This window comes from Hemicordylus capensis, chromosome 2, assembly GCF_027244095.1.
Source record: "Hemicordylus capensis ecotype Gifberg chromosome 2, rHemCap1.1.pri, whole genome shotgun sequence".
NCBI classification, from domain to species: Eukaryota; Metazoa; Chordata; class Lepidosauria; order Squamata; family Cordylidae; genus Hemicordylus; species Hemicordylus capensis.
The window spans coordinates 72,892,382-73,036,560 of NC_069658.1; the positions used below are offsets into that span (position 1 = coordinate 72,892,382).

The 144,179-nt window shown below is 42.8% G+C and overlaps 2 protein-coding genes across 11 annotated transcripts; both read right to left on the reverse strand.

The window, feature by feature from the left end:
• Positions 1-7,539: 7,539 nt before the first annotated feature.
• PJA2 (praja ring finger ubiquitin ligase 2) lies at positions 7,540-90,524 on the reverse strand. Of its 10 annotated transcripts, none has more exons than XM_053292911.1 (12): positions 90,336-90,469; positions 84,531-84,650; positions 74,674-74,790; positions 59,541-59,741; positions 56,411-57,467; positions 44,718-44,903; positions 33,751-33,936; positions 32,770-32,881; positions 24,325-24,366; positions 14,980-15,094; positions 14,618-14,739; positions 7,540-8,193 (listed from the first exon to the last, which is right to left on the reverse strand). In XM_053292911.1, exons 3-12 carry the CDS (start codon positions 74,717-74,719, stop codon positions 8,065-8,067), a joined length of 2,196 nt encoding a protein of 731 aa, XP_053148886.1. In that variant the 5' UTR covers positions 74,720-74,790; positions 84,531-84,650; positions 90,336-90,469; the 3' UTR covers positions 7,540-8,064. The 10 variants fall into 10 exon arrangements, with proteins under 10 accessions (XP_053148886.1, XP_053148885.1, XP_053148887.1 ...); XM_053292910.1 differs by lacking the exon at positions 90,336-90,469 and adding an exon at positions 86,872-86,987; XM_053292912.1 differs by lacking the exon at positions 84,531-84,650 and having other exon boundaries at positions 90,336-90,473.
• Positions 47,198-57,390, reverse strand: LOC128343593 (uncharacterized). The gene is made up of 2 exons (XM_053292921.1): positions 57,307-57,390; positions 47,198-52,456 (listed from the first exon to the last, which is right to left on the reverse strand). The coding sequence occupies exon 2, from the start codon at positions 50,777-50,779 to the stop codon at positions 50,030-50,032; it is 750 nt and encodes a 249-aa protein (XP_053148896.1). The 5' UTR covers positions 50,780-52,456; positions 57,307-57,390; the 3' UTR covers positions 47,198-50,029.
• Positions 90,525-144,179: the final 53,655 nt, after the last annotated feature.

Below are 144,179 nucleotides of genomic sequence, written 5' to 3' on the forward strand. Positions count from 1 at the left end.
GCAACCACAGGTTATCCGCCTCGAAGACTGAAATCACCAGAAAAGGCCTTTTATCTTCTTCAGCAGGGAATGTTTGAAATATAAACATGGGAAGAGGATTACTAATAGTAGGAATAGGCTGGTAGAATGGAAGAGAATCTAGGTGCTGGGACTTGTTCTCAAACACGCATTCACCACACCCTTAATAATTGCTGGAACATCTGTTGCAGCTGCTATCCATTGTTCCTCACTATCTCCATCTCTCCACATGCAACCAGGGAGGCCTCCAATAGGAGCAAGGGCCAGGATGTTTCATAGCCCCAGTGCCATGCAGATGGAAAGCAAAGCTTCCAAACAAAGCAATGACAGGTAGCCAGCTGCACAGTGGCCGTGTGTATGCCACACCGGCACCACATGAGTGGTGCGGGGGGGGGCATGTGCTGCCACAGCAGGAAGCTGCGTTGAGTGGTGGAGAAGCAGGTATGGACCTGCTCTCCTCACTTTTAAAGGTGCTTGAGCCAAGTTTCGAATCAGTGCACGAATCTCAATTCATGTACATCCCTGTTCTGCATAGGTACGACCTTTCTCCCTACAGCGGTCTCCCATAATTCCATGGTGCATTACATACAACATTGCATAGATGCAGAAGTGCCAAGCACCTGTTCCTCCTCTGCTTGTTATGTCAGCTTTAACAGATATAGACCTTGTTCGATAAGAGCCGGGACTGTTTCAGCTGTGTCTCTATTGTTAGAATGGTCAGGGAACTCCCTTCCCATATCACTCACCTCTTGATGCCTTTTACAATGGATACTTGCAGAATGAGGAGAGCAGTGGATTCACCATCATCACAGCAGGACTCAAAGTTGGCATCTTGCCTGCTTAGCCAATAGTGCTGGGAGAGATCATCAGGAGATTTGGTGCAGGGTGTTACCAGTATGCTGATGACACCCAAATCTATTTCTCTATGTCAGCATCATCCGGAGAGGGCATAACCTCCCTAAATGCCTGCCTGGAATCAGTAATGGGCTGGATGAGGGATAACAAACTGAGACTGAATCCAGATAAGATGGAGGTACTCATTGTGCGGGGTCGAGACTCTGGAGATGATTTTGATCTGCCTGTTCTGGATGGGGTCACACTTCCCCAGAAGGAACAGGTATTCAGTCTGGGAGTACTTCTGGATCCAAGTCTCTCCCTGGTGTCCCAGGTTGAGGCAGTGGCCAGAGGTGCCTTCTGTCAGCTCCGGCTGGTATGCGAGCTGCGTCTGTTTCTTGAGATAGATGACCTCAAAACAGTGGTACCTTTGCTGGTAACCTCCAGACTGAATTACTGTAATGAGCTCTATGTGGGGCTGCCCTTGTACGTAGTCCGGAAACTACAGTTGGTTCAGAATGCGGCAGCCAGGCTGGTCTCTGGGTCATCTTGGAGAGACCATATTACTCCTGTATTGAAAGAGCTACACTGGCTGCCGATGTGTTTCCGGGCAAAATACAAGGTATTAGTCATAACCTATAAAGCCCTAAACAGCTTGGGCCCTGGGTATTTAAAAGAACGTTGTCTTCGTTATGAACCCCACCGCCCATTGAGATCATTGGGAGAGGTCTGTCTGCATTTGCCACTGGCTCGTCTGGTGGCCACTCAGGGACTGGCCTTCTCCGTTGCTGCCCCGAGGCTTTGGAATGCACTCTCTAGTGAAATAAGAGCCTCCCCATCTCTGACAGCTTTTAAAAGGTCCTTAAAAACACATCTGTTCACCCAGGCTTTTAACTGATACTGTTTTGATTGTTTTTAATGTTGTTTTAGAGCATTGTTTTTTAAAAAAATTAAATTGTTGTGTTTTAAATTTCTTGTTTTTGTTTTTAACTAATGTTTTAATGCTGGTTTTATCTGTTGTGAACCACCCAGAGACATAAGTTTTGGGCGGTATAGAAATATGTAAAGTAAAATAAAATAGTGCATTACCAAGGGTGAGGTTCCCACAGCTCACTGCCCATCTGGTCTGGTCTGCCACACCCTCATTATTCATTGAGATGAGGCGAGGAGTCTGGCTGCATCACATTGGGTGGAGAGACATGACTGATTCCAAGATCCACAGAAATTCATCAGCAGACATTGCCCGTCACCCAAATGAAAGCTATCCTGGGGAAGGTTAAATCAGACAAAGACCAGAATGGGCCTATTAGTCCATGAAACTATCACTCTTGTTATACCATTCACAGTGCTGTCTCAGCTGTGCATGTGTTTCTCTTACTAGCTCTATTGTGGGAATCCACAGGCAGGGTTCAACCCTAGGACCTCTTGTATACACAGCTTGTACTTTTGCTCAAAATTACAACTCCACATTCAATACTGAGTGCTGCAGGTCTGGGATAGTCCCAAACTGGGGTGGAGGAAATGGGATCACAAAGGCCTCACTATGAGCCTCTTTTGGTACTCTGTGGTTCAGCTCTGGTTCCAAGAGTAGCATTGCCAGCAGCACAAATAAAAAAGGAGAAAGTGGATCATGGAGACATTCACATCTCCCATAGACATGGCTACATAATCCTTGCTACTGTAGCACAGCTTGAAGAGTTCTCTTGGTGGCTTTGTTGTCCATGTATCTTGTATGCAGGCCTCCTGTCAACCACTGTGCAATGGAGTTGGTGGATTGTTGTGACTGGAATGACAGTCATTTCTTCTGTGGCTGGCTGGTCTGACAGTAGATTTAAACTCCCATGAGCTTGTTACTTTAGGCAGCAGTTGCTGACTTGAGAGATGTGCTATAGTAGGGGTTTCCACCTGTGGTCCTCCAGATGTTGCTGAACTACAACTCTCATAATAAATTGTAACTGGGGATCATGAGATCTATAGTTCAGCAACATCTGGTGTTATGGGGTTTTACCTGTCGGCCTACTTGTGCACAATATACGTGATGTGGACAGGTTAGCAACATATCATTGTGCTGGTGCTATGTATTGCCTTGGTGCCTTACCTGCACGGTTGATATTGGTTGCCAGTTTTACTTAGTTCTTGATTATTATTGTACTCTTTTATTTTGTGATCTTATTTTATTGTATTTTAATACATTAACATTGTTAGCCATCTTTTAAAGGCTTAATTTTAATAAATTAATGTTGTTAGCCACCTTTTAAAGGCTGAATAAAAATGTGAGGGAATCATAAGCAGACGATAATGTTATTAGTTGAGTTTCCAGGGATGCTGTAGGAGTGGTGGCTGTGGCTCTCATTTTCATATTTACAGCTATTGCTGTAGTGTCGACTTCTGAGATGGTGAGATCATAACTGTGCAATGCCAATGTTAGCCATGGCACAAAGGCTACCTGAACAGTCTAAGTATGATGCTATTCTGAACATAACTGAAGCCCTATTCAGCCATTATGTTCTATATTCATGTTATCTGCACACATGGACATGGATTTGTATGAATGATTGTACATGTGCATTTTAAACATGAATCTAGGTACAGGCTCCTCAGATGCAGAGTACAGATAGGACATGCACTGCTGTATACAGAGATGCACGTAGGTTATTTTGGAGCCTGGACCTAGAGGCCTGTAGAGGGTGCTCCCCGCTCCTGCAAGTTAAGCATCACCCCCCAACACACACACAGTGACACATGAAATACTTTTAACACGTGAGTTCTTGAGGGTACAAGCAGCAACTGAACTCACAAGAATGTAAGAATATAAAATGGGTTGATTTATGCAAATATTCATTAGCAGAAACATTTCCCTGCCAGCAGTACAGCATGACCACATCACACAGGACAGACTAAAGAGGATTTGGAGGTCACCAGTGGGTGTGGAGGATTTTGGCCCACAGGTCCAGGGGTAAGAGCTCCTCCGGCTGTATGTGTGTTGACTTAACATGTGAGTTGGCTATCTGAAGATGCTTGATATACTTCCATAGCTGAAGGTAAATAGGTTTGGTCCAGCCAGCACATGGATACCCTTATATGCTGCTTGAGTTCCTTGGAGAAATAGAGAAGGGTAAAAAGTAGGCATTGATACTGCTTTTCTTTCCTTGTAATATACAAAAATTAAAGGCCCTATAGGGCCAAATGCAGGGTAAATAAATTGATCCCCCCTCCCCAAGTAATTCGAATTTCATTTAGCCACAGTTATACCATGTGTCTTTATAAAGTAACCTTCTTAAAATGAAATCTAAGTATAAGCATCTTCACTTATCTTTGAAAAGTGATAATCACCAAACACAGAGTTAAAGCTGCTCTTTTAAAATAGAAGAGTACCATGTTAGGCATTATAAATGACAATAAGGCTACAAACCTATGCACTTATTCAAGAGCAAAGTACCACTGAACTCAGTGGGATTTCTTTGTAAATACATATAAGATCAGACTGTGTCATGCATTTTAAAAAAATTGAGGGTTTCTTGCTCAATTTAGTGAGTAGCAATTCATCACAGCTATCTGTATATTACTATGTATTTAATATAGTTCCCGAGTTACAGTTATGATGATGTCAAGCAGCATGGACATTTGCTTTCCATTGAATTGAGAAATTGTTCCAACAACTACTAGACTTTGTTTCTGGAAATTCTGGGCAGTTACAGCCCTATTCTTTTCATACTTACATACATAGGTCCCATTTTATTCAATGGTATTTGTTTCCAGATGTGTACATAGGGTTAGAACCTTGGCCTTCAAGCAAGTGAACTTGTAGGCAGCTCTAGATACCAATCTGGCTGCCACATTCTGCATCATCTATAGTTTCTGAATATTTTTCAATATTTCAGTCATGCTTTTTGCATTGCAGAATTATATCGTTTACAGACAGAAATAATATTTTGTTTCTAAGCAGATATAATTCTGCAATTCAAAAATGTATGGCCACAGTACTCAGAAATTACAAATGGTGCAGAATGCAGCAGCCAGACCGATATCTGGAGCTGCCCACAGTGCACATCATCACACCAATTTTGAAAACACTGCAATGGCTGCTGATCTGTTTCGGGTTACAATTCAAGGGGCTAGTTATTTATCTATATATACTTATCTAAGGCATACCCGTGACTAATCCCATGCAGATTTCGTGAGCAGAAGCACTGTGGTGATTTGGCAGTGGAGATTCTATATGCAGATAGGGAAGAGGAGCCTGAGAGAGCAGAAGCACCATGGTGATTGGGCAGTGGAAATTCCATATGCAGATAGGGAGAGGCCTGTAGCACCATGGTGATTGGGCAGTGGGGATTCTATATGCAAATAGGTTAAGTGTTGGTTAAGGTCAGTTGGAATGCAACTGTTACTGGTTGGAAGATGCTTTTGATTGTAGAGGAGAGGAATCTCTCTCTATATAAAAGGATAGTGGACAGGGGTCTGCGAAGAGAGGGGTTGTGAGGGAGCAAGGAGACTCTTCAGGAGAAGGAAGCTGCCACTGTGCAAATTAGATGAGGAAACAAGATGAACGATAACTGTTAACTCAGGAAGGGAGAGAAAAAGAAAAAAGAAGAGATGGGAAGACAGAGGGGAAGAACGAGTGGAGAAGAAAGACAGAAAAAGAACAGAGGAGAAGAGAGAAAGAAGGAAGAGTGAGGGATGGGCCCAAGCCTGTCAGTGGCCTGAGGGGAATGAGCAGCCTATTGACAGCAAGAAAAGGCCCAGTAGACCACTGCTGCTGTTTGGGGCTACCGAGGCCGTTGATGGAGGAAGGGAGGCAGGCAAGGGACGTGCCTGGGCCTGTCAGCGGCCTGAGGGGAACGAGAGGCCATAGTGGTGGTAGCGAGGAAGGGCTTGGTCAGCCGCTGCTGCTCCTGTGGGGAAGAGCAGGAGCGGGGCTTGGGTGAGGGGATCTCTGGGGATAGGAGGCTGCAGTTTGGCCAATAGGCACCAGCAATGCTGCAACCGCAAGCAAGAGGGGTGAGGGGGATGGAGTAAAGGAATGGAGCAGTGACCAAGAGGGGTGAGGGGATTGAATCAATGGGATGGAGGAGGAGCTGCAGTGCGGCTCAGGTGATAGGCACTGTGGCAGGGGGTGAGGGGAGTAATCAATACTAGTGTGTAGATGCTCTGTGTGTGCTAAGCTAGTTAACTTTAAAGTCCTAAATGACTTAGGCTCCAGGTTCTTGCTCCCAGTTGAATCTACCTACTGATGAGATTGGCCAGGAGGGCTCTACTCCAAGTGCTAAAGCTCGCTTTTTGAGCACATGGGACAGGTTCTCAGTTATTCCCCAGACTGTGGAACTCAATCTCAGGCGAGATTCACATGGTTCCCTCAATCCCAGTCTTCCAGAGTTGATTCAAAACGGCCCTTTTCACAGACAGGCATTTGGCCAGTGAGTGGTTGTCCTCTGACTTCCTTTTAGTTTGTAGCTGTGTTTTTTGATATTTAGGCAGAGTTTTTTTTAATTAGTTTTATTGATTTGCTGTTCATCACCCTAGAGTACCAGGATGAAGGGCAGTATACAAACAAATAAATTTTTAAATTAAGCTCTCAGGTAGTACAAGGGCTCTATTTTACTGCATATCAGTATTTTGTTACAGTAACTGAATTAGTTCACATGCTTGTTCAGGAATGCCATGAATTTGAAGAAAAACACTTTACTTAAATTCCATGAATTAACTGGTCTTTTGGGGGGAGGGGGTATGATTCAAGTCTCAATTTAAATAAATCCACCATAACAAAATGGGACATTTATCTCAGTTGCCAGATTATAAAGGATTTTTATCTCCCCTGCCAAAGTTTCAACCCAGATGTTCTGCCTTTTCTTATAGAGAGGAATGAAAGCCCCCTTTTGGTTGCTAGGCAACTAGGGGACACAATCCACATTTTTCTTTAGGCTGTGGCTTCAGGAGTGTAGAGAATGTAGAGTAGGAGGGAAAGGGTAGTAGTGCAAGAATACTATAGGAGTTTAATTATTAGTCCTATGCCACTTTCATACAGACTCCAGCTGTTCTTTTCCTTCTGTTCTGGAAATTATGAGTTGATGGCCTTGTGGGTAAAGCACTGAATTAGTTTCTCTCGCCCACACTACTGTTACTATACAGTTTTGCTTTAGCCTTGCTGCAAAATTTGTTGAGCTCAGGAGCACTGAAAAACATTTTTAAAACAAAGAATTCATTAATAGATTCTTCTGTATGGCTCAGTCCATCTTACATTGTAAACTGAATGAGAGCTGGTTAGGACTTCAAAAATGTTTATTTTTTTCATCAGGACATAAGAAATAATGCAGGGGTGGGGGGAAGAATCTATACTGGTAGATCTGACTGATTTGCAGTAGAAGGGCAATGATATCAGACTCCCAATAGTTTAATAAGCAGAAAGTAAAGGAGATTTAAAAATGCTCTGCCTTGGTTGGTCTTGTGCTAATTGCTATTTCTTAGCCTCAGTATTCCTCACCTGTAAGACATGAGTACTAATCAGCTCCTTTAGGCTTTCCACAGTTAGGCTTCTGATATCTTAGTTCTTACAATAGGCCAAGTCAGACTGTACAGGTTTGTGAGCTACAGAAAGCAGTGTCAGCAATACATCAGTGTGAATGTTATACCAAGTGATATATTCTTGGTTACAAATATATTTGTGCACACAGATTATATCACAGGGAGTTTGATTATGCTGTTTATTTCCAGTGAAACCAAAGTATATATTACTGCTGTGGATCACAGAACGTCTTCACATTTGATGCAAATATGAAAGAGCTATGTACAAAGTAATTAAGTGGCACTATTTTTAAACAAAGAAACAACCCAAGCCCCAATTATATAATGTAAAACAGGCTATATGCATAACTTTTGTCAGCTCCAACTGCACTGCAGTTGCATTAACTTGAACAAGAGTGCCACGTTAATAATTTCATCAGACAAATTTAATACAAGCATTATAGTTAACAGCAACATGTTTTACTGCAGAAAACTAGTGCAATCTTTCCCACCTTTCAGTCTGTTAGAAGAACTACTCTTCACTGTAAACCTAAACCATGTAGAAAGCTCATACATCCTCTTTCTAAACTAATATTTTGAAGTGTGTTTATTATTATATACTTACATACAAAGCAATTTCACATTGTAATTAAACAGGATAAATTTACAGTAAAGTCTGATGGGTCAAACTCTCTTTTCAGGTGTTCATTTTTATTGTGTTTCTGAAGGGCTGTGGACCGAAGGAGCAGAGTCATGATCAGGCAGGAAGGTGACTGTGGGAGTGGCTGCTTCTGGAAGAACAGGTGCAAGCACATGACGGCATACGGGACACGTTCCAGACTGACAAGAGAAGATATCATTGGTTAATTACAATGCAGGTGCTTAATTGTAGGATGAGAAAACGTAAAAGCTTCCCACAAATTTTCATAGGAGAACCATTTGCAAGGATAATAATGAATGAACCAACCAACCACATTAACAGAGACTACCATCCTCATACTGCTTGCCAACATTAACTTTAATCATTAAGGATGTGCATGAAGCGTTCTGGGCACATGGGGTGGAGGCAGACAGCAGTAGCTTTAAGGAGCAGGTACGCAGGTCCTTACTTGCTCCTCTGCTGCCCCATCGCTATTTGAGTTGTGGTGCTGTGCTGCTCAAAAGGCAGCATATGGCTTTTGCCCTGTTTCCAGCAGCCTGCGAATGCTGTCAGCACACTCATGGTGCCTGTGCATGTGTGGACACCATGTGAGTGACAACACTGCACACAGGCTGCTGGGAATGGGGAAGCGGCCGCACACGGTCTCTTGAGCAGCACAGCGCTGCAACCAGAATGGCAGTGGGCAGCTACCACTCACCCCCACTGAAACATTTAGGCTGCGGCAACCTGAATAGTTTCAGTGCCTCTCTAATGAGGTGCCAAAACATTTCTATTCCTATTAATCATGTATAATGGCAAAAAATGTGATTAAAAATGAACAGCTTTATTAAAAATTAACCGTATATAGAACTGTGGTATAAACAGATTTTATAAAGAAGGTTCTTAAGATCCATGTCACGTCCAATCATATCTTTTAGTGAACTACAAACATATTCTTCCATGCGCAGCAGCCCACATTTTGGAAAGCTAAGCTCAAGTAGTCCTTCTGTAGTGCCTTGTTTACACACAAGCCTATACTTAATCCCCAAGGGAAGCTCCTTCAGGTAAGAGCTCTATACATGCATTGGAGAACACATGATGTGCTGGACCAGAGCTTATTTCTTAAACTGAGTTAGAGGCACAGGGAACCTTGCTTCCTTCTGTTCTTTGCTTATGGCACCCTAATCAGGTTGTTGTTGTTAATAATAATAGCAGAGCAGCAGCAGCAATAATAATAATAATACTAGCAGAAGCAGCATTTGGCATGCAATTACTACAGGGGCGTAGCAAGGTTGGAGTGGGCCCAGAGACAAGATTTTAAAATGCCCCCCCACTCCACTGATGCTCTGCTCATGAAGTAAAGAAATCTTAAATGAGGCTGAATAGTGGTAACAAAAAGCATAGTAAAATTTTATTCTCTCTCTCTCTCTGTGCTACAATAGAACATCATCCTAAATTATTTTTTAAAAGGTTTTGTAAATTGTGGACGATGCAAGTCATTTAATGGTACTAGAGTAAGACATGCTGTCTGGTAGCTCCAGGTCTTAACATTCACATCAATTTCGGAGGATGAATACAACTGAAGGAAGCCCGGGTGGGTGCACGGCTGGGGGAGTCAGTCATGTCTCCCCTTGCTCTATTATAGTTATGCCCCTGAATTACTAGTGAACTGTGATTAAGATATTGTATTTCATGACTTTGATATTATCTCCCAGTTCTATTATGACTTTTCAAGTATTTGTTTTAAACTTTACCAAAGGTATAATGTTTATTCCCAATATAAATTTGACCAGCATTAATGGACAAGTAATGGTTAATATATTAAAGGCCTGTAACACATCATTTATCTTTGTAAAAGTGGTACTTCTTAGCCTCTATGGTTTTATATTAAAACTAAGTATGGACTAAGTGTCCTGTGAAATCAAAACATGGTAGAATGGATATTTACTGAGATTTAACCGGTTTTGATGGTTTAAAAGAAGTTTTAAACAGACTGCCTTCTTCATAGCATGGTTTCATTGCTGCCAGGATCTCTCCAAGTTTATTTTGTAATATTCTGCCATAGCTGTGACACCACAGCAACTCAGATGCAGATGCTCAGGTCACACTAATTGCTCGTTGGCCATTTGCCAACCCAGTTAAGCAACTGATCTTAAACAGCATACCAATGTAGTGTGGAAGTCCTGACTAAATGTCCTCAAAGTGACCAGTGCAATAGATTGCTGCTCTGGTCAGCATGACTTGTGTTACTCTGTTGCTATGTGAAAGTATCTTTGTCATTGCTGGAGTCATTGGTTCAGATCTTTATTGATTGATTAAGTGCTGTCAGGTCAGTGTCGACTCCTAGCAACCACATAGATAGATTCTCTCCAGGATGATCTGTCTTTAACTTGGCCTTTAAAGTCTCTCAGTGGTGCATTCATTGCTGTCTTGAGTCCATCCACCTTGCTGCTGGTTGTCTTCTTCTCTTTCCTTCAACTTTCCCCAGCATTATAGACTTCACAAGGGAGTTGGGTCTTCGCATAATGTGCCCGAAGTATGATAGTTTGAACCTTTGATCTTTATAGCTATCCTCTATTAGCTTGATAAAATATGGCCATACAGATTGCAGATTTTGAGCTAGCATCATAGACTCCAAAGTATCACACAGAAATGTGTAATACACATCTCTGACCTTATTCCCTAAAGATTTGCTAGATCTCTTGCAGGATATAGTGCACAATTATAAGAATCATTTGATAAGATACTACGAAGTTAAGTTCAAATGTGGGGCCAAATAAATGATGTGGAATCACCAGATATTGTCACTCTTCTCAAGCCAGTGTGGTTCTGATTAGAAATTTGGATAAGAGACTACTGAGAGTCATATGCAGAAGTAGGATATCAAATTCAAATGTATTTGAATTCATGAGGGATGAAGTATCTGTAAAGGATGCCAATATTCGCTAAATAAAGATGTGATATGTGTTTGATTACAGAAGAAGATGCAAAACTAAAAGGCAATCAAATGTCATAGCTTACCTCAAGTAACTGTATTTTGTGAAAATGCTAGGAATTTGTTACATGGGACTTTTTGTCCTACATGTAATCCTGAGAGTCCCTTCATTGGGACCTAATACTAAACTGTTTTTTAATGTAATGCAGACACACACTTATTTGTAACTAGAAAAGCATGTCACTTTATATCAGTTTTGAAATAAATTTAGTTTTTAATATATGGATATGGTAAATTTTCAGGTGTTCACAGAAAGGATGGCTCAAATCAGGCAGTCCTCTTGTGATGTGGATAATCAGAAACAAGCCAAAGGCCTGGACATCACTCCTCCTCCCTGACTGAGTGTAGCTTCTGTTTCCTGTTTAGTGCTAAGCACAATTCAGACGTGTCACCTTAAGTGGCGCAGTTGGGAAATGCTTGACTGACAAGCAGAAGGCTGCTGGTTTGAATCCCCGCTGGTACTATATTGGGCAGCAGCGACATAGGAAGATGCTGAAAGACACCATCATAAGGCGCAGGAGGAAGCAATGGTAAACCCCTCCTGTATTGTACCAAAGAAAACCTCAGGGCACCAGGAGTCGAAATTGACTTGATAGTGCAGCAGAAATTTGGGCAACTAAGCCTCAAATCCCTGATGAAAAAGTGAACCAAAGTTACTGTTTAGGTTGAACTGATGATTTTTGGAATGTGTGATAAGGTGGGGCTTTTGGGGGGAGAAATAATGGGATTACTGTACTCTGAAGAGCCTACATACATAGTTGGGACCATAATGTATCTTGTCTAGAAGAACCATGATTGGTCCTTTTGGGAGGAGGATGTTCAGTTTACAAGAGCCTATGTATAACTAGATATTAACAGAAAGATAAGAATGAATATATAGTATATCACCACCATTTTGTGGGGTGCTTCACCCATCACCTGCATGTGTTAGGTGAACACCCGGTCGTGATTCTCATTAAGTAATAAAGTGCTTTGAATCTGATGGAAAGGGTGTTGGCCTCTACCTAGAAAGAACCTAGAGTGTAGTATTTCCGCTACAATGGCACACTTTACTTACTTTACAATTCAGACATCATTTTGTGGTGATGTCTGAAATGACAAACTATAGTTAACTCTTGTTATTCAAAACATTGTTTCTTATTCCAGTTTAGGAACACAGGAAGCTGCCATTTACCGAGTCAGACCACTGGTCCATATACACATGTGGACAAATGTGTTGGTACCCCTCCATGAACAGAAGAACCCACAATTGAAACTGACAAAAGTAATTGGCACCCATCATTGTTTATTTCACATTTAACAAAAATCAGACTTTGCTTTAGAGTTTTGATACAACAGAATATTTCAAATAATAACACAAATGAAAATGGCATGGACAAAAATGATGGGACCCTTAACCTAATATTGTGTTTTGCACAACCTTTAGAGGCAATCACTGCAAACAAGTGATTCCTGTAGCTCTCAATGAGACTTCTGCACCTGTCAACAAGTAGTTTGGCCCATTCTTCCTAAGCAAACTGCTTCAGCTGTGTCAGGTTTGAAGGGGGCCTGCTCCAGACTGCATGTTTCAGTTCTTTCCATAGATGTTTGATAGGATTCAAATCAGGGCTCATAGACGGCCACTTCAGAATAGTCAAATGTTTTGTTCTTAGCCATTCTTGGGTGCTTTTAGCTGTCTGTTTTGGGTCATCCTGTTGGAGGATCCATGACCTGTGACTGAGGCCGAACTTTCTGACACTGGGCAGTACGTTTCGCTCCAGAATGTCTTAATAGTTTTGAAATTTCATTATTCCCTGCACAGACTCAAGGCACCCCATGCCAGACGTAGCAAAGCAGACCCAAAACATAACCAAGCCTCCTCCATCTTTCACAGTAGGTATGGTGTTCTTTTCTTTGAAAGTTTCATTTTTTCGTCTGTGGACATAGAGCTGATGTGACTTGCCCAAAAGTTCCAGTTTTGTCTCATCTGTCCAAAGGACATTCTCCCAGAAGCATTGTGGCTTATCAATATGTATTTGAGCAAATTCCAGTCTGGCTTTTTTATGTTTTTCTTTCAACAGTGGCATCCTCCTGGGTCTTCTTCCATTGACCCCACTGTCACTCAAAAAGCGACAGATGGTGTGATCAGACACTGATGGACCTTGACTTTGGAGTTCAGCTTGTATCTCTAGAGACGTTGTCCTTGGCTTTTTGTCTACCATTCCCACTATCCTTCTGCCCATTCTGGGGTCAATTTTCCTCTTGCAGCCGCATCCAGGGAGGCTGGCTACAGTCCCATGGACCTTGAATTTCTTAATAATATTTCCAACTGTTGTCACAGGAACATCAAATTGTTTGGAGATGGTCTTATAGCCTTTGCCTTTAACATGCTTGTCTATCATTTTCTTTCTGATCTCCTCAGACAACTCTCTCCTTTGCTTTCTCTGGTCCATGTTCATTGTGGAATACACGATGATATCAAACAGCAGAGTGACTACTTTTCTACATTTATGTAAATAGGGTAAATGTGATTGCATGATTGGAGACATGTGTGATACTAATTAAAGAAAACAGCTAATTTGAAAAATCACTCTAATCCAATTATTTATGATCTTTTATAGGGGTACCAACAAATGTGTCCAGGCCATTTTAGAATATCTTTGTAGAATAAGCAATACTTTCTCTTTTCACACTTGCTTTGCTTTACTCGATGACATATCAAAGGCATGCAGGTATACATGGGACAATTGCTTTTCATTTAATCGCTTTTCAGGAGGAATAAAATGCTTTTTCAATGAGCTGTAAGGGTACCAACAAATTTGTCCACGTGTGTAGTTCAGTACTGTCTACACAGACTGGCAGCAGCTTCTCTAAGGTTACAGGCAGGAGTCTCCCTCATCCCTATATTGGAGATGCGAGGGAGGGAACTTGGAACCTTCAACATGCAAACATGCATGTGCTCTTCCCAGAGCAGCCCCATCCCCTAAGGGGAGTATCTTGCAGTGTTTGCCTGTCTTCCATCCAAACTGAGGCAGACCCTGCTTACCGAAGGGAACAATTCATGCTTGCTACCACAAGACCAGTTCTCCTCCTTGAAACACAAATGCTAACCATAGTTTGTCAATGTAATCCTGTGAATATGTAATCTCGTTCATGATTCTCCAAACCAATAATGTGATAATTCAGATAACACTACCAGCTATCTGAAATGAGCCACACTATAATGCAATTCAAGTTAAAAAGTTTAACAACAAAGCTCTGTTGGAGGTAATTATAAACATGGGAGCAATTATACCTCTAGCCGATGAAGTACATAATTCTTTTTCAAGTATAAGTAAAGCCATTGGCACCAAACATATTTAGGTAAACACAGAATTGAGAAGACCAAGCATTGTGGGTGAACATGTACATTGGTCTAAATAGAGGCCAAATGAAAAGGAAAGGAAAGGAAAGCTCTTCATTAAAATAATGTAGGTTTGTCATCTTCACAAACAACTGAAAGTAAGTGGCAAGATATCTCGCTGTATCATCAATGTGTTATAGAAATCTTGAGTTTTCAAGCAACTCATTAAATTATAATGGCCGCCCTGAGCCATTTTTGGAGGGGCAGATATAAACCAAATAAATCAAATAAAAATCAAATTATATACCTTTTGTAGCCAAAGTGTTATGCAAGGCTTATGAAAGAAGTGGTGACATGGAAGCTCCATTACAATTTCTTCTTTGATGTACTCACTGCAGCAGATTGCACAACACTGCTCCTGACCTACAGCTTAGGAAAACAAAGTATATAGTGTATCACCATTCAATTTTTAAACTCGGGAGATCGTAATAATTACAGTGTTGCAATTAGTAATATAAGCCATCCAAAAATATAGCTGTTGAAATGGGTGTCTAGTTCTAATTTCATTTCAGATTAGGTTCACATTAAAGGTTGCAAAGCAAAGGACATAATCATACCATCACATTATTTTAATACATTTGTTCAGAACAGTAAGTTACTCATCCTTACCATTGTGATCTTCTGTTATGATGATTTGTGGCAGACAGTCTATGCTCTCTTTACTAGCTGGCGGATGAGCCTGCTCAACATCAATTGCAAGAGACTCCAGATGGGCCAGAGCAGTCTAAAAAGACGTATAGAGTCTATTTATTTATTCATGATTTTTTAAAAAGCTCATATAAAATGTGTGAATGAAGTCCAACTGTAGAAAGAGATGGCTACAAATTGATTCCTTCTAAGTTTTTGCAGAAACAAAAGATGACATTTATGGAGACTTTATGGTAACTATTAATTAGGTTCTGAAATTAATATAAAGCTTACTCAGTTACTAAAGTTCTGAACCATCCTGCTACGTTTTCTACAAAGACAATAGTCCAAGATAGGTTGCTCTAGTGACATTATGGTATTGTAATGTGTTATAGTTTTTCCAGCTACACATAGTTGTAACTGAAAAGTGATCAAGAAGGATAATGGTTCTTTACGCTTTATGGGCCAGTCCATAAAGCGTGTCACACTTTTAAATGTCTTTTTATACACACACCCTCTCATTACTCCTCCCCATTTTATCCCATAGCTAACCCCTTCTTTGTTTCAACTTTACTCCGCCTATCTGATGTGCAACCATCCTTGCTGCCCAGGAAGAAAATAGAGTCCAGCATGGATGGCTATGTAGAGAATCCTAGGAAAATGTAAACTGGACGATGGGTTCAGTAGGCCAGTCCTCACTTGTTGCCAATCCACATGTAAAAAGCCTGGAGTACATAGAGCTGATGGCCAGAACAAACTAATATGGGGGTACCATTTGTGAGAACCAGCAGTTCTAATGGTGGATTCATCTGTGGCTACCATGATTTTAGTGGATCAAAAAAGTGCTACACTAACATGTAGCCAATGCAACCAAATCCCTTTCCATAAGCATATGAAGACAGTAAACTGTGCCCTAATTTCAAATGCTTAGGCAATTGCAGATGTATATTTCTAGTTGACATTTTCTTTATCGGATCTAACTTTGTACAGCGTGTGTACTAGTGAACAGGTGCCTTATTTCACCTTCAATAGTGAATTAAAGGGCTTGATGATTCTTGCTTCCCACAGAAGCAGAAGTAAACCATACATTTACTTTGCTTCGGTTGGAAGACGTGGGATGATATTTATACACCATCCATCAGTAACAGATTACTTTGCAGTTCTCCAAATAATACACGATAGGACTGTCTAATAGCAGTTCAACTAGTTTATTTTACTTTCTATCTCAGTAAAAAGAAAAATGTTTAAAAGGTCAGATACAAAATGTCTACATCCAAGTAGGGGGGAAATATACAGTGAGATAATACCACTTAGCATTCATAAAGCACATTTGAAGTGTTCAAAATACTTCACATGTACTCTCTGTGATCTTTGAAAGAATGATGCAAAATGAACCAGTAACTCCAAATGCAGATGGGAGGCTGCATCTGAAAGAACAGCATGTTAGTTACCTAAGGCCCCCTATTGAGTTGTGGGCCAAGGTGAGACTATCAGTAAATTTCCCAGCTCACACTCTTAGCCACTAACTACATCTGAGCTAAACAAGCCTTTTGAGAGCCCAATAGTGTAAGATTATATTCATAAAAAACAAATATCCAAATATAATCAATAATATTATATTCATAGAAATAAAATATTAAGATCTGTGTAAAGCAGAGTTCATATTATCTATTCCTATGAGAATTAAAATCAACTCTGACAACATAGCTACTTTTGTGCTTCCTCAAACCCAAAGCTGGGTAACTAGTGAACTATCAGGATGGATGGATGAATAAATAAGAAAATAAAACCTTTTTTCTATTTTAAAAATGTAAATAAAGTAAATATTTCTGATTTAAAAAATCATGGTTAAAATTCAATCTTATTACAAACATGCCACACCTACACTTACAGTCTTAAAAACTAATTTTTATGTCTCTCACATAAATTGAGTTACCTATCAGAGATGGCAATTCATTTTAGTTTCATCTCATGAAAATAGCTCTAATCTCCCAACACTTGCCCAGTAACTACCAGTTCTTGTTTCTCGAAATTTCTGGGCCTTCAAGTATTCCTAAGCAAACTTAAGTCACATGTGCCAAGACAGGCTGGATAGTAGGACTGTCTTTTGTCATGGGCTGGACCAAGACAGAGGATTTAGTTAAGACAGAGACAATACAGGAAAGGAGGCAGAGGAGAAAGAAACAGAACAAATTAAGTGTTTTATGGACAGCCTTAGCAACTTAGACTGCTGCAACCACAAATGTGAAACATTCATGTAACATTTAAGATTATTTAGTTTATTACAACTAAAGTAGCAAAGTGCTACTTTGTGTCATTTACATCTTACCATTCCTAACATATTATCATCACATCTGCAGCTTGATACAGGTAATGAGTAAAAATATCTATTACATAAAAGCCCAGGTATTCTGCACTATTTCTTAAAATAGTAAAAATCAAATTATCTACAAGTTATGTAAAATATACCCTCCTAGATGTTGCAGATGCTCTATTAGCCTGAAATTAGTATGTTTTAGTGATCAGATTTGCACCACAGTTTAATAAATATGTGAAGTATCATCAAATGGGAAACTTGATTTAAATCAATGATTTAAATTAGGTTCTCTCTTGGTGACTTAAATAATGAAATTACTACCCAAAAGCATCTGCTTTTGAAGCCTGGGGGGTGATAACGGTTTAAGAAGATAATTTAGTACACACGTACGTTGAATCAGGACAACTTCTTTTATATCTGGGCTCCTTGGAGGAAGAGCGAGATATAAATGTATAAATAAGTAAGTAAATAAATATCCTTGTGGCCTAGAGGTAGCAAAGTAGTGAAATAAAGATAAATACATTTTATTGCTACACCAAAAACTCACTGGACATTGTAAAATGTTGTTAGAAATGTATATTCCAATCACAAAACAGATCAAACACTTTGAACCACCAAGCAATAACATGTTTATCCATAACATGATTCCCTAAATCATTTTATTTATACGCCTTCCAAACTATCCATTATGGACAGTATTTTCTGCCTAGCAACAGGGAGTGCAGGGAGGCCTTGTTCCCTGCTGTTTCAACAACTGCGGTTTCACAGATCCAAAGATGGGTCTTAGAGACCTAGTTTCTTTATCTGCAGTATAAAAACAGGCTAAAATTAGCCTATTCATAGTTCTGAGTGGCTGGAAATGAACTCCAATGTCATCTCTAGCTGCCATTTTACAGTGCAGAGCCATTTTGTGGCTCTTTTCACACAAAAATCCATGATTTTTTGTGAAGGGAGGGCGGAATTCCTGGAGAGATGGAGAACAAGGTACAGTACTTTATATCTCATTTCTGCCTCCTCCCCACCTTTTTAGCTATTTTGAGTGTGTGTAGGAACCTAACACCTGGATTCCCATTGGGGTAAGGTTTCGTTATTCGCGTTTTCCGTATTTGTGACTATAGGTGAGAATGGAACCCCCATGAATAACAAGGGCCACCTGTATAAGAATGACTCCAAGAAATATTCTAGCAATCCTTTCAAAGTTCCAAATTTTGAAAGTTCAGATGATTACCAAGACAATGAGAACATTGCTCAATATGCTAGGCTACCCTTCAGAGAAGAGCAGGGTAAAAGAACTATTTTTTTCAACCCCATGTTTAGCACAGAAATTCCTGGTTGATCACTTCCACTAATAAGAATGGAGGCTCATGAAATATAGTGAGACAATTTGATACAACCACACAACCTTCTACTCTGAATTTCAGGATATATTTCCCCCAGTTTTTCCACCAGCAAGTCAACAAAGACTACACACATCTAGCTGCTTGCAATGAAAATAAATTGCAAGCAGAGACATGCAGCCACACTTTTAACAAACCTAGACTCATCGGAAACATAAAACACAAACAAACAAACTGAACAGAGTACACTTGACAATTTCAGCATGGTGAGAAAGTAACTTATAAAATGGCTTAGATTAATCTTCTGAGAAAAAAAGATATATAAACTTCAAAGATGCATTATTTCCACCTTGGACTGAAAGCAGGAATGCTAAAAGCCAGACCAAAAACTTACTTCACTCTATACTACAAAATTCATCATCTTCCCCCCGCTCACAGTTGCACTGTGAAGTCCTTTCAGCATCTGGTGGAGGGCATACTGTGTGTACACACACAGTACATAAATATATTCTCTCCCACACATCTCTGGATTGCATCTTTATTTCTCAATTAGGAGAACACTTTGTTGCTTTTAAAAATAGAATATTGGCCGACATCTGACTAATGAAGTACTGGCACTTTGCACATTCCAGACTAAGGTACATTCACACAGGGTGATTTACGTCATTCCCTCCTGCCTTTGGAAGCACACCCTGGAACCTGAAAGGTATCCCTGATGGTCATGCAGCTCTCAGGGGCTCACTTCTGTGTCACTGGGAGTGCTTCCAGAGGTGGGGAGATGAGTAAAAATAGCTCTCCCAACACAATCAGGAGTGCTGTTTGTTTGCCGTAGAAGCACCAGTGGTGTTCATGATGTTGGCCGCTGTGTTTCTTTGTACTAACCAAGTTAGGCACAGGTGGCACTCATAACCCACAACAGTTTCAGCTGATTTTAGCAGTCAAATTAGTCCTTAAAAGGAATGGGTCATGGCTGCATGTCCTATATCCAAGTCATTATTTACTCGGATATAAATCAAATATGGGCTTACCACAGCTAGTACTGCTTATTGTTACTTAGTATAACACTAATTGACATAAGAACATAGCAACGTAAGAAAAGGCCTGCTGGATCAGGCCCAAGGCCCATCTAGTCCAGCATCCTGTTTCACACAGCGGCACACCAGATGCCTCTGGGAAGTGAACAGGCAAGAAATGAGGGCATGTCCTCTCTCCTACTGCTACTCCCCTGCAACTGGTATTTAGAGGCATCTTGCCTCTGAGGCTGGAGGTGGCCTATAGACCTCAGACTAGTAGCCACTAATAGACCTGTCCTCCATGAATTTATCTAAACCCCTCTTAAAGCCATCCAGGCTGTTGGCTGTCACTACATCTCGTGGCAGAGAACTCCATACACTGATTATACGTTGTGTGAAAAAGTATTTCCTTTTGTCGGCCCTAAACGTCTTGGCAATCAGTTGGCAATCAACCAGGATGACCCCTGGTTCTAGTGTTATGCAAGAGGGAGAAAATTTTCCCTCTATCAACTTTCTCCACACCCTACATGATTTTATAGACCTCTATCTTGTCTCCCCGCAGTTGTCTTTTTTCTAAACTAAAAAGCCCCAGGTGTTGTAGCCTTGCTTCATAAGGAAGGTGCTCTAGAGCCCTGATCATTTTGGTTGCCCTCTTCTGCACCTTTTCCAGTTATACGATGTCCTTTTTCAGATATGATGACCAGAACTACATGCAGTACTCCAAATGTGGCTGCACTATAATTTTGTACAGGGGCATTATAATATTAGTTTTATTTTCAATCCCCTTCCTAATGATTCCAAGTATAGAACCGGCCATTTCCCCACAGCTGCCGCACATTGAGTTGACACTTTCAACAAACTGTCCACCATGACCCCAAGATTCCTCTCCTGATCAGTCATTGACAGCTGAGACCCCATTAGCGTTCTTTCTGATGATTCTAAAAAGAATGTTTAATATAAAATATATCTGAAATCTATTATTGGTGACTACCTGGCCCCACTTTCTTCCAAAATGATAATCTAACTACTTATTCAAATATAGGGTCCTACATTTTGCCCACTGATGCAAAGGTTCATGCTACTGAAAAGTTCATTATTTTAAAGTTTAACAGAATATCCAAATTTATTTTTTACTCAATCACATAAGGATGTTTTATAGGACTATATTATAAGGATGCTCTTCTGAGTTCTTTAAGAATAAGAATTCCTTCTACTTTTGTAAGAAAATGATGAGGTATTTGTTCTGCTTTTATGCGCTGAAAATAAAACCTTTTTGTTTAGTACAACATTGGTGGTTTCTATTTCCAAGGGTTCAGGAGCTTTATAGGGTACAGCAGCTTGTAGCTCCCAACCCTCCCTAATTTATTTTTTTATATACCGCCCTTCTTAAGGTGGCTCAGTACAGTTTACATTAAAAGCAAACACATACAATAAAACAATTTTAAAAACCCTATTAAATCAAATTAAAACTTATTAAAATTAAAACAAGACAAGATAACATTAAAAGTCAGCTAAGAATGTGTCTTTAAGGCTATTCTGAAGACCAAGGAAGATAATCCTCTTATACCCCATGAGTAGCATGTTCCACAATCTAGGGGTGACAGCTGAGAAGGCCCGATCCCAAGTTGCGAACAGATGAACTGGTGGCACCCAAAGAGGACCCCTCTTGATGATCTTAATGAGCGATGGGGATCGTGTAGAGAAAGGCACTCTTCTCAGGTAACCTGTACCTTAGCCATTCAAGACTTTAAAGTAATAATCAGCACTTTCTACTTTGCCCACAAACGTATCGGCAGCCAGCGTAACTGTTTAAGAACAGGCATAATGTGGTCTCTCCAGATTACCCCAGAGACCCATCTTGCTGTCGCATTTTGGACTAACTGAAGTTTTCAAGCTATGCACAAAGGCAGCCCAACATACAGGATATTGCAGTAGTCTAACCTGGAGGTTACCAGCTGGTGTACCATGGTTTTCAGGCCATTCTCCTCAAGGGACCAATGGGCTTGTCAAATCAATCTCAGCTGGTAAAAAGCGCTCCTGGCCACAGCCTCAAACTGAGACACCAGAGTGAGACCCAGGTCCAAGAGCACACCCAAACTATGAACCTGTTCTTTCTGGGGGAATGTAATGTCATCCAGAACAGGAAGTTCTATCCCATTTTGCAAATTATGACCCCCAACAATGAGCACCTCCATCTTGCTTGGATTCAGCTTCAGTTTATTATCCCTTATCCAGCCCATTACTGCCTGTAGGCAGGCATTTAAGGGGCTAATGCCATTTGATGACAAGGAGAAATAGATTTGGGTGTCATTAGCATATTGATAACACCCAGCAGTTTAAAGGAATATATTTATCAACAGGGGATCCAGAGTGGGCTTCTTAAGAAGAGGTCTATGCATTGCCTTCTTCAAACAAGGTGGCATCCTGCCCTTTCTCAGAGAAGTATTAATAATATCAACTAGGCTAGCTCCAACAACCTCCCTGCCAGATGAAGCTCAGCCATGTTGGGCAAAGATCCCAAGAACAGGTGGTAGGCCATACTACTCTAAGCAGCTTGTCCACATCCTGAGGAATCACAAACTGAATACTGATCCAATCTAATCTTGCAAGAGGTATTACCAGACACCTTCCTAACTGGTCCTGCAAAAATACTGGAGTCCAGGTCAGCCTGAATGCAAGATATTGTATTTGCAAATAACTCAATTGAATGCGTCACAGTGAGACAGTGTTTCTGGAAAAAGATTTGGTGTAAGACTTGGTTTATTTCTAATTATAGTTTGAGTAAAACAGAATAATTTATAGTTAAGTATCTCAAACATACCAAACAGCACAATTGTATGTTAAGTAACACCCCAAAATAATAAAGTAGGGTTACATTTGGAAAGCTATTGAATACATTTCACTTGCCTCATAAATTTTTGCTTTAAAAAATCTGGACCACACCCTCTTTCTATGACTTCAACATTTCACGAATATGTACATTTTTATCTGAAACTGAAGTTTAAAAGATAGTGTGAAAAATAATTGTGGGTGACAGTTATTAGGAGTGCTTGGCAAACTAACAGAACCTTCCCTAAGAGACAGTGATAAGCAGATGGCTATTACTAAGGAAAAGAAAAGGGGAGTGTCATAGCTTACCTTACTAGTCAAACATAAACCAAACAGATTCCCACTATATTATACAAAGGCCATTTAATAAAGAATATAGGACACACTAATAATATGAGAAAATAGTAAGAAATACCCTTTGTATGAACATGCAAAATTGTACAAAACTAGAATCACGTTCAACTTAAGATGGTACAAAGTGTCAATTCATTTGTTGGAAATCACATTTATAGAACTAAATGCATTCTGATACAAGTCAACTTCATACAAGTCCATTATGGTGACTTCCATTTTGATCTTGATCTCTATCAACTGGAAAACTAGCTTAGAAAGTCCCATATGCTTAACAGAACTAGTAGTATCAGTCCAAATGCTTACCAGTTTACTGTAACAGGTAGCTCTCTACCTTACTAGATTGTTACAGTAAGCTGCTAAGCATTTGGACCAATACTACTAGTGCTGTTACGCATATGGGACTTTCTGAGATAGTTTTCCATTTGATCAAAATGCAGGTCACCATGTCACTGTAGTGGATTTGTATGAAACAGATCAGAGGGATTTCTACATAATGGATTGAACTAATCTTTCATCAAAATACATTTAAGTGTGATTTCCAAAAAGTGAATTGACACTTTGTACCATCTTAGGTTGAATGTGTTTCTAGTTCTGTTCAATTTTGCAAATTCATTCAAGGGATATTTGTTATTATTTTTTCACATTATTAGTGTATTCTCACATTATTAGTGTAATAAGTAACATATATTATTTATTAAATGACCTTTGTATAATATAGTGGGGGTCTGTTTGGTTTATGTTTATCTGATATAGAGATCCCAATACACACAGTTTATCTTTGGTTTACCTTACTAATCTCCATTTTGCCACAAAAAGGATGGGAATAATTAGGGAACAGCCCTATGTTGAGCTTCCCACTCTCTCTCTGCAAAATCTTGTTCAGTTTATCCTGTATCCCGACACATTATGAGGCATTTTCCACCCCAGACCTTGCCAGATGAGTTGGCACTGTGGGGGCAAAAAAGGGTGGGATGAACTAGGTATGGAGTGGGGCCGATTCAACATGTAGCTGCCATTTTCAGTAGCAGCGCTGTTACTACACATTCTTTTTAATATGTAGCGGTTACATCTGAAAACCACTCCTGAATAACATTCAGAGCTACACCTGATTTGGAGAAAAATTATGTTGCCAAGGATGAACATATCTAATTATATGTTCTTATGTTAATTAACAAAGTGTTTAAAAGGACTAAGATGGAGAGCTTGAATAACTTGCATGCACTGCAAGAATTAATCACACCAGTGACGATTATCAATTATGTTAAGGCATCAACACTCTGCTATTTTTAGAAAGTATTTTAACACCTGAGACTCAATCTCATGCATAAAGCTTTCCTACACTGTTCTTTGAAGGGTCACCAACTCTTTAATGAAGGTCATGACTCACTCAACCACCCATAAATACATACTGGCACCCTCCCATATTTAGCACATTATCTATGTAAAGGGAATGTAGGCAATCAGAAATTGCAGGTACCTGTAGACGCTGATAAGTCATTTCCATGAACATGCTTGTTACCTGAATTTGAAAAGATTCAGGTTAGTGAAGAGGAGGAGTACAGCTCTCTTTTAAAAACTGTACCCCATACTAATGTAGCTAAAGATTCTAATATGTGAAAATGTAATACAGTTTTAGAATTACTGTGACTGAACAAGTTTGAGGCAATGGTTTCATGTTTAATTCTTACAATTAAACCAAAAATTTCAGTTAGATGAAAAGATATGTTCTGTTTGCTTATATAAGCTGTATTTATTTATCAATCAAATTTTATACCACTCCAAACTTCCATTGCTGGGCGGCTCACAACAAGATCAAGTTAAAACATTAGACATGTTTACTAATATACTATTTTGTAAGCTTCACTTATTTGGCTTAATAGTATACTAAAATGCTTGTATCTAGAAATGTTTGGTTTAAAAGCAAGAGGTCAGACCGAAAGTTTGTTTGTTTAATGGTCTGTGTCAAAAGTTCAGACACCTAAACTAACACAATTTTATCTTTCACTAGGAAGGAGATTTAATGTTACGAGACAGATAGACACAGACTGTGTAGGGGTTTTCTTAATTGCATTCTGATCAGCATAGTCCATTAGGCATCTTCAAGGAGGCTCCATTCTGACATAATACAATGCTATGGTTGGCAACTACAAACATCCTGCAGGCTTATATACACCCTTCTTCCTCTCTCTCTCTTGCATGTAATACCTTCTTGCGTTTCCTGGCTTTTGCTAATCATAGCTTGCTGTTAGGAATGTGCATGGGATGACTTTTGTATTCTGTTCTGAGCTCAGAACAGAGCCCAAATGCCCTGGATCATTCCGTCAGAACAATGGGTCAAGCCAGTTGTTCCGAAAGAATGACCCCATTCCAACTTGAAACGTTCTGAGCAGCAGCCATTTGCACGGTGGTGCGTTTCCTGGCTTTTGCTAATCATAGCTTGCTGTTAGGAATGTGCATGGGATGACTTTTGTATTCTGTTCTGAGCTCAGAACAGAGCCCAAATGCCCTGGATCATTCTGTCAGAACAATGGGTCAAGCCAGTTGTTCCGAAAGAATGACCCCATTCCAACTTGAAACGTTCTGAGCAGCAGCCATTTGCACGGTGGTGCTGACTATACAAATGGCTGCTGTGTGCACAGAGGCCAGTAGAGCACCATTTGGGAGTCCAAAATGGCACAGCTGGAACATTCCAACCGCAAACTGTTCTACACATCCCTACTTGCTGTGATGTCCAAAGTGGTATATGGATACCAACCTGTCTCCATGTAACAATCTGAAAACATGGTTTTAACATCACTTTGCAAACCATCAATTAGAAGCATGGCATAAGCTTTAACAGATAATTCAGGTATCATGGCAAACTTTAGTTAATGAAAAACATAGGCCTGTGGTAGCAGTCCCTTCCACCAAACCATAGCTTTGTTTCTGAACTGAGCATATCAGATTTTTTCTTTTCAAAACTGATATTCAAGCATCTCCAGATCCCCCCCCCCCAAGGTACACTGCCTATATGACATCTCAATAAGAGTCTGTTTGATATTTTGCTATACTCTGGACCAATAGGTTTCTTTCTTTTTAAAAAGTTAACTTTAGATTAGCTTGCATTATCCATTAATAATTGTATAGGTGTGTAGCAGATTATAGGCTTTTTCTCAGAGCAAGCTCACATGATGAATCATCCCTGCTGAGCTGCTTGGCTAGGCTTCTCTTAAAACTATTCTGTATTATTGGTAGGTTCAAAATGCTGCACCACCACCACTTTAGTCTACAGAAACACTCTGGGCTTAGGGTGTGATAATGCCAGAGAAAACTCTTAATTTTGCTCTTGGACAAGTACAAAACCTTCAATGTGCAAGGACTATATGTGGTGAGAAAACTGATAGCATCTGACCATTTGAGGATGCGTTTGCACCAGAGAAATCCCCCTTTGCCCCCTCCCCACATGTCCCCACTTGTCCTAAAACCCTTGCAAAAAGCATTTAAAACAACAAAAAACCATTTTATTCAATTACTACAGACTGCTTCCGTCTGAGGCTTCCTCAGCTTTAAATACAGTTAAGAATACTTGGTAGGATTACAAAAATAGGTTGTTTTAATTCACGCTTCAATGTTTATAGAGTCGTTTGCAACATTCTAGGTACGGTGAGCATAGGCTAGTGTTTCTTATTTTAATTACGTTACATGTAAACAATAATAGAACAGTATCAGGAATATGCAAAAGCATATACCCCATAGAAATATAACATCCCTAATGCAAAATCTGACTAAACAAACTTTTCCCTAGACTAAATTTCCCTTTTCCTTGAACTCACCAAACTCCTGATGAGAATTCAAGCTTCCTGCCCTCCTGTCTTTCAAGAATCTGCAGAGTTATTCTCCTTCAGCCAACCTCCATGGCCACATGTCCTCCTGTGCTTCTAACAATGTCCACATGTCCTCCTTGTTTCTTCTAACAAATAACTCCCTTATTCCTGGCAAGAGCTCTCTAAGTCCCATCTACTTGGTATGCTGATTGGCTGAGCCCTGGAGTTCACCAGCCTGTCAGTCAATCAGGGTTCACTTCCGGCTAACTCTTTAGAGGGAGGGGAGGCTGGTCATTACAAGGTGCAATTATCATAATTTTTCTGTTGTATATGAGTTGTTTCTGACTTGGTTTTTTTTTTTTTTTTAAACTACATTAGCATGACCCCCTCTCATTTTGAAAGAGAATACTAAGAGTATGTGTATAACTTGAGAAACAACTTCTGTTCAGGGGACTGCAATCAATATGTTGACAAAGGAGAAGACATTCAGCTGAGGCACTGGACTACTGACTAGTATTCCCCCCCCCCCCCGTGAGAACAAGCTAGCTGCATAATTGAAGCATACACAATATTTTCAAATAACTCTGTCAGGAGTGCAGTAATGGACCTCTGAACACAGCCCACGCCCCTAAGGGAGCATGAAACCTGGACCTGCCTGCCCATAAGAGGGTCGAGGAATAAGACTGTTTTATCACTGCAGTTAGGAGCCTCATAGGGAGACCAGCAAAGGAGGGACTTGACAGAAGCTCCATGCCTTATAAGAGCCTGAAACAAACACTCTAACATCCCCCCAAAAGCTCCCCACTAAGGAGACTCTAGTGCTCCTGAGACCTAGGACAAGGCAGTCATGGTTCCCCCTCCATTTTCTCATCACTGCACTCCTGATCTCCACACAATTCAGTATGTCTTTCAGATAATCCTAAATCTCCAGAGTCAAAATCCTACATCCTTCTCAGGAAGCCCAGATCCTCAGGTAATGGCTAACTACCCCAATACCCATTGTTTTCTGCCAGACACTACCCCAATTAACCATTAACCCAGAGAAGCTCCCTTTCAGCATGTAGCCCTCACTACACAAACCATCTTCCACCCTATAAAATAGCTGGCAAAACTCCCTCCAACTTGCACTGCCTCTGAGATCCATCTCTAAGGCTGTGATCTTCTGCTTCCCACCATCTCTCTCCACCCATGTCACTGAGGATCTGGGCTCCCTGCTTCCTTCACATTGAGACAAGAAGTATAGGGGGCTTCCCCACTTCCTCCGTCCCTGGGATCACTCCCTTCTCTCCTGGATTCCCTCTTTCTGGAGTGTATGTTGAGAATGCTTGTGTTACTGACAGGCAAGTTTAGGAGGTAGCCCTTATGGGGGCCTGCTCAAATACTCTTTGCCCTTATGGTAGTCCTTATGGGGGAGTACTCAAATACTCCCTTTTCCTTTGTAGGATTCCTGCAACTTCAAACCATTTCATTCTCCTCTTTCCAACCTTCCCTGGCAACACAGGAAATAATTTCTCTTCTCAGATCTAAATTCCTAATCCATAGCAGCTTCCCACAATTGGCAAAGGCCAACCCCGCTGACCTCCTGCTCCCCAGGAGACCAGGTCGCAAAGGCAGGTTCCATCTTGTGCATTTGCATACCACCAGTGAAATGGCTGCCATCTCCCCAATTCAGTAGGACAGCCATTTCCTTCATAAAAAGCAGACCAGACCGAATAGCTCATTTTAAAACTACTCAGACACAGAGAACTAGTTTAGGGTAACTAAGCTTTTAAAAAAAAAAACACCCTCTCAGACTTACAAGTTTACTTACAAAGTGATTTGGAAGGTTACTGCTATGTTAATAGACTCTAGGGCTTTGATCCAAAGAGACCCTTCTGCTACTGGAAAGCCTGTGTTGTGTGTCAAGTGTGATCTCAAATCCTCCTCCATTTATTTATTTAAAATATTTATACCCCTCCACTCCAGTGCATTACTGCTCAGGGAGGCTCACAACAATAAGACAGACACAAGATACAATAAAAGTAATAAAGTTAACTAAATTAAACAAAAAAAGTTGTCAGATTAAAAACCACAATTGTTATTAGGTTCAAATTAAAACTGAAAATTATAAAAAGCTAAAGAACCTACCAGATATAACAAAACAATAAAGGAAGGGGCGACCATTTGCACTAGGAATGAGCAGAACATTTTGAGCTTGACACATTCTGACCCAAAACAGACCATTTCGAGTGTTTCAAACTTCAAACAGAACACCCTTCAAATGAAGGCCCCATTCTGAGTTGGAATGGGAAGGGCCAGTTTTGACTCGGAACGATTTTGAGTGTTCTGAGCGCCATTTTGGCGGGCTATTTTCCCCTTGTGGACTGGTTTTGGCACTGACTGCCAATTGGCTTGTGATCTCCTTGCTTTTTGGTTGGCTTGTTATCATACAACATGATTTGTATGATAACAAGCCAAGCAAGTAGTAGTGCAACGGTAGTGCAACCCTAATATACGGTGGCTCTGCACCATAAGTAATCTTTCACTAGTGCTTTTGCAAGAATTTACAGAATGGCATTAAGTTTTTTTCTTCAAGTCACTGTTCTTTGGATCTAGACTAGAAATGAAAACAATGTGTGTTTCAGAAAGACGAAGAATAGTAATAGCTCTAGCATTCGCACAGAGATATTTACTTCTCCTGCTCATTTCTTAAGAGGAGCCAAAAATTCTTACACTATTATCCACTGTCAGTCTGGTACAAAGCATCAGTTGAGCTATTTAGTTTCTCTACAGAAAAAGGCATTTTACCTCAATTAGCAGACCTGAAAACTCATACGGGAGATGACTAGAAAAACAGTTTATTCTGATTCATGCATTTTGAACAACAGGGATTCTACAATTAATGTTCAGCTTATGGATGATGTGCTAACAAGACTCACAAAGCTTAATTTTTTGTCCTGATTTTTCAACATGGCATTAACTAAGCAAAACAGACATGCCAAAACAATGAATGCAGAGGACACAGCTGATAGTGTACACTCTTTCCTATTTTAATATACACTATTATACATATTTCAGTATGTAGCACACCTTATCACAAAAGTTGTTAGGAGGGCAACATAGTTTATAGTGCAAGCTGGAGGTACACATCCAGTAGGGAAAAATATGCCTGCATAGACACAGATTTGAGTTTGAGAAGAGTGAATACCAGTATAAAATGGAAAACTGGGTGGGCTGGATTGAAGTCATCCAGTCATCTTGCGCACATGCACATGCCCATCCCACCAGCCAGGGAGAACAAAAAGAGCCAAAAACAAAATCACTAAGATTATATGAATAATATTTGTCTTAGAACATTAGATACCCACCAAATATCTCAGCTGCTGCTGCTAGGTCAAAGTGACCCCCACAAAAAAGAAAAGGAGAAAGGTCATCAGGAAAAGGAAGACCATGTCTCAAAGTAGGACACCGAATATTCTTCATTCGTCACCTTAAGCACCCCAAGGTGGTCAAGAGCACTCTTCCCGCAATATGTAGAAACTGAACCAGCTAAACAATTCTCCCTTACTCAACAAGTCAGAACTATGCACCCCCATCACCCTGAGGACACAGGCTAAAGCATGCACTGTAATGAAGAGGGCTGCCACCAGCCATAAGTCCAAATGCAGGCAAGCCTCCTTTATTGACACACACCAAACACTCAATTCCAGCTACTGCCACTACTTGCTGAACACTCACCCCACACTATTCCTTACAGGATCAAGGGCAGGACAAATACAGCAGCACAAACAGTGGCAGACATCCTAAGGCAGCAGCAGTGTGCTAAGAAGACATGTCCACACTGTGGAAGGCCTCCAGAGTTCCACAGCACAGAGCACATAGACTGGGGAGAGATTTTCACCAATTTCTGCTTCCCCTGGAGGTGCCATACACCCTGGAATGCTGTCTGTAAGTAATGGCATGAGACCAGCAGGGATATATTTTTGGATGACACAGAGCATTTCCAAGGGAAAACAGAGATCAGCAAAAATTGCCTCCTCACCTGCGTGCTCCATGCTGTGCATCTAAGAAAGCTCTCCGCAGTGAAAACACCTTCACAGTATGCTGCTACTGCTGTAGTCAAGATATAAGCCATTGCTTACAGACAGCATTCCAGTGAAAGGGTGAGTAGCAATAGCAATAGCACTTACATTTATATACCGCTCTATAGCCGGAGCTCTCTAAGCGGTTTACAATGATTTAGCATATTGCCCCCAACATTCTGGGTACTCATTTTACTGACCTCGGAAGGATGGAAGGCTGAGTCAACCTTGAGCCCCTGGTCAGGATCGAACTTGTAACCTTCTGGTTACAGGGCGGCAGTTTTACCACTGCACCACCAGGGGCTCTACATGGTTTCCCAACAGGTGAATCTCTAAATTTTGATGTGAGGGGAACTACCACCAAAAGAGTAGGGAATGGAGCTCTCAGACACATGAGCCCCATAAGATCAAAAAGGATGACAATTTCATTCCTCTGTTGTACTGTCAGAACTCGTACCACTACTGATATTGTTCAATAAAAGCTGCTATTTTTTCTTAGAACAGCTAGAGCACTTCTTTGAGACTTACCACAGTTCTTAGAGTGGTGAGAACCTCCTCCCCTCCTAATTTCACCTCAGATACTTTCACAATAATGACCCTCTGGGCAAGAGATGGTCAGTGGGGGGTTTCCACCACCCAGGTTCAGAGTCTGCATCTTGACCAGAGCATTGCCAGCAAAGCACTACTGGTGGTAAGGGAGGAGCTCCCAGGAGTTCAATGACCTCTTGCCACGCTCAACCCCATGGTTAACCTTGTTCAGGTAAGCCAAGCAGTGTGGTTGCATAAAACAGAGAAGGAAGGGACATAACCCTGGGAAATTCATTAGCAAGCATTGGCAATCAACCAAATGAGCATGAGGGAATCATGGCTGATGGAACAAAGAGGGCCAGGTAAAACGAAAGATATCCTGAGGCACTCATCTTCCTAACCCTATCACCTAGAAGCTCATCATCTGGGATTGAACCTGGGGCCTTTTGTATGCTAAATGTGCTCTCTCTCTCCTTTTCCCTCCCCCGACTCTCTCTCACACACATACACACACCCCTACAGCTCCACATAGATTGGACCATGTGTTATGTGTGTGTATCACAGGTATGTTCTTGGAAACCACAAGGGCCTCATGATAATTTCCCCTTATCTCTGACTCTGTGGACTTGCAGCTAAGAGTGCTGCTCTGTGAACAGGAGACCAGTATTTTAGCCCCATTGTGAGCTTTCATTGCTCTTTCCCCTAAGTTACCAGCCAGATCATTTGCAGCCTGCTATGAGCTTGCTGATGTAATGTACATTCTGCCTTGTCCACATACCCCTCCCAACCACTTCCCTCTCTTCTGAAAAACATTTGTTCCCCCTCACATAGACATGTTGCATACAACGTTCCCAACACCACAGGCTGGGATCCCCACGACTACAGCAGAATCCAAGCCCTTTTCCTGGTGAGTGCAAGCCTCTTCCTAACTACTGAACTATAGAATTGGTCGATATTGTGACTTCCTGTTGGATATGACTGGCAAAGGGGTGGCTGATTGTAGCGGGTGATGGCTGTGTTTGGGCTGCCAGAAGATCTAAATCCTTGTTTGAGGAGAGTCCTGGGTCTGTAACAGGGTGGCAGCTGCAGATGCTACTAGGCAGCCTGCTTGTATTTGTAGGTAGAGTGGAGAGATGTCATTGTGGTGTTGCCTGACCATTTCACGTATAGCTAAAATGGGGGGTGTCTGTGAGCCATGTCATGGCTGGTGGGTGGTAGCCAAATTTCCATGGAAGTGGTGGCAGTAGCTGTTAGTGGTGCTAAATTAGCTTTTGTTTCTACAACTACTGTTGTGCAGTTGACTTAGTTACTAGATTTATAATTCAGCAAATACATAATGTTGGCATTGGTATAGCAGCCACCCAGCATAGCAGGTGACAGGATCAGCCTGTCCATTACACATACCTATGCATATTTTCTAGATTTCTAAAGCACCTAGACATTAAATGACCACCTGACATGTATGGTTTGAACCATTTTCCTCTCAACTTATCTAATTCTAAAACAAACATAGCAGAAGTACTACATTACCTCCATGGCTTGTGCCAACCGTTCTTCCAGGGCCATATAGGTAAGGAACTGAGGATCCACATAAGAAATGGCTTGCGCAACACCTAGGCCATCACCAAATTCATCAAGTAGCCTGGAAAAAGAAGATCACATTATTTTGTCATCACCAATTGGAGTCCACCTTATTCTTCTAAAATTAGGTTGTTACAAGGTATTGCATACATTTGCTAACCTCTCTGCTTTCAAACCTTCAAAAAGTTCTTGTTCTTAAGGGAGACATACAAAGAAATGTACTGCTAAAAGGAAATACAAATACTAAATCAAGGTTTGCCTGTACATACTGGAAGACGAATATTGCAATTTCAGTCAGAATAGTTGTATTTTCAATGTGTTATCCTTCAGCTAAATTTCCTCAAGTCAACAAATGTTGGCTTTTGCTGAGGCAACTGTATTAGTATCATCTTTGCAATGCATGGGTGAAAGTTTGATTTTTGAGAGAAGAAATTTATTTTGAAATATTTCAGAACAGATTTGCTTTTGCACATCCAGATATCTGGGAGCATGCAACAATGCAGAAAAGTAGGAACAGAAAAAAACATGAACTGGATAAGGGACTCTCTGTGTCCAAAAGCAACAGTCAGAAATGATGAAAAGGACTGCACCTCCTTTTCTCTTCCTTCATTTGTGCACACAATCCTCCTAGCTCTCTGCCTCAACCCCAGATCCATTTTAAGGAGTCTGGAGGGAGGGAGGGGAGGGGAGATAAAAGCAGCTCTTCTGGCTTATGGGAGCAGATAGCACCCATTCAGTGAGCCCAATTGGACTCAGAGGCTCACCAGATTTCCCTACATAGCTGTTTTGAAATTAAAGAGGAGCCATTACAATCTTCGGGCACATGCTATTTCTCAGACATTTTAGCGCAAGATGTAAATTACATGTGTCTCAAAGCAGTACCAGCATGCACTAAGAAAACTGTATTAAGACCAGAGAGAAACTATATACCTCCATTCCACATCTAGATCTTCACTCATACTGGAATCATCTTCTAGATTGTTGTTTCCATCCAACATGAAAAAGCCAGGATGTACAAAATGGCTAACTTGGTCATTTTCCTCATCACTGCTGCTTTCAATTTCTTCATGATACTGTAGCCAAGGAATCTCACCATCCTCCAGAGAGGTCTGTTCCCTTTATACAAAAATTAGAAAAGCTATACAAAATGAAAGTAAAACTACATGTAAGCAATTGTATAGAGTGATAATTTATGCCAAGAGCCCAAATTACATACAAGTGCTAACCATAGACAAGAGCTGGCAGTCATTTTTCACAAAGATCAGCCCATCTAGTTAAGACAGCAATGACTGAACAGCTGAAATACGTCTGTTCGTGTAAACCAAAAACAAGAAGCTTGCAAATCAAGTATGTACACAATTGAAATGTTAAGATCTAACAGCACAAATCACTGCCGTGTTCTGAACCAAAACCCTAATAACTGTGCAAGGTATCACCCTAGTCTATTCATCCGTTAAGCTCATCCATGAATCTATGGCTGGGGAAATTTGCTCTCATGTTCCTCAATTGCTATATGATCGCAAACCAGTGTTATATTCTCTATTCATCCTTACGTATTGAATAATATTGTTCCCCTTGCATATCGAATACTATAATTTTAAACAGAATACAGAGGTTTTTTTCTAATAGGGAGTATGTTATCTTGTTCTAAATGTGCATATTTGCTATCTAGTCAGCCTCACAAAAGGCAGCCAAATCATGAACACAAGTAGTAAGATAATCAGCTGGAATGCATTTAGTTAGAGAAGGTAACAGTAGAGTTTGTCAGCTGGCTCAGCCCATGAATTAAATTTAATAAATCCACATATAAAGGCCACAAAAGCCCTTTATGACTATCCATTCTTATCCTCATTTAAGATGGGCCTGGAATTCCTTTATTAAAACTGTAACTTCTGGTCATACTACAGTTTTGTTACTTGACTCTTTACAGCTGCCAGGGATCATTCTTTGGACCAATGAGAAATGTATAGGCCCATATTTCCACTAACATCCTTTCCATAGTAAAAAGCACCTTATATTTGCAAAAGGTGCACCATATGTGACTGCTATCTAAACAAAACTCTAGATAGTGGCTCACATACACTGCAGCAAAATGCTGTTGCATGTGTCTAAAACACCACCAGCTCTGTTGTAAAACTGGGCTGTTCCGCTGAGACTGAAAATTGTGCAGTATGACCTCCATTATTTCCAATGGAAGTAGTGTTGCACAACTGCGATTGTGCAATTTTAAGTCACAGTGGAACAGCCATATTTGCAACACCATGAGTGGAGTTTTAGACATGTAGCACTGCAGGCAATGCTGAACCCTCCGTGTTTCACAGTGCTGTAAGTGAGCCAGTATATCTTGTGATTAGGGCAGTGAATCATAATGGATTAAAAAAATCTTTAGAAAATGTAAATAAGATGTTTAGAATTTTAATTGATTTTTTTATTTTCAAGTTTCAATAATTTTCTCATTATAAACAACTTGATTTAAAATATCAAAATAAATGAGATATTTTATTTTAAAATAAAACAAATTCTGAACTTAATACAAACGTATAATATCTTAAAACTGAATGTATGACCCCCCCCCTTTTTTTTTGAAAAGCCACTTTTCCTTAGAAGAAGAAACTGTGGGAAACATATTTGTCAGCTAGTCATTATACACCATAATTCATGTACTTATGACTTTCTACTGGGGACCAGGGACTGGCAAGTTTCCTCAGATACCATTCACAGATCTATATGGGTTACCATTTACTCCCATTCTATGTCTGGTAGCTACCTTTCCCCTCTAATTAGCTTAAGAGTCAGTACTATAATTCTAACAACAGGTTGCCTGCCTGTAACTTTGGTTCTTCTAGTGGTCATCTGTACTCTTACATGACTGGGCTTTGCGCCTTCACAGAAACCTCAGTGTCTTTCCAAGCTGAAGTCTTTTCTCCTGAAATTGGGTGGTACCTGCAATCCCTATGGCGTAATGTGCCTGTGTGCGGAGTCCCCTCCTCAGTCACTGAGTTCGTCAATCTAGAAAACTAAGAGGGGAGGTTGGGTGGCCATGTAAGAGCATAGACGACCATTACAAGAACTAAAGTAACAGGTAAGCAACCCGTTCTTTGACATGGTCTCTGTGCTCAACATGATTGGGCATATAGCAAGCTGCACCTTGTGTGAATTTTACCTGGAGGTGGGAAGTAATGCGAAGAGCGACTGTAAAACTGTGGTCCCAAAAGTGGCATCTCATCGGAACTGGACATCTAAAGCGGAGTGTTGCATAAAGGAGTGTGGGGATGCTCAAGTTGCTGCCCAACAGATAATGTCCAGAGCAAATGTTCTATCAAAAGCAGTGGACGCAGCCATAGCCCTTGTGAAATGTGCCTTCAGGGAAGGTGGTATCCGTTTCTTTGCAGGTTGGTAACACAGTGTGGTGGTACAGACCACCCAGCGAGAAACAGTCTGAGCAGAGACCTGTTTGCCTCTATTAGGACCTGAATGTGAGAGATACAGGGCCCGGGAAGAGTACCAGTCTCTAGTCCAATGGATGTAAAAAGCGAGCGCTCCAACATCTAGAGTGTGTAGACAGCATTGAGCGCCATCTGTAGGGTTTGGAAAAAACACTGGTAAGGTAAGAGGCTGTGAGCAGTGAAAGGAGGAGACAACCTTGGGGAGGAAGGAAACATCTGTAGGGAGGACCACTTTGTCCTTATGGAAAATCACATCTGGAGAGTCTACCCTGAGAGCTCGAAGCTCACTCACCCGTCTGGCAATTGTGATGGCGACCAAGAAGGCCACCTTGCAGGAAAGGGGATCATGAGATGCAGAGGCCAACGGTTTGAATAGAGGACTCATCAAGTAGGTCAGTAGCGCCAGGAGACGGCTGTATTTGCCAGCTGAAAGGAGAAAAAGGTGAGGGAGCCAGGCCTCCTGGGCCACCAGGGAGCAATTAGGATGCATTCTGATTGATCCTGTAAGAGTTTCAATAGGATCCTGGGTATTAGTGGAATAGTACAAAAAAGGTACGCTGAGAGACCTGTCCAAGAGATCGTGAAGGCATCACCCAGGGAGTGCTGGCCTTTTCCTGCTCTGGAGCAATAAAGGCAGCACTGAGCATTGTGGTCAGATGCGAACAGATTTATGTCTGGGTGAAACCAGTGGCAGAAGAGGAAATTGAGAGTCTGATGATCCATTTCCCATTCATGAGATGTGACACCCGCTCTGCTGAGCGTGTCAGCCAGTATGTTGTCTGTGCCCTGGTTATGCGTGATGGAGTGCCAGATGCATGAGTACCAGAGTTCTAGGGCAAGGTGCAGGAGGACAGTGGAGATTGTGCCCCACTTTCTGCTGAGGTAGGCTTTGGCTGTGGTATTGTCTGTCTGAATAGCAACAGTGGAATGTGTCAGGAGTGGGAGAAAACCCTTGAGGGCCTTGAAAATCACCAAGAGTTCTAGGAAGTTGATGTGGTGCGTGGCTTCTGATGCCATCCAGATACCCTGGAGATGGAAGTTGTCCAAATGTGCTCCCCAGTCCATCTCCAATGTGTGTGCAGTGAGAATGAATTGAGGGGGGTGGGGATGGAACGGGGAACCCACTCTGAGATTGCGGGGGTTTTACCACCAGAGAAGTGAGTGACATACCTGAAGAGATATGCACAACCAGCAGGAATGGGCGTTGTACTGAGGATGGAACTTGCGGAGGAACCAGTGTTGCAAGAGGTGGGACCTGAGGCGTGCCTGTGGGAGAACGTGCATGGTGGAGGCCATATAACCCAGGAGCTGTTGAATCACTCGAGCTCTGTGGCAACGCTGAGAGGTCACCTTTGATGCAAGGGAGAGAAGGGCCTGAATTCTGTCTGGAAGGTATAATTTCGCCTGGACAGAATTGAACAGGAGACCCAGGAATCCTATGCATCCAGCTGAGGTAAAGTTTAGATTTTTCGTAATTGATTTGAATGCCCAGGTGGGTAGATGGTAGACTGGCGAAATAGGAGAAGGTCCTAAGGGGTATCCATGACTAGCATCCAATCGCCAAGGTATGGGAAGACTTGCTGTTGTAGGAAGGGCACCACCCCTTCATTTTGTGAAGATGTGTGGTACGGATGTGAGACCAAAGGGAAGTGCCCTGAATTGGTAGGTACTTCCCTTCACTGTGAAGCGGAGGTAGCGCCGGTGTTGAGCGTGGATGGTGAGATGGTAATATGTGTGTCCTTGACGTTTAGAGATATGAACCATGCATCTCTGTGCAGGAGGACCAGCATGGTAGGTATGGTGACCATCCAGAAACGTCTGCAAGTGATGCAGTGGTTGAGTTCCTGAAGGTCCAAGATGGGGTGGAGCCCTCCATTTGGCTTTGGGACTGTGAAGTAGGTAGAGTAAAAGCCTCAAGATGCAGATTGAGGACTGGTTCTATTGCCAGTTTCTTGAGTAAGGATGTGACTTCTGCCAGCAGCGCAGGAGTCTGTGTTGTTGATATGGGTCTGTTGAATGGGAGTATAGAAGAAAATTCCAGTGTGTATCAAATTCTTATAATTGCAAGGACCCACGAGTCTGATGTAATGCTCTCCCAAGCGGGGAGGAAGGGGGATAAACAGGTACTTAGCCGGTGCTGGAAAAGGGAGTCTTTGAAGCTATTCACATGACTGCGCGAAAGCAGGCTAATGCAGGCTAATGCAGCCCAGCCCACTTTCACATAGTCATTAGAACAGTCTGGCAGCAAGCCTGCCTAAACCCCCTTCCCCTTAACCCAGGCACTCCGCTAACCCAGGTTTTTGAGTTGTGAGATGCTCTGGTGCATTTCCACACTGCGGCAACTTGCAAGGAGACCCCTGACCAGGAGGCTCCATCAAGCCTCCTGGCCTGGGGGGTCTCCCCAGCATGCCCCACACACTCACATGGGGCATGCTCCGGGGGCTGGGTGGCTCCTGATCCTCACTGCCCCTAATGGCTCCGTGGCGGAGCCGGTAGTCATGTGGGTGGCTAATCCGGCCGCCCAGGGTGAGCACTCTGCTTATGTCTAGGGAGAGCATGCTAAGCCTGCTCTCCCCGCACTAATCCTCCCGGCGCTTCACATTAATCGTGTGGAGCGCCTCACTGTTTCTTTGGGAAGGTAAAAGCAGGTCTGGGTTTTGGAGCGGCCTGGTGTTTTGTGGAGAAGGCAAGCCATCGCCTGTAGGGTTGGTATCGTGGGGAAAGAAAGAAAGGGACAATCCTCTTGATGGTACTGGGTGAAGCACTGTTGTGGAGCACAATTACATCTGTTTGACATGTAAGGCCTAGCTGAAGGGGACTAATAGCTCATAGAGTGAGCCATGTTACGGAGACACCGGACCCTCTGGAGGGTTTCATCCATCTCTCCCCCACCCCCGCCAAAAGTGCTTCTCCCTTGAATGTGAAATATTCTATGTGAGCCTGGGCATCATATGCTAGGCCAGAGGAGCGCCTACAAATGGCGATGGAAGTGGCCATGGACTTTAGATGCACATTCTGTGGAGTGTCTTAACAGTGTGTAACTCTTGTTTGGCTAGGTGAGCCTCCTTCTTTAGGAACACCTTCGCAGGATCTTTCTTGACTGGAGGAAGGTGGTCTAGAAAGGGTGTTAAGCATTCCCAAAGGAAGTGACTATAGCGAGCATTGTAGGCCTGGTAGCTAGCAATTCAGAGGTGTAAGGCCGAAATAGAGTATAGGTGCCTGCCAAAGGTGTCCAGCTTTCTGCCCACGTTGTCTCAACCACCACAGAATCAGGTGTAGGGTGTTGCAAGAGAAATCTTCCTGTTTGCTCTTCCGCAGAGTGGACTCTATAGAAGTTCTCAAGGCACTTGGTTGGTTGAGGTAGAGAGGATGGCTTTTGCCAGCATGACTTAGTGATGTCCAGCAGAGCTGTGCTCAAAGGCAGCAACACTGGGGCTGGTGTGTCCACTTCAATTAGACTAAAGAGAGGGTCTGGGTCCGACTTATTTTGCTTGGCAGCAGTATCCTGAGGGCCATGTTTTCATTTGGTAGGCTGAGCCTCTTCCGAGGGTTGTCGCAGCTTCTTCTTTTTCTTGGGGAGAGTGGCTGACTCTGTCGAGTCCAAGGGCTTTTTTAGCAGACGGTACCAAGGCTGAGGTGGAAGGGGCCAATGCTGTTGGTACTGAGGCAGCCATTTTAGGAACCATAGGCTCCGAGGTCTGCCAGGGGGTCAAAGAGGCCGTATCCCTGAGGGGTGGCAGACACAAGGAGCTGTGAGTGCGAGTAGGGCAGGGAGGAACAAGCGACCACCTGCATGTCTGAAGGTTTCACTGCTGCCTGAGAAGATTTTAAGGCCTGTTCCCAGAGCCAAGACCTAAGGCAGGAGCCTCGGCTTTTCCTAGCCTGTTTGGTGAATTTAGCACAATGCGAGCAAGTGTCTACCTTATGCACTTCACTGAGGCAGAACAGGCAGCAACTGTGTCCATCGGTGGAGGGGAGTTTAGCCATGCACTGGATTCAAAACTTAAATGTGTCCTTTCTGGCCATAAGAGGCGAGAAGACCTAAAATGCTGTGCCCCTAAGGGGGCCAGGGGACACAAAGGAAATTAAAACGCAAATGGAGAGATAGAAATAACTAAACCAAACCAAGAAAGAGGTAGAAAACAAGAGAAGGAGAGAAAAGCGGGAGGAGAAAATGAGAGTTGTCCCGGAGCAACTCACAGAGGTGTTGATCTGGACGAAGTAAGACTGAAGAAAGGACTCGGCAGGGACATTACACTAGAGGGGGTGTGGCTACCGCCCAATTTCAGGACAAAAAGCTTCAGCTTGGAAAGACTCCGACGAGGTCTCTGCGCAGGAGCAAAGCCCAATGGTGTTGAGCACGGAGAACACGTCAAAGAATTATTTATGACTGACTATAACTTGGTAATTTCAGTGATGAGCAGTGGATTACTGGAACTGCTTGAGGCTGACTCAGTAGACTTCATGACCTTGCACGTCATGCTCAGTATCTTCTTTTTGTTTTGAGCAGGGCAGACTAAAACAGAAACACACTGAAAATAAGCAGCATTTTCTAGTGTCAATTCCATCTAACACTTGTTTATAAAAGCATGTAATGATTACAATTAACAAAAGCTCTATTTGGGAATATTTTGAAGAAATTCCTTTCAATCGGTAAAAAGGGAAAATGTGGCAAATGTCAATGCCGCAGAGATCCAAGAATTAGTTGTCAGAATAAAACAACATTAAGAGTTTGTATTGTTATAACAGCTTCTTCCTAATTAAAAAATGCACACTATCTAAATAGTAAATGGGAAAATTTGTTTTAAATCAATTAATTTAAGATCAGACTTTTCTCTAATGCTTTAAATCACATTTCCCTGCAGTGAACAGGGAAGCTTTCATTCTGTCTTTTCTACTATTAAGGAGTAAGACACTCCGAACTTCAAGTACCCCTGGTAATCTGATATACAGACCATGTTAGAATGAGGAAACAGAGTCATTATCCTACTCAATCAGTGCTATAAAAGTGGATATGCACTACTTCTAGCTATACTGAGTGCCTGTGGAAGGGGTTGGTAGGACAATGACTTGCTTTCTGAAGATTTCTTGCTCCCTTTCCTTCTGCAGGAAAAAAGGCCATATATAGTGGGCTTATATGGCCCCGATTCTTTCGTTTTCCTGAATTGCTTTCATACAAAGCATAACCACCAGGCATCTGAGTTTGTCTTAGCCAGAAATGGGAGACTCAAGCAGTTTTCGATGCAGAGGGGCTAAACAGAACACAGTTTGTAAACCTCTGGCTTTAATAACAGAAACGGAGTTTTCTTTTTCTTAGCAATCACATAGACTGCTGTCTTTAAGCAAAGGTCAACAACAACAAATGATTTACAAGACCTTAAAGTACTTTTGTGTGAAGAGGAGGAAAGAATAATTTAAAGTACCTATTTAAAAACTGTCAGTGCCAGGCATTCAAGAACACATGAGCCTCTTACCTAAGTCACTTTGAAAGAGCCATGATTTGTTTTAAAACAGAGGCATGTGACATGAAAAAGGTCATTAGAATGGAAGTAAAACAATTTCCTTTTCAACTGCTTTATAGTGTAGGTGGACAACATTAATGGTCTTAACTACATTTTTCTTTTAGTTTAGGAACACATAATGTATTGGAATGAATCACACAAGATCTCACTACCTCCGATGCCTACTGCTTAAAAACGAGAAAAGCAACTGGCAATATAGAAAGGTAGGGTCATTAGAATCCCTACTAAATCAGCTTCAAGAACTATGCAATTGTTTGTGCATAAACATGACAAATTGACTCTGCTCTTAAGAAAATGTGATAATTTTATCACAGCTAAAAACCTGTAGCATTATTGCTATAACACAATAAAAAGATACTAATACCCGTCAGAAATAAAAACTCAACACACTCTCTCTCTCTCTCTCTCTCTATATATATATATATAAATAAAATTTTCTATACTGTGTAGCAAATGCAGATTTTGTTTTAACCCTGAGGAATACAAAACTTTAATGAACCTGCCCTGTTAAAACAAAAGCCCAATATCTTACATGACAGATGTTTTCCATTTTAATATGAGCAAGCATGCTGCCTCTGAAATTTCCTAACATTCCTTAAATCTATTTGTTCTCGCATTACATAATTGACATTGTTGTAAAGGAGCACACTGGTAAAGGTGCAGCTATGCTTCCCTTAGAAACAATGGAAGTAGCACTGAGCAAGTGGCCTGTGTGCTCTGCTTCAACTAGCCACACAACACTGCTGGAGCTGGCTTTCAAATGCAAAGCAGCTCTGGTGGGTCAGAAATGCCAGTGTTGCCTTTGTAGCATGTTGCCCAGCAACAATGAAAAGATAACATGAACACTGCAGCATTTATAATTTCTTCTTACAGTTTAGTTTTTTTATTTAGACATTTTACATCCTTTGTGAAAGATACACAAACAAGTCTGATTAGAACACACAGGCTTATTTATTTAGATTCAGAACTACTGTAGTGGTTCTTTTAAAAAATGAATTGGAAATATGAGAGCACTTTAAACACTAGCATATCAGGGAAAACCTAGCATTTTCCCTTTTGGTACAGGGAAGACTTTCAAACATGCATTTCCTGGAGTGGTTACTGTCCCAGCAAAGTTTTGCTCTGTGCTGTTTGGAATCTGTAGTGATTCCAGTAAAATGGTGCTTCCATAACCTTTTTACTATTATATTGAAATCTCCATGACATTAAAGGAAATGAATCTATTTCCAATGTAATTGTTTTTCTTCTCTTTCAAAACAAACAACTTTAAAAGATTAAGACAAAGACTTCAGTGACACTGTTCTAAATTAGGAGCACAACTAAGGTACACTAATGTTTATGGGATCTCACTGGATACATGTTATGTATTAGCACTATAACTGCCCTTATTGCCTGCAGCCCTTACTTCTCTAATCTTGTCAGCTCACCTTACTGCTGGGTAAGGAGTGTAAAAACACAGGAGTGTAGCATCTGCATTAGCAAGCATGACCATTAGCAAGCAAAGTTAGATATGGATAGTACCATGAGCCAATCTACAGATTCTAAACAGCACAGAGCAAAACTTTGTTGAGACAGTAACCGTTTCAGGAAATGCATATTTGAAAGTCCTCCCTGTGCCAAAAGGGAATGTTCTAGGTTTCCCCTGATATGCTAGTGTTTTAAGTGCTCTCATACTTCCAAATTTAACTGTCCCCCCCGCCACATAGATAGATATAGATGGGGGGGGGCAGGCTTTGCATCCCAGAAAAGGCCCTAACGTACAAAGGCAAAAAACAGAAGCAGCTCCTGAGTGTTCAGAGTAGAAATTCAGTTTCTTCATACTTAGAACACTGTGCAACAGTGACAGCATTGTGCACTTTCCCATAAGCTGCAACTGGCATTCAGTAAGCTAATCACACACCATGTAACAAGCACCTCGGTGACAAACTGAAATGGCAAAGTCAGCATTTACCCAGTTGAAGCTGATTTGCTTCATGGCAATCAATACTAGCCTTGCGGAATCATGTCATTTCTAAAGGATACCCTTATCACAATGTGGTAAAATGCTGCAAATTGACAAGATCATACAAGCTTGGACTGGGCACTTGTGGCATAGTTGTGGGAGTAAGCCAGACCCAACGTGAGTGGATGCCGCAGCTTTTCACTGTAAGATCATCATAGTGCACTGGAGCTATAGTTGCACACTGTTTCGTGTGTGTGTGTGTTAGCCAGACTGGGAGAGGTTTTTGTTTCCCTGGCACTACCAAGCACTGACCAGTGAGTGACAAAGCTACCAGCAGTCCAAAGGTACAGAATTGCTAATGAAGACTTCATAGAGAAGACACCTTTACTAGCTTGACACCATAAGAATTGCATTCATCCAAGCAGAGTTCTAGACAAGAGCCTTGCATTGAAAGTTGTAAGGGTGGATTATCAGAGACAACCAGAAATGAGTAATCATTGATTAATACTTTTTTAAATGTTAGTAGAAAAAGTTGACCAATTATCTAAAAAATCCCAAAACATTGGCACTGAAAGCAAAGATTATGAGTTACGACAGAAGCATGAGGGAGAAAACAATTTGCAATTCAAGTTATTTGATATTTAGCACTGACTAAGCCTAAAAGACTGAACACTTTCCATGGCAAGAGACATGTGGCTTTACCTGCTGCTATGACCTAATACAAAGAAATCCAAATTATGGATACTTGGAAATTATGAGGGTGGGGAGGCTGTACTGCAAGACATGCTTCAAATATGGGACATCCAGATGCTAATTAGAAATAGTATTTACTACTGAACCTGTCTTAGCGACTGACACTGTATGTACATTTCCAATAGTACTATATGCAGGAAGTTTTTAAATAGCTACTATCACAGTATGGTATACGCAAATCTGTAACACTTTAACAGAATAGTGTATTTCATTGTCTGAAATAGAAAAACATACCCTGCTTGGAAACCAAACTCATTATGCTCTTCTTCCACACCACTGCTGTCACTTTGCACCTCAGGCTCCTGTTCCTCTTTTCCTGGAAGAGTCTCCCAGCTCTCATCACTTGAGGACTGATCTTTCACAGTCACAGCAAAATAGGAAGGCAGAGAAGCAGACCATTCACCATCACTGCATTCAGAGCTGCAATTTGAGATACTCCATTTGCATTTAAAGTGTTGATGGATTTTTAATCAAAGTTAACATATTGGCCATGATCCAGCCAAATTAAGCATATTTCGGTCCCAATGATTATAGCAACTGATAATAGGGAATGATTAAGTCCCATTGATTATAGCAATTATATTGATTTAAGCTGAACTCTCCCACTGAAATCAATGGGATCTGAACATGCTCGAGTTTTACTGGATCATACCTATAAAGTTTATTATGTCTCTTCACATGACAGCAGAGAATAAACTTTTCCAATACAAAACACACTGCTGGGGAAAAGAAGTGATCACTTGTACTCTTTCCATTAGAAGACAAAAGAATATAAGCAGCTGGTTCCCTTATTGAATTCACCATCTTGTATTCTAATGAACAAAGATTTTTTATTCTTCAAGTATATGTGTAAACATCTAAGGGTCAGTGGGTGGGAATAGAAAATCTCTCCTCTAGCTGTGAGAAGTCCCAGGTAGGCTGCCACCATTCACTTTTTATATGAGCAGATTCACCCTTCCAAGGGAATATTCTGGGAGAGTAAAGTGGAAAATCCCTCTGTACAAGAAAAGCTTGCGCAGCCTTAGGCCTTCAGGAGTGTGTGACTGGCGCAGGACCCAATAAGGAGTGACACTCTTTAACAGCAACAAGGATTTATTAATAACTGGATAAGGAGAACTAGAGAGAGATCAACAATTGCTTCTTTCATTCTAGTAAAACCCTTCCCCAGGAACTACAAGAACCATGCAGCCAGATCCAAGCACTTAAAAAATAAATTCCCTGACACATCTAGCTAAATTGGTCCCTATGCTTTCTACTTCCAGGTAAGAAATTCCCAGACTGAGACTGTTAAGTCTCCCCCTTCCCTACAGTAGCTGCTGATCAGACCTCACTCAGAGGCCTCCAGGGAAGAACTGAACTCACATACCTCCCATGCTCCTCTATAGGCTGTTGTCCAGTAAACCTTGCCCCTCACTCTGGATTGGGCCACAGGGATTTAATTCTCCCAGGCTTTCTCCCTTATTTGGGGAGAAGTCTACCCTCCAAACAGTTACTCTTAGTGAGGCCTAGTCCTCCCTCAAGCCTGACTATCACTACATCCCCCTGCTTAAAATGAGACCCAGGAAGTGAGGGGTGTTCATAGTCTACATCGAGTCAAGGTGACAAATTACCACAAGTTTACTTGATGCCTTTAACTAGTGATTACTCAACCTAGTTACTTATTCCATCTAAGTGCAATCTAAAGTGGGAAAAATGTTTAAGAATAAAATATCATAGATAGGTCAAGCCCACTGAATCAACTATGCAATGGTAATTGTCTTCAACATGAGACACAATTTTCAAGCTCCAGCACACAAACTTCTTTTTGTGTTGGGCTTCTTGCATCTATTGCAGTGCAGCATGGTCTGTGCATAGCGTAAACCTCTGCCCCCATGGCATCGCTTCTCCATGGCATAACACTTTTAGGCTGTCGGCACTGGACTATCTCTCCTTGCACAGGAGCATTGGAATACTGTGGTCAGTGACTGTACATGTAGTAAAGGGGGTACCACCTCCTGAGGTAAGGGAGGTGATGCTGGGAAAGCTCTTCCGGAAAGCTCGCTGAGCCCCCATTTGTCTCTCCATCCTTGTTGCTTTGGCAGTGTTGCCAGTGAGGCTTCTGTGCTATGGATATCATCTGCACTGGTTACAGTCTGCAGCATATTTACTGCCTTGAATTAGAGTGCCACCAGGACCTGTAACGTTGGCTGCCTCTGCTCTCTTTTCTCCTTCCACTGCATCAAACTCCACAGTCTCTCCATCTCCTACACTGAGAAGGTGCTTCCTAGAGTTACTTTTCACCACCCAGAGACGCAGGTTGGGGGCAGTATATAAATACGTTAGATAAGTAAATAAATTCATAGCGGTCTGGTGACCAAACATATCTTCTTTGTTGTCATTCCCATTGATGAAGCCATAGCCATTCCTTACATTAAACCATTTCACTGTCTGCACAACCCTTGTTACTTTCTTTGCATGGGGTTGGGAAGAAACATCTGTTTGCTGACCACTGTTCCCTCTGTGCGTATGTGCATGCACGTACGCACCAACTTCCAGGCCCCCACGCAGCAGTTTCTGGCGGGCTGGCAGGCAGTCTCTGCTGTACCTACCACTGCTGCCCAACTGCCTGGCACTCCATTCCCCTCCCTCCCTGGCTGGGAAGCATTGCTGTGCTGCCCCCCTCCCCAGCCAGGTCACTGCCATGCCTCCTCCCCCACCCCCCACTGGGCCAGTTCTGGCTGCAGATCTCACAGCCAGAGGAAAACAAAGGGAGGGAGAGGATCGGAGGCAGCTCTCCCCCCCCCCACCGGGCAGCTGCAGACGGAGCAGCTAGAGGATGACAGGAGGTGGCGGTGGCTCCCCCCCAGCTGCTCCCCCTGGCAGCCCAGACAGAACTCAGAGCTGGGGGAGGACAGAAGACAGCAGTGGTTCCCCCCTCCGGTGGCTATTTCCCCCCCACCCTGGCAGGGGGGAAAAGTGAAAAAAAAATGTGTGCATGGAATTGCAAGGGGCTTTGCCTTCTGAGTTAATTTAGTTCTGGAGTTGATGATATAGGTCCAGGCTCTTTCCCTCAGAAGGGTCCCAAAAGAAAAAAGTGCATACCTTTCCCTAGACTGCTTGCTGGATTCCTGATTGATACTAAAAAAAAACGAACTGGGAGCACAGGAAGACATAGTCTGGATAAGACCTAGCACAACCAAGGATTTATTTAAATCATGGATCAAGGATCTCATTGCAAACATAACTCTTCCTCCAAGATCATTAGGTGCAAACAAAACAGAATATCCTTCCTTGTGTCAGTGATGTCATAGGTGTTTTTTTTGTCTCTTTGGTGAATTCTAGAAAATTGAAGCCCTTATACTGGAAAAAACAGGTTGCTTACCTGTAACAGATGATCTGGTAGTGGTTCCATACATTCATAAGGACTGGGTTCTGCGCCCACCATGCTTCAGATAGAATTCTCTAGCTCCTCGTGACGCCTAACCGCCAGCAGCGCGTGACTGCAGTACCCTTAAGTGGTGGTTAGGCATCCCCTTCTTCAGTTTCTTGGTGATAAGCCATATAGGCCGACTGAGCATGACTGGTCTTAAGCATGCAGTCTTGTAATTTGTCAATTACGCATGACTGGTCCTAAGTAAAGGCTCCATTTCTCCACAAGTATGAAGTATTGACACTTAGCTTGATTCCGTAGCTTGCTTTTGTATGTCCTTGTATGCAGCGGGGATGGACGGGCGGGTCTTATGAATGTATGGAACCACTACCAGATCATCCGTTACAGATAAGCAACCTGTTTATCTGGATAGTGGTTCCAGGCATCCATAAGGACTGGGTGAATCACAAGCTACCTAAAAGGTGGTGGGTGTATCAAGCTATGGTAGGATCCTTTTCAAAACCGCCCGCCCAAATTCCGCCGCAGCTGCCATTCTAATGTCCAAGGTGTAATGCTTGACAAATGTCTGGTGCGATGCCCATGTCGCCGCCAAACAGATGTCCTGGAATCTGATGCCTGACAGGTGTGCCGCTGAAGTGGTGTATGCCCTGGTGGAGTGCGCTCGAATCACAGAGGGAGGAGTGACCTTTTGCAGATCATAGGCCATCTTTATCAGCTCTACCAACCAATACACCAACTTCTGGCATGAGGGAGGTTGACCTCTATGTTGGCCTTTCTCACAGACGAAAAGGAGTCTCGTCTTCCGGATCCCATGTGTGGCCTTTAGATAGTAAAGAAGAGCTCTTCTCACATTCAGAGAATGCATAGCTTTATCCAACTGCATCTCTGGATCTCTAAAGAAAGTTTGCAAGATGATATCAGTATTGAGGTGGAAGTCGGAGACGATCTTTGGCCTGAAGTCAGGATCCAAACACATGATTACACGGTCCGGGTAGATCATGGTATGTGGTTCATCCACATGGAGGGCTCTAATTTCACTAACCCTCCGAGCTGTGGTTATCGCCACTAAGAAAAGTGTTTTCAAGGTTATCAATTTTATCGATGCAGTAGCCATAGGCTCAAAGGGGCCTTCCGTAAGCGCTCCCAGGACTAGCAAAAGGCTCCATTTCTCTGCAGGTCATCTCACAGGTGGGTACAAGTTATTTATTCCTCTAAGGAAGTCTTTAAATTTAGGGTGAGTGAAAATAGTTTTGCCATCTCTGCTATTTGTTGGTGATATCCCTTCATTTCCTCATTTCGCAAAATGGAAGGGAGGGCAGCGACATCATCGCTTGGTTCCGGCAGCGTAGGCTTTTCAGGTGCTTCCGGCTCTTTAGTGTCCGATGAGTAGGCGTCAGTATTGTCCTCGTCCTTTGAGGAGGAAGGCATTGGCGAAGTAGGAGGATGTTCTCTACATAGTTGTGAAGAGCCACCCACTTGAGTCACTGGAGCGGGGGGCTGGGTGGTTAAGTAGATCCGCCTGAAGTGAGACTGATCTTCTCGACGGTGGTTCTTTCTGAGGAAGTTGTGCACTCTGTAGAGCGACAGATCTCATTGAGACGGTTGGGCGTACCTGTTCCATTGGGCAATCAGCTTGTAGGGAGACTGATCTTTGCAATGTAGTGTTAGCCGTTGTCTGCACTGCTGATTCTTTCAGTTCTTTGTGCAAAATCAGGCATTCCCTTTAGCTTAGCCATAGCTGGAAGAGAGAATACTCTTCAGGCGAGACAGTGCAAGTATTATGCCATCCGCTCTGGGGGAGAAGGCCCGCCGTTGGAGTGGTGGGACACGTACCCGGCGGTGTCTTAGGGACTAGAGTGTTGTCCTGGAATCCTTGAAAAGTGTTGGATGAGGGGGTAGTGCCCCCAGATTGCAGCATGCGATGGAGAACCCCTTCTGGGATGCCACAGTGAATGGTGTCAGGTTGTATGGCTAATCAGTTTCCAGGTCCAGTACAGGATCGATCTCAGTGTCTTGAATAATTGCCACCGTGTCGAACTGTCCCACGTTGGCGTCGAGGTCGAGATTGAACTCCCCTTCTTCATTATGAAGGTCCATCACACCAGTCTGCTCTGTAGGCATCCTCGATGTCGATGCTACCTTCGAGGTCGATGGCTCTGTCAATGTCGTAGCCAGTCTAGATGTCGACACTGAATTCGATAGGCTCCGATGAAGTCTGCCTCGATGCCGAGCTGTTTTTGGCTTGCTTCTTCACTCTTTCCATCGACATTGAAGGAGATTGACTTGGCATCGGTGCCGGGGAAAGCGAAGCTGCTTGACGCCGAGGGCTCCGATAGGTCTGTAGACCCGCAGGGGACGATGTGTGTTCGGATCCAGTCCCTGTGTCCTTCCTCTTGTGTTTTTTCATCTTCTTTGCCTGGGGTTCCGGCATCGGTGCCGAGCCCTTTCTCTTCAACGTCGTCAGAGTGCTCTCTGGCTTTCTAAAGGCTTCTGTCGAAGTTGAAGCCAATACCTTCGAGGCCGAGGCAGGTTTTGCCACTCTCTTTGCTGTGGTGGCTCCGACAGCCTCCGACGTCAAGGTGGACGCTGCCTCCGAGACTTTATACTGCATACCTGCAGGTCTCGACTCAGAGGTCTCTCGGCGTTTAGGCTGTAATGCCTGCTTCAGCAACACCACTTTATGGCGGGCTGCACGGTTCTTAAGCGTCTGCTTGTTGAAGGTAGAGCAGACAGAGCAACTCGAAGTATTATGGGCGTCTCCTAAACAGAATAGGCAGAGTTCATGCCTGTCCTTGGAAGGGATCTTTCCGCAGCAATCGCGGCACCTTTTAAAGTTGGTCTTTTCCCTCGCCTTTTCCTTCTTCACACTCATAGGAAAGCTATGAGGGGGGAGGGGGGTATTACCAGTGAGAAGTCCATTTTCCATTCTGAGTCGTTAGCCAGAGAGGTCCGTCGTCCGTTCCAAGTTGTCTCCGTAAAATATAGTTTTTTAAAAACTAAATCCGTCATCGTAGCGCAAGGATTGGCGAAAAGATTAGTCAGTGTCCGTGCCTAGTCAAAGTCTGTGCCAGTCTAACAAAATATAAATTGTTTTCTGAGGAGCTGTAGTTTCCGAAGACGCGATCGCCGAGGCGGTCAGCAAGAAACTGAAGAAGTGGACGCCTAACCGCCACTTAAGGGTACTGCAGTCACGTGCTGCTGGCGGTTTGGCGTTGCAAGGAGCTAGAAAATTCTATCCGAAGCATGGTCTGCGCAGGTGCAGAACCCAGTCCTTATGCATGTCTAGAATCACTAAACAGATCTGTAGGTTGCCATTTTAATCATATGGGTCAATGGAGACAGATAGTGATCTTGGTTTCTCTTTACTACATTGTTCACCTCTTCAGAATGTGTTTGCAGATGCAGAATAGCAAGCCAGAAGCTAGTAGAGCTCTAGATGAAGAACCCAGTACTGTAAATCCATATTGCTTCTAGACTGTAACCAGTGGGATTTGCACATCCCTCAGTGATACATTTGTATTGCAAATATTGTGTTAATTGAAAGCTAAGAAATGAAACACTCATTTGTTTTGCCCTGCCAAACAGGCATCTGATCCTCTAGGGGTGTGTGTGTGTGATCCAGTAGTGCAAAAAGTGCTGACCCAAACATTATTACAATGACATCCCATATTCAGTAACTTGTATTTTGCCCCATTTTTCAGGAAAATATTGTCTCCCAAAGTGACACATATTAATAAAAACATGAGAAGTGGGCCCTGTTCTCAGGCTTGCAAACTAAAAAGACAAGACAGACAAGGGAAGGGCAGGGGAGGAGGAAGATTAGTTTGACAATGGCAGAATGAACTGGAGCATTTCCAGACAGAAGGCTTTACTGGGTTTACTGCAAGTTTGCAAAAAAAAAAAAAAAAACACCTGACACCAAAAATGGATTTTTTAAACCCGGACAAAAATCAGGCTACGCAATAATGCGCAATGAAAAACCTTAATCGTGTCTGGAGTGCTCCCCGTTAGCTGGCAGGGACTTTGGAGTAAATCTGGCTGATATGTGAACGCACACCCTTCATTCCAGAGGAGAAGTGAACTAAAAGTTTGGGGTGTGTGTGTGTGTGTGTGTGTGTGTGTGTGTGTGTGTGTGAAGGTTTTTGCAATACTTATTAACATACATGTGTGCTTGTGTGTGTTATGTGCACACACTGCCTTGATGCTGCTGCCCAGGACAAAACGCTTTCCGCCCACCAATTATAAAAACTAGAGGGAACACTGCTGCTGACTGTAGGTGGCTTGCACCCAGTGCTCCAATCCCTCTTGTGTAAGATCCTTCTCACCTGGATGTAGCATGTCCCAGATATGCAAGGCCAAGTCATCACCAATCAAAATAGCCTATCACAACACTATGTGCAGACAGGTGAAGAAAAACCACAATCTTGCCAAGAAAATACAACGGACTTATAGCCTTGATCTCTCACATAAGATGCCTTCTTGGCTACTAAATGCAGTTTTTGCAACTGGGATAAAAAATCAGGACATCTAAGACAGGAAACATTTATTAGCAAGATGTCATGCCACAGAATACCTCATGAAGTGCTCTCATTGGTTTTCTTCTCTGTAAAATAGGAAATCTGACTTACCTCAAAGGATTATTGTGAGGACAAACACCACTTTAGGTCTGTTTGCAATAATCCCAGAGCTTCCTCCCAACCCTGAAAACAGCAGCATGAAGTTCTTTCATGGTCATTGAAACGCAGTTCAATGCTGGGTTAGCAGTTCTCTGTGCTGCTGTACAGTCATCCCTCGCCAACCGCGGGATTCCCAATCATGGTTTTAAGCACCTGCGCCTGGGAAATTGTGGCAGGTCTCACCAACTGCGACCCAAGTATCCATGTTTTGGCGAGATTTGGGGGCTGTTTGGGTTTGGTGGGTGGGTTTTTTTGGTTGTTGTTGTTGTTTTTTTTTTTTGCAATTTCCAGGGGTCCGGGGTGATTTTTTTTCTATTTTAAACTGTATTTTTCAGTCTTTTCCCGACCACGATTCCCTTTACCCAGTTTCCAATGCATTTCTATTGCTCTCCAACTGCAAATTTGCCAGCCACAAGGTTTTCCCGGAACAGAACCCTCGCAGGTGGCAAGGGATGACTGTATTTATGTCTGTATTCTCTGCACATTAAAGGCTTTCCCTCTCTATCCCTTTCCATGAACCTTTTCCTAAAAAAAATTTTCCCTCCAAAAGAGTCATATAGCCACTTCCCAGCAACAAACAGCATGAAGACTGCCTTCTCCACTTTAGTTTCTTCTTTCCATCTCATGGTGGAATGGAAGCAAAACATACCCACTAAAAAAAGTACTATGACTATCACTGAGCACTGATCAAATAACAATTGTATAAATATACAATATTTAAACCAATGAATCTAACACTTGATAAAAGGTGTGGGAAACATGTATCAAGTAACTGAAAATTCAAACCATTCAGTTGAAGGAAGTGATAACTTATACCAGAAGAAGGTGGAAACACCATATTATATACAAAATACACAACATTATCCTCCACTGACATTAGTGCAGACCAGAGTTAACAGGACTTGTGGCTAAATACCTGTGTTTGTAAGGTAACACCTTAGTTTGACAACTAGAAACAATCTGCTTGACCTACATCTCAGTGAAATGAAAAATAACACAGGTTGCTTTAAGAGTTTAACGGCAAGATTCTATTCAGAACATAATTCACACAAATAGAAAGAAAAGATGTGTAGATTATCAGTCAATCAAACCAAGGGATACTGAATTGCCCATTGCTTATTTCTGAAGTGATGATTAATTTGATCACATGTGAATGGCCATAACATGTCTTTTGTGCTTCCAACAGATGAGACAGCTGAGAGTGGAGAGAAGCAGACACTTGCATGGTCATTCCTGCATTGATTTATATTTTCCCCTTAGCAATATTTAACTGGCTTGAGAAATATGCAAATCCTGTATAAAAAGCCTTTCTTAAGACTGATATTCAGCATCTTCCTGACCAAGTTAAGAGGTGAACGACATGTAACTGTGGAAGACTTCTCTTCAGCCACATGTTCAGGATTGCTTTGTTCAAAAGAATTTAAATGAAGGACTCATATGTTGCATCCCAATACGTTTTCTGGCATTGTACTGTATTTTCAAATGCTTCAACAGCACAGAAGGTAAATATGATGAAATACTTCCATCTGTTCTTTATTCCCACTTGTAAAGGAACACATGCTCATAACATCAGAGTAGTTCAATTAAAATTAAAAAAACCTCAAATGAACGAACAAGCAGGGAGTTGGTGGAAAAGGAAAAAACCCTAGTCTTTAATCAAGAAGTTGCTGGACATATTTTTTGTTCTCATTGCTGTGAAACTGTTTAGACAAACAGTATATAGCTGCCCCAAAACAGTTTAAAGTTCATGCCCTTCAGTATCACATTTTTAGTTATTCTCTTTCCCTAGTTACTCTGCAATTTGGAAACAAGGCATCATTTTAAAATTCTGGCATATTTTAATAACATTTTAAACCAAGTCCTTTTCCTAATTACATTGTGCAATGCACACCTCATTGGCAAAGAGAAAATGATTAAGAGCTAAGTTGGAACACTGCCAAATTAGAGAGCCATTATGGATACTTCTATTATTTTTGCCTTTTCTTGAGTGTTTCAACAAATTAACTTTGTATCATGAAGTTGATTTAACATGGCAGAAACACATTTGCACTTTTAATGAAGAGGTGTGTATATTTTAAAAAATTCTCTCTGAAAGCAGTGAATGGAAATTTCACAACTACATTTCATTCATGTCTGGCCTCTACTACAAATGCTTTTAGTATCATAAACCTTTGAAGCTGTGACACACTCCTTTAATAAGAGCAAAGAAAAGTGCATAGGATATCCTAGAATTTTTCACAAAAACTCACTCATCTTAAAGACATCAAAGCTTATAAATCAGTTTCAGGAGATTGAACAAAAGACATCTGAAATAGTGGTAGTAAATCAGCTAACTTGCACAGGCCTCTCATTGAGATGCACATTACTGTAGCCCAACCCCAATTCTGCTACACACCTATACAGTGTGTTTAGTTTTCATAGAGCGCGGAGATTCACTAACTTAAGTTTGTGAAATTCCTTTGGCGAAACAACATTGCCTCCATATCCAAGATAGGCAAGCTAAGAAACAGGACGGAAGTATGTTCAGAGCATCTCTTGTGTGTTGGAATAGTCACTGGAGGCAAGGATTTAATGCTATTTTGGTTTAGGTTCCTTTCTGAATATGGTACTATTGCTTCACTTTTGTGACTCAATTCTCTTTCTGTCATAGGAAGATGATGCCTTATAAAGTTATAAAATGTTTCTGAGATATATTGACAGTAAGGACAATGAATATACTATAAAAATGGAAGAAAAATGGTTAATACTTCTGTTAACAGATGATTTCTAAAGGATGACTAGTAATAAAAACTAGGAGTGTGCACGGTTTTGGTCCGGCACAATAGAAAAGACCGCCGGACCGGTCCAGAACGGGGGGGGGGGGGACTGTTTCTTTAAGCGGGGGTGTGGCAGTACTTACCCCCCCGCCCCTTTTCCCCCTCCGGCGCTCGTCCTTTGTAAAATCCTATTGGGGCGGCAGAGTTCTTCCCTGCCGCCCCTGCCCCTGTCGTTGTTAGTTAAGGCTTTAACGAGACGAGCGCTAGCGGCGCGCATGCGTCCTCCACAGCACACACGCTTGTCTCTGACGCTGCTGTGTGCACCGTGACATATGCGGCGCGCGCGCGGCAGTGTCAGAGACGAGCGCGTGCGCCGAGGAGGACGCATGCGCGCCGCTAGCGCTCTTCTCGTTAAAGCCTTAACTAACAACGACGGGGGCAGGGGCGGCAGGGAAGAACTCTGCTGCCCCAAGAAGATTTTACAAAGGACGAGCGCCGGAGGGGGAAGAGCGGCGGGGATGGGGTAAGTACTACCACCACCCCCGCTTAAAGAAACAGTCCCCCCCGTGCCGGACCAGGGGCCCACCGGACCATGCACACCCCTAATAAAAACACGTTCTCTAATAAGGAACAATCAGTAAACATTATAAACACTAAAGAAAGCAATGACATTGTTACAGACAGCAACAAACTTCTCTTTCTAGCAGCAGACACAGATATCCCAAAATAAAAGTACTTAAACCAATATTTAAACATATTTAAATATTTAAAAGTATTTAAACCAATAGGCAAAATCCAGACTACATTTGTTGTGACTAAACACCACTGAAATACATAAGACATAGCTAACTTAAGACCATTGATTCCAATGAGTCTTAGCAATGTTTAGATCTTGCCCAGCATTGGGAAATGGATTTAGGTTTTTGCATAGAGACTTTCCAATAATACTTTTTCCTTGCACAGAAATAACCACAGTGGAGAAAAACCCAAGGGTATAGTAGAATTATAAAAAGGGTGCAAACTTATGCTTTTTAAACCATACACTGATGATTTTATATCTACATATTAGCTGTTAGTTATTCAGATATGCAGAATAAATATACTTAAGTTTACATAAACTCTTACCTGTCATCTTTGATTGAGCTAGACAGGTTTCTGCCACTATCTTCAAATTCATCCCAGAAAGCACTATCATCTACTTTACTTTTGTCATCTTGAAGAGTTATATTTTGTTTCCTTATTTCACTTTTTGTTTTCTTTCGAGTTCCTTCATAGTCTCTTGGGTCAAAAAACATACTTGAATTGATTTTTTCTTTACTGTATTTCAAGACACATTCTGCACTGCATTGCTGGACATCCACATTCTCACTCCATCTTCTAGTACTGCTCTTTTCTTCCTCCTCTTTCTTAAGAGACTGCTTCTTATCCATCTGGCTTACAGAATTCTGTTCTCTAACTTTGGGTCTTACAACCAGTTCAGATGAATTCCCTTGGTCCGTCTTCATGTTATTAATACTCAATTCATTAGAAAACCCTACTGGGGTCCTAACAGTAGGGTCAGATGTATTTTTTTGCTGTTCTGTGCCACAAATTGTACTAAAGTTATTTTTTACTAGAGAGTCTTCTTCACTGGATGTTTTCAGAGATGTCTTAGTCTGGCAATCAATATCGGATTCTATGCTAGAATGTCTCTTGAAAGGCACTGGTCTTAGGTCTTCAAAACTTTTGCTCAGGGAATGATTACTGAAATTGGACAGATGCGACTGTAGATCACTGAAAGAGTCCATTCCTTTCTCCAACTCAGAAAGCATACTATCTAGTGCCTCTTGAAATATTCCTGCTTCTTCTTTAGCTAAGGAATGAGCAGTCTGGTCACCCTCATCCTCTCCATCACTGCTATCTGGCTCATAAGAGTCAATGTTTACAAAAGCAATTCCATTCTGTCCATTTAGGTTGTTATGCTCTCCAGAAGTATACTCTGCACAATCATGAGAAATATCAGAATTCACATTGCTACTCACAGTTTGGCTACCTGCCATATTGTAACATGCCGGAGAAAATGAAGTATCTGTGTTGATTGCTTGGCTCGGTTCAGCTTGATTAGCAGGATCTTCTGATCCAACATTCGCTACCAATGGTACATCTGCTAAAGCAGAATGTACTTGGGTCAGTGGACTGGAACCTTTGTATAAAAGTTTAAAGAAAGCATAAGTTGGAATGATCAAACTAGTTATAAAGTGACTTATCTGCACACATAATAAAGCTAAAATGTGTTGAGGTTTAACCCAGCTGTGAGTATTCGTCAGAACATTTTAAAGCAAGTTGTAGCATATGTAAGACAGACTAGTTTCCATCAGTTGATGAATGTCCAGTGCCAGGATTGCAACATATTTTAATATAGAAAAATTATGTTTAGCAGTATTATGCAACAGAATGTGTCAACACCAATTGTTTCCAAACCAGAAACACAGTTCTACCTTAACACCATCCTGAATCTATTGACTATATTGGTGTTACTGACAATATGCAACACATTAAGTATTTGGGTGATAACACAGAAAAAGTCAGACCATGTTAGATTATATAATAGTTCTGAGTTAGCATGCAGTATTAAGTTGCTGCTTTTGATAAGAAAATTCCTGAACTGGAAGCCTCATCCAACCATCTAATGAGACAATTTTTCCAAGCACCTTCAGAAGAGGGATGTGTTATTTCTCATTCGTATCTTCTATTAAGAGGTTTTAAACATACAGACTCTGTATTTAATTATGATTAAGGTTTCGCAGGCAATGCCAACCCTTATGATACAATCCCCTAAGGCAACTGATGTTTTATTGCTCGATTCTACTTGTCTCTGGAGTGTCCTTCATCTGTCCTCTCACAAGGCTCCCTCTGATGACTTTTAGGAAAGACCTGAACACACTGCTTCTCTCCCCCCTTCCCCCACTGCCAATGTTTTAAAATGACTTCCTGGCTGTTAAATTTGATTTCTGTTTCATCTGTGACCATTTTTACTAGTTTTATTGTGATTCATATTTTATATGCTGAGCACAATATTTTATACCTTGTAAGCTTTTTAGATAAGAGGTAGAAGTATGGTAAATAACTAATAAAAGTATACTGCATTCCACTGCATTAATGTATACTGAATTATTGAATATTGTCAATAAAATACAGTAGTATAATTGATGGATTTTCCTGTGAGATTTGATTAAAAGCACATTTTCTATTATATTTCTTATAAATGTTAAAATGAGACTAACTTTAGAAAAAAGTATTACATGCAGGAATATTAACATACAGTGATGTCTTTAAAATAGGGAGAACCAATGATTTAGTAGTACTGATAAAGTTGAATGAACAAAGACTGCTGAGTACGACAAAAAAAGAAAGAAACAAAGCTGCCTAAAATTGCCTATCGACAACTGCCTAAAACTATGGACAGTGAACACTTGAAGCATGCTCATTTCTACACATTCTACTATTTGAATGCATAACAAAAAGAAAATTCCACTAGTGAACTAGTTCTATGACCCATTGTCATCCAAGCCACTATTTGTTTGGTATTTCCTTATTAGAAGTGAATTACAGTCATCCCTGGCCAACTGCTAGGGATCTGTTCTGGCAAAATCTCGCTGTTGGCAAGGCATTAAAGTCTATAGGAAATAGGGGGTTAGTGGAACCACAACCACAAAATGACCTAAAAATAAAGGGGGAAACAAAAGAATTGGTAAAAAAAAACAACAACAATCACACACCCCCCCCCGTAATATTGCTAAGAGTCACCAAGAAGAATGAGCAGATCAAACCACTGGTAATTTGTGGAACCCCCCAATCACTCAAAGGCATTTTAAATTGGCAAGGGGCAACAAGGTCACCAAGAGGAATGAGCAGATTGAACCTCTGAACCCCGCAAAATCACTGAACCCCCTCCTGCAGAGCACTAATACACCTCATCAAACGCAGATACTCGGGTCATGGTTGGCAAGACTTGCCACAATTTCCCATTCGCATATACTCAAGACCGTGGTTGGCAAGGGATGACTGTATGCAAAGCTTAAAGGCACAGGACTAAGCTTTTGAACAGAACTAGATGACTGCATTTTAATGAGGTTCATAGGTACTTATAGACAGAAAAAAATTTACAATTGCTCATATTGCTATGCAACTGAGTTGTACTGGATTGCTACCATTTTGAATGTTTCCCCAAAAGAACAGAAAAAAAGTTTCAAGTTTTAAATTATGCAACACGCACACAAAGAATTTTCTTTTTGAACATCATCTAGTTCTAATCCTTCACATTCTTCGCCATGTTGGTTCGAATTTCTCTCTTGATTCGTCAGTGATGGTCTAAAACTGACGTAGGCATGCCTTCTTCCATATCTTCTGCCTGTAATAGTCTGATACCCTCCTGCTGGTTTTGGCCATGTGGGCTTCCCAGCTTCCTGACCCATTGCTGCAAGAGAGAGGGGGTGGGGGGAAAAGGAATTCTAAACTTATTATTTTTTAAAAAATGTATATCCTGCCTTTCATCAGAATGTCAAGGCAGTTTGCACAACAGGATAAGATACAATGAAAAACACAGAAAAAAATATTATAATACAAAATGCCATATAAGAGAGAGCTAAAAGTCACATTATAATACACAATATCTCAAGGAACAGCAGCAAAAAGCCTGCTGGAACAAATATATTTTCAACAGGTGCTGCTGTATTAGCAGTAAGAGGGCAAACTAAATAAATTGGGGGGGGGAGGGGGGAAGGAAGGCTATCCAGTGTGCCTGCCAGATGGAGCCCAGATAACAGCAGAACACGAAGAATGTCCTTCTTGCAAGTTCTAGTAGGCGGACAGATTCATGTGGGAAAACACAGTCCAAGTATCAAGCACAAAGCAGTTTAGACATTCAAAAAGTTAATACTAGCACCCTGAATCATGCCTGGAAACTACTGGCAACCAATTCAACTTGCGGAGGACTGGTGTAAATGTGGCCTAAGAGTCTTGAACAAGCCAAGACTCTTGCACCTGCACTCTGAACTAGCTGAATCTTCCATGTAAAGCACTCCTACTGAGACTACAAGGGTATGGATCACCATGGCCAGATCTGAGAAAGAAATGGATGCAGTCAGTACACCAGTCATAGCTGAGCAAAAGCCCCCTGGGCCATGGCAGACAGCCAGACATGCAGGTGAAAAGCTGTGTTCAGGAGCACTCCCAAGCAGTTAACTCGCTCCTGTCAAGGACAGGCTGATAAACCCATGGCAAATCAGTAGTAGTTCTGACAAGGAGCCTTCAGCTTGCACAGATTTAATTTCAGTTTGTTAAACTACAATCACCCCTTCACCAACCAGTGAAGAGCATCAGCCATTTTTCCAGCTAGGGATGGCACAGATAAAGCTGAGTGTTATCCACGTACTAGTGACACTCAACAGCAAACCTCTAAATGACATCCCTCAGTGGGAAATGCTTAGCAGCACCTATAGGTGTGCACACCGATAATTATTTATTTACAATAATGTACAGCATGCAGTGTGTACATCAGTAATTGTTATGCTATATTTTCCATTCTAAGAACTATTGATTAAAAAACAAACAAACTACACTCTAATGTGCATAAGGTGCATTTTAAGAACTACTGAATACATAAAACCAAATACTAACTGGCCCTTACCCAGAGGGCGGGGGCATCACCTTGGTTTTCAATGGGATAGCTGGTGATTATCACTAGTAGCAGCTCATCCTAATGAGCCAGGGAGGTGCCAATTCAGGCACAGCTGCTTCTGGTTCCTGGCAGCTCTGGTTGTTCCACACTCACCCATCCTGCCCCGGCGTTACCAAGAGCTGTGCTGACAAATGGCCAGAGGTGATAAACCAAAGGAAGTACTACTTCACATAGCACATAATTAGCCTATGAGGGATATGGCAATAGCCAGTAGCAGATAGTCCTATCAAGCCAGAGGGGCGCCAGATGCAGCTGCCTCTAGTTTCTGGAAGCTTTGGGTGCTCTGTCAGTAGCTCTCAGTAATTCTGGGGCAGGGCAGGACAGGAGGGAATTGAGTAACCAGAGCCACTGGGAACCAGATGCAGTTGCATCTTTTTTTGATGCCCTCCCCCGCCCCCCATCACTGTGCATCACTTTACACTTATTGACACTGAACTGTGTTTGCTATTTTGTTGCCCAGTCTCCAGTTTGGAGAGTGTCTTTTGGAGCTTCAGAAAATTACATTTGGATTTTACCATCATGAATAATTTGGCATCATTCACAAACCTAGCCACTTTACTGCTTATCCCAATTTCTATATTATTTATGGACAAAAACCACTGGTCCCAATATGGATGACTGAGGAATTCCACTTCTTTCAATTGTGAAAGTTTGTCAATGTATTCCTACCCTCCATTTCCTGTCCTTTAACCAGTTACCAATCAAATGGATGTGTCCCATTTTCCCATGACTGCTAAGTTTACTCAAAAGCCTTTGATGAGGAATTTTGTCAAAAATGTTTTAGAAGTCCAAGTATACAGTGTAAACTGGATCACCTCTACCCACATACCTACTGACATTCTCAAAGAACTTTCAAAGAAACTTAGTAAGGTAAGGCTTACCTTTGAAGGAGCCATGCTGATTCTCCTTCAGCAAGGCTTGTTTTTTATGCTTAATAGTTTTACCTTTGATTATGCTTTCCATCAGGTTACCCAGAACAGATGTTAAGCTAACAACTCTGTAATTTCTCAGATTCCCCTTGAATCCTTTTTTATTTAAATAGTGTTACATTGCCTACTTTCCAGACCGATGGAGCATACAGCAGCCTGATTTTAGGGACAAATTACCTATTTTTCATATAAGACCAGCAATTTCACATTTGAACTCTTGGGTGGATGCTATCAGGCCCCTGTGATTTGCTAATTTTCAAGATGCCTCAGAACACTGTCTGTTTAAGACATACAATCAAGAACATAAGAATAGCCCTGCTGGATAAGGCCCAAGGCTTATCTAGCCCAGCATCCTGTTTCACACAGTGGCCCACCAGATGCCTCTGGGAAGGTCACAGGCAATAGCTGAAGGCATGCCCTCTCTCCTGCTGTTGCTCCCCTGGAACTGGTATTCAGAGGCATCTTGCCTCTGAGGCTGGAGGTGGTCTATAGCCACCAGACTAGTAACCATTGATAGACCTGTCCTCCATGAATTTGTCTAAGCCCCTTTTAAAGCCATCCCAGCTAGTGGCCATCATCCCATGGCAGAGAATTCCATAGATTAATTATGTGCTGTGTGGAAAAGTACTTCCTTTTGTTGTTCCTAAATTTCCTAGACTTCAGTTTCATGGGATGACTCGTGGTTCTAATGTTGTGAAAAAGGGAGAAAAATTTATCTCTGTCCATTCTCTCCACTCCATGCATAATTTTATACAACTCTATCATGTCTGCCCGTAGTCACTTCTTTTCCAAACTAAAAAGCCCCAGATGCTGTAGCCTTGTCTCATAAGAAAGGTGCTCCAGGCCCTTGATAATCTTGGTTAGCCTCTTCTGCACCTTTTCCAATTCTACAATGTCCTTCTTAAGATACAGTGTCAACAGTACACAGTACTCCAAATGCGGCCGCACCATACATTCGTATAAGAGCATTATAATATTAGCATTTTATTTTCAATTCCCTTCCTAATGATCCCTAGCATGGAATTTGTCTTTTTCACAGCTGCCACACACTGAGTCAACACTTTCAATGAGTTATCCACCATGACCCCAAGATCTCAGACGCTGGTCAGTCACTTACACCTCATACCCCATCAGTGTATATGTGAAGTTGGAGCTTTTTTGCCACAATACACATCACTTTACCCTTTCTATGCCATTTCCATCTTTCTAGGCCAATATTTCCTTCCTATACATTGATATGTATAGATATACCTAAGGGCTTTAAAAAGTAATGAACTTTGTAGAGCTACTCCATAGTAATGAGGACGTACTGTGACCTGCCTGCTAATTGTGTTTCAACAGGCTCTGTCCAAATGGCAGCTTTCCCCAAGTTTAGTTTGCAGTGTAGCACTAAACTGGGAGTGGAGGAACTGCACCACGATAAAAAAAATATAACAATTCACACATCGCCTTTGTGGAGCCATCAGTCCTTTATGGGTTAGCACAATCTGTGTGTGACTGACATGTCCATTCTGGAGCTTTCCCAGACAGAAAGCTTTACCATGGGTTTACTGCGAGTTCAAATTTGCCCACACTCCAAAAGAAGGAAAAAGTGGTGGTTTTTTTTACCCTGGATATAAATCTAGCTAGATTCTAATGAGCAATGAAAAACCCAAATCGTGTGTGAAGTGCTCCCCAATATCTTGTATGGACATTGGTGTGAATCCAGCCAATGTGTGAATGCACACCCTCCATTTTAAGCTAAAAGCACCGTCTGGAAATTCTCCAGCTGATTTTGACTTCCTAAAACCTGGACAGCTGACAAATCCTTCAGCATAGGAGCACCCCAGCAACTCACATGTTTATCTTCCATAATATTCGGCAACTACAAATTACCATAGCATAAAGAAATAACTAGACAGGCACTAAAGTTCAAATCAAGTGTCAGCCATTTACTAGAGAGTTTGCATGAAACTACACCCCCCTCCACTTTAATCTATTTAATTTCAGAAAGGCAGCAAACTTTGCAATTCTTTCTTAAATGCTACCTTTTGTCGATAATAAGATTATGTGATTAAACACAACACTAAATTCTTATATTTCAAAACTGATTTCATACATAAAGCAGACATCTGCCAGCATCTGCTTATTAAATCTACCACTGGGATAGGAAAAGAATTAGTCAGAAGGCATCTTCTCTCCCACTGCAAGACAAGTAGAATAATGTAACTGCTTTTAATCCAATCCATTCTACATCGTACTACCGCACCTCTTTCCCCCTGTCAGTCAGTCAGTCCTGTGCTGCTTCTCCTGTTCTTCTGGACATCCAAAGTACCACAATCAATGAGCGCTTTCCTGACTAACCAACCTCTTCACACCCTCTGCCTTCTCCTTAGTCACAACTACAACCTATTGTTGGCTATAATGACAGCTCTCTTCCTGGCTTGCGTTCCCTTACAGGAACAGGGACTACAGGACCCACTAAACTCTGCTTCCAACTTAACAGGAGAAATGTTAGTGAAGGCTCCACAACCGGATATCCTGAAACTATGGCAAGCAGTTTTGAATGAGCCACTGTCCCCCACCCCACCCAATTTGACTGCAGGAATGAGCAAAATTACAAAGAGATTAGTAACTTACACGAACCCTATTATAATAGTAAAACTCATGTTACATGCATCCTATGATGTTTAAGGAACAGTGCCCAAGAATAATTTATCTGCCAGCTTGGGATGCAACAGAAGGCAATGTGATGGAGAAGCGGCCAGTTATCCACTTAAGCATCATTTCTCGTGCACAGAAAAAGCATGCAGCATCCCCCTCGAAAGGCCTTGTCTGTTTTGAAAAGCTGGAAGACTGATGGATGTCCTTGAGCTTCTTTTAGCTGCCTTTGTTAAACCTCCTTACACTTCTGGATTTGTAGAAGTTGATAAGCAGATGGCAATGGGGCATCCCATTTGTCCCTCAATATCTGGCACTCTGAGGTACACCACTTTTGAACACAGAGATTTCAATAAGCGGTCATGATTAACAGCCATGGACACATCGACCTAAACTTGTCTAATCTTTTTAAAGTCCATTTACTTAGTCATTATTATTTAGTTATTTAGATATGAGGGCAATTTAGTCATTGCCCTAATATATAATGGCAATCAACTTCATGAGTTATTGTCGAATAGAGTGTCACAATTCTGCACTGCCTACATCATATTTGCCTTATATATTAATATTTGTTAAGCACCAAAATGTAATTAGGCACTCTACAGAGTAAAAAAAGAAAGAAAAATTAAAAATAGTTCCTGCCTTCAGGCAGATGATCTGTGCCTTGTGCTTCTATATCTAATGCATGTTTCCTTTCTCTTTTATCTGCACATACTGGGCTATGCTGCAGTAACAGTTGTCCCTTGTGATCCGTAGGCAGGGTTTACCATCTGTCACCCTCTGAGAGAGAGGAAAAATATCTTGGAATCATTGCTTTAAAAATCAAGCAAGCAAGAATAATCAACATTAAGCAAGTGAGGAACAGCAAAGAGGCATTATGTGGGTTACATATAGACGAGAGCCTTGTTGCCATATTAAATATATATTGCTAGAAATACTGAAAAAAATCAAAGTTGAACTGAGGAACTGAATTCCTCTTAAAGTGGTATAATTTTAGGTTAAGTAAGGTCACACCACCACTCATTTCCCAAAATTTCCAGTTACAGATAGAATAGTTAAATGTGCACAGCACCAACAATGAAGGTTGGAAATATGGAAGTATACAAAAACACCACACACACGGAAGAGAGCAGAGGAGAAAATCTGGGCTTCTCCAAATGATTAGCACACCTATGGAGAACCAACCCCCACACAAAAGAATTATCTGTGGGGAAAGTTCAGTTATGTGAAACCCCAGAGTAAACTGTGAAAGATACTATCCTTAAAGTCTCTTTTTTGTATACTGTTCATTAAGATTAAATCCTCTATTGGATAAAGAGGAAAAAATAACTAGGTACCAAATGAAGTTGTGGCTAAGGGGAAGAGAGAGAGTTGATTTGATTTAAATCAAATTGATTAAATAGTGGTTTAAATAGCTTCGCAGAAAGACTCGATTTTAATAACTTAAATCACTACTCAGGAAAATTAATGTTTCCTAGTAAATGTACACCCTTGTTTAATATAAACTTAATACATATTCAGAGATAGATGTAGGTTAAATTTTTACAAGGTGGGTACACACTTCTTATAATGCTGTTTCATTCGGGAAACCAGGCCTTAAGTTTCTTTGTTGCACTGTTTGCATTTCGCACACATGCCTGTCTTACCCACAGAAATTTCATTAAAATATTCCAAAATGGGGTCTCTGTAACAAACTGCTGCCATGATAGGTGTTTCCCATTTACAATGCAGGATACTCTCCAAGAATGTTTCCTCAGAATTGCATTAATATGTTTTCACTTTTGTTTTCACTTTCTATTCACCCTGCTGCCCTCCCTTGCATTTATAATAATTTTTAACTGCTCCTTGTTCAGGTCTACTCCACCCTCGCCAAACCTCTATTCATTTATTGACCAGCTTTGTCACTGCAATTTTAGAGAGGGGGGCAGGCAAGGGCTTGACCCTGTGTGTATGCTACATGTACATCACTTGCAGGATAGGATTGATCAGGTCTGTTATCTCTCATCCCCATAAACTGCTCTTAACATGTTCATAGAATATAATGAGGTGTTATGATTAATATTCATATCTTGGACCTAGGTTCTTTTTTCATGATTTTTTAAAAAATATATATAATCCAATTTAAATTTTAAAAATTGATTTAAATAATTTTTTTCCATTTTAGAAACCATTCATTTTTTAAATAAACCCTGGGAAGAAAACAGTTGCTATGGGGTATGGCTATATGGTACTCCAGAAAGAAGTACTGATGAGACAGAGAGCAGTTGGGACTTGGCAGATTGTAGCTGACAACAAAGAAAAATGCTCAGAGGCAAGAGAGAGGAACAAAGTGCCGGGGTCAAATAGTGGGAGCCAGAGGAAGGAGAAAGAGAATCTTTTGAAACAGCCTTCAAAGGAGTATCCAGGAGGAGAGACAGTCATTTTGTATTGCCTGAGTTTGCTTCAAGAAGATACAGGAACAGAAGGAAGACTTCAGAGTCAACAAAGCTGAATCAGATAAGCCTGTTTCAAAGAACCTACCCAAAGAAAACAATTGTACTGCCAAGCCTATAGCTAACAGAGGCTTCACCAGCCAGAAACACATCCACCTGCAGCTTTGTAAGCATTCACGAGGGGAGGAGTTTAAAGATAGAGAAATTTGGCTAAAGATTTTAATTAGGGGAGCGAATTAGTTCAAGTCTACAACCACTTAGAAACAGCAAACCACATAGCCTGCCAAACCCCATACCCTAACCTGTAAATAGTTTATAATGTAGTTTTGATCTAAGGTATCTTTTCTTAAAATGAACTTTTAACCTCTTTGGCATAACCTGAGCTCGTCTCTCAATTGGTTCATTCTCATCCTTCATACCATAATTTATGGTAATTTTAATCTGGTTTATATTATGTTTAGATTTTAGTTGGTGTTTGTTTAAATTGTAAAGCACCCTGAGATTTTACATAGGGCAATATATAAATGTGTTAAATAAATAATAAATAAATACCTAATACTTATCCCATTTACTGAAGATGTATAGTAAAAGGGTAATCTGGAGTATTAGGTTAAAAGGAAGTAGATGGCAACAACAGAACTTGTGAATCTGAATACAATAAATGGGTAATAGAATATAGATGGGGATAAAACCTGACAGTGCCTTTACTGGATTTTAGCCTATGCAGGAAGTCCTTCAGATCACCCTTCAAAGGCAACAGTGCAATATTTAGTATAAACATGGGCTAACCTTATTGCTGCTCTGTCTTAAGAATATAAGAACAGCCCTGCTGGATCAGGCCCAAGGCCCATCTAGTCCAGCATCCTGTTTCACACAGTGGCCCACCAGATGCCACTGGAAGCCTACAGGAAGGATTTGAGGGCATGCCCTATCTCCTGCTGTTACTCCCCTGAAAGTGGTACAGAGGCATCCTGCCTTTGAGGCTGGAGGTGATCTATAGTCCTCTGACTAGTACCCGATGATAGACCTCTCCTCCATGAAGTTATCCAAACCTCTCTTAAAGCCATCCAGGATTTTGGCTGTCACCACATCTTGTGGCAGAGAACTCCATACACTGATTATACATTGTGTGAAAAAGTACTTCTGTTTGTTGGTCCTAGATTTCCTGGCAATCAATTTCATGGGATGACCCCTGGTTCTATTGTTATGGGAGAGGGAGAAGAATTTCTCTCTATCCACTTTCTCCACACCATGCATGATTTTATGGACCTTTATCATATCTCCACACAGTCGTCTTTTTTCTAAATTAAATAGCCCCAGGTGTTGTAGCCTTGCCTCATAAAAAAGGTGTTCTAGGCCCCTGATCATCTTGGTTGCTCTCTTCTGCACCTTTTCCAGGTCTACAATGTCCTTCTTTAGATGTGGTGACCAGAATTGTACGCAGTACTCCAGGTGTGGCCGCATCATCGCTTTGCATAAGGGCATTAGAATATTAGCCGTTTTATTTTCAATCCCCTTCCTAATGATCCCTAGCATGGAATTGGCCTTTTTCACAGCTGCCGTACATTGAGTCGACACTTTCAACGAGCTGTCCACCACGACCCTAAGATCCCTCTCATGGTCAGTCACCAACAGCTCAGATCCATCAGCATATACTTGAAGTTGGCATTTTTCATCCCAATGTGCATCACTTTAGACTTGCCAACATTGAAGCACATTTGCCATTTTGTCACCCATTCCCCAAAGTTTGGAGAGATCCTTTTGGAGATCCTCACAATACGTTTCAGATTTCACTACCCAAAAGAGTTTGGTATCATCTGCAAATCTGGCCACCTCGCTGCTTACCCCTACTTCTAGATCACTGATGAATAAATTAAAAAGCACCGGTCCCAGTACAGATCCCTGGGGAACCCCACTTCTTACTTCCCTCCATTGTGAAAACTCTCCATTTATACCTACCCTCTGTTTCAGGTCTTTCAACTAGTTAGCAATCCACACATGTACTTGTCCCCTTATCCCATGACCGCTAAGTTTTCTCAGGGGTCTTTGATGAGGAACTTTGTTGAAAGCTTTTTGGAGGTCCAGGTATACTATGTCAACTGGATCACCTTGATCCACACATTTGTTAACACTCTCAAAGAACTTCAAAAGGTTTATGAAGCAAGATTTACCTTTGCAGAAGCCATGCTGGTTCTCCCGCAGCAGGGCCTGTTCTTCTATGTGCTTTACAATTTTATCCTTGAGGATGCTTTCCATCAATTTGCCTGGAACGGACGTTAAACTAACTGGCCTGTAATTTCCCGGATCGCCCCTGGATCCCTTTTTGAAAATCAGTGTTACATTGGCTACTTTCCAGTCCTCCGGTACAAAGCCTGATTGCAGGAATAAGTTATATATTTTGGCAAGGAGACCAGTAATTTCACATTTGAGTTCTTTGAGGACTCTTGGATGGATGCCATCCGGCCCTGGCAATTTGCTAGTTTTCAGTTTTTCTAGACAGTTTAGAACATCATCTCTTGTCACTTCATATATCTATATCTATAAAAATATAAAAATGTGTACTCCAGAACAGGAACAAATGCAGAGGCAGATGAACAAACTGATTAGCTGAAAGCAGAATACAGGGAAGCACCTTGACAATGTATTCAGCTAATATATAAAGGCAAGTCTAAAAATCTGTTTGCCATGTAAAAAGCAAGACAGAAAATTATTTTATTTTTTACATTTATATCCTGCTTTTCCTCTACTTTGCCTTGAAACTACTCAGATCTCAACTTCCTTGCAACTCCTCCCCTTTATTTTGTGCTTAAACATTATATGTGTTCTATTAATATAATAATTATAAAATATGTAACAATATATTATATAAAATATAAGGAATATATTGCTAAACATCTGTACTTAAAGCTAAAAGATTGGCTTGAGGAAAGGGATATCCTGGCTCTAGAGCAGGCGGGCTTTAGAGAGGGGAGATCCACTTTGGATCATGCCCTGGTTCTTCAATTTCTGTTGGCTAAGTATTCAACGAAGCCACATAGAGGACTTTTTGCAGCCTTTGTTGATTTAAAATCAGCGTTCGACCTTATCCCTCGAGAAAGACTCTGGAAAAGACTCTGGGATTTGGGCATCGAGAAAAGACTGCTCTTGTTAATTTTTACTTTATATTCTAGTTCCACTCTAAAGGTACATTACAACCTCCAAAGGACTTTGACTGCTGCAATCCCCTCAGATAGAGGGGTCCACCAAGGATGTATACTGGCCCCCATGCTATTTAACCTGTATATCAATTCTATAGTCTCTTTTATTTCCTCCCCTTCCACGCATCCTCCCAAGATTGCGAATAGGCATATCTCCGTTCTATTATATGCGGATGATATGGCGATTCTTTCGCTAACACCAACTGGCCTAAAGTGTGCTCTCCTTCTGTTAGATAAATACTGTACACAGGAGAACTTGGAGATCAATTATCAAAAGACAAAAGTTGTGGTCTTTGCTAACCGGCCCAGAGGGCATCAGTGGTCAATAAGCTCACAAAGGATAGAGCAGGTTAAGTCCTTTAGGTATTTAGGAGTTCTATTTCATTCTTCGTGTTCACGTAAACCTCACCTTGATTCGGCAATTTTAAAGGCCAAACCAGTAGTTAAATCAATACTCTCTTACTATTACACTAAGGGTGCATCCTATGTTCCGGCCGTGGTCAAACTATTCTCGGCAAAGGTTTTGCCTCAACTTTTTTATGGAGATCAGTTGGGCATAGTTAAAAACCTTGATCTGTTGGAGGCACTGCAGTCAAAATTTCTAAGAGCTGTACTGGCTGTTCCCAGATGTGCCACCTCGGTGACTCTGAGAAGAGAGGTTGGAATGATTAGGCTACAGACATGCTTATGGAGAGTCATTATTCTTTACTGGTTAAAAATTTATTTTTTGCAGGAGGGTTTGGTTTAGGGATGTGCAAAAAATTTCGGGCACAGATCGATCTGTGCCCGAAACGAGCAATTTCGGGTGATTCGGGTCTGAACCGAATCACCCCCGATGTCCCCCAATATTTTTCGGGGCCGAGCCGAATCACCCCTGATTCGTGCCCAAAAAATCCGGGTGATTCGGGATGACGTCTCTTTGAATTTCCCGCCTTTTTCCTCCATTGGTTTGAATGCAAAAAGGTCTGATGTGACATCAGCTCGAATTTCGGGCCCCAGGGGCAAAATAGTGGGGTGGGGTGGTAGTGCCTAATGGATGGAGGCTACCACCCAAATTTCAGGGGAATTGGGCAAACGGCTGATTTTGGGGGAATTTTTGAAGTTTTAGTGTCTTTGGGGCAGATCTGGGGCATAGCATGGGATCTGGGCAAAAAGAGTGTGGTGGGGTGGTAGTGCCTAATGGGTGGAGGCTACCACCCCAATTTCAGAGTGATTGGGCAGAGGGATGATTTTTAGGGAATTGTTGAAGTTTACGCATCTTTAAGGTTTTTCCCCATAGAGAAGCACTGAGGTGTCAGCAAATGTATAGCTTCACGCAGGGGGCAAAGGGGTGGCCTAGAGCAGTGTGGGGTTGGTGGTACTGCCAGGTAGGGTCAAGGAAGCTACCTGAATTTTTTCAAAGGATTTGGGCAGAGGGCTGATTTTGGGGGAATTGTTAAAGTTTACGCGTCTTTAAGGTTTTTCCTCTTAGGGTATACATGGAGCTTTCAGCAGCCCCATAACTGTACTTGGGGGGTGCTGGGGTGGCCCAGAGCGAGTGGTAGTGTAGTACACATAGGGTGCCAACCACCCCCATGGGTTTCTAACCCATGGGGTACAGGGTTCTGTTGTTTCAGAGGTATTCTGAGTGTGGATTCTATGATAGCAAATTAGAGTGGATTCATGGTGTTTCATTGAAAATCTCATTAGATGGATGGATTTCTGAAAAAGGTTGACAGAACCACATCCTGGTTTAGATGGAAGTCTGAGACTATCTTCATTCTAAACTCTGGATCTAAACGCATTACCACCTTTTCTACATGGAATTTGGTGTACAGTTCATCAATGCGTAGTACTAGGAGTTCACTCATGTGTTTTGCACTGGTTATTGCCACTGGGGATATTGTTTTTAAGGTAACCAATCTAATGGTTGTGGTCGCCATTGGTTCAAAAGGCTTTTCTGTCAACGTGGAGAGAACCAGCAACAGACTACATCTGTCCATGGGCTGTTGTACTGAAGGATACATTTTATTTATCTCTTTCATGAATTTCTTGCACTTTGGGTGGGAGAACACCTCTTCACATCCCATCCACTGTGGTTTGCTGAAATTGTGGCCAAGTGCACCTTAAGGGACACATTTGCCATACCCTTAGTTTTTAGAGATGTGAGATAAAGCAATACTTCCCTAAACATTGCCTTTTTGTTCTCGCATAGTTACAAAATCTCTTCCATTTGACCCCATAATTTCTTCTGATTGAAGCTTTTCTGTTATTAGGTAAGATTTGTCAGTACTTCTCTGGTGATAAAGTGATGGAAGCATCTCTCCATCCTCTGTCTGGGAGCAGCCCATGTAATGGGGTGGTTTCATACAGGCTTCTTATCGATATCAACAGTGTTCTCAGTACCGGAGGTATCCGTTCATGTTCCTCCCCTTCCTCGATATCTAGCCACTGGCTTAGGAAACCCTTGAATGTAGTTGTCGATAGTATGCTTTCACTAGATTCTAGAAGTGTCATGATGTCTCTCACCGTGGATGGATCTAACACACCCTCAGTATCAGCATCATGGGTGAGATCGAGGGTTACAGGTGTTCATCCACTTGGCTTTAATGCCTTAAGAAGCCGCCACTGATAGTGGTGGTCTTGGTGTTGATGGAGACTGTTGTGGGGTCGGTGCCAGAGACAGCAAGATCGCACAATATCGTGGTTTCATTGCCGACACATCCCTAGTGTGGTGATGATCTCTCGATGCTGAGGAACTTACAGTAGTCACCATGGACTCCCTCATATCCTGTAACCCCGTCGGGAGTTGCCTCAGTTGTTTTTCCATGGTGTTTCGAAGTCTTTTGCAATTTATCTCAATGTTTCTTTGGTGATGGAGCAGTAGCATCAGTCTTGCCCCTCCTTTTTGCTTTGTCTCGATCGGGACAGGTTTCTAGGGCCACTGGCTTCTTGAAGGACATTCCTGCCTTCCAAGCTGTAGCCTTCACCCCTGGCACTGAGGATTTAGACTATGTATTTGGGTCAGTCCTGGGTGCTGATCTTGACATCCAGCCTGACGTGGAGGGAGATTGGGGCATTAATTTTTCTGGACTTAGCGCATACTCCAGCAACGCCACTTTCAGGCGGGCAGCCCAATTCTTCAGAGTCTGCTTGGAAAGTGAACGGAAGACTGAGCAGGTGATGCACTATGTCCCTCTCCCAAGCATAACACACACAGCTCATGTCCGTTTGTTGGGGGAGTCTGCCCTTGCAGTTTACACACCTTTTAAAGGTGGTTTTCTCCACAAGTGCCTTCGTACTCATGTGAGGCACGTAAAGGGTTCTGCAAATAAGAGTAGTAGTTTCCTGTTCCTGGTCAAGCCGATAATTTCCACCAAAGTACTTATTTAAATCGTGAGGTGTAGTCCTTTAAACGTTCCATTATCTAAACACCATAAAATATCCAAATACTTATCGCTATCCATAGAGTAGGAACATAGGAAGCTGCCATATATCGAGTCAGACCATAGGTCCATTTCGCTCAGTATTGTCTACACAGTCTGGCAGCAGCTTCTCCAAGGTTGCAGACAGGAATCTCTCTCAGCTCTCTCTTGGAGATGCCAGGGAAGGAACTTGGAACCTAGATGCTCTTCCCAGAGCAGCTCCACCCCTAAGGGGAAATATCTTACAGTGCTTGCACTTCTAGTCTCCCTTTCATATGCAACCACGGCAGACCCTGCTTAGCTAAGGGGACAGGTCATACTTGCTACCACAAGACCAGCTCTCTTCCTACTACTACAGCAGTAGTACTGCTGTTCCATGTCTAAGCCATTTTATTTTCTCTTTTTATTACTATAGTTTTCTTCCGAGGAACAAAGTAATCTGAAGAAGTGATTGCTTTGGCGGTCAGAAAGAAACTGAAGGGACACCAAACCACCGATATAAACGGACGTGGAGCACACACCACAGGTGGTTGGGGCGTCTCAAGGAGCTAACAAGTTTTACCCGAAGTGGTCTGAGCAGGCGCAAACCCCCATTATTTATGAGTGATGTTGAATCACTATCCCGATCTAACATACAACTGGACGTTTGACAGGCCCAGTTCAGACACCTGGCTAAGGCATGGTTTGGCCATTGAAAATGTGTTGTAGACTCCCATGTCCCATCCTCCTTTTTTAAAAAAAGTAATTCATCCTTCACTTCCTTGTTAAGGTAACCATTGCTTAATTTGCACGATTTAGATATAATGGCAAGCTATGATTCCTGCAAACCAGAAAGTGGAGATTATTGGTGCAGACAGATGGGATGAAAGAATTGGTGTTCAAAGATGGGAGGACAAAGCTTCTGAGCCCAATATATATTCCCAATAGCCAAACACCTGAATCAAGTCAGCAGAAGGTCCTTGTTCATGGAAAATGTGTTTGTAAAGAAGTCTCATGTACAGAAAGCTCCTTTCTCTGTTCTCTCAACCCTATTCTAAGCAAAAGCCTGCTTATGTGAAGATACCTACTGCAATTCAGCAGAGTCTTGTTAGAAAAGCCTTCAATCAGATCCATATTCTCCCAGAAGTTTTCTTTCCGCCATCTCCTCAGTCCATCTGAGCTATCATTTTATTTGTCCATGAAACCTGTGTGATGCCAATTACATAATTTTGATTAGCATATTTTAAACAGACAAAAGGTTTATATGATTCCAGCTGCCCCTAATTCAGCTCAGTAAAAAAACAACAACCAAAAAACCAGAGATGTACATATTCACTTTGCTATTTTTCTTCTTCTATGGCTGTAGACTCTCCAAGAGTTCTGGGAAAAGTAATTATAAAATGTTTTCTTACAAATATAAACACCACACAACTAACTTTTTAGAAGTTTTAAAGAAGCAATCTTTTCTACTTGTACTTTTAAAAACACATTTATACATTTCTCTGTGCATTAACTACATCATTTTAAAGAGTACAGTAACTTTTGTTGTAAAAATAAATTTTAGTGCACTGGCGGATTACACAAACCTCAGTGTAATTTATAATTGCTAGGAAAGTTTTTGTAAATTGTGGACGATGCAAGTCATTTAATGGTACTAGAGAAAGACATGTTGTTCTGGTAACTCCAGGTCTTAACACTCACATCAGTTTCGGAGGATGAATACAACTGAAGGAATCCCGGGTGGGTGTGCGGCTGGGGGAGTCAGTCATGTGACTTGCCTCTGGGGGCCCCCAAGGCAGTGGGCCCCCAAACAACTGTCTCCCCTTGCCCTATTATAGTTATGCCCCTAGATAACAGTGTGCCCTCTGAGGGCAGAAATCTATGGTATGGCCACATTTGAAGTGCTGTGTACAGTTCTGGCCAATATATCTCAAAAAGGACATTATAGAACTGGAAGAGGTACAGAAGAGAGCAACCAAGATGATCAGTGGCCTAGAGCACCTTCCTTATGTGGCAAGGCTACAACATCTGAAGCTTTTTAGTTTAGAAAAAAAGACAACTAAGGGGAGACATGATAGAGGTCTATAAAATTATGCATGGTGTGGAGAGAGAGAGAGATGCCCTCTCTCATAACACTAGAATCATAACACTGTAATGCCCTCTCTCATAACACTAGAATCAGGGGCCATGAAACTGAGTGGCAGGAAATTTAGGACCAACAAAAAGAAGTACTTTTTCACACAACTCATAATTAATCCTTGGAATTCTCAGCCACAAGATGTGGTGACAGCCACCAAGCAAATGGCTTTAAGAGGGGCTTAGACAAATTCAAGGAGGACTGGTCTATAAATGGCTATTAATGTGAGGGCTAGAGGTCACTTCCAAACTAAGAGGTGGTGCCTCTAAATACCCGTTGCAGGGGATTAACATCAGGAGAGAGGGCATGCCCTCACCTATTGCCTGTGGGCTTCCCAGAGGCATCTGGTGGGCCACTGTGGGAAACTGGATGCTGGACTAGATAGGGCTTGGGCTTGATCCAGTAGGGTTGTTCTTATGTTCTGTTCTAAAATGCATCTGGGATTTTAAAGCTATAAATAACTATATTATGCAGGATTGAGATTGTAATTATCAAATATTTTCAATTACATTACATAAAACATCCTCGTATTACATAGTTGTTGGACAGCATTTTGAAACAGCAAAGGGCAGGAAGTGGTAATATTTTCAAGTTGTGCCTTATAAAGAATTTCCTGCATAATTCTAATAGAGAAAATATTTCATAGGTGCCCCCCCCCTCCAATCTCCCCATCTCTGGCTTTGGAGGGGGGAAATTGCCCCCTGCCCCCAGACCGTCACATCTTGTCTTGAAAGACTGGGTTAAAATAAGGATACTGGTAGTGTACAAGTTACTAACTTACACTGCAGATTACCTGGTCACAAAGTTCTTTTTAAGGGGGGAATTTAACATATCAACCATTTAGACCAGCTTTGTAGGGTAGGCTCAAACTTTCCTGTCCACTATAATATGGGTCCATCCCAAACAGGTGGCTGTTAAATGTAGAACACGAACTCAGAAATGGATCTTTCAGGAGGTGGAAGCAATCGGAGGTTTGTAGCAACCCTACCCCTCCAAACAATCATACCAGCACTACATCGACACTAGACACAGCCTGGAACCATTTTGAGAGAGACATAGTATGTCTCTGTGTTGCTGGCAGCTTTTTGCAAGACACTACGCCAGCGGAAGAAAGTAATACAAAAATATTAGAAACTTTCCCTGTTGGACACCAGAATTAAATGCATGTTACCATGGGTTACCATATTTGAAGTTTAGACAAAACTGAGATAATGATCAGTAGGCATCTTAGGGTAGTAAGAGACTTCTGTCATTAACAGATTTCTGGTCATGCAAGTTATAGCCTTGAAATGCTTCATACCTATTACTGCCTTAGGAAGTGACAGGGTGGCACTGCATCCAGGCACTGCACCTCTGTATTCCACTATCAAGTGGAAAATAGCAGCCTTGGAGAGCAGAAAATATAGATCCTGGTGGGACATCCAGAAAATGGTTTATAATCTTAAGGATGACCATATCTGTCCCTAGAGTTCCTTGTTCCACCGAGAGACTGCAACAGGAGATCCTGAGAATGCAAGATGTCAGCAGCTCTGCAATGTTTTTCAAAATTATTCACACAATGTCTCTGCCTTCCTCTAAACCAAACTCCATCTCTCTTGAAAACTTAACCATCTGCCAGTAAACCCTCGTTGGGGTCAAATTAAAAACCCATTGTAATGCAAAAGATTTCCCAGAAGTCACAAGTTCAGTACCCATTCTGCACCTTAGCAGAAGCCCTTCCATCAGGCTCTTAAGTGTAGAGATGTGCATGAAACAGATTTTACATTCCGTTTCAAGCTCGAAATGTAAAGCAAAATGGCCAAAACATTTTGTCAAAACAGCGGCCAAGCTGCTAAACAATTTGAAACATGTCCAGTGTTTCAGCCATAGGGAACAATCGGGAAACTCGAAACATCCTATTGTTCCCCAAAAGTAGCTTCTAGGGACACCAAAGTGGGTTGTGTGGTAGGGCATGATGGGTGCTATCTACTACCCAACCCACAAAAGAAATGGAGAAGCAGGTGATTTTTAACAATTTTTTAACATTTCCCCAATCTTATGGGGGTTTTGGAGAAAGGTTAAAAATCACCCACTTGCCCATTTCTTTTGTGGGTTGGGTGGTAGGTATCTACCACCCAACATATGATTTCTATGATAACAAGCCAACCAAGAAGCAAGGAGATTGCAAACCAATCAGAAGCCTGTGCAAGAAAACAAATCAGCAATGGAAAAACAGGCCTCCAAAATGCACTCGAAAGATCAAAATGTTTTGATCAAAACGGGGTTGTTCTGTTTCAAGTCTGAAAACACTTGAAACAGCCCATTTCAGGTCAAAATGCTCTGCACATCCCTATCTTAGTGTCTCTCAATCTACTAGTCAGGAATGCAATAAAGCTAGGATGACTTGCTCTTTCCCTGTACTGAAGCGGTATGAAGAGTGTGGTTCACTAGCCAATTTCTAATGAACATATAAAACCTGATGATTTTTGTGATTCTTGCAAAGAATGCCAGATTGGATAAATTTTGGTTTGAACTACCAAGACATTTATATTCTAGGCAAGAGCATATGCACTCTTACTTTGTAAATTTAATCAGATTAAATCAGATTTAAATTAGAGAGCAAAACAACGTTCAATAAAGTAACCAAACTCTTAAATGATTAAAGAATATGTTTTCAACAGTTAGCACCTAAAGTGTCACGCCCTTGATCTCAGAATGTGAGGAGCAATGGGAAGCTGACAGCCTTTCAGCCGATGCAGGGGTGCCTGAGGGGCAGAGCCCAGCTGTCAGTTCCCAAGAGACGGCTGAGGAAGATCCGGCTGATGTTTCAGAGCAGGCACAGCAGTCTGAGGCAGCAGAGACAGCAACAGACAGACTAAAAGATGAGCTGTGCAGGCAATCCCCACTGACACCACTGCAAGGGTGTGTCACAAGGCGGAGAGCACAGCTGGAAACTATCAGGAGGAGTAAACGCCTCTTGCAGAGGGCTGATAAGCCTTGAATCCCTGCCAGCTGAGAGTTATCAGCTTGGACTATAAAGCACATCAGCAGCTTTCTGTTAGCTGCTGGAAGACAACATTTGTCAACCCTCGTGTCGACAGCTTTCAGCTCGAGCCTGATATAGAGAACTATTCTGAGCCGTGTTTAGTTTCTGCAGCCCAGTTTGTATTGTGGACTATCTTCCTGGACTTCCCTTCTGGGTGGCCAGATTGCTGACATAAAGTACAGTTTAATGTGTCAGTATTCCAACCCCACCACAGGGATGGGCCTCAACAAAAACATGGGCCTTGCCACTCATCAAGCTTTGTGAGAATGAACCAAGAGAGGTAAAGCACACGTTAGCTCCACTGCTATGGTGATGGGGTCACAAATGACAATGAGGGAGTGCTATGATGCCTCGTGGGAGGCCAAGGAGCTCTTGTAGTGTTATGGACACCACAACATATTAGACTCAGAGGTACCAACTCAGAAGTATGTGGAATTGAGGCCTGTGTCTGATTTCACTTTATATTAAGAAATGAATTAATGCCTGAACTTGAGGTGAACATGATGCCCAGATCTGCCTGGGTAATGCTTGGTTAATGATTCGTAGAGGCAGGGGTAATCTAACATTGGTTATCAGTGTTTGTGGAAACTCACTGAGACACAATGGGTCAGGCTTAATTACCAGTCTCACACTGCTGAAATTAACCTGCTGTACAGTAATCCCCTTACCTCACTGACAGGATGCTTCTAGTCAAATGTGTTGATTAACTCGCCTCACACACGTGCCCCTTTTTGATGTTACTTTGAATATTCTTTTGTTAGAAATACACACTAGATAGAGGTACACAAGAAATAAGGTAATTGCTGTCTCACACAAATAGAACTAACTCTCTCACTAACTCCTGACTTTTAACACCTTTGGGACCAGGCTAGCAAATCTGGGATGCAGATTTGCTTTGGGCTATGTCCTCTCCTCAAGATAGCAGCTAACAGAAGATGAGATTGAGATCTCTCTGGACTGACCAAATATCCTAAGCTAATTTTGATAATTAAAAGACAATATTCAGAGGATAGCAGGAATAGATGCCTTTTGTGATCCAGAAGACTCAAATGAACATCAAAGGATGGAACCACTATAAGAAGGAGTCTCTGGACATGGCAGATTGGCAGTCTTGTGCCTACGGGCAATCTTTTGCCTACAGCTAGAGCTGCTCACAAAGATCCCAGAGTTTGCTGCTAAGCCGCGGGGCAACAGCAGGAACTCTGTCCATGGACAGGAGCTGTCTGTGACCTCTACTGCACAGTGAGAAGTCAAGACTTCCCCAGCCATGGTGCTCTGGCTCTCAGCCGTGATCTGAGCAACTGCAAATGCTCCTGTCTCCAGCCAAGAGCCTCGCTCCTTCAGCTGAAGAGATCCACCGCTCTCAAATCTCTCTGATCCTGGTAATATGCTGCTCCTTACAAGCCTTGGGTCCCTCCATCTTTTCCCCTCCTTCTCCTTCCCCCACCCTTTTCCTCTACTAATTCCTGAACCATGCCAGCCCTCAGCTTTCCTTACTCCCCCACCCCTTTTCCCATCTATATCTGAATTGTATTAGGCTCTAGGAAGATTTAATGCACACACATATGTTAGTTAGGAACACGTTGAATATTGGTGCTGGCTAGGATGTTCTGTTTAAATGCTGTTGGTAATATTGATAGAGTGTTCTGCTTTCTGCTCAACTAGAATTGATGTTGTTATTCTTTTATACTCCATAAAGCCCATTGACTCTTTGAGGATTGGTTTGATCTCCTTTCTTCCATGCGCCCAGATCCTACATGGTCACCATATAAAAGAACTTGGTCACTTGGTGACACTAGGTGAGTGTCACCAAGTGTCACTTGGTGACACTTGGTGAGCCAGGCCTAATTTGGTATGCTAGCTAATAAGCATATTTAGTATATAAATCAGGCCTGGACTATAACATTAGGGGGGAAAGGCCCTCTCATGAATTTGCAAAGAATTTGAGGGGGGATATCTGAAATGAGAAAGCTAACAGCCAAACAGAAGATGATGGCAGGGGGAACAGACAATCCTGATCCCCAGGAGAGGGAAGGGCAAAGGACATTCTAGTCATAAACTGACTTTCCACATTAAAACAAGTTCTGGCAAGAACTAATCTGCCTACTTTCCTTTCACTATAAACTTAATTGATAATTACCATCTTCACAAGTTAGCCCACTTCTGCCTTTCATGCGTCTGCCATCTTGAATTGAGGTGGATGACATCATCACAACCTACTCTGCTGAGGTGTCCCTACAACTGTAGCAAGTCTGGTTCAAATCAGCCCAGGCATTGTGAAGTTGATAGTGGGGGACACACACAGAAAGCTGGGTGATCTCATAAGCTTACTTAAGGCAAGTAGGCTAAGAGGCTTAAGAGGTAAACGATTAACCATTTAGTATTTTACATTCCTAACATTAATAGACCATAGGGGTTCTAGTGTTAAAAGAAAAGTAGACCTTGGAAGACTACATAAACCTACTCCAGTTCTACTGAACCTCCAACTCAGGAAGGCTTCCTCAAAGTTCTCTCCTCTCACTGGAACTTGACACCCTCTTTTTTGAGCAAGGCCATCCTCACCCACTATTTTCAATTTGACCAAGTTAACACACCCAGCTTCTTCCAAGTCTGCCCCATCATGCCTCCAAAGTCGCTAAGGAAGAGTCTTCAGGCCCTGCCTAAACATGAAATTTAAGTTTACTATTTGTGGCAGCACTCTCCTTTTCTTCTCTCACTAGAAAGGACTAAATGGCAGTGCCTCCTTTTAGGGAGTCCCTTAGGAAAACTACAGGAGAGGAGAGTAACAGGCTTCATCACACAAACATTCTAGTAGTTGAGAGAAGCACCTTTCATCAGCACTAGCTGATGACATTTTGTCAGACTGAGACCTAGAAGTCTTCATTTACATTTTAGAGGCAGACTGCTGTACTACATACATTCCTAGAGGCATTGTCAAAACTCTAGCTGATGCAGAACATTAGCTAGGATCCTCCTTGTGCTCCTATTAATTCCCTAATGTGCCATTACATAAGCGGCAATAATCACAGCACAACTGAAGGTGATAATTTTCACCTATAAAGTCCAAACTGCTTTACTTCAGCTTGAAGAAAAAATGTCTTCACAACTCTATGCACATACTGTGTAAGACAAGAGGAATACATGAAGAGGTGTTCTCAGTAGTAAGCACAGAATTTCCTTCCTCTAGAGACTTGTCAAAGTGCAAACCTATTTCAAAAGTGTTTTAAGACCTTTTATTTGACCTTTATTTGATTGAAACTAAAAGGGGGTGGAGGATGGGGACAACAATTGTGTTATATATGGATGGACTCTAAATCTTAAGACACCTTAGGTAACTTCTCCAAGTAACTTAATAACAAACATCTGAATAATTAAATCCTTTTTATCCCACAGTGAGCTGCTCTCTCTTCACTCACACACAAAAATGCAGAATCAAATCCAATATCAAATCATGGCTTTTTATTAGTAGTGCCTATAAAATGCAGTTTATATACTTCCTTCTGTGGATCCTGATGGTTAAGTGGGATGGAACCAAAAGGAAGCTAATCCCAAGCTACCCAGTTTAAATGGTCATGTTTCTCTTGAGGCTTTGCTATCAGTGTTTCCTCTAAGGCGTGCACATGCACTCACACTTTTTTTTTAAATGTTCACTCAGTTAATTTCAGAAGCCACTCAAGTTTAATCAGGAAGGTCCCACTCTGAATGCATGTGCGCACACACTGCCTTGATACTGCTGCCCAGAACAAAACTCATTCCGTACACAGATGAAAACAAGTTGTTCTAGTAAGAACTAATCAACCTACTTTCACTGTCTCTACAACTGGACTAAATTTGGTGACACACTTTAAAATTGTGGTCACCCAGTTGCAAGCAACAGGTATGTAGGAAAATACAAAAGCACCTTGAAAAGCTTACAGGGTCTTTTGCAATGCCCAGACGGGATGGGCAAACACTGGTGTTTCTTAGTTTAGTTACGTTACAGGTAAGCAATAATAGACCACTATCAGGAGAATATGAAAAACACATACACAAAAGGAATATAACTTCTAATGCCAAGTCTGACTAAACAAACTTTTCTCTAGACTAAACTTCCCAAAGCCAAAGTCCTGGCTTCCTTTGTCTTGAACTCACCCAACCTTGGATTGAGAATTCAAGCCCCTGCAGCCCTATCTTCCAAGATCTGCAGCCACCATCCTTCTGCAGCCATATTCCATGGTCAAATGTCCTGCTCTCAACCCTAGCCTGCTTCTTCTCACAAAGAAACTCTCCTTCCTCCCAACGGATCTAGGTCCCACCCACTTGGTGGGCTGATCGGCTGATCCCTGGAGTTCACCAGCCTGCAAGACAGGACAGGGTTCCCTTCCAGTTGACTCTTTAGAGGAGCGATGGCTGATCACTACAAACACTGAACAGACCAAAAAGGAACGCAGGTCAGAAGAAAGACAGCAGTTCAAAGAGAGAAAAAAGAAGGGCCCTAGTTCTGTGCGTTCCTCTAGTAAAGATGACATAGTGTCCTGTGAGGGTGAAAGGCTGAAAAGCTTCTGTATAACTACAGTACACTATACAGGATTAGAATTGTTTTTAAATACTTTTCCCATCATCTTACACACTACATCTTCATATTACTCAATTGTTAGACAATATTTTGGAAGAGCTTTGGGCAGGAAGTGCTAACAATATTTTAAAACCAGCATTTCATGCATAATTCTTAAAGAAAGTTTCATGAGCTTTTTCCCGTTTTCTCCATATTTCCAAATTTTTCATCGGGGGGGGGAGGAGGTTTTTTCTGAAGTGTTCATGGTTCTGCCCTCACAAAGACCTTCACACCTCCAGCAGTAATACACCTCACTCATAGCGTATTTGAAAGAGCACACTTGGTTTTGTGGTAATCCTGAATATAAATCTACCAGAGAATTTTAGAACTGGGAAGGGACCCTGGAGGTCTGCTTGTCCAATCTCCTGCTACGAGCAGAACACTACTACAGAGTCCCTGACAAGTGGTGGTCTAACCTGTTTGTAGATCTCCAGGGAAGCAGAGCCCACCACCACTGAACAAGGCAGATTTCTTCACCAAACAGCTCTTACAGTTAAGAATTCCCTCCTAATGTCTAGCCTAAATCTGCTTTCCTGTAATTTCAACCTTGTTCTCATTCTAGTCCTGCCCTCAGGATCAACAGAAACTAAGCCCACTACTTCATCTATAAGACAGCAATCATATTTCCCCTTAACCTTCTCGTCTCTACAAATGACAACAGCAGCACCTGAAATATTACCCAAGGTCTTGCATTGTTTGTTTTGCTTTTCTTACTGCTTCTAATTTTGGTTAACATTACCATTCACACAGATTTGATGCTGCATAACTGTTAGCTCCAACAGGGAAGGCTCATGCATGAGTCTACAGCACAGCCTCAGTCTTAAAGTAGGGTGTGTCATTGAGTTGATGTCGACTCCTGGTTACCAAGAGCCATGTGGTTGTCTTTGGTAGAATATAGGAGGGGTTTACCACTGCCATCTCCCACGCAGTATGAGATGATGCCTTTCAGCATCTTCCTATATCGCTGCTGCCCAATATATGTGTTTCCCATAGTTTTAGTTTTGCACAACTAAAAGATCAAGAATATGCATCTGTACCAGGCCTTGGTCATAAACAGTCCTCCATTAATAGCAGTTTCAGAATTATATCAAATGCTGGTAAGCAGATAAGATGCATGAGCAACTTGTGCTTTTACTATAACTTCCAAAGGGGAACTTGCACGGGCAAAATATGAAAGATGTACTTGTACCTTAAGTTTATGCATATTTCTGGCTTGAGTTCTCCTTCCACACTGCCATAATGGAAGTACAAATCACTTGCATATCTGTTTCTCAAGACTTGATGCAATACTCAAAGTTATTAAATTGATCTGAAATGAATTCAAAATCATATTTTTGTTAATCTGCTAATAAGGCTACTTAAAGCTAACAAGAACCTGCATGCTTTGAATCTGCATATGGGATATGACTAAATGTTTCACTGCCATCCAGGAACTATCCTTTGAAAAGGACCATACCCGCAAAGATGAGATACATGACTTACTATGTCTACATAGTAATGTCACAAAGCAGGATGTTTAGTAACATAAGTACTTCCTTGAGCTACAGGGATATCCGAGCATCAGATTATTATTATTATTTTTAAATAATGCATACATTGGCCTTTTTGACAATCTGTAAAAAATTGTTGACATTTTAAAACTTTTTAAAGAACTTTAATGAACAATCCACAATCCACATGAGTGAGCAAATCAAAATTGGGTACATAAGTCAGAAGGCATATCAAAGGCATTATTTAAACATAAAAACACCTGGAACAGAAAATAGGTTTGGCATTCTGATTATAATTTTTTGTTCCGGAAGAAAAGATGTTTGCATCCCTTTCTTTAACTGTTTTGCAATATCAGATTGTACCAAGAGGTTCAATATCAGGTGTATATCAGATTGCACCAAGAGGTTCTAGGATAAGTATACAATAGCAAAGTTTACCAAGCTGTATACCAAAAATGAATCAGCAATAAACCCATATTGAGCAGAAAAACTATAGGACATCAGTACATTATACTATCTATTATTAATTAATTATTATTATTGTTGTTGTTATTATTATTCTTTTAGAGATAAAATTCAGAACAAGTCATTATCTTCAATATATCAAATGAGGCCAATATATGCATAATAAGGTCTCTGGTTTACACTTAGAGAAATACATAAAATATTTGTTTGCTTTTTATGTTCTGATTTTAACATAAGAAAAAAATGACATCAACTAGAACTGACATCAAGTAACCAGTAACTAGAAATGACATCAAGTAACCTCAATATTTTGGCTTTAGTTATGTGTACAACACTGCATGCTGCACAGTAAAGTGCAAACATTATTGTTTAGGACATACTGGATGATGCAGTCCAGTTGTGCAGGAGGAAACACCCAGTTCTGAGGCAGGGGTTGGACTATATAGCCTTTGATCTCTTTCAAACTTAATTCAGTAGTTAACTCATGATTGGACGAGATGGTGTGGTATAAAGCAAGTGTACTGAACTTGGAAAATGGGGCAGTTTTATGTACACTCCATGCAACTGTCCTAACCTCCTTGGAAGAAAGATGGGATGTAAAGGGGACAAACCAATGATGCCCAAGGTGCATGCACACCACATTATAGGATTACTGGGGGGGGGGGTGTCAAAAGGAAGGGAAGGCATCAGTATGGGGGAAAAAGGAACAAAGAGACTGCAAAGTACTAGAAAACATTTATTAAAACCCAACACATTTCAAGTCAAGGATTCTTGTTTGGGAAGGACTCAATCAGTCTAATTACAGTCAGCTAAAACACAACTCCAGTCTGGAATAGGAGCCTAGTACTATTTGAGGCTTACAGGGGACACCATTTTTCTTATGCACCCTCCTGAAACCTCCCCCTGCTGTGCAAAAGGGCTCAAGATCAAGCATAGCTGCCAGTCCTGAATAAGACTGCTTTATTGCTGAATAGTGCATTGGTGGACAGGGGAAACAAAGTAGCAGAAGGCGTCTTTTGAATCTTGTAGCATACATCTCTCTGATCTTAATGTTAGCTTCCCAGATACAACAAACTATTAGGAGCTCAAGCAGATCAATTCCCTTCTCCCCACTGGCCTTCCATTTTCTTCCACCCCACCTCCCTGCCCCCCAGCATTCAGTGGCTCAACTACCCTCAACCATAGACTAGTGAGACACTGTCCAACTTTTAGAACTCTATTTTAGTTCCACGGAGCAAAAGTGAGACCTGCCCATAAAAAACAATGAAGAGATCCAGAATTATATCATAGGTATGAATGGACACCAGCAGGTCATCATCTCATCCAAAAAAAAAAAAAAAAGCTGTAACAAGACAGTTGTTCTTAACTGAACAACTGACATCCAGATTAACATTTGCATACACACTGAAAAAGTTTTTGTACATGCAATTTTCACCAATCTCCCCTTCCTTCTGAAGCCCACTGCGCTCCTGAGAATATGCTCCTGAGGGCGTCCCTCAGCAGGGCAACAGGAACAAGACCAGCCAGGGAGGGGTGTGTGTGTAGGGAAGCTCTGCACCACAATCTGCTACTGACCTTGGAGCTGAGGAGAATGGAGTGGGTTGAAGCTGAAGACACTTGAGCTCCTACAGGTCCCCTCCTGAGCACCCACCATGGCAGACCACCACCAAACACAGCTCACATTCTGCCTTCTGCTGTCAAAGAGTCCAGACACAGTATTCACCCAACTCCCCTAAGCCAAAAGTCAACAAGGCACCACCACCACCACCACCACCACTACAGTAGCAGCAGTTGCAACATGCAACCTCAGAACAGAAGATTGGCCCAGGCAATGTTCCCTCTAAGGCGTGTGCATGCTCACAAGTTTGTTGATGTCTGCTCAGTTAATTTCAGATGCCGCTCAGGTTTAATCAGGAAGGTCCCACTCTGAATGCATGTGTGCACACACTGCCTTGATACTGCCACAGAGAACAGAAATCATTCTGCACCAAAATGAAAAAATTTAGATGGAACACTGGGCCCAGCCAATCTCAAACCACAGCCTTGACAGCATTAACCAATCCTGCCCCTTTTCCAATCAGTGGGGAAATAAAGCAGAACCGAGATGGAAATAGGCAGGCCCTCTGCGGGTCAGAGATCTGCCGGTGTCTGTCAGTAGCTCCCACACACATCTTCCATTTTCTGTCTAAGCCTACCCACAATGTAATCAGCTTGCTCTCCTCAGAGCTTTGTACAGCCATAGCCTGCCTGTAAAACCTTATCAATTTTGCCTCAAAACCAGATCTAGGGAGACAAACAGTTTGGTAGCAGGGTAACTTATTCTTTCCCTTCTTGAAGCAAGTTAAATACATGGAGTACATTAAATAAACTTTCCATTGAACCTTTAGCCCCAGATAATTGCTGGAAAAGTTGGAATCAACCACTAGAATGTCAGAAATTTCCTTTTAAAAAGTATATGTTCCATTATTATATTGTTGTTCTTCAATATGTCATCCTTTAAAGAATGATATATACAGTTAAGCTACTATTAGCTGTCCTAAGCCCTCAGAATAGGGCTGGATACACTTCTGTATCCAGAAGTTATTCTGTAAAACAGGTGGTCCTCGTTATCCGTGGTATCACGTATCTGTGCTTGGACAATATATATCCAACCTTGTTATCCATGGTACACGGCTTCACATATCTGTGGTTTTTGGCAGCAGTTCTGCCCCTTTCATAGTTATACTTTTGCTGCATGCGCTCATGGTTGTGAGAGGAGTTTGGAAGACAGTGGATGCTTTGGTCTGCATGTTTAGAGGTTTTTGTGCTTCTAAAAGCCATTTTGGGTAGCATTTGGTATCCTTAGGGAGCCACTGCTCTTGAGCTTTTGGAGCCATTTCTGGGGATCCTTTGGTAGCCTTTTTTTGAGCCATTCCTGTGGAGCTTCTTGAAGCATTGTGTTGCCCTCGTAAAATGCTAATTATCACTGATTTTAATTATACATTGAAAATTGATTTTCCTCTCACTCCTTAATTTGCACACACTCTTCTGTATGCATTTACTTGCAACGGATTTAATTTTGTGCTACCTCTTTGGCCAACCTACCAACCAACCAGGCCAAGGGACTTGTACTGCTAAGTGCTGGACTTCCAACAGTAGGGTGAGGAAACATCATGATTACGTATTACTAGAGAAGCTGGGGGGCATTGCTGGAGAGGCGAGACCTGAGGGTGCCAAGGCACACTGCTGTGCTCCATCCTTATTTCTGATTTTAGCCTGTCTTTTCAGCAAATTTTTGGTCATTTTCCTGGGCTCTGGAACTTAACCCACAATTTCCTTGACTTAAGGTTTCATTATCAGTGCTTGTAGGCCAAAACAGAACCCCTGCAAATAATGAAGGCCACCTGTACATAGCTTTAGGAGGATTCATAGAATCCAAATGATGTTCAGTGACAGCACATTCACATACATTGTGAACAGCTCAGCAGTGGGATGAGTTTCTGGGAGCTCTGGCGAAATCCAATTAGCCACCCAATGGGCCAGTCAGCCCTAGTCCCCAGCACACAATTCGGGTGTGCAGTTGGTTGAGTAAAGGTGCAAAGACATCCAAAGGCATAAATGGAGACTAACTGCGCAAGTAGCTTCAAATAAGCACCAAAGCAGGAAAATTAATACACATCCTACTCACAAAATGAGGATCAGTACTCCTTTTATTTGCACTGAGGCCATTTCCGGGTCATGGGAAGGCCTCAACTACATACCTTTGATTCCCCACCACCACCACCCTCTTTCTCTGAACAGGTCCTTGCTCAATCCTCTCTACTGTACTGCCCAGAGAGAAAAGGTGAGCAAGTGAGCATTATAGCCGCTAGTCTTGATGGCTTCAGGTTCAAAGGCAGGATGCCTGCAATTACCAGTTGCAGGGAAGCAATGGCAGGACAGGTGTTATACTTTCATCTCCTGCTTGTGGACTTCCCCAGAAGCATCTGGTGAGTCACTGTGGGAAAGAGGATGGTGGGCTAGATAGGCCTTGTGCCCGATCCAGAAAGGATCTTATGTGGGCAGAGGCAGGAACAGCCTCCTCCTTTTGCTTGCTCACACTTTTCTTTGGGGAGGTGCAGAGTGCAGATCCAGAAGGCCAACCTGCCCACCATCATCATCCAAAGAGAAAATAAGGAGCTGGCAGTAAACTCTTATTCCCTCTCTTTCTCCCTGGGCCATTATATTTGGTCCAACCATCCCCACGGCAGTACCCAGAGGCAGAGGGAGAGCAGACACATATAAGACCCGTCACGTTCACTTGCTTCCCCTACAGTCTCCTTCTGGGAAGCAGAGTAGTGGTGGTGGCCCCTGGGCCCAGAGGAGCCGGCCAGAGGAGCGCGCGTCACACACACACACAACACACACACACACACACACAGAGCCCTTAAGCATGCGTACATCTCCCTTCCGCTCGGTCTGCGCAAGGAGCAGATGGACCCATTCGGGATGCATTCCCCACCACAGCCCTGTGCATCACCAAGCCCTGCACCCCCATCCCAGCAACAGCAGCAACTCCTCCCACGCCTCTTCTCCTCCCTTCCCAAAGAAATTAGAGCTGCACCACCTCCGGACTGGAGCCCCATCACAGCCCAGCTCCTCCCTGAGCTCTAGAATATCGCCCAGGACACACACCACCACCACTACACACACACACACAATGCACCCCCCGCTTCCTTGTGGGAAGCCGGAGGCTCAGCCCCTCAGAGTGTCAAAACGCCCCTAGGCACGGCTCCTAGTTCACCCAGCCAGGAAAAGGGTCGAACTCGCAGCCTGGTCCGCGCAGTGGGGCAACAAGAGCCCACCACCCCAGCCGGAAGGAGGGCGGCTCGGCGGCCTGTCCCCCCCCCCCCAACACAGGCCTTTCGGCACTGAGAGAGCAAGGGGCGGGGGGCGAGGACTGAAACGAGCCCAGGCCTCCGCGGCTCCCTCCCGAGCGCCCACCGCGGCAGAAGCACCGCTACGCCCTGCCCACATCCGGCCTCCTGCACTGAAAGAGCCTTGGACGCAGCAACACTCACCCGCCTCCCCTGAGCCAGAGGCCGACAGCAGGGCGGCAACACCGCAGCGACGGCGCTCGCAACACACAGCCTCGGAACGGAAAGCTGGCGCAGCCAATCCCGGCCCACAGCCTCGGCGGCATCCACCAACCCTGCCCCTCGTCCGGGCGACAGGAGCCAATCGACGGGGAAAAAAGGTGGCGCTGGGAGGGTAATAGGCAGGCCCTCGGAGGGCTGGAGGCTCGCCGACGTCAGGAAGCAGCCCCCGCGCACGCTTTCCATTTTCGTCCCTGCCCCGCCGTCACGCAGCCAGCTCCTCCGCCTCCCCGCAGTCAGGGCTTTGCACAGCCGCAGCCCGCCCGCTTCTCCTGCAGGCTGTGGTGCTGCCTCTCAGGGCCGGAGTTGAGGCTGCAGAGCGGAGCCCGAGACAAAACAGTTCAGTCGCACGCGGGGTGTGTGTGTGCTCAAAGGGGCGGGGGTCGTAAAGGCAAGCTCTACTTGGCGACACTCTGAGATGATCGGGTCGGGGCAGCGGCAACAGCAGGGAGGCAGGCGCCGACGCCGCCTGCCAGCTCCTCGCCTGCTTGCAAAGCTAAAGACAGGCACAGAGCCGTTCTGCCGATGGGCCAGTTCTCTCTTAGGAGGAGATGAGCTCTGGTGACAGAGGGAACGTCCCGTCCAGGCCGGTCCGGAAGAAGCAGCGCGTGGGGGGCTGCCCACGCCCGATGGCCCGGAATTCCTCGTCAGCAGACTAATCGAGAGCACGTTTCCTCCTAGGAGAGAAGAAATCTCCCCGCAAAATAGCAGCCTGGCTCCGCAGGTTGAAGAGGAGCTGAAGGCTGTCGGCTGCTCCTTTCTCCCTAACGGGCTGCGCTGACATCTCTCGGACATGCCCGCAGAGCACGAAGAAGAGCAGCAGCGGGTCACTGGCAAATCGGAGGAAAGCGAGTTCCCTATTAGGAGAGCTTTCGGGAGAGATAGCTTCCTGTGAGGGAACTTTCTTCCCACCCTGTAGTAGCAGAAGGAACGCTGGTGCTGAGCTTTGTGAAGAATAAAAGGGGAGTGCACCCTGATCAAGGCCATCCTGATCAAGCTTTTGTACGGAATAAAAGCTGGTCCAGTCTCTAATCAAGGTCTAAGCTTGCTTCTCTCCTCTCCAGTACTGATACGACAAATATTTGCCGACAAATATTTCAACAATATGTCGTATTGGTACTCTCCAGTACCAGTTCGACGAATACCCCTGCTAACTTGGCAAAGAGGCACCTTTTGATGATTCTCTTTATTTAGCAGGGGGAGAGTAACTGGACCTATCCACCCCAGCACAGGACCTCCAGTGACTATTGCTGGTGTCTATCGTGTTTCTTTTAGATTGTGAACCCTTTGGGGACAGGGATCTATCTTATTTATTTGTTATTTCTCTGTGTAAACTGCCCTGAGCCATTTTTGGAAGGGCAGTATAGAAATAAAATAAAATAAATAATAAAGCTTTAGTTAAGCCTGCATAATATTTCTTTGGGTTTACAAAGGAAGCAGTTGTAAAACTTAGGTACACACACACTACATTGTTACTGAATAAAGTATGTATATTATTCAGAAGATATTTAATAACGAATGCATTCATTCCACAGAAGTGGGAGTTGTTTAGGAGTGTGCAAACCAGTTCAACTCAAACAGGGTTTGATGTCAAACTGACCTGGTATGACTGGTTTGAGCTCAGACCAGCCCGGCCTGTCCAAGTTTGAGCCAAACCATGGAACTGGTTTGGCCCGATTCGACATGCTTACAAAGTGGAATCCAGTAAGGATTCCCCTTTACAAGCATCAGGTCAACCCTAAGAGTTTGAAAAAGGATGAGGGGGCAGAAGGCCACCTTACCCGCCACAGCAGTGTGGCTCCTTGCCGCCACCAGCTCCCTTAGCCCTGGTGGCAGTCCCCCCATCAGCATGGGCTGGCTAATGGGGGGAGCACCAGCAAACCTAGGGGAGCCACCATCAGCCCACCGTTGCCATGCCATACCACCATCTTGGGTAAGGTGACCTCCCACCTGCCCGCCTGCCCTTTTTCAAAGTCATAGAGTCCCCATGATGCATAGGGTCCCCCATGAGCCAGTGTGGTGTAGTGGTTAGAGTGCTGGACTAGGAACGGGAAGACCTGAATTCAAATCCCCATTCAGCCATGATACTTGCTGGGTGACTCTGGGCCAGTCACTTCTCTCTCAGCCTAACCTACTTCACAGGGTTGTTGTGAGGAGAAACTTAAGTATGTAGTACACCACTCTGGGCTCCTTGGAGGAAGAGCGGTATATAAAATGTGAATAATAAGCAATAATAGCAAACCACTATATCACGCAACACTCTTTCCTCTACATGAAAACTATGATACTTAAAGTAGACAGCTTTGTTGGCATGGATAGTATGAAGTAAAACACAAAAGTTAAAATAAGTGAGGGAGGCCTAGGTCAGATTAAGGGCATGGGAGAAAGACAAATACAGCATGAATTCCCGGGTGTGGATGGCTATATGTAACTACTGGCTGAAATTAAAATTTCATCCTAATGGTTCAGCACTACTGATATTAAATTGATGAGTTTCAATCCAAGTGGAGCCAGTTGATAAAGGAAAAATTATTGTTCAATTGGTTTCCCACTGAGTTTTTACTCTCCTGAGGTTTGATGGAGCAAAATGATGTTTGGATAAAGGTTTTTGGATATGGAATTTCAGAATGAGACAAGCATACTCTCGAATTCTATAACAAGTTGGTGGGTATCACTTGGCTTAAGACCAACTGATTGCTATGACAATCCCTAAACAATTAAGAGCATTTACCTTAGCTTGATTTAACACTTTTCCATCAGTGTGGCTGGAGGGCAGATATAAAAGAACTCCATATTATTTACATATATGCCCATGTGGCCTGGGGAAGTATAAACTATGGGGCATATTTTACTTAAACGTGTGTTTTATTGCAATTTACATAGTAAATTAATAGTCCCTCCCCCCCCTTATTTATCGGGTAGGTCAGAGGAATGTTATGTTTCTTACCTCCTCTCCAACAAAAAGGTACATGTAACTGCATGTATTGCTAAACTATGTGCCATTGCACACAGAGTGCATCAAGAAATATAAAGGCTTCCCCATTATTGTAGATGGTGATAGTTAAGTAATTAAGTGTTTGTTTATATAGGTTATATAGGGTTATTGCATTCCAGATTGATTTATTAGATTGATTGTTTCAGATTGATGGTGGATGGTTGTTGGTGGGTTTAATTCTGACGTACTAGTCGATAACCATAATAGAGATCTGAATTTGGGCATGAAATGAGAATGAGGAACAAAACAATTTTCTCAACTCTCAAACACACAGTTGTGACAGAGTATATACTTCAGATCAATAAATATATCATTTAATCACCCAGTACCATAATTCAAACAATGATAGGATCTGGCACTCTTTCAAAGGAGTGAAATCAGTATATTAATCCACTTCAATGGCTTGAGAACATAACACGTTTTTGATTTATTTCTGTAATCTTGTGTAGATTTGTTAAACACTTGTTCACATAAGTTTAGATGTTTCCTTGCAAATACCCCATATACACATTCCTCACACTCATGGAAAACTTTCACCTTCATGAACATACACAAAACGTACAGAGCCCAACAATCAGACACAATACACAAAGAACATAACCTATAGTATACAAACTCTACAGATACATGCACAAATAAAATCATCTCTCATATTTGTCTTTTCAAATAGAAACACTGATTCATAGACACCCCCTGTGCACACACATTGCCCAGCCAATACTAGTGAAACTTTGCTGGCATCAATTATATGTTCTTCAAAAACACAGCATTTATACTAGGTTTCTTGTATGACAACAATTAGCTTTGCTGCATTACACACATTTATATCTCAAAAGCATGGTCTCAAAGTGCCTTTACTGCCAAAAATACCTTTACATATGACAAGGTCTGGTAGCCTAAGTGTTAATCTCCTCCTGTGCTGAAGATCTAGTGGGCTGTTGGGGGAAGGGTTACTCGTGATCAAAGTTTCTAGTAGAAGACGAGTTTCTAGCAGAAGGCTGCATCTGGCCTGTGCTAAGTCTCTGGGTCACAAGCTAAGCCTAGCTGACAATAGAAGGGGAATCAATCTGGCTTCCATAGTAGTTCCCCAACAACCAGGGCAGATTATGGAATGCTGAGGCCCTAAACTATGTCGAGCTTAAAAGGCTCTATAGCATTAAAGAAAGAAGTTGTTGTAAGAACTAATCAGCCGACTTACCTTTCACTGTCTCTACAACTGGACTAAATTTGGTTCAGATCAAGGTCCACAAGTTGGATCTCTTGCACCTCAAATGTTCATGCGTCTGCCATCTTGGATTGGGTGGATGACATCATCACAAACTATACCATTGGGACATCCCTATGTATCCATACAGCTGTACCAAATTTAGTTCAAATTGGTTAGACAGTCCACAAGTTAGTGCACTTGCACCTCAAAAGTTTATGTGTCCGCCATCTTGAATTGGGTTGGATGACATCATCAAACTACATCGTTGAGGTGTCCCTGTGTGTCCCTACAACTGTACCTGATTTGGTTCATATTGGTCCAGGCATTGCAAAGTTGATAGGGGGCAGACACACGGATGGACACACACACAGAATGCTGGGTGATCTCATAAGCCTACTGGAAAGTAGGCTAAGAATATTATTCTTATAAGGGCAATGGAAATAGAAATAATAAAGCTTTATTTTTACCAGGCAAAGATGCATCAAAAAATAACCTAACAAAAACAGTTCTCTTCCAATAAACCTATTTGCTTTAGAATTACCTTTAAATGAAAATAAATTATGTAAAATTTGAAATTCAGAGGCCCCTCATAATGAGAGGGCCTAAGCTGCATCTTACTTAGCTTGTGCCTAAACTTGGCACTGCCATCAACCTTCATCTTGAGCAATTAGGGGTCAGGGTGACAGCCCAATCTTATATATGTACACTCAGAAGCAAATCTTACTATATTCAATGGGATTTACTCTCAGCTAAGTATGCATAGGATTGCAGCTTGAAGGAGGCTCCAACTAAGCATGTCCTGTCTTCATTGGAGCCTGCGGGGGGGCAATGCTGCTCCCTACAAAAGCGCCTGTGTGGTGAGACGGGGGGCAGGGTTGTGCCTCTGGCCACTGAAGCAGGCACGTTGGCCATCTTAGGCCCCCTCCACATGGCCAGTGCCAGCCAATCGGGAGAGGGGACGAGAGAAAGTCATGCCCGGCAGCCACCATTTTGTTCAGTCCCCCAGCAGCCAGGCACCCACCTGCCTGCCCAGTACGCAATGAGGGGTAGCCAGTTGCCTGCTGGGGCCAATTAGGAATTTTTTGGGTTGTGCCAGATTGGCGGCACCTTTTTTCGCCTACTTCTCACCGAGGCTTTGGAGCTGGGTTGCAGGCAGACATAGAAGAATAACCGGTCACTTAGCAGGAGAGTGCAGGTGTTGGGTAGGTAGATTCAGTATTGGTGTCCAACTGGAAAGCCATTTGGGGTAGGGGTCAAGGAACAGCCCTTCAGGGTTTTGGCAGCCTGGAGGGCTGGTAATGGCCCCACTTGGGGGTTGGCATGATTCACCAGCTCAGAGCTTTGGCGGCTTGGGTTTGGGGTGGGGTGGTCCTCTCTCCTCTCAGCAGGGTGAAGCCTTGCACTGAGAGGAGGTCAGGACATGGCACCTGACCGAATAAGTACCCAGCCCTTTGCCCTGGTGTGGGATGGCCCTCACTAAGAGGTAGTCACCACACGGGAGGAGTACCTGCACTCTAATTAGTTAGGGACCTTGTTGTAAGTTTGTTAGCTGCTGTACATTAATAAAGTGGCCCTAATTTACTCCAACTAAGTGTGTCCTGTCTTCATTGGGACCTGGGGGTGAAATAAAGAGCTTGAGCCTTTGTCCTGAAGTAGATACTCTGTCTGACAAAGATGAAACAAAAGTGGGGGCGTGGGGATAGTTTTTATTATTGTTTTGTGGGGTTTTTTGCTGTGGGAAGGGTGGTTTGCATCCACAAGTACACAGTTGTTTTTTGTTTTTGTTTGTTTTTTGTTTAAAGAAAAAAGTCTTTTGGGGAGGAGGTGTGATGTTGCTGTCTCACTCCCAGGCATGGTGTCACCATGAAGACAATCTGAGTGAGAATAATATTTATTTCCCAAAATTCTAGAAACTGTTGTAGGGTGGGGGGACTCCTACAGCTCCTGAGAGTGGTGTCATGAGGACCATGAGACATCCATCAGCAGCAACAGTGAAAAAGGTGAGCTCAGGTATTTTTGTGTAAACCTTTGCTCTCCAGAACAAATATTCCACTTAATGTTAAAAACATACACTGTAAGAAAACTTTCAGTTCCGCCCCGGGTAGATTGCTATCCACTGGAAGACTACTGGCCAATTTCCAATGGATAACTTACTTAGTGCTTGCTGGTTGCTGCAATTCTAGCAAAGAATCCAAGACTAGGCAAAATTCACTGCTGTATTTTTCCCAAAAGCATCTCTCTGGCCACTTCTGAAACTAGGATGTACTACCAGGGCTGCTCAGCTTTGCCCTTCCTGCAGATGTTGGCCTACAATTCCCAGAATCCCTGGCTATTGACCACTGTGACTGGGGATTATGGGAGTTAAGGTCCAAAAACAGCTGGGGGGGGGCCTAAGTTGAGCAGGCCTGTACTATACAGACCATTGGTCTGATCCAGCAGGGCTGTTGTTTGTCTGGGCCTTATCTTCTATGGTCTGACGCAGCAAATTACAGTTGTTTGTTTGTTTGTTTGTTTAAACACTGATCTAACAAGATCAAAAAGGCAATTCCCAAGACATTAAAATCCATAAACTAAACTAAACACGACAACTAACAGCATAAACAAAAACAAGAATGTAAATGGTTAATTAATCAAGCAACAGGAAAGACAGCAGAAGCAGCAAAAACTAAAGCCTTCTGATGACAGAAATAATCCAGAGTCTTAGAACCACATTTGCTGTTCATGTATTTGCCCTATTCACATGTCAAATGGAAACTGTGGGGTGTGCCGCTGAGCTCCAATACTGGCACTGAAATAGGCTGAAGAGCAAAGAAGTTGGGACAACAAGGCATGAGGAGGTCAGGAGGGAGAAGAACTTCATTCCCCTTGTCTGCATGGGTCTTTTGATGTAAAAAGACTCCCAGTATGTACATTATTATTATTATTATTATTTATTTATTGCATTTGTATGCCACCTAGTATAGAAATCTCTTGGCGGTGTACAAATTAATATACATGAAAAATGAACATGACATGAACATGTACATGAACAATGGACATGACATGGACATGAACGGTGTACATGAACAAACAAATATGGCTGCCTCCATGTGATTGGCTTTTAAGCAATCACACTAATATAACTCATTTATGCCTTTATTGTTAAGAGATCCTGAAGTATGCACCCTTGATGTGTAAATTTACACATACTGCTTGACAATGGAGATTCTCATAAAAACACAGTGGACTTCCAAATAATGAATTAGACCACCTCTGCCACAGATCAAACAATACAAAGACTCCTCAGCCATTGACACATCACATGGTTGTTGTCCATTATTTCACCATCCTGACTCACTGAGACTCAAGGACACCCTAATGTCAACAGTAAAATAATGTGTTGACATTATTTGATTGATATTGCCAGAGATCTGATGGTGGGGCATGCATGGCCATGTTCATGGGGCCATCAGGACCCTCACGATATAGTGGCTCACAACCAGGGGTTGGATGCAGCCTTGTTGTTGGTTGAAAAAACCTGAGACAGTGGGCCAAATAACATGGCACTCCCAGAGGCAAAGGAGTCTTATGGGAGGAGGAACTCTTACAAGATGAGGATTCCTTCTCCTGGAAAATTTGCAACAGTTGTGAGTCATTCTTTAAAAAGCCTGTAGCAGATGATGAAAAGGGCTTGAGAGTTGAGTAGCTGGAAGGTTTGTCAGCTGGGTGATAGTACCCCCATCACTGGGTCAGCTGGGTGATAGTACCCCCATCTATGGGTCAGCTGGGTCATAGTACCCCCAGCTGGGTGATAGTACCCCCATCTATGCTGTGCTCATTGGGATGACAGGGATGAAAGAACAGGAACTCCTCTGCTATCCTTCCTAGAACACTCTGAGGCCACAAGGGAGAAGGGGAGTACTAGGACCCATGAGCAAGACAGGGCACTAAACACAATAACCATGACATTTCCCTATGGTTGCCATGGTGTTTTTTTTTTCTTTGACTCCCGCATAATTGGTAGAATGGGTGACCATTTTCCTAGTACATTTGGACAGATTTGAAGCTTTGGCTCTGTACAATACCAATGACCTGACTATTGTCTAAATTTGGGAGTTAAGAACATATTACTTCCACATTGTGATTATTAGTGTAAGATCCTATTGTAATGTGTTGGTTACCTTTAAAGCCTTACACAGCTTATGCTTGGCATACCTGGAACCCTGCCTGACCATTTTCCAGGAGAGAGGGGAGGAATTTTTTCAGGCTGCAATCCTAAGCACACTTACTAGAGAGTAAATCTCATTACTTACTTCTGAGTGAACATGCTTAGGATCACACTGGAGATGTCACCGGTCTTTCTGCAATTGTGACATCGCTGCCTGTTGCCTAGCATTGTTGTTGCTGCGCTGTTGCTAGGAGAGCGTCTGTGAACAATTGCATGATTGGTGTAGGAACTGTATGTAGTTGCTATGGGTTCTGTGGGAATGGCTGTTACTGGCCTACTATAGATGTAACACTAAACCAGGGCTGCACAGCTTTGGTCCTCCTGCATATGTGAGCCTTCAACTCCCATAACCCCTGACTATTGGCCACGGTGGCTGGCAATGAGGAGAACTGTAGTCCAATAATAGCTAGAGGGTTTAAGTTATGCAGCCAACCAGGTTGAAGTTGTGGTTGAACCATGGTTGAGCACCACAAGAAGAAGCCTTAGCAAGCCAGAGGCATGTGCACTACCCCTCTTCTCTCCTCCTTATTTGTGCATTCAAGGAGATTTTTAAAAGCCAACATTTCCCGGTTACATAGTGCTGGTTCAGATGAACCTCAGCCCAATACCCTTTTTACACACTATGAGGCTGGAGCCTGGCCATGAATGCGACCACCCCATGGCACTCAAGGATGTGTTGACACATTTCCAGCATTTTATTTATTTATGTATTTATTTACAACAATTTTATACTGCCTTTCTGCCTTTACAAAGGCACCCAAAGTCGTTTACAATAGACACAAATTACAGAAGATTTTAAAAGGTTGTCTCCGGCTGTGGGTCTTTTCAGGAGCTGAGGACAAGAGCTCCCTGGCCTGGGTGCCTCCTTTCTTGCCTTCCTCTCAGGGCATGCTGGTCTTTCCATACTCCTTGGAAGGTGGGGAGTGGGTGGCTTCCCCAACAGTCCTCACAGGCCAGAGCTGGTCTCTATGGGGGCTGATGTTATGCTCTCTCCTGGCTTGGGTGCCTCCTTTCATGCCTTCCTCTCAGGGCACCATATGTAAAGGGTGATCATCCAAATGGCCCCTCTACATGGGCTGCAGTGGTGGGCTGAGATTCATCTAAACCAACCCATACAACCCCAGGGAACTGGTTTGCTCTTAATTAGTTAAAACGAACTAAGATTGAGACATGGTTTGATATCCTGATTTGTTGTCTGACTGTAACTACACTGTTAGGGTGTTCATCTGAAGTGGTGAACACCCTAAGTGTGGTTCCTGTGATTTCCATGATCGACAGGCTGGCTCCAGTCTGTGGATCATGGAAACAACAGGAATCACGCTTAGGGTATTCATCTCTTCAGATGAATGCCCTAACCATGTAGAAAGCCAGCAGCAGTGATTGGAGGCAGAACTTCAAATTCATAGGAACATAAAAACATAGGAAGCTGCCATATACTGAGTCAGACAGTCCATTGGTCCATCTAGCTCAGTACTGTCTACACAGGCTGGCAGTGGCTTCTCCAAGGTTGCAGGCAGGAATCTCTCTCAGCCCTATCTTGGAGATCCCTTTGCCTGCCATTCACACTTACATCTGGCTTCTCGAATAACATCTGAAGAGAGCTATAGTCTCCAAGCTCTTTTTTCAGCTTCTTCATCCACCTTCATCTTTACCATTGATCTCAGCATTGGTGATGCTCTCAGTTCACTTTTTCTGGAGTTGCTCTTCTGAGGACAAATATTATACCTGTTTTCCTCTTGCTGACCAGAATCCACAGATTTCTGAAAGGGTGGCCAAGTTTTGCGCAGCTGCCTGTGCTTGTCATAGTTTATTGGTTAAGTAATCGAACAACAGTAAGTTTATTTCTCAGGATCAGGGTAAATATTGTTTGGTCGGTTCTAATTATTATTGTGATTTTTGCGGTTATATATATCTATATATTGTACTGTGACATATATGTACCTCTCTCTTTTTCTTTGATGATTATTAATATAGTATATGATTTCTACTGTGTGCTGGTCTATGACTGTAATAATAAACTTACTCTTCAGAGGTCTTCAGCGTCCCATATCTTCTCGAGTAAAAAGTGTGAAATATCTTCTGCAACTTGCAAAACATTCTCAGGAAGTTCCTCTTTGCATTCCATCTTTGGTCTCATTATCTGCTTTCCCAGGATCCTCTACAGACCAGGTATTAGGACTGATTATTGATATTCACCAGGATTTATACATTTTGAGTAGGACTCAATACATATCAAAGCATTATTACCCATCCAGTGATGTCACACACCTATGTCTGTGACATTATCTCATGAATTTAGCATTGTTACAGTTTTATAGACATCATGGGCAGGACTAGCCTTCAGAGAACATGGGCAGCTACACAGGAATTCAGTCTTGATTAATAATGGCTAATCCAGGACTTGATGGACCCCTGTGCTGCTGTTATTATGGGACATGTCAGAGGGAAAAGTCTTCTCTGCTGTGATCTAGATTCTATACCAGTAGTGGGAGGAAGTAAATACAGATTTGTACACTGTCACTCCACAGGTAAATATGTGAGTGCTGGAACTAAGCCGAGTTGTCTCTGGCTGTAATGACTTACCCACCAGATGAAGAAGGTAGAAAAGGAAGGGAAATCAAGAGTCAAGAGTGGGCTGGAGAAGAAGCAAAGATGGTGGGCCAGAAAAGTCATGATTAGCAAGGCTGAGCCTGTAGCAGGGCAAAGACCATAATCTAATAATAGACTGTAAGCCCATATTGATGACAATTTTATCATGCATTTTGCCACAAATCTGCATCCAATATGTGGCAGAATCCTCCATAGCACTCAGCAGGGTAGTACAGATGACCAAGCTGCTGGGGTGTACAGTAGTTTAATCTGGGTAATTAAGTTATCTGTATGAGCTTAGTATTGAATTTGCATGTGAGAGACCTGTGCTTAGTCATAAAACTCTCAGGAAGTTTTTGAGCAAATTGCTGTCTCAGCCAAATTACTCAAGATTGTTTAGGGGAAATAAGATGATGAATATTTATATACCACTTATTAAGAAAAGTCCTCAAAGAGTGTGTGTGTGTGTGTGTGTGTGTGTGTGTGTGTATGTGTGGGTGTGGGTGTGGGTGGATGGATGGATGGATGAATGAAGTGCCGTCAAGTCGATGTCAACTCTTAGCGACCACATACAGTAGATAGATTCTCTCCAGTATGATCTGTCTTCAACTTGGCCTTTAAAGTCTCTCAGTGGTGCATTCATTGTTGTCATAATCAAGTCCATTCTTGCTGCTGGTTGTCCTCTTCTTCTCTTTCCTTCATTATGGACTTCTCAAGGGAGCTAGATTTTCGCATAATGTGTCCGAAGTATGTGTGTGTGTGTGTGTATAATGCTATATAAGCCCTTGTACAGTATATAACACTATATAAGCCTTTGAGGATAGGGTCCAAAAGCTAATAAAATAACAAATCCAAGGTTTGCTGGATTCTCCTCGAGATAGTACTCTTGTAGTTTGAAGGGAATTGTGCTGACAAGTTTGACAGGTCCACACCAGTAATCCTACAGTCCTCTTACTACCCTCCTGTTCCTTTGAATGGAATGCTGTTTCCCTGGAATTCTGTGTGCTTTAGAACTTGCTTTGTTTTATAAAAAATAACACTGGATTAGTGCTCAATTTAAAATTCCTATACATATCAGAATATGAACCTCTAATCCCAAAAGCTGGGAACAAGGTCAGACAAATTTTCCCTATTTTCTTCATTAACTCCCTCACTCTGATGGGCCGCCAGAGAGAGGGATGAACACGGGCCCCCTCTCCCCTAGCTACGCCCCTGCCCCCAGGTTCACCAGCTACCACATGAATTGCAAGGGGATTAGCCTCACACCTTTCCCTCCATTGATCCTAAGCAGACCTGAGTTAGCTCCTTAAGCAGACATCAAGGTCTCTCTGCCCAGAGACTGACCATGTTACCTCTCCTCCTTGGCTGCCTCAAACAAGCTAAACTAATCATCTCAGCAGGAAAGCAGATAAGGCACTGCTAACGCTGCTACCCTCCCCAACAAAGAAGGAGCTAATGGGCCATAGGAACTCAGGAGATGCACTCATTAAAAATACTGATTTGTTTATTTGGTCCTTCCAACCTGACAGATAAGCCCTTGCACATCCATTCAGTCCATTTACATCCTTGAACTTTTCAAGCTATTGTGCTTACTCCAGCACAAACCAGCAAAAACAATGGATTATTTAGAGATCCACAGGAATTCCTCTGCTCAGGAAGGAGGAAGAATCAGCAGTTTGCACCCAGGCATGTTTTGGGCTATAACTAACTCCACTTTCATGAACCAATGTGCTTCCTTTGGTCTCTATGCCTTGGAGCCACCCGCTGTTTGGGTGATTGACCTGACACCAGCCATAACACCAGGCTGTGCCTTGCTCTTCGCGCCATTCCTGCTCTCAGCCTCCAGATCTGCCTTCCTCGTGGGCCCAATCTGTGCAACAAACCTTGCTTCTGCTAGAAGCTGGCTACACAAGACCAGATTCCTTTTGGATTTACCCTTGCTGCCTAACTCCCGAACAGCGTTCGGTTCCCCACTACAGCCTCCCAGCTTCCAGTCTGTTCCTGAGGAAAGAGGTCCTTCAGTTGCATCGGAGCCATAAGGAGTGAGGTAGTATAATAACCGCTGCGCCCCTCTGGGCTTCTCCCTATCCCTGTTCTTTCCAAAATCCAGAAACCTGTTTCTCTGAAGCCTTCTTTCTCTAGCCAGCCTAGAGTTAAGTTAATTTGGATACCAAGCTCAAATTGCCTCTTTGCGAGTTAATGTCTGTGAGATACACACACATGCTAAGGTTGTATGTGGCAAGCCCTGCCCACACAGTGCTTTACCAATTGGAGGTAACAGAGCAGAAGAACCATGGTGATTGGGCAGTGGGGATTCCATATGCAGATAGGGAAGAGGAGTGGGGAAGAGGCAGGCAAATGAATGAGCAGTGGGGAGGGGGTGGGCGAGCGGTGGGGAGGGGGTGGGTGAGGGAGCAGTGGGGAAAGGGCAGCTGAAAGTGAGTGGCTGACACTGAGCAATAAAGCAGAGGCTGTAGCGGGGTGGGGTGGGTGGGGAGGAGCAACAAAGTCCTAGTGCACAGATGCTCTGGGTAGGTTCAGCTAGTATTTTAGTAATAATATTGCCTTAATCAACCTTTTTCTGTACCCCTAAATCCTTCAATAAACTGATTGTATTAATGAATCTCAACCTACTTTGCACAATTTTATTCTGACATGAGACTGCTCCATTCTAAGTTTGCTAATTCTGCCCACACAATCCTATAGTATAATGTAGCTTGGGGTTCCTGCCATTTCCCCAGGAGCAGTTCCATTAACTGCTCCCTGACCTGTGCATTATTCCACTTTTCATAATTGCATGGGAAGGGGTCACCCATGCCATCTCCCTACACATAATTTAAATACTAGTTTAATGTAATATTTAAATCACCTGTGAGGGGTTCATTCAGGTAAATCCCCACTTCCCCCATGATTATGAAAAAGCAGAACAGTGCTCCTTGAGGGAGATCAGGATGCATGTACACTTATTATGTGTCTAAACACAGGTTGGGCAGACATGTAGTCTGAACTGGTCCATTGAGAATGTTGAATTTTTAACATCATGATAATGCATGGATTTGCAGTTTTTAAGCTTCTGAAGTATTATTGAGACTTGCCTGGTCATCAAAAGAAAGATTTTGCTTATGCTGATGTTGGATTTAAAAATATTGTTAGTATTATCATTAGAATCATAGTGGCAAAAGCATGAGTATAATAGATTTCATTCTCAGACAAGTAGCTTATATTGATTTTTCAAGGCTGCTGTACAGCTATGCTGTCAAATTAAGACTCTGCAATATAGAATGAGATAAGCAGCCTGACATAAAAATAGTTCAGAGAGACAGATTTGCACTTACAGATGTAAAGAGACATGTCCATGTGCATGTTGTTCTATTGAAAGAACTAAGCCAAGAAACATGTATATTGTTGAGAACATTTTAAGACAGAATAACACAGAAAGAAAGGGGGGAAATGTCACTTATCTTCCTTTTTCTTGTCAGATGTTCTCCTCTTCTCTTCCAAGTTAATTGTTCTCTTCCAAATATCAGTTTACTAGAAAGATTTTGCAAGGAGGCAGCTCACTGTGAAGTTATTATTTATTGTCTACGCTATTACTGACACTGAGAATTTTCTTTCAGGACTATAAATGATAGGGACCTGAAAACTTAATGAAAGGATAACTTCTGTCAAGAAAGATAGCCTGAGCACAGTTATTCATGTTCTGGGAATCACTACTGCAGTGCATTTTATGGGACTGCCTGTGAAGACTGCATGGAAAGTGTAGTTTGTGCAAAATAAAGCCACAAGGCTGCTAAATGGGATGGGATCATAACTACCCACTGCTTAAAGAGCTGCACTGGCTCCCCGTCTGTTTCCAAGTACAGTTCAAAGTGCTGGTGCTTCCTCTTAAAACAGTACATGGCTTAGGTCCTGAGCACTTGAAAGAACGCCTTCTTCCAGATGGACCTGCTTGTTCATCATCAGAGATCTATTTCAGGTGCCTTTCATTACAAAGTGAGATGGGTAGCAGTAGGAGAAAGGGCCTTTTAAGTCATAACACTCTATTCATAGAACTCCCTCCCTGTAAGGTTCACCTGACACCTTTGCTAATGTGTTTTGGATACCAGGAGCTTTCCCAGACAGCAGGCTTGACTACTGGTTTACTGCGAGGTTTTACTGCAAGTTTGCATTTGTGCCCCCCGCCCCGCAAGTGGATTTTTCAACCCTGGACATAAATTGGGCTAGGCTCTAATGTGCAATGAAAAACCCAAATTGTGTGTGAAATGCCCCCCAATATCTTGCACAGACTTCAGTGTGAATTTGGCTGATGTGCGAACACACATCTTCTATTCTGGTGGAGAAGCGAGCTAAAAAACCCATCTAAGAATGCTCCAGGTGAAAGTTTTTTATATGCTCCCAGGCTTTTAATTTCTCTGATGAGTTTTAATATTTGCTGCTTTTATATTACTGCTTTTAACTTCCTTAAAAATATGTATGCTGAATGTTTTTATTTTTCTCGTGCGTGTGTGTGTGTGTGTGTGTGTGTGTGTGTGTGTGTGTGTGTGTTGTAAACTAGTATAAAGTAAAGCATGCAGTCAAGTCAATTTCAACTCGTGGCACCCAAGAGCCCTGTGGTTTTCTTTTAGTATAATACAGGAGGGGTTTACCATTGCCTTCTCCCATGCAGTATGAGATGATGCCTTTCAGCATTTTCCTATATCGTTTTTGGTGGTTATGGGGGGTGATTTCAATGCTAGGATGGGACCTGATGACCACAGTCTGTTCTCCCGTCATCCTATCCCGTGTCTGGAGTTTGAAATACTGCCACTTACTGACTCTTTGAAGGATCAGAGAACAAATTTTGCTAGGCTCTGTCTGGCACAAACATCAGCCAGACTTAACCTACACATCCTAAATGGTTCAGTAGAGAGTGACCATCCAGGAGAATATACCTACTTATCTGGCACAAAAACCAGTACTATAGAATGCACTGCTGTCTCTGGGAATCTGCTCCCTTTTGTTATGAACTTTGAAGTCATGAGATAGCTATCACTTCCCTCTCCTTCTACAATTGGAGCCCTTTGCCCAACAGTTGCACCCGGAAGCTCGTTATACAGCCAATGCTCTAATCGAGGGCTAAGGCAAATGCTGTGCAAAATGGACACCCCAGTTTAACCAAACAATAAAGGAACTGGTTGTAGCAGAACCCTTCCTGAGCTATCGGCAAGACCATATAACTCTGACTTCTGCGCCTGCCCCCTTGAAGACATATGAGAACTTGGTGCATGAGCTCCAAAAACATCTATGCAGGAAGGGAGACTACCCTATTAAGCTGAATGGGTGCCTATTGAAACCTTGGTTTGATAAGGACTGTATAGAAGCGAGGAAAGCCCTTACCTCTGCCTACCTCACTTATAGAGCTAGTACAGGGGTAAGCAAGAAGAGAGAGATCATGAGGAATACCTCGTCATGACTCATCCAGGCAGCTAACACAAAGGACTTGTCCACATTCTGGCATATCATGGCTAACTCTACCCACAATAGCCTGGCCCTGACAGACTCTCATAACCTCCAACAACCTGGGAATTGCACTTTCAGAACCTATACAAAGATACCACAGCAAACACAGGCCCCCCTCTAAAGCAGGGATTCTCAATCTTGGGCCCCTAGCTGTTGTAGGACTTCAACTCCCATAATCCCGAAACTAAGGCCATTGGGGCTGGGGATTATGGGAGCTGAAGTCCAGTAACATCTGGAGACCCAAGGTTGAGAATCCCTGCTCTGAAGGATATAAAAGACTTGTCCAGCTGGCCTCCAGTCATGGTATCGGAGATTGAGTCCCTAGATTCGCAATCCAAAGCGGGCAAGGCCCCAGGGGAAAACCTCATACCCATGGAATTTATAAAAAGTAATCCGGAGTGGTGGGCCCCAATTCTGGCCTCGTTATTTACATATATTGATTCTCAGGGCTGCATTCCCAGGGACTAGGGGTTGGCGATCATAGTCCCTATATTCAAAAAGGTACACAGGGATGACCCTGCCGGCTATTGACCCATTAGCCTGCTCAACACCACCAGCAAATTGTATAACAGACATATACATGGGAAATTCAAGGACTGGCTAGAGCAAGAAGAAATGCTGGCAGGCTGAATAAGCGGGTTTTAGAGAAGGCAGATCCACAACTGATCAGTGCCTGGTGCTTCAACATCTAATTGAAAAACATTCCTCCAATAACTCCTTCTCTTTGTACGCTGCCTTCATAGACCTTAAGGCCGCATTTGACTCTTATCTCCCATGTCAAGCTATGGGAAAAGCTTGAATCCACTAAAATTGATCAATGTCTGCTTTTACTGATCCGTGCCCTCCACACAGATACAACACTCAGAGTGAGATGCAGCCCTCAAGGACACCTTACGAACCCTTTATCAACCCAGAAGGGAGTCAAACAGGGCTGCATCTTGGCCCTGCTTCTGTTCAATTTCTATATCAATGCCGTTGTGAACCACCTGAATAACCCTGACTTCCACCCTCCCAAATTGGCTGAAAGACCCATCTCCATCTTACTCTATGCAGATGATGTTGCAGTTCTCTCAAGCACCCCTTTAGGCCTCTGAAAGGCTCTGTCAGCATTGGCACAGTATTGCAAAGATGAACAACTTGAAATAAACTATCATAAAACTAAGGTCATGGCCTTCGCCAAAAGACCTAAGATCCACAGTAGGAGTATTGATGGACACAGAATCGAACAGGTCACCTGTTTTACATATCTGGGGGTGGTTCTCCATGCCTCTGGCTCAAGAAGGGCCCACTGTGAACATGTTACCCTAGCGGCATAGAGGAGCTCTGCTGCTGTCTTGAGGTTCCTTCAGACTAGAGGTGGTCATTATATACCTGCAGCACTCAAACTACATGAGGCCAAACCACTGGCACAATTAATTTATGGTGCCCACCCAGGACCACCCTCTAATTATATCATATTGGAATGTGTTCAATCTAAATTCCTAAAAGCGGTTTTACAAGTGCCCTGCTGTATCTCCAATGCCACTCTGTGTCTGTAAACTGGCATGATAAAAGTTGAGACCAAAATTTGGATGACTGTTCTTAACCACTGGCTCAATTAGCCCTTTGCCCTAGGGGCTTGGCCCCGTTAACACTGCAGGACAATTTCCAATCCTCTTGGAAGCAGGCCGTCTATGACAGGGTGAGGTTATTGGGTTTCTCTCCATCTCTCTTCCTTGCTATGGGCTGTGATAAGGCGAAAGTGGCCATTAAACAGAGGATCCTGGATACCGAACACCAGGCAGATCTAAGTAGGGTACCTGGTTTCCTGACCTCAGGCAGCTCCAGATTCACGGTCTCCCCACCTGCATATTTGACACAGTTGGAAATACCAAGCCACAGAAGGGCGTTCACCCTTGCCCTATGTCATGCCCTTCCACCCACTCTTTTGGAGGGAAAATACAGGAAGATTCCATTTGCAGAAAGGCTTTGCTCCTGTGCCTCTGGGGAGGTGGAAACCACTGAGCATATACTCCTTTCTTGCAATTTCTATAAAGATAGTCGAGATACTCATACTCCCTCTACTACTCAGCTGCCCTGGTCACCCCAGACAAGTCTATACTAAGATGCTGCTCCCAGTTGAAAAGCGGACTTTCACGTACAGTGCTGCTAGTTTCTGCACGGCAGCATGCAAGATCTGTCGGACCCTGACTGTAGCCCATAATCCATGAAGCTGATTTTAATTATTTTACTATATCATCCTACTTTAGTTAGTAACTTTATTTCCCTTTTTACCATATAGTATATCTCTCTCTCGTTAACATGGTAGATGTATTTTATTCATTGAGAGTTGTATTTTGTAATTGTTTAATTTATGTAGCTGATTTTAAAATACCCATTTTCATTAGCTGCCTTACTATTTTAATTATATGCTATATTTTAGTTATATTTTTATATTTTAGCTACCTCACTTGTATTCCATAGTATATTTTAAGTATCTTGTATTTTTAGACCCTTATTCTATTAGTCTTAACTGACTAAATAAGAGCCTCCCCATCTCTGACAGCTTTTAAAAAGTCTTTAATGATGCATCTGTTCACCCAGGCTTTTAATTAATATTGTTTTAATGGTTTTAATGCTGTTTTAAAATATTCTTTTAGAAATTTTAAATTGTTGTACTGTTTTAAACTTTTCATTTTTCTTTTAACTAATATTATACTTTCTGTTTTTATTTTGTTGTAAACTGCCCAGAGATGTATGTTTTGGGCAGTATAAAAATATGTTAATAAATTTTAAAAATCAGTCTTATAGTTTGTAGTAGTGATACATGTAACATTTATTCTCATAATAATCTGATTGCCTCATCTATTTTACTGTATTACAGTATTATAACCTGTGCTGGTCTTTGACTGTAATAAAGATAATCGATTGATTGATTATCACTGCTGCCCGATATAGGTCTGAGAAACATACCAGCAGGGATTCAAACTGGCAACCTTCTGCTTGTTAGTCAAGCATCTCCCCGCTGTGCCACTTAAGAGGTAGATGTAAACTGCCCTGCCTTTAATCAAAGAGTGCTATATTCAATCAATCAATCAATCAAAAGAAGGGCATGAGATGGGACAGTGAGACAGAGGTTGCCTTATCAGTTAACCCCGAGGGATGTCTAGTGTTTTAAGGGATATTCCTTATGGGTCTTTTTAAAAATGTCCAACCAATGGTTTTGTTTGTTAGTGTATTTGTTTGTTTATTACTTATTTACATTATTATACTGTCCCATACAAAAATGTGATTGACTCCTGACTGGGGTTCCTAAGGCCAGGTTCCAGTGTAGGCTAAAAGTTATCTACCCCGCAATCCGCGAGAAAGCTCGTTAACCCAGACACAACTCAGCGCATGGAATGAGAGAGAAAATGCACATCATATAAAGAAGTACAGCACAGAGTACAAGGCATAAGCAGTAAAACCAACAGAGTAAAACAGATATCAGGCTATTTTTGCCATTTATTTTAAAAAGTATATTATTTTACACTTCTGTTAAAAACACCCAAAGGATTCCAAATGACAATACACTGGCTCAAAGGAAAAGACCTGCTGGTAAACATGGACTAAATTCACACACAACCTTGATCCATTTCTGCATTTATTATTATGGTGCCTAAAAGGTTAATTGCACAATGATTAAAAATCAGCTAGCTGGCACTCTTGTAAGATATGGATTATTACAGTAATTCCAGTGTTCTTGAATGTTTCTTAATTGTCACATAAGTTTAAATAGGCTGTTTAAATCATTTTTCATCTTCACTGCCAGATTCTGCTTTCCCCATTATTTGTAATGCCTTAATCCCTCTGGCTTCTCAGGTGCCCTAGATTCTTTGCAGGTAGTTAGGTCTTGAATTCCTAATGCTTTTACAAGCAGAAAATAAATTGCAGCCTACTTTCATTATAAGCAAAAAACAAAACAAAATTTAAAAAACAACAATTTTTCTTTGTATCGTCTTTAAAAATGTGTTCCCAATAATCTACTAAGTAAATTCCTAAAATAAAATTCCTAAGAGATCTTGTGAATGGTTTTTATATTTTCCAATAGAGGCATCTTCATTAATGCACTGTCCCAGGAGGCCTTTATGTACTTTAAATCCTAGCGCAGGATATGTTCTAAACCTTAAAATGCCTGAAATATAAATCCTTCTTTTCCAGTTTCTGAATTTTAAAAATGTGTAGATGATGATAAACTGGGATTACCACCAAGCCAAGTTAAGAATTTTCTACTATTTTCTTCAGTTTTTTTCTTCTATGTCTCTTTTACAAAAGAGTTCTGTATAACTCAACAGCTCACATTTTGAATATTGGTTTGTCCTACTAAAAAGGTATTACATTAATGAGTCTATTGTAGGGGTGTGCAATTCGGGAATTCGGTGATTCGGTTCGGGACCCGAACTGAATCACCCTGTTCTGTTTTGTGCCCGAATATGGGCCACCCGAATCACCCTTGATTCGGTTTGGATACGGATTTAATCCGAATCCAAATCCAAATCAATTCAGGGGGTAAAAAGGGGGCCCAGGGGCAAAATTTTGAGGTGGGGTGGTAGTGCCCAATGGGTGGAGTCTACCACCCCAATTTCAGGGGAATTGGGCAAAGGGCTGATTTTTGGGGGATTTTTGAAGTTTTAGTGACTTTGGGGCAGTTCGGGGGCATAGCATGGGATCTGGGCAAAAGGAGTTGGGTGGGGTGGTAGTGCCTAATGGGTGGAGGCTACCACCCCAATTTCAGAGTGATTGGGCAGAGGGGTGAATTTTGGTGAATTCTGAGGTTTGTCTTCATAAGGTGAAGTGTGCTAAATTGATTACTTCCTCATATTCATAGTAATTGAGAGTGTGAAAAAGTGAAAGTGGGGTCATGAGAGTTGTCTAATGGAAAAAAATCTCATTTGCTATGATAGAATGAGAATTCACACCTCAGAAGTTTTTTCTGAGGTGTGAATTCTCATTCTATCATAGCAAATGAGATTTTTTTCAATTAGACAACTCTCATAACCCCACTTTCACTTTTTCACACTCTCAATTACTATGAATATGAGGAAGTAATCAATTTAGCACACTTCACCTTATGAAGACAAACCTCAGAATTCACCAAAATTCACCCCTCTGCCCAGTCACTCTGAAATTGGGGATGGGTGGTAGCCTCCACCCATTAGGCACTATCTACCAGCCCACCCCACTCCTTTGGGGCAGATCCACTTTCTGCCCCCAATCTGCCCCAAAGACACCAAAACTTCAAATATTCCCAAAAAATCAGGCCTCTGCCCAATCCCCCTGAAATTGGGGTGGTAGCCTCCACCCATTAGGCACTACCACCCCACCCCACTATTCTGCCCCAGTCCCCACTTTCTGCCCCAATCTGCCCCAAAGACATGAAAACTTCAGAAATTCCCCCAAAATCAGCCCTTTGCCCAATCCCCCTGAAATTGGGGTGGTAGCCTGCACCCATTAGGCACTACCACCCCACCCCACTCTTTTTGCCCAGATCCCATGCTATGCCCCCAAACTGCCCCAAAGTCACTAAAACTTCAAAAAATCCCCCCAAATCAACCATGAACCGAATCACCCGAATTTTTTGGCCCCAAAATTTGGGTGATTCGGCTCGGGCCCAAAAAATATCAGGGGACATCGGGGGTGATTTGGTTTGGCCCTGAATCACCCGAAATTGCTCATTTCGGGCACAGATCGTTCTGTGCCCGAAATGTTTTGCACATCCCTAGTCTATTGTTGTTCCAGGCATCAAAGGTTAACCTAATACTATAGTTTCAATCAAGCCAGTCTGGGATACATTAGAACACTCTTGTGTCACACAATCAAATTAACTACTGTTAGTTAGGATCGGAAATGCAACTTTAAGCCTAACAAGTCCACATGCTCCCTTTTTTTTGTCTCCCCTTATTCCTTGGCTCTGGCAAGGAGCCCTGAAATTTATTTCTGGGTTTCATTAAAAGATAGATGTGGTCTTAAACCACAGCCTCACCAGATGCATTTTCACACAAAGCCAGGAGATATGATATAACTCTGGCTTACAAAGCAGAACCAAATTCTGGTTTTACATCCTTGTTTGTGAACCAGAATTAAACCACAGTTCATACTTCTTTTCTCATGACCCATCTGGATTATCACCATAATCCAGAAGAATAATTTGTTCTCATAGAAGAATAAAATCACAGTAGGATGATATGTGCTAGGGCTTACTGATTGCGTTTGGTAGTTTGTGACTCCACAGCAAGCAGGAAAACATTCTCAGTAGTTGATTGGCTACATTTAAAACTGTTATATTGTGCAAATATATGTATAAACAATGTTAAATTGGATGTAACTTGTGATCCTGCTCATTAAATAGACCTCAAGCCCTGGGAGCGTATTATTGAGTGCCACAGTCTCGGCTATCAAGTAATAGATATATTGCAGTGAAAATAAGAACCTTGGGGAATCGCTGTAAATTCTGGCTAATCAGATATACTGCACATTATACTAGAGTATTTTCATAAAAACCAGTTTAGCTTTTGAGGGATTTTGAAACAATGAACAGTCTACACAGTGGCCCCCTTCAGACACCATGTGGAACCATGGGTCCAATGGAACCGCTCCTACCTCCCCCATCTCCCGTCCACTTTCAGATGTGCAGGATTGCTGCAGTGAACCTGCAGAGAGGTAGGGGAGCTGGCTCTGTGGGCTTCTTTCTTGACAGGACAGCCCACACAGCCAATTGGGCTGCAGTGAGGGAGGAGCTTCCTCCCTGAACTCTGGCTCTGTGGGGCTGCGGTGCCAGTGTTTGGATGTAGTGCTGGCACTGCAGAACCGGATTTGGAGGCGCCCAACCTTTGGTTCAAAGTGGAGTTTGGGGAGGGAAACTGCTGGACCTTTCTTGCCTTCAACTCTGATTTCCCAAATTCGGACATGTGTCCAAGGAAATTGGAGGTGAAAGGACCTCTGGTTTCCTGTTACAGCTGAATTTGGCAAGTGAATGCACACTGTTTGATGTAATTTCCATGTCTTCATCATCCATATTTTGATTATCTATAGTAAATGCAAAGGAACAGAATTGCTGATCCAATGAGCAAGAGTTGTTCTCGCCATAGATTTCCTGATACAGCATCTTTCTTTTAGGTGGATTCTCATGGTTGTGGGAAAATGTTAGAAAAACAGCAGTTTGAGAAACATTTCTGATTGAAAGATGTCTGACTGGTATACAACATGGAAATTCTGGTAACAAAAAGAAGAAAAAACTACAAACAATAAGATAGGGCTGGCTCATGTTAAGAGAAATGTTAAGATGATGCTATGTGCTGCTGTTGACTATCATCCTGATCCTGTAATTCAGCTTTGATACTGTACAGTGTGTCATGTGCCCCTGCTGATGGAGGTACTCATACCTGCCAACATGTCCCCATTTTCCCATTCAGGTGAATGGGAAAATAGGGAAGTGTTGGCATGTATGTATACTATGCTATGATGTGCTACCCCAAAGTGGAATCCCATTATAAAAGGATACTACCAAATATTAAATGCCTGATGTTGCACTGATATAGCTCCTTCTTTGGCTTAAATGCCTGAATGATGCCACAGAGGAGATGCCACACAGAAGTTGTTCTGCACATGTCATGCCTTCATCACATCACACACCAATTTTGTGTTGCAAAACACCTCTGTGTAAGACTGCCATGTTAGGATTTTTCAAAAGATATTGAGGTCAGTCACACAATCAAAAACTGTGAGGTCTTTGACACGAGCTCTGGCAGCAGCTGCGAAGGGCTGTGCGGAAGGCAGGAGCTTGCCTCCCTTCCCCAGCAGAGGAACAGCCACCCTCCACTCTGCCCTGCTGCACACCCACACAAGCAGCGGTGCAGCAACAGCAGGAGCTGGGAGCAGGAGGACTTCCATCTCTAACATCCCTGGTTGCCCCACGCTATGAGTGCAGCAGTTCCTTCCCCCTGGCTCGCTGCCGGAAATGGCGGTGGGCCCAGGGGAATCCATTTAACCCAGCGGCAATCACCAAGATGATCACCAGCTGAGGTTAAGCAAACCATAGATTCACTTAACCTCAACTAAATACCAGGTTACTAACTCGGTCTTTGCACAGGGGCAGCGCTGGGATTGGGCTCGATGCCGGTGCTTCACATACACAGCCTAGCCCAGGCTGGTCTGCCCTAGGCTGCACGTGTGAACAGTCTCTGTATTCTACCCAGACCTGGAAGCTGTGTGTGCTCTCAATATTCAGGTGTGTAGAAGCAAGGTAAGAGGAAAACCTGAGTAGAAGTGATTGTGTGGCAGGTAGGAGGAAAAGCCACCCAGATTTTCCTCCTACCTTGCTTCCACACAATCACGTCTATCCAGGTTTTCCTCTTATCTTGCTTCCACACAACTGGAAATTGGGAGTGCACACAGCTCCCAAACCCATGCAGAACACAGTTTTTGATTGTGTGGATGACCTCATTGTCTCAATTCCTTGTATGGGGCATGGTTTTTTATTTGGATATATCTATGTACTGGCTTGGGGTGGAGTCAGAGTGTTTGTCTGCTTTTTACTTGGTGCCTTGAATTCAAACTGAGAGGTTTTTCCTCTCTCTGCATAAGAGACTGTTAGTTTATTGTTTCAATTTTCTTAGCCTATGCTTAGTTAGTAATAAATATCAAACTCTTGTTAAAGAGTTAAAGTTGCTTCCTGTTGAATTATTTAAAGAGGATAAGTAATTTCTCCGCAACATTGGGTTATGGGCCCAGCTGTGAAGCAATAAGTTGTGAGATGACAAAGAGTTTGTATACAAGAAAGCTAGACAAGATTACTACTTTTGCATCTGTGGGGAGGCATCCCACTGTTGAACTGCTCAATGAAACAAACTACAGAAAATGGTCCTTCAGAGTTAAGATGTTGCTGAATGCTCTTGGGCTATCTTATTTTCTGAACAAAAAGAAAACCAGAGAATGAAGAGAAACAACGAGAATGGGATTGTTCAAACAAGCAAGCCATGGGACACATCTCTGACTATAAGTGATCAGTTAATCTATCTTACAGAAGACAAAAATACAGCAAGAGAGATATGAGAAACATTGAAGGAGTCTTTCAACAAAGAACCATGAATAGTCAAGTTTCTCTTATGCTACAGTTGTATAATAAAAGATTCAAAGAGGGAGAGCACATATGCTCATTTTGGGGAATACTGAAAGAGTTGGAACTGCAAGAGATAAATATGCCTGAACCAGCAAAAATTGGACTTTTGCTTAATACCTTTTCTATTGTCAGTTTTCTGCAAATTAAAGAAAATGTGACTTTGAGAGTTTTGTGCAGGAGAGTTTTCAAGAATTTAATTTGAAAAGACAAACAAAAAGGGTGGAATCAGTTAAAAATCAAGCCTACATAGTTGCTGATTTTAGGCAATGTTTTACATGTGGAAGTACCTTGCATTTAAAGAATGCATGTCCTAATAAAAAGCATGTGAAACAGTCTCAGCAGAGAAAAGAGAATAAGACTAAATTCCAGAAAAATGGACTTTCTAACTAACATCATTTAGAACTAATTTAACACCAATATATTGCTACTCAGTGCAATCACATGTTACAGTAATAGTATTGTGTCCAACAGCAGTCTTGGGAATACATCAGTGCCCAACATTTCCATGAGAAAAAAGTTAAAACGATTGCAATTCAGTTTTCAGTAGACAGATCTTAAATGCTATTACCAGGCTAAAAATAAGAAGCTATCATCATTAAGGAAATTCAAAGTTCTAACCCAAACAGGGTTAGATATGCAGGAACACCCAACCACCATACACAGGGAGGTATAATATTTCTCAAATAGCCCATACAGTGTTGTATTGATTGAGAGGCAGATTATTTGGCATTCTTGCTTCACCTTGGTAGGAAAAATACATCAATCTATACAAGATGCATGTGTGTTGCAAAATTAAAATCTTGAAATTGAACATCATTGTGGCATAATTACAGCCATACCAACTCTCTTGAATTGTTGACAGTCAAATATATCATTGACTTTCCTGAAATGTGAGGGCAGGTATGGATCCCAGATGTGGGAATGTCTGCAAGCATTCATTCTCATCCCAAGTAGTGTTTTTCTTGTTGCTGGTTGTAGACCATAATAAAGTTTTCATTTTCATTCATTCATTTCATTCATCCAAAGTAGACATGTAATCCCTTTGTGCAGCATGACTACAGCTGGGTTGAAGCTCTTATTTTTCAGGCATGTTCAGTAATAACAAACATTCACATCATGAGACTCAGTATTAATTGTCATCTTTGTAACCAATTCAATGCCTGTGGTGATTATCATTCTAGACATGTGTGAGGCACTTTTATGGAGACTTAAAAAAACCTAAAACCCTAACATTTTATTTCTCTAAAACTACAATGGGTTAACAATTGCGCATTTGGATTTTTCCTAAAATGAACATTTGCATACATATGCCCCCACACAACAGAGGAAACAACTTGTAAAGTTCTCCCTTTATGTGAAGAGTGGGGTACATAATTTGCTGTGAGCCTCCTGCAAATATTTTCATGGCACAGCAGACTTATAAATGAGTAATTTTACCAAAATAAGTTTTAATAACTTGCACATTTAATAGCACTGAGACGTTTCCATAGCAGCAACATTTTCACCAGGGCTGAATATGAGAAAAGTGTCAACCAAATTGCCCATCAATACTCTAATATTGAGATCTGAGCCATCTACGAAATGTAAAAGCAATGGGAAATTTTAACTAATCTATTTCAAAGTGATTCCTGCAGACAGTCATCACAATTTTGGATCTCTTTCGTCATTAAGGACACTAAACCAGTATGCTGGAATCATTACCAGCCAAATTGCAAGCTGGTAATGATAAGCTAGTCCCACTACAAGTCAAATTGCCTAACATGTGGCAACTGAAGAGATACGAATAACCATAGTCCAAAGAGAGAGTACAGCAATGAACTTATTAATCAGAAAGGAAACAAAAAAAGCAAAAACAAAAAAAATCTGAATGATTTTGTAATAAAAGACTTGTGGATTTTGAAATTACTGGCCTATGGAAGGGTTGTGGCATTCAATCAAGCAATGTTCCAATTCTAAATATGAATGGGACATATCTGTCATCAAGGTTGGTACAGGACTGCAAAAACATCAAAAGAAATCTGGAGATCCAGTGAATGTTAACAGGAGATCTTCAAAGACAATCCCCAACTGCAAAAGAGTAGGGTGCAGATTATATATATATTTGAAAATCAATGTTATGTGTTTGGCTGCCTTGATTACTGTGAATTGCCAATCACTGCATTACTAATGAGTGGTCATGGCTTTTACTAATTAACTGTAATATTCCTTGATGGCAGGAAGACTCTATCCTGTCTTTGGAAAGCAAAACACTTTAGCTGGTGAAAGGGGCAGAGAAATATCTTGTATAACATTTGAATTTGGAGTCAAGAGATCTGAGAGTCTTCTTTGGAAGTGGCCAACACTGAGGCATACTTTGAGTGCAACTGCTCTCCTTTGGAACCTGATGTAAATGAGTGATCATGCTGCCTGTTCGTTGGAGTCTATTTGTTTCCAATATGCTCTGCTAGTGTATCTATATATAGACTACAAAGACACCGTAAGTCTCCAGTGATCTTCTCCTCTAAAGAACACTTAATCCCTAGGAGCCTAGGAAGCTGCCTTATACGGAATCAGACCCTTGGTCCTTCTAGCTCAGTACTGCCTACAGTGACTAGCAGCAGCTCTCCAAGGTTTCAGGCAGGAGTCTCTATCAGCCATACCTGGAGATGCCATGGAGTGAATCTGGGACCTTCTGCATGCAAGCATGCAGATGCTCTACCACTGAGCTATGGTCCCATCCTCAAGGGGAATATTTTACAGAGCACACACCCAAATGCAAACCAAGGTGGATCTTACTTAGTAAAGGGGACCATTCATTCTTGCTACCACAAGACTAGGTCTCCTTCTCCCTGTAGCACTGTCTTGGAATTCGTGACTTTTGGGGAAGAGAGGAGTGCTTAACAGTACAGTATAAGGCACATGCTGAAAGTGAAACTGAAAATTGTGCAGGCGAAAACCGTGAATAGCCAAAACGGCATAATGCAGAAAAAGAGACCTGGACTACATTATTGAACTGCAAATAGTCGAAACCATGATCCAGGAACCTGCAAATAATGAGGATCTCCTGTATTTATTTTGGACCCGGATAAAGGAAGAGACCAATAGTTGCTTAGAAACCGAAACCAAATGACACACTTACATGTCCATAATCTTCTACTGTAACATGCTAGGAGGTGATCGTGATTTGGTACAGAATAAGGAAGGAGAGCAATTGGGAATTTGGAAAACCTAACCTGATTACATGTCTATGCATATAATCTATGTTGTAATGCACTATTTTTGGTGGTAGCAATTAAGCCTCTGGTAGTGTTTAGCAGATGTCATGGAATGTTTGTAAATATTCTATGTCAGGGTAGATGTATAAAGCACAAAAGTGCTCTCACACATGACATATCTTCTAACATACACAATGTCCTTGAAGAGAGCTTGGAGATCTCCATTGATGTAAAACACTGCTACCTAGCTATTAGCTAGGACTGTTAATTGCAAACATATTGCCCCAAACTTATTTGAGCTACATAGGCTACCTATTTGTTTCTGGTCCAATTCAAAGTGCTGGGTCTTACCTAGAATAGATGGCATGCAACCTGAGCACTTGAAGGAGCTTCACCTGTATGCATCCCCTTGGTTGATGGCCACCATTTTGTCTGGTGTGTTTACTTGTTTTCTCCCTTGCTGGTTGGTTTTCTGCCACTGCCTTCAGATTGGCTTGCAATCTCCTTTGCTCTGGTTGACTTGCTGTCATTCAAAATCAAGTGTTGTCAGGGCAACTCTGGCCCCATTGGTTGGGGGGGGGGGTAAGGGAGGGGGGAGCAAAAAGGAGGGAGTTTCAAAGTATATTTTTACCTTTGGATTCTGAAGGAAGAGAGCTGCCTTGCTGCTGCCTTGCCGTGCTTTGGCTGGGCCCCTGTCTTATCCTGTTGGACCCCTGCTCTGCTGGGCCTTTTTGCTGCTGGAACCCTAGTCTGCTGGGCCTTCTTGATCGACCCCCAGCTTTTGAGTGCCAGTGTGTGCTGCTTGGCCTGATTGCCTGAGCTCCCTCTCTTCTGACCTGAGCTGAAGATGCCGAAAGAAGAAGACATTGGATTGCTAAGCCCCACCACTACAGACTGACCCCCTTGGTTTTAGGTTAGAGTACTTTATTTTAAATAGGGTCTACTTTGGGGGAAGGGGTGTTCTCGTGGAGGATACAGAGCTAGGAGCAGAGGGAAGGGTGATGCTTGTTGGGGGCAGTGAGAGGGGCCTACTCCCCAAGTTGCCTCTGTACCCCTAGAGGTTGTTGCACATAGGCTCACCTATCCAGTGCCACCTGCTCCCACAGTGCAGGTAGAAGCACTGAGATAGACATGGTCAGTCAGGGAAAAAGCTCTCCCTTGGTGGGAGCAGAGGAGGTGGTGTTGACAGCAGCTAGCCCAGCCAGTTCCCTCTCTCCATCCTCCCCAATCCCCGTTGGTAGTGTGGACCCCATCTCTTGAGACTGAGGAGGAGCGGGAGGTTGTTCCTGGACCTTCTCAGCCTTGGATGGAGGGGTTGGTGGTGGTGGCTCCAAGCAGGGACCAGCAACCCTAGTAGAACCACCAACACCAAAACAGTCCAGGACCAACAAGAGCATGGTGTGGGGCCACTTTGAGCTCCGCCAAGGTGACCCTACACATACTGCCTCCACCCATTGCAGGGCACAGGTCAGCAGGAGTAAGGAACCTAAGTATCTGGGGATATTGGTGATGATGAGTCACTTGCAACATCATCACCCGGGAGTCCTTGCTCCTGATGGCAGCACTAGGCCACCTGGTGTGCCCTCAACTAGCAGTGGCAAGGCACGTACTTCTGCTCTCAAGCAGGGGGTATTGCCAGTGGTGCAGTGGGTGCAGCCATCAGGCAAGTGGTCTGGTCGGCCAGATTCTCGTCACACCACCTGGACCACTGGGTGGATGATGGCTCTGGATGACCAGCCATTCTGAGTGGTGGGGAATGCCAGCTTCTGCTGGCTGCTCCGATTGCTTGCCCCTGATTACAACATCCCCTCACAGACCACCTTTAGAAGGCGGGTGGTGCCCTCCCTGTACTGGGCATGCAGGGAGGTCATATCAGGGCATCTGCATGCAGCTGTGCCTGACACCAGCATGCACTTCACTATGGATCTGTGAACCAGACATCGTGGGGATGCACACTACTTTCCTGTCCCTCACGGTACACTGGTGGGGGCAGGAGAGAGAGAGGACATCCACTGGTGGTGGTGTGTCCAGCACCTCCCATGTAGCAAAGCCCAGGTGTGCTGTGCTGCATGTGGAGCCACTGGACACAGAACACATGACAGATGAGCTGTCAGAGGCTGTTGGACATGTGGTGGAGGAATGGCTGGCTGGATAGTCAAACCTTCACCAAGGCTTCCTTGTCACCAACAATGGTGTCAATATGGTGAGAGCAGCCCATCAGCTGCAGTTTGTGTCAATCTGTTGTCTATGGACACAACAGATGTTGTGTCCACCTCCAGCACCAGCATCACCACCACTTCTTGGGCCAGCATGGCTGGGTCTCCTGGCAGTGCCAATGGAGCCAGCAGTTCTGCCCGGGCATTTCACCCAGATGTTCACATGGGGGTGCCTTGGCGCCTTGCCAGGGGTACGGGAGGAGCTGGTTGAGCCCTGAAGCAGTGTGGAGCAGTCTGTTCTGAAGTACTTGCAGGAGACAATGGTGGCAGACCTGGAGAGGGATCTGGTCCAGTTTGGGACAACATATCACGATGTCTGGCCAAATTTGGCGGCAGTTGCTGGATGGTTCCTCTCCTGTCCGCTAACCACCATCCAGAGTGAGAAGGTGTTCTCCATGGCTGGGGATGTGGTGACATTCCATTGTTCGTGCTTGAATGCTGGCTTGATGGAGCTGCTGGTCTTCCTGAAGGACAATCTCCCTCTGCTAGGCTATGCCGAGCTGGACATGGATGGTGAATGAGTCATGGCCACTCCCACCTGCTGCCACAACACTGTCAGCTCACCCCACCCTGGTCAACTCCCAAACCATATCTGTCACAGTCTGCCTGTTAGTGCTGCTGATACTCACAGACACGCACACTCACATGCCTACCAACAGGCCCGGATGATGATGGACTGGTGCCCTGAGGCTCAGCACCAATCAGAGGCTGTGGTGGAGCAGGCAGGAGGTTTGTTTGTTTTTGTGTTTTCTGTTCACTTGTATTTTACTGTTAACTTTATCCTCAAACAGCACAGCCACATACACACACACACCCCTCAACCATGGCCAGTGATGACTGTGGACTGATGCCCTGACATGTATCAGCCTGGCAGGCTATCAGCACAGCCAGGGCCCAGCCAATCTGAGGCCAACGTATTCCAGGCATAAAGAGAAGAAATAAGACTTCTTAGTTCTGATCAAGTTACTATGTGGTTTTCTTTTTCTCAGCACTGTTTAATATGCTTGCTATGCTATTGCTGCTGCAATGATGTATGATTATCTGGTTTTGCTGGATCTCAGATGGAAAAAGGCAAAACTTGGTTGCCTTCCTTCTTGAGACTTGTTGAGGTTCAGTTGTGAGATGGTGTTGTGGCCAGAAATGGACAGTGGAGCTCACCTCTCTCTAGTACGTGTAATATTTTCTTGGTGATTATTTGCTGTGAGGTGAGCTCCATGTATCTGTCCTTGAGACTAACTAATTTGTGCTCCACTCACTGCTCTGGTCTGGTCTGGTCTGCTGGTCTGCTCTGTCTGCAATCTGCATGCTGCATTGCAAGATGTACACTCAGCCAAAGTGAGGCTGAAGAGGTTGTTCTACTTGAGCTCAGCTTATGGGTATGCTTGCAAAGGGTGCTGCTGTTGCTGTTGCAATGGAGTCTTAATTGTATGTGTCAGCTCAGTGTGTGGGAGAGTAACTTGTGCAAATGATGCAGTAGGCACGGTGGATGGAAGATTTTGGGTCAGTGATTATTTTCTGGGCTGTGTTTTACGATGTGTTCTGTGTTGGAAGTGAGATCTCCTTTTTTTGGCATTGTGGTATGTATGTGTTTCATGTTTGGCAGTGCCCATTGTTTTGCTCATAGAGAATAATGGGGACTCAAACCAGCCCATTATTCCCCATGGGTAGCACCTAAGGACACTAAAGTGGGTTGGGCATTAGGACATGATAGATGCTAATAACTACCACCCAACCTGCAAAACAATTGGGCAATCGGGGGACATTTAAGGAATTATTTTTTCCCCTGGTTCAGTAGGTCAGCCCTTAAGTTTGACCTATGCATAGGATTCCATGCATAGGATTGTGCTCCACATTGACTAATCTAAGTCAGAGTATTCTTTACAGTGCCCTCTGCAACAGTGAACACTGCTATAGGGCAGACAAAACAGTAGGGAATCACCGCCTATATCCAAACACATAAGAAAACAAATCCAGCAGGTGGAAGCCTTTCTTGTTCTCCTCATCTGCTTCCCTTGTACTCCAACTGGCGCTCATTCAACCTGTGTTGGAAGCTTAGCTTAGGTTCCTTAACGAGAAGATCCGTAATGGTGGGCAAGATACCTGGAAAGCTACTTTACCGCAACAACTGATCTCTCCCTGCTTGGGTATGTTCTGGAGCAGGGATTCTCAACGTTGGGTCCCCAGATGTTATTGGACCTCGACTTCCATAATCCCCAGGCCCAGTGGCCTTTGGCTGGGGATTATGGGAGTTGAAGTCCAATAACATCTGGGGACCCAACGTTGAGAATCCCTGTTCTAGGGTATGATCACAATTCATGGGCAATAGTGAGGGATATCAGGTATGGCCAATACCAGGTCCAGCCCAAGGATTGCTGGTGCCCCAGGAAAAGCCTGGCTTTGCCGCCCCCTGCTCCCTTCACCTGCATGGGTGGGCACCTCTCGTCATCTGAGAAGGTGGGTGGGTGGGAGAAACCCATCACCCTTCCCCCTGCCCACTTGCTGTCTTCACTGCTCTGCTGCCTTCATCTGCCACTCCTGCAACTGACAGCTGCCTGTGGGCAGCCAGCCTGCCGCAGTGCATTATAATAACATTGCTATGTGATGCAGCATCATGATTATAATGCAGTGTGGCTAGTCAGCTGCCCAGAAGCAGCCAGCAGTGGCAGGAGCAGTGGGCGGAAGCAGCCAGGTGAGCAAGTGGATGGCCAGGCAGTGACAGGGATGTGCAATGCCTGCTCAGTCACTTGCCCGCTCACTTGGATAACAGGAAGTGCATGTGGCTGCCCGCGGAGCAGGGACAGCAGGTGTGGGTGAAGGGGCAGGGCCCAGGGTGCAACACCACACTCACAAGTTGCTGCCCTAGGCAGCCACCTAGGTCTGTTTAGTGGGCAGGCCCTGCTTTTGGCTTGCCAGGTGGCATGTGACCCAGGTCATTGGCACCGCTCCCCACTTGGAGCCCTAAGTGACTTCCTGGTTCACCTAGTGGATGGGAGAGCCCAGGCCAGTACCCAGCATAAAATCCTCTGCAACAGGCAGAAGGTATGTGGGCAGAGAAGTCAATAGGGAAAGTGTTCCCTGAAGGCAGAGAAGTTGGATGCACTGCACTAGGAGACCTGAATGGCTCTCTCAACAAGAACTAGCCAAAATCTACCACCAGCTGGACAAAAAAAACTGAAGCAGAAACCTGATTATACATTTTTACACAAGCAGCTTTTGGTCATAGCCTTAGCTACCATACCCCGCAGAGCTAAAAAGAGCAAGGCAAGTAAGCCTTTGATTTTTGCAAGCATATCTATCTAGTCCTCAAGCTCAATTGACTCAACTGAGAAAGTCTGAAAATAGAATGCTTTATTATACAGCTGCTGAAAACCAAATAAATAAGAACTACAGTGAAGGATGTTGTTACTACCATAGTCTACATGACAACCCTCTCCCAAAAAGAAAAAGAGGTAGCTACTGTGTAAGGATTTCACCGTTTAAACACAGGCCAAGAAGGAAATGTAAAGGGTTACAGTATATCAGCAAAATGCTGAATGTAGTGATCAGCCATTTCATGGTAGTTATTTTGAGATGGCAATCACTTCTCTAGCTAGTCATTATGAATCAGCTAATTTCTAATGGGCTTTGATTCACTCTGTGCCCTACTAAAATTATGAAGGAATGTTGCCCTGTCATCTCATCTCTGCAGTAGAAACATTTAAAGACAGGCACACTGGAATATAAAAGCCTCCAGAGGTGATGCATGACACTAGACGTCTCAAAGCTGTACTTGCATGTTTGTCTTTTGAGATTACAGCAGAATCCCTGGAAAGACAGCTTGTCTGCCACCACCATCCCTCGGAAAATGCATTCAGAAACCGGACAAGGAGATGGTTGGACTGTTAATGCTACAAGGGATTGAGAGAGATCAATTATTTGCATCTCTCTTTGTTGCAGAAGATGTAGGGCAGGAACTGACTTTTTCAGGGAGGAAATCTGAAGAACTGAGTCAAATAGGGGTCACAAGAGATGATGTTTTATCGAGGGCTCCTTGACAAATTAAAGCTAACCAATCGCTAAAAGCGTTCACACAACCTTTTTGCACTAGGCGGGGAGTGCTGGGTTGGGGGGAAGGCAGGACTGTTCTTACCTTCCCCCCAGATGATCTTTGTTTCTTCGTAGGCAATCACACTATCCACACTGTTCTTGGTGAAAATGCAGCCTGGCCTCCAGATATCCCTAAATGCACCACATGAAGAGCAGAGAGCGATTTTCCCTCAAGTGGTGGGCTCTAGGAACATAGGAAGCTACCATATACTGAGTCATATACCATTGCTATATACCATTGGTCTATCTAGCTCAGTATTGTCTTCACAGACTGGCAGCAGCTTCTCCAAGGTTGCAGGTAGGAATATCTCTCAGCCCTATTTTGGAGAAGCCAGGGAGTTTGCAGATGACACCAAATAATATATGACCAAAATGGATTGCAAAGTTCTCTAAAAGAGCCCCTATAAACTGGATAAATGGACAAAAAAATGGTAAATGTGCTTCAATGTAAGTAAGTATAAAGTGATGCACGCTGGGGTAATTCCCCCCCCCCATTAATTTCATATGTACACTGATGGGGTCTGAAATGCTGGTAGGAAAATAGCTTAATAAAATTGTTGACCCAGTGCGTCATAACTGTTAAAAAGGCTTCCAGTAAACAAGAAGATGCTGGAAAGATCCTTGGAGTTCATGTCATTGAATGAATGAATGGATGGATGGATTTGTTTGTTTGTTTGTTTATTTGCTTTATATACCACCTTCCAAAAGTGGCTCAGGATGGTTCACATTAAACTAAAAAACAAAACAATTAAAAACAAAAACCAGTTGAAAACAAATTACAATTAAAATTAAAACTAGATAACATTAAAAGCTAGGTGAAAAGGATGGGTCTTTATGGCTCTCCTGAAGGCCTCCAAAGAAGACAATCCTCTTATATCCATGGGGGGCATGTTCCACAACCTAGGGGCAACAACACATAAGGCCCTATCCCAGGTTGCCACCAGATGAACTGTTGGCACCCGAAGACAGACCCCTCCTGATGATCTCAATGAGAGGTGGGGATATTGTAGAGTAAGGCAATCCCTCAGGTAACCAGACCTAAGCCATTCAGGCTATTAAAGGTAATAACCAGCACTTCGTACTTTGTCCAGAAACATATCAGCAGCCAATGCAACTGTTTGAGAACAGGCATGATGTGGTCTCTCTGGGATACTCCAGAGGCCAATCTGGCTGCCACATTTTGAACTTACTGAAGTTTCTGAACTACATACAAAGGCAGCCCTACATAGAGCATATTGCAGTAGTTCGACCTGGAGGTTACCAGCTTGTGCACCACTGTTTTCACGTCATTCTTCTCAAGAAATGGGCAGAGTTGTCAAATCAGTTGCAGTTGGTAAAAAGCACTCCTGGCTGCAGCACCAGGGAGAGACCTGGTTCCAAGAGCACTCCCAAGCTATGAACCTGTTATTTCTGGGGGAGTGTAACCTCACCCAGGACAGGAAATTATATGCCATCTTGCAGATTATGACTCCCAACAATGAGCCCTCTGTCTTGCTTAGATTCAGCCTCAGTTTATTATCCCTCATCCAGCCCATTACTTGTGCCTGAAGGCAGGCATTAAAGGGGCCAATGCCATTTCCTGATGTTGATGACAAGGAGAAATATAATAGCTCCTGCTTTGAAGAGCAACTGTCACCAAGCACCACCATCTGAAATCTACCCTAGACATAGGAGTGGAACCACTGTAAAACAGTGCCTCCTATCCCCAAATCCCTCAAGTGATCCAGAAGTATACCATGGTCTATGATATCAAAAGCTGATGAGAGATCCAAAAGAACTAGCAGAGTCACACTCCCTTTGTCAATTCCCTGGCAAAGGTCATGTAGCAGGCTGACCAAGGCTGTCTGAACCCCATAGCCCACTCTAAAGCCAATTTGAAATGGGTCTAGATAATAGGTTTTCTCCAAGACTGCATCAGGATCCAGTACAGGGTATTCATTCATAAAACCTGAAACAGTTAAACTTATACTATTTGGAGAATATCAATGGTGGGCAATTAGAAATTTGATTACATCCCTCTGTTGAAGTGTATGTATGAATTCTGAGCTCTTTGGGGGGGGGCATGCGGGCGGGTGTGTGTGTCTTATTTCACTTCCTTTCTTGTTGTTAGCTTTGCCTGAACAAGAGTCAAGAGTATCCGACCCTGATTCCAATAAAGTTCTCACTTTCTTGAACTGGGGGGTAAATAGAATGATGACAGATTAAACAGAGCTTTGTACAAATGTTGTGATCCTCTGAAGCATATTGCTGATCAGTCACAATTTTAATAACACTAAGATTAATTTTAACAATAATAATACAATTATTGTTGATAATAGTTGATCTAGCTATTTGGCTTATGATAATACATAAATTTGTGATTTTGCTCTCACTGCTCCATTTGTAACTTTTCATTAATTATAGTAATCAATTTGATTTGGGTTTTAAACCAGGGTTTTGAAGCTTTATTCAATGGTCATCATCCAGATTACCACTATGTTGGAGCAGCCATGCTGAATTCCAGATTACCTTTTTGTGCCATCATGCAAGTGGGCAGAAGAGGCAATTTTCATCAATATCCCCTTCCCTCTGAAGCCCATTGTGTGTCACAAAAATATGTCCCCGAGGATCATGTAACAATCCAGAGCTAATTTGGATGCTGGCCAATATACTAACATTTCAACAATGCCATTTAGTATAGATTTCCTTTGATCTTCCTCAAAACTTCAATGCAGATGGCATTCACTACTCGTCTGTGAAACCAATCTGGAGTGAGATTAATTGTCTTCAGGAACAGACTAAGCAAGAGATTCCTAGAATACCAAAGAAACAACAGAATAGAAGAATTTTCTGCCTTTCATGAGAAATAAAAGAGAACCAATAGATTTTTCTTCAGGAAAAGAGATATGGATTCAAGATCAATGTAAGATCCTCCAGTGTTCAGAAGCACTTTGATTGGAAATGTGGGCAAATATACAAAATCATGACATTTGGTTTTTCACTAACAGCAAAAAATTACAGAAGGAGCCACCATCAACACATTCTGCCGGTACAAGAAGAACTGACAGTGGAGACATTGTGAGCTCATAGAGCAGGGTGTAGTATACCATCTGTTGTGTGGGTGGCAAAGTGTGGAAGGAGGCTCACAAACGTAAAGTTCTTTAGCTTTGGGAGCTGCCAGTGAATTTTGTGCTTGAAATTTAAGACGCAGTTTAAGATACCTTCACATATCTCTCCAAAAACCAAGAAGCTTGAAGGGCTGTACCTATCTTTTGTGGATGAACAAATGATTAATATAAGCAATAATGATGATTAAATACTTTTTTGAATGCAAAGAATTCTGCTAAAGAAAGGATGCTGTAGGAGTCCTACATGTTTGTGTACGTATTTGTATAATACAGGCATTCTCAGCTTCTTTGCCAAATTATGGATTAATTGTATGGTTCTTTACTTGTCCGTTGTTGCTTGCAACAGCATCCACTAATCACTTGTTCCACTTTAATGCCAAACAATGATTTATTTATTTTTTAGTGATGCAACTTCTATTTTAGAAAATCACTTTTCACAAGCATGCTTCAAAAAGGGATTGCTTTCAGAAGATATGAGGGGAAATTAGCAAATGCAGGAGGAAGGATCTGAAGACTAGTTGTTTCTGTTATGTTGATGGTCATGTGTAATGTTTACTGGAATGATGGAAATATCCAGATAACTGTTATAACTAAACTCATCCAACACCATCCAAAACAAACTTAGGGAGTACTGTTTTTGTTATTGAGACTATCCAAAATGTATGGTATCTTGCCTCAGTATAAACCCTGCTGACTGGGCAAAGAGACTCCTTTAGTGGTGATTCTCTTCAGCATAGGGACCACTGATGTCAACCACAGCACAGAGTCCCTCAGTGGCTGTTGCTGGTGCCTACCTTGTGCTTTTTAAAAGATTGTAAATTCTTTAGGTACAGGGAACCACCTTCTTATTATTATTATTTTTCTGTGTAAACCTGTGAACCTTCTTTTATTGAAAAGTGGAATATGAATAATATAACCGATAGGGCTGTGCATTGCATCAAACCGTCTGATAATCAGTTCCAAGGCTCTGCAAACCCTATCAGACCATTTCCCCCTGAAACAATTCTGGGGTGGTGGTGGGGCACCTCTGATATAGGCAATAGATTTGATACAATGCTGCATCGTGTTGGCATTACATCAAATTTGCCAGAGGATCAGGGGGCTTACATTAAATAAAGAGTCAGTCTTCAGTGAAGAAAGTGACTGCCAAGAAGGCAGTAGCAATTCAAATTGCCACTTTCCCTTTCACTCTACTGCCCAAGAATGCACCATGACATTAGGTCCATTCACACATTATGTTAAACACTCATACTAGTGTACACAGATGCCTATCTGTACACAGGTACTGTCATTCACATGTTATTTTGAACATAGGTACAGAAGTACACTTCCTATCTACACCATGCATTTGAAGGGCTTATATCCAGGTGCACTTTTAAAATGAACACGGATACAGTCATTCACATAAACACATGAATGAGTGTAAAGACATTTTTACAGCATAATGTCTGAATTGGGCTATTGTGTCTTTCCCTGGTGCACTACTGGGGAAAATAATGGCCACAGCCTGCCCACCCCCACCCCCCAGTAATGAAGAAGGAAAAGGACACAATGTAATGATGTTTCTTAGTGATGTGCACAAAACTGGCCAGGCTGGTTTGGCTTGGTTTTGATTCTGGTTGAACCAAACCTGGACTGATTTGACCACCAAACCGGGTCAGAGGGTTACTGGTAAAGGGGAATCCTCACCAGATTCCCCTTTACCACTAGACCCCTGAACTAGTTTGGTGGTCAAACCAGACTGGGTCCAATCCTCACTGGATCCCCCTTTATCAGTAAAGGGGCGGGGCAGGGGGGGTTTCCTAAGGCTAGAGGGGGTTGAAGGGGAGTAAATTAGTACTTACAAGAACTAGCAGTGGCTGTGGTAGCCACGGAGGGGCAGTGGGGGCTGCAGAGGCTCCCCCCACCCCCGCCAGCCTCCCCCAGAGTAGTCCAGGTCAGCAGCAGCCCAGTCCAGGTCTTCTTTGGCCCTATTTGGGCTTTTGTGCATGTGCAGGCACCATTTTAGTAGCCTCCACCTATGCACAGAGGCCATTTGAGTGACCATTATGTGGTCATGCAAATGGCTTCTGTGCATGCACGGAGGTCACTAATATGGTGCCTGCACATACACAAAGGCCACAAATGGGCCGCCACTGGCCCAGGCTACTCTGGGGGTGGCCAGTTTGGGTAGGGTGAGCCGCTGGTGCCCCCACCACAATGGCCACTGCCACCGCCACCACTAGTACTTGTAAGTACTAAATTACTTCCGTCCTGCTCCCTCTAGCCTTAGGGAAGCCCCCCCCCACCCGCCCTTTCCCTTTACCAATAGACTCCCAAACTGGATCAGTTTGAACTGGGCCCAGTTTGGTTTGAACTTGGACCTGCTGACCCTGATCCCATTGAGCTGAGCTGGCTTGAACCGAGCCGGCTCACGCACCTCTAACGTTTCTTCCTGGCCTAGTGTATTTTAGGGCATAGAGGGAAGGGAAACATGCTGCTGTGAGTGCCTTCTCAGCAGCCACTTTCTCTGTGGAAGGCTGGCTCTTCACTTAAGGTAACCCACACACACACTCTCCATCCCAGTGCATTGAGCCATAAATGATTATTGGTTCAAAGCCATCTGCATCATTGGCATGATGTGAATGGCCAGGATCAGGATTGGGCTGATAACTGAGCCTGTGCACAGCCCTAATAACCTATGAAAGTACATCTACATTATAGCATAAACATAGCAAAAATGTGCCCCTCATTCCAATAAACCCAATCCCTTTTATTCTCCAGTGATTGATTTTAATGGGCTTAAATGTGCCTAACTCTGTGCTGGGTTGTGGCCATCAGAAATCAAGTCTTTTTCAGGATACACTGAACGTGCATGGAGGGAGGGAAGGTGGCATTTTGTCAGCAGGTTCTACACTTGACTTATGTGTATTAATTAAAATGTCTGTTGGGAACCCAGCGTGTATAACTATACATACCAGGCTCTTTATAAATGTACCAATGAGTGTGCATAGGTTGGAGTGGGCTGTAAATCTCCCCCATATGTGTTCATTGTACCCGCCTCTTCAAAGGGATTCATGCTAAATCCAGGAATCTAAATGTCAACAATTAAATGCACAGTACAGAATTCAAAGGATGATTCAACTATTTCCATGTACCCAAAGGGGCTTTGAGCTTATGTTTTGTTTCATACAGAGTGGTGAATGTCATCTGCCTTGAGGTTTTTTGCGGAGATCAAAGTAAATCTATACTAAATGACATTGTCAAGATGTTAGTGTGTTGAGTAAGAACCCAAACCATTAGCTTCTCTCTTTCACCATGCTACAAAGTTAACTATTTTTCAAACTGAAGTGAGTTTGATGCTGGGGTCTGCTTTCAAAGGAAAAAAAAAGTGACAAGCCCCACTAAGTTCATACAGGCCATTGGACACATCTAACTTGATGACCTTGGGACTGATCCAGCAGGGCTATGTTCTAAAGTATGTTAGAATCCTGGCCATTCAGTACTTAGTCCTGGGGTGCTTAACCTTTTTGCACCAACAGACCCCCCAGATTCTCATGTATTACCCATGGATCCCAACTCATTTATATAATATATTTTCATATGTCTCCAGTAAGAATTAGAGGGTGGGGGGGAAGTATTCAGGACTGTTATTTTCAAAAGCTTTATTCTGGTTAACCAGGAAGCACATTAAATTGAGTGCAGTAAAGATTTTCCTTGGACAAGCTGAACCTACCCCATGGACACTCAAGGGTCCACGGCCCCCAGGTTAAGAACTCCTGCCTTAGTCCCTGACATTTGCAAGCATCTAATGGCCTGCTATTGTTGTTAGTAGCCAAAAGTCCAAAAGAGACTTGGTTGGGGAAGGCTGGAGGCCCGGTCTGGTCCCGGCTGCTCCCTCCAGGATATTCTGTTGAGGAGCAGGGGAGGGGAGGTGCGTGGGGAGGTGGAGTGGCTGTGGTCTTTAAGAACATTATATCCTTTGCCAGGATCCCTGTCAAAGTGTCTGACCATATTGAAAGTGTGTACCTAATTTTGGGGAACAGGGATAGACTGAGACTTCTGTTGGTGTACCAATCACCCCACTGTCCAATGGAGTCCATAACTGAGCTGACAGACTTGGTCTTGGGCTTGGCATTGGAGTCTCCCAGGCTTGGGGTGGTGGGGGACTTCAATGTCCACATTGGGACCAATTTGTCCGGGGTGACTCAGGAGTTCATAGCAGCCATGACAACTATGGGCCTCTCCCAAGTGGTCTCGGGACCAACGCATATTGCTGGTCACATGCTTGATCTGGTCTTTCACTCTGAACAGGGTGGTGTTCCATGGATGGGGAATCCTGTGATGTCATGGAAAGACCACCATCTGGTTAAGGTTGGACTCATGACCATGTCCCACCTCTGCAGAGGTGAAGGGCCCATTAGGATGGTCCACCCAAGAAGGTTACTTGCTCCAGTAGGATTCCGAAAAGCCTTGGAGGGATTTAGTGCTGGCTCTGCTGGTGACACTGTCGCCACTCTGGTGGAGAATTGGAATAATCAACTCACCAGGGTAGTGGACACAATAGCTCCTAAGCATCCTCTGCAACCCACTTCGAAACTGGCCCCTTGGTATATAAAAGAACTACTGGGGCTGAAGCCACAAGGTAGCCGACTGGAGCGCAAGTGGAGAAAGACTTGACTTGAATCCAACAGATTATTACATAGAGCGTATTTGAAGATCTATGCTCAGATGATATGTGCAGCAAAGAAGTGATTCTTTTCCTCCCATATTGCAACCACAAGTTCATGTCTGGTGGAGTTATTCGGGGTTATGAAGGGGCCAATGTGCATCCCTTCCCCCTTGAATAAGTACTTGGAACCAACAATTACTCGCTGTGACATTTTTAATGAGTTTTTTGTGGACAAAATCTCTTGTATTTGGGCCGACTTAGATTCAATCTTAGATTCCACAATGGTTACAAAGTCTGATGCTGAGGTGTCCAGTAGCTCCTCTTATGTGATGACCCTGGATAAGTTTCAGTTCGTGACTCCTGAGGATGTGGACATGTTCCTTGGAATGGTGCAGACTACCACCTACCCTATTGATCCTTGCCCAACATGGTTTATACTGTCTGGCAGGGAGGCTGTTGTAGATGGTCTGGTATAGATTATAAATGCTTCTCTGAGGGAGGGCAGGATGCCTCCTTGTCTTAAGGAGGCAATCATTAGATCTCTTCTGAAGAAGCCTGCCTTAGATCCCTCAGAATTAAGCAATTCCAGGCTTGTCTCCAACCTTCCATGGCTGGGCAAAGTGATTGAGAAGGTGATTGTCGTAAATCTGCTGGGCTTAGCCAGACGCAGCCAGAAGCATAAGGAGAATAACAAACTTCTACAGGAATAAATTGTCCAAACCAGTCCGTCAATCCAAAATTCAACAAGGTCCAAAGTGAAATCCATAGGCAAGGTCAGTCAGTCCAAGGTCTAAACACTTTCAAGGAAAAACACAGGAACGCAGCCAAGTAGCACGGAAGAAACTGTTGTTGCTATCAGCAGGGAAGTTCTGTTATGGGCGTCTTAAATAGGCTGAGCCCCCTGGTGCTGTCAATTAAGAGTTGCTGAGTCAGCATCTTTGCCTGTTTTATGCATGCGAGTTTTTAGCTGTTGTTGTCTTTTGGATTGGCGCCTCTCCACAGCTGGGATTGGTTGCCCCTCCTCCACAAGAGCTGCCTCACCTGGCTGTAATTCTTCTTCTATTCCCTGTACGGAAGACCCACTCCCCTTAGCAAGCTCTGGTCCTTGCCCACCCTCATCTGCTGTTTGCGCTGTCTCAATCTCCAACTCCTCCTTGGAGTCTTCCAGCATGCCCATGACAGTGATGGCCTCCCAGCTCCAGGTGGTCTTGGAGGAAACTGATTATCTAGACCCATTTCAAACTGGCTTTTGGGCGGGCTATGGGGTAGAGACTGCCTTGGTCGGCCTGATGGAAGATCTCCAATTGGGAATTGACAGAGGGAGTGTGACACTGTTGGTCTTTTTAGATCTCTCGGTGGCTTTCGATAGTATTGACCATAGTATCCTTTTGGACATCTGAGGGGATTGAGGGTGAGAGGCATTGCTTTGCAGTGGTTCCACTCCTACCTCATGGGCAGATTCCAGATGGTGTCCCTTGGAGACTGTTGTTCTTCAAAGTCTGAACTTCCGTATGGTGTCCATCAGGGCTCCATATTGTCTCCGATGTTGTTTAACATCTACATGAAACCACTGGGAGAGACCATCAGGAGATTTGGTGCAGGGTGTTATCAGTATGCTGATGATACCCAGATCTACTTCTCCATGTCAACATCATCAGGAGAAGGCATAACCTCCCTAAATGCCTGCCTGGAGGCAGTAATGGGCTGGATGAGGGATACAAACTGAGGTGGAATCCAGATAAGATGGAGGTACTTGTTGTGTGGGGTTGAAGCAATGATTTTGATCTGCCAGTTCTGAATGGGGTCATTCTCCCCCAGAAGTAACAGGTACACAGTCTGGGGGTGCTTCTGGATCTGAACCTCTCCCTGGTGTCCCAGGTTGAGGTGGTCACCAGAGGTGCTTTATCAGCTTTGGCTGATACACCAGCTGCATCCATTTCTTGAGATAAAGGACCTCAGAATGGTAGTACATATGCTGGTAACTTCTAGGCTGGATTACTACAATGCACTCTATGTGGGGTTGCCTTTGTACATAGTCTGGAAACTGCGGTTGGTCCAGAATGCAGCAACTAGGTTGGTCTCTGGGTCATCTAGGCGAGACCATATTACTCCTTTGTTGGAAGAACTACACTGGCTACCAATATGTTCCTGGGCAAAATACAAGGTGCTGGTTATTACCTAAAAAGCCCCAAACAACTTAGGCCATGGGTATTTAAGAGAATGTCTTCTTCACCATGAGCCCCACTGCCTGTTAAGATCATCTGGAGAGGTTCATCTGCAATTGCTGCCAATTTGTCTGGTGGCTACTTGGGAACAGGCCTTCTCCGTTGCTGCCCCTGGACTTTGGAATGCGCTCTCTGTTGAATTAAGAGCCTCCCTGTCTCTGGCAACTTTTAAAAAGGCACTGAAAACACATTTATTCACTCAGGCTTTTAATTAGAATTTTAGTTTTAATATTTTTAATATTGGGTTTCAAATGGTTTAATGTTTTACATGATTTTAATTGTAAACCACCCAGAAACGCAGGTTTTGGGCGGTATAGAAATATTTTTTAAAAAATATTTAAATTAAATAAAAGTCTTACATATTTTCATCACAAATTCCTACATTTGGCTTCTTAAGAAGAATGTAAGACAAGCTTCTCAAAGCAGAGACAGATTCTCTTATTGAAGGCTTACCCATTTGTTTTTAATTTTTAATTTTATTTTATGGATGCTGCAAACTGCTTTGAGGCTCAAAATTAGTGCATATATTTTAACAAAACAAATAACATTAAATAACTGGTGTATGAGAAACTGAAGGGAGCAATAGACCCTTTTAGGCAAATAGCTGCATGGCCAGCAGGGACTTTGAAATGAATATTCTCCAACACGTTTAACAGAATGGATAGAACAATCCTCCAAAATATTCTCTTCAATTATAATTAATGCATTGGCAGATATTCTGTTCCATGTCCAGAGGCATTCAGGACAAAGTTTTCTTTCCATAGCAGGCTTGGAGCTACAAAAGGTCCCTTAGCAAAGTTTATGTGTCCTTGGTTTATATCAGGGTGTAATGAAGACTTGAACAGAGCTTGCTCAATATTGTCTTACCTTGCCTCGATTTGCTGGACCACAAGGCCCAACTTTCTGTGTGAATAGGCTTATCTGTCACATTTCTCTGAAATTCCTACATATACAGTGTTTACTGTTCAAAGAATATGTTATTACACAACAAGAGCTCTAGGCAGTGTGTTGGGACTTCAGATGTCTCCTCCTCCTCACATGTTGACTCTGGAACCTCAGAAGAGCCCTCTGCCATACGATTCCAATCTTGGGTCATCCTACTGAGTGATACAAGAGTTACAAGTGATTCAGCAGTTGTTAGTAAAGATAAGATGCAATTAAGGCTCTCCAACCTAGAAATTATACCCACCTGTTCTTTCTTAGGAAGGGAGCTGAAAGAGTTAATCACTTGTACTTCCACTGATTCATCCAAAATCTCTTGAGAGGTACTCTTGGGTTGTTGATTGCTTGAAGCTCGCTTGGAAAGCGAGGGAGACAAAGGCGATGTTTTGTTTGCTTCAGCAGTGGGAACTGCATGGTTCTGATTGTTGGCTGTTGGTTGTGCCGTTAAGTCGGTGTCGACTCCTGGCGACCACAGAGCCCTGTGGTTTTCTTGGTAGAATACAGGAGTGGTTTGCCATTGCCTTCTCCCACGCAGTATGAGATGATGCCTTTCAGCACCTTCCTATATTGCTGCTTCCGTTTATAGGAGTTTCCCATATTCTGGGAAACACACCAGCAGGAATTCGAACCAACAGCCTCCTGCTCTCTAGGCAGATTGCTTCCCCACTGTGCCATTAGGTGGCTTAGCCCTAACTATTTCAAGGCCATTCCTTTGAGCAAGCAGTGGATGAGGTATTAAGGCTATTCACATGACTGGGAAGGCAGGCAGGTGGGAAGAAGGCTGCACAAAACTTACTTTTCCCCCTGAAGATCCTCCCATGGTGGTGGGAAGCACAGACTGTGCTTCCTCATGATCTGTGCTGACCAGGTGACTCCCCTCCCTACCCCTCTCTCTCTCCCCCTTCTCTCATCATCTCTCCACCAGTCACAGAATAGTGTTATCTGGTTAAGTAATAGCTGGGGAACAGAAGACGTCTTTTTCTGCGCTTGACTGCAAACTGATGATGGCATGTACATTGAAATTGATTTATCCCAACTTTCTTTGCAGAATGTATGTGTCTGTGTGCATGTGCATGCTCGCTTTCGCTCTCTCGCTCTCATTCACAAGGGCTTTATATTCCTTGATCTCTCGCCAGGATATGGACTTCTTCTAATGCCTTAACCAGAGGTGCCCCTAGGTAATTTTGGAGTCTGGACTTAAAGGCCTTTGGAGGCCCTCCCCACTGCAAGTTAAGCATCATTTTTTAACATGTAGGCTCTTGAGGGGCACAAACCACACTACCCAGGACAGACTAAAGAGGATTTGGGGCCCCCTAGGTGGTGTGGAGGCCCTGGACTTTGGCCATGAAGTCCAGGGGTAAAAGCGCCTCTGCCTTAACAAGGAAAACTTGGAAATACAGAGGCCCTAGAAGAGACGTTCTTCCCAAATTTCTGTGCCCTAAAGCACAATTTTCAGATAAAGGGATTGAAGTAATGTATGAGATTTTTTTGATCGCTCAGTCTCATAACCGTATCTTGCTTTAGGATATATTTTAAAAGGTGGGCACCAATTGTCATATTCTTTTTACAAAATGCCTAAAACTATTAAGTACTCTATAATGACTTTTTAAAAGACAACTCTGACCTGTGATCTTACAATCTAAAACACAAACAAGGGAGCAGAAGGGGAAGGAAGTAGCACAGATTTAAACATGTTATTCAGAATTTCTTGCCTGTGGCTAGACAAATATATTTGTAAGTTATGAGAAGGAATACAATAAGTAAGGAATATAAAGGAGCCAGCATTTAATATGTGACATGATTGAAAAGAGATTTTTTAAACACTCAACATTCAAACGTTTGGAGATGGTCCCTCAGAGACCACAAATTACTGTCTGAATCTATAGGACTATTTGAGATTATAAATGTATCTGCTACTGCTAGCTATATCTAATAGTTAATTATACTGTGTATTGCTTAGTAAACAGAGCACAACAAAGAATTCAATGGCACCTTCAAGAGTGACAGATTGGGTGTAGCATAAGCTTTGTAGACTGGAGCCCACTTGTTCAGATATATTAAGTGTTATCCTCAGTTGGCATATATGAAAGAAGTACAATCTATGACATTTATTTGACACACACACATACACCCTAGGGATACCCATCCTTCTATCACTTCCTTCATGACTGTAGCCTTTTTCCTGTTATGTTTAACACATGTACAATCAATGTACAGTGCATTCTTGTACAGATCTGTACTCTTTCACAGTTACCCACCCATTATGTTAAACACACATAGAGAGTAGTATACTATTACTCTCCCATCTGTACCCTGCATTGGAAGATGCAGTGGCTTAGCCACATTGAGCGAGGGTGTGCAGTGCACCTGGGTTGTGGGTGCCCAGGAGCCATGCCCATCACCTCCACTCCTTCACATTCCCTATTGCTACCGGGTTACCACTGTGCTATGCTCACCCTGACACTGTGCTGGTGCAGACCCAATCTCAGCAAGAACAGGTGGCCACTTTAAGCAGGCCTGTTCTTGCTGACAGTTGGGGTGAACTTGGCCTGGAAGGCAGCCGGGCAGTGGTGAGTGAACAGAAGCAAGGACAAGCAGCAGCCAAGGGAGTGGGGCTGGCAGAAGTGAGTGGAGGGGGTGTGGTGAGTGCAGTAGCGGCCGGTGAGGGCACCGGTGGAGAGGCGGCGAGAGGCACCTTTAAGAGTCAAAGAATTGGTGCTTACCCCTGCTCTCGCTGCACCTGAACGCTGCTCGGAGAAGTAGCGTGCCACCTAGTACCCCCTGCGGCAGGGGATCGCCTCTGCCACTTACCTGGCTATGGGCGGGGGATCAGCTCTGTGGAAGCCATGTGAGTGGCAGAGGCAATCCCTCACCTCAGGGGGTGCTGGGCAGCACTCTGCTTCTCCGAGTAGCGTTCAGGTGTGGCGAGAGTGGGGGTAAACACCAATTCTTTGACTCTTAACGGTGCCTCTCACAGCCCCACCACCGGCGCCTTCACCGGCCACTACTGGGTGAGTGGCAAGTGGAGTGAGTGAGGATGAGCGGATGGAGTGAGAGACAAGTGGAGGCGGCAGGCAGTGAGTGAGGTCCGTGCTTTTGAATTTTGCCCTGGGCTGCCTCCAATCTTGTTACATTACTGGGAGAATGCCTGTACCCAGGTTCACTTTTAAAATTAAAGCATGTACAGTTACACAAAAACATATACATTTGTACAGACACCTGTACACACATGCAACCTAATGTTTGAACAGAGCTTCTGAGTTTGTACTAATGGGTCAGAAAAGTGTGTTAACTATAATGAATCCATAGCAGTTTTTACTCTGTGGGAAGTATTCCTACCCTTTACTGTAGCTTGCTTGATTGCTGGATTATGTCAGTCCAGCACTTTTTTTAAAAAAAAGTGTCAGACATATGCAGGCTCTGGCTAAATTTCAGGATTTGGAGAGTCAAGATTTAAATACAATATGATTATTTTTTGAAACTGTATTTTGTAATGATAAGTATAATTTTTCTCCTTCATTTCTACTTTGTTATTGTTATGGAAACTGAAAAAATATTAATGAATTACTAAAAACCAAAAAGGGGGTTAATACTAAACCATATGAGTGGAGGTTAAAAAAAAAAGGTAGGGGGAAATCATATTGATTATCAAATGCCCTGGAAGAACTATTATAAATGTGAAAAGTTCATTAACATATAGAGTCCAACTGTCATTATATTCCAATATTTGTCACTGACATTCCTAAGAGGATAGGTTTGTGTCTTGGGAGGAAGGCAAATAGGATATGAAATAACCTTATATTACGTCAGTATACAAAGCAGATTACACATGGAGATTACCACTGTCAGTATATCACCGATTTACATCTAATGTAAGTAGCGTACATTAGAATTAAAACGGCTTTTGTGGCTGTAAATGTTTGGCCTGTACTATGGCTGTCAAGTAGGTCATTCCTGAAACAGCCATCACACAGCAGGAAGAGGCAACTTGGGGACTGTGAGAGTGTGTTTGTACTGCTGAGCTAGCAAAGGTTACAGCAACAATAGAAAGCAATGTCAGCTCTTATCTCTGAGGCCTCTGTTCTAATCCATTATTGGAAGTGGTGCTCTGAGCACGGGATCTGGGCATATGGTTGAATCCCATAAAGGAAGCAGTCCAGGAGGTCAACAGACATATGGTAGAAGGGCCAAGAAGTCAACATGTTGAGAAGGCCATGAGCCAGGCAGCTGACAGGAGGGTAAGTGTAAACAACATTTTCAGAAAATAGGAGAGGATTTAATGGCTCTATGTCCTTTCTTAGAAAACCAGCGGAAGGACTTTTTTAAAAAAAACACAGTATTACTTTGAATTATAGTAATTTCTTAGCATAGTTACCATGTGTTTAAACAGGCAGGGACTTTGAACTAAAGTGCTATAAAAACAATGTGACACTGTGGTCCTTTAAGCAGGGAGTCAGTGTCCTAGAAGTCCATTGCCTGGCAACCAGTTACTAACTCTCTCTTTAAGCCACTCAGTACTTGCCCTCATGTCAGCTTTAGGGCTCAGGGCTAGCTAACGATGGATTCAGCGACATCGGTAGTTCTAAAACTTCTGAAGTGGCATCCATCCTTTTCAATGGGATTTGAACACAGGTGTATAGACCACCCCCGCAAGCAACAGAGGAGTCCCTCCCCCCTTTCTTTTTACTGAACTCTCCTCCACCAAACCTAAAAACGTGTGTCTTCAATCCTCCAAATGGATTTTTCTCCTCCAATAAGTATATTTCCTTTCTCCACAAAACGTTAAGTGGGGAATTGGAACATAGGAAGCTGCCTTATACCAAGTCAGACCATTGGTCCATCTAGCTTAGTATTGTCTGCACAGACTGGCAGCAACTTCTCCTAAGCTGCAGGCAGGAGTCTCCCGCAGCCCTATCCAGAAAAGCCAGGGAGGAAACCTGGGACCTTATACAGGGAATATCCTACAGTGCTCACACATGCAGTCTCCCACTCAAATGCAAACCAGGGCAGGTCCTGCTCAGCAAAGGGGACACAAGACCAGCTCTCCACCGCAAGATGAGCCATCCAATATAATCATAACGAGAGAATGGTAACAATGGTGTTAAATCACAAAATTCATGGAGACTGCTGGGAGTCAGGGAATGTAGTCTTAAGATCCATCTGGCTTCTTTTGGCAGAAGGACCCTATCGGGCCAGAAGGTATATGTTGTAAAGCCCCCACCCCCACAAAAAAAACCCCCTGACATGCTATGTTGGTATCAGAGGCACTCTTATCTCTGGACTTTGGGGCTGAGGTCCAGGGCCATGACAGCCACCGGGAGCACCCCAATCCTCTCTAGTCTTTGCCAGGTGGTGTATGGAGTATGATGATGCCAGACTTGCAGGGGAATGGGCGGCCTCCAAAGGCCTTTAGGTCCAGGCTCCAAAATGACCCATGTGCACCTCTGGTTGGTATTGCAACCAACGTTTAACTGGAGTGGTATTTGAGTATTTTACATTTGGCATTAAGCAAGTGTTCACCAGCTCTCTCTCTTTAAGTTATAATGCAAAGGACAGGGATACTTGATAACATACATTACAGATTATTATTATTTTACACAGTCAGACAGGTGTTATTGACTGGTTTGTTTTATCCAGACATCGAGTCCTTCCCAAGGACCTGGAATGCCAGAATTTTATTGTCAATGTTGTTGCTGTTGTTATAGATATCATCGCAGAATATAGGCTGTTCCCAGTAAAGCTGCTTTTTGTAATTGGCTGATGGCGATTTCTGTGGCCCCTATGGTGTTGAGGTGCTCTTCAAGGTCTTTTGGAACTGCATGCAGGGCGCCAATTACCACTGGGATTATTTGGGTCTTTTTCTGCCACAGCCTTTCAATTTCAATTTGTAGATCTTTGTATTTGGTGATTTTTTCTATTTCTTTTTCTTCTATTCTGCTATCCCCTGGTATTGCTATGTCAATCATTTTGACTTGTTTTTCTTTCTTCTCGGCTACAGTTATATCTGGTGTATTGTGTGGCAGATGTTTGTCTGTTTGTATTCGGTAGTCCCATAATATTTTTACATCATCATTTTCTTCAACTTTTTCAATTTTATGGTCCCACCAATGCTTGGCTACAGGTAGCTTGTATTTTTTGCAGATGTTCCAGTGTATCATCCCTGCTACTTTGTCATGCCTTTGTTTGTAGTCAGTCTGTGCAATCTTTTTACAACAGCTGATTAGGTGGTCCACTGTTTCATCTGCTTCTTTACAAAGGTGGCACTTGCTGTTTGTTGTGGATTTTTCTACTTTTGCTCTTATTGCATGTGTTCTTAGTGCCTGTTCTTGTGCAGCCAGTATTAAACCCTCTGTTTCTTTCTTCAAGTTGCCATTCTTAAGCCATTGCCAGGTCTTGGTGATGTCTGATTTTCCACTTATATTGTGCAAATATTGACCATGCAGTGGCTTATTTTTCCATTTTTCTGCTCGGTTCTTGACTTGTTCTTTCTTGTAGGCCTGCTTTCTTTCATTGGTGTTGAATAGTTTCTCGTTCTTGACCATTTGAAGTGCATCTTCTCCACTGTCCTTGATATATTTTTCAAGGCCTCTTTTCTCCTCCTCTACTGTTTGATGGACTTTTGCAGCATTCCTCTTCCACCTGAGCTGCGAGGGAGGTATAGCCTATCGACATCACTGCCGAGGTGCAGAGCATGATTTGATGGTCATGATTTTCCTGGTCTTACGGTCTAGCGTCTCCAGGTCTGCCTGGGTCCAGTCTAGTATTCCTGCAGTGTATCTGATAACAGGTATAGCCCAGGTGTTTATGGCTTGTATGGTGTTCCCGCCATTGTGTTTGGACTTGAGGATTTTTCTAGCTCTCCTGATGTATTCACTTCCAATTTTTCTTTTAACTTCAGTGTGTGCAATGTTATCAGCCTGGAGAATGCCCAAGTATTTGTAATGTTCTTTCTCTTCCAGATTCTTGATCTTGCTTCCATTGGGCAGTTCTACTCCTTCTGTTTTTGTTATTTTCCCTCTGTTCATTATTAATGCAGCACACTTGTCTAGTCCAAACTCCATTGCTATATCGCTACTGAATATACGGACAGTGTTTAGCAGTGATTCGATTTCTGACTGCGACTTTCCATACAACTTCAGATCGTCCATGTACAGCAGATGGTTGATTTTACTTGATGTTTTAGATGTTTGGTATCCGAGGCCTGTTTTGTTTAGTATTTGTGTAAGTGGGGTCATGGAGGCCTGTTTTGTTTAGTATTTGTGAAAGTGGGGTCGTGGCGATTACAAACAACAGAGGGGATAGTGAGTCCCCTTGGAAAATGCCTCTTCTTATGCTAATCTGTCCCTGCAAAGGCAGGGAAGAGCTGCTCCTGGTTGAGTGCTGCGAATGCAGCACCAGCCTAAGTAGCTCCTGAAGGGGCCGTTTGGCCCCTTCAGGAGCTAAAAGACTGGTGCTGCCTTCGCAACACAGTCCAATTTCTCCTGGTCGTGAGAATAGCCCCAATGTGTCCCTGAGGGTTGTGGGACCCTCAGGGACATATCTTTGAGAGTCAAAGAGGGCTGCAGAGGGAAGGAAGGGACTTCTATCAGATTCCATTGCTTGGAGAATCAGTTGGCAACAGGCATCAGACCCTGATCCATCAGACACCAATAGACTCTGACTCTGATCAAAGCATCATCTTGAACTCCCAGCTTCCTTCCACTGAGTTGCAGGTT

Excerpts from the sequence above, each read along its gene's own strand:
- LOC128343593 (XM_053292921.1), bottom strand. The coding sequence starts at position 50,779 with ATGGAAAATGGACTTCTCACTGGTAATACCCCCCTCCCCCCTCATAGC.
- PJA2 (XM_053292912.1), bottom strand. The coding sequence starts at position 74,719 with ATGGATCTGATTGAAGGCTTTTCTAACAAGACTCTGCTGAATTGCA. Across the intron at positions 44,904-56,410 it reads AGCTCAATCAAAGATGACAG|CTCTGAATGCAGTGATGGTG; the intron begins GTAAGAGTTTAT and ends CTCAAATTGCAG. Across the intron at positions 15,095-24,324 it reads TGACTTATCAGCGTCTACAG|ACTGCTCTGGCCCATCTGGA; the intron begins GTACCTGCAATT and ends ACGTCTTTTTAG.